At 37.2% G+C, this 121896-nt stretch overlaps 2 protein-coding genes across 6 annotated transcripts; one reads left to right on the top strand and one right to left on the bottom strand.

The window, feature by feature from the left end:
- Positions 1 to 908: 908 nt before the first annotated feature.
- On the top strand, positions 909 to 61621 carry LOC131152732 (protein ACTIVITY OF BC1 COMPLEX KINASE 3, chloroplastic). Of its 5 annotated transcripts, none has more exons than XM_058104571.1 (9): positions 909 to 1348; positions 1421 to 1648; positions 3171 to 3506; positions 3739 to 4294; positions 4639 to 4825; positions 4924 to 5290; positions 17495 to 17646; positions 60986 to 61080; positions 61157 to 61621. In XM_058104571.1, the coding sequence occupies exons 1-7, from the start codon at positions 995 to 997 to the stop codon at positions 17618 to 17620; spliced, it is 2154 nt and encodes a 717-aa protein (XP_057960554.1). In that variant the 5' UTR covers positions 909 to 994; the 3' UTR covers positions 17621 to 17646; positions 60986 to 61080; positions 61157 to 61621. The 5 variants fall into 5 exon arrangements, with proteins under 5 accessions (XP_057960554.1, XP_057960555.1, XP_057960559.1 ...); XM_058104572.1 differs by having other exon boundaries at positions 915 to 1348; positions 17513 to 17646; XM_058104576.1 differs by lacking the exon at positions 3171 to 3506 and having other exon boundaries at positions 915 to 1348; positions 17513 to 17646.
- A 1725-nt stretch (positions 61622 to 63346) lies between these two features.
- Positions 63347 to 74209, bottom strand: LOC131152730 (DEAD-box ATP-dependent RNA helicase 3, chloroplastic). The gene is made up of 10 exons (XM_058104570.1): positions 73560 to 74209; positions 73232 to 73365; positions 72709 to 73123; positions 71327 to 71425; positions 70418 to 70642; positions 68101 to 68478; positions 64580 to 64723; positions 64401 to 64496; positions 63966 to 64237; positions 63347 to 63829 (listed from the first exon to the last, which is right to left on the bottom strand). The coding sequence occupies exons 1-10, from the start codon at positions 73965 to 73967 to the stop codon at positions 63751 to 63753; spliced, it is 2250 nt and encodes a 749-aa protein (XP_057960553.1). The 5' UTR covers positions 73968 to 74209; the 3' UTR covers positions 63347 to 63750.
- Between the last annotated feature and the right edge of the window lie 47687 nt (positions 74210 to 121896).

The following is a 121896-nucleotide window of genomic DNA, read 5'->3' as shown; positions in this document are numbered from 1 at the left end:
CTTAGACATCAAACATGAAATCAAGGATCTTACAGAAAAAAAATATTTCTGTATTGATATTAAATTAATGACCATTTTTATTATTTTATTATTATTGTGCTTTAATCGTGTATATATTTTTTGGTCATCACAATTTCGACTTATGTCTAGCTCGAACTCCTGATCCCAAAGATTCAGTTCATACCTCACCGTATATCTACAAAACTTTTTTTTGCCATATTTGAAAATTAATGATCATTTGTGGCTTGAGGCATGAGGCATGAACATATGATAATACTAACCCATGTATTATTCATTAGTTTGTATAACTAAATACTAGCCCTCAGTTTCCATTTTTAAACGAAGTATTCACATTTTAATATTTACTAAGTAAATTATGATAATACAATATTAGTTTATCTTTAAAATATATTTAAATTTTATTTTTAATTATACAAATATTTTATGCTATTATTCACATCAATCACATGTAATGCACACGGTATTTTACTAGTGCCAAAATATAATTCTCAATCCATTCAATTAAGTTATATAATCAAGTTATATATGACAACATATATTTACAATGAAGATGCACATATACATCAATATATCTATAATCAACATGTCATTATTTAACTAGACCAATGGATCGGTAATAATGAATGACTCCAAACTAATAATGAAAGAACCTCGTTGATATTATGTTTTTATATAAATATTTTTGAACAATTCATACTTTACTCGCAAAGACTAATCCATTAATATAATTTTACATAATAATTTTTTATTTATAAAATGGAAAGTTTGGAATTTGTGAATATCATGACTTAATAGTGAGACAACGTGCGTGTGGCCAGTATTAAATTATTTGGAGTGTTCATAATTTTGTTTATTATTATTATTATTATTATTATTATATCGTACACCGTAGTCCCAAAAGGTTAGATTTTCTCAAGGCCACGAATCCTGACTCGCGGCGTTGTATCTGCTCTGCTGAGTCGGAGACACCGGCATGAGCTCTTCAATAGCAGCGACTTGTGCTCCGTCGTCTCTGTCGGGGAAGTGGGTTTCCCGCCCAAGATATCTGCATCCATTTAAACGGAAAGTTAGAATTGAAACGCGAGCCGTGCTGGAGGTGAGAGTAGGACCTCGAGCAGTGCCCGGGCTGAGTAGTGGGAGCGGCAGCAGCAGCGGCATCGGAAACAATGATCCAATACCTTTACCGGACGGCGACTCTTCTGTCCCTATACTCAGGGACCGTACCGACGACATACAAGCCGAAGCGAAGGCCATGGTCCGTGCCGCCAATGCTTCCGTTTACAGCCCCCAACTCCTTGCCAACAAATATGGCTCTCGCCCCCTCAAGGTATTGAAAAAAAAAAAAAAGACAGCCTCTCTTATAGTCATTATTATTTGATTCTCATTAATTTATTGTTAGGTATTGCGGAGGACTCTGGAAATCTTCATTGCTCTTGGTACTTTTGCCTTCAAACTGCTGCTGGACCAAAGAAACGGGGAACTCGATCGGAATAAAAGAACGAGGGCTGCTGAGTTGAGAATAGTATTAACGAGATTAGGGCCTACTTTTGTCAAAATAGGTCAGGGTTTGTCCACCAGGCCCGATATATGCCCCCCCGAGTATCTCGAGGAGCTTTCCGAACTCCAGGTATTTCCTTTGTTTCTTTAGCCAAATCATTGTTCATTGGACATTATTTACTGTCGTGTTAACTACTTGGATTGCGGGCCTTGACAAATTGCGCTGGGTGTAAAAAGCCATACATTATGCACCCATCCTTACCGGCAGGTAGTAATTCAAAATATTTAAAATAACAGCGATAGAGTTTGTTTTAGACGGAGAATCAGGGAGGGAAGGAAAAAAGGGTTTTAATGGCTACACTAAGCACGGTTAGTAGATTGAATTTTTATTAGCTTGTAAAGCCAACCCATGTCAACCTCATTACACATAAGGTGCTGCATGGTCGATGTCTCAATTAGCGTGTCACTCTTAGGTGCAATCTTTCCACTATTTCTATTGGATGTTTTTGATATTTTGAGTTCTAGATCTTTTGTCTTTGCCCGTGTACTGCATTGACACAGCATTCCAAAAATCGTGTTTGTCTGATTATGCAGCGATATGATGGGTTGAGTGTTGGATTTTTCCACAAGATTACATCTAAATAAGCACTGGGTATGAGTTGAGAAAAGAAAATGAAAAAAGAAAAGAGGACTGTGATTCCTTGATTGCTACAAGTTCTTTGCAGTGTTTCCTTTTATGTTCTTTTATTACAGGATTATGATAATATTTCACAATTAATGATGCATCATTCTCACATAGACGGATAGACATGGGTGCAAACCCAGGGTATCTTGTGAATGTGACTTTGTGATGCAAAGTCAAGGGCAAAGGGTTTCAAACGCTATGGGATTCGGAGGGACATTTTGGTTCTTCAATGTTTTATTGATAATGGTCATCGGTGTTGCTTGGCCTCTCATGGCAAGCAGGCATGCATTTCATTTTGGTTTTACATCATGATATGCAAAGTTTTACTATGTCTAGATGTCAAGCATTTGGGTTAGGATTTTAGGGCATTCAGATGACTCCCCTTGCTCCTTTGCTTTCTCCTTCTTATTTAACCTCCAAAAAGCATTTGAGATTACTGAGTTCATGTTCCTGGGAATCCTCAATGATTCCACGAACTAAATGGCCCCATATAAAATCAGCTGAAAATTGTGTTGAAGGACAGTTTAGAATAGGAAATCCCATCTGCACTTATTTCACATTTGTTGTACCAATCTCATCCCGGGGACTAGAGATCTGAACAACCCTTCTCTTCCCTCCCCCTGCAAAAAGAAAAAAAAAGATTATATAGAGTAAATAGTAGAAAAACAAAAAGAATCAAAACAAAAAATAAAAAGGCAACTCCTATTTATTAGTATACCTACTTGACAATAATTTTGCCAGGTTTGACACATGAAGACCTCATGGTCGATTCCTTTTCTTTCTGCTATTGCAACCAGATTTGGTGATTTGCACTGAAAGTTAGTGGTGAAAATTCACCTGTTTTCTTAGATTAGGATTTCTATGTATTATGGGGAAATATAGCATTTGTTATAGCTACTTGCTAAAGCTGTTGTAATTAGACATTAGATGCCATGTCAACCCTCATTGTCATTATATGTTCGAGCAGGATGCTTTGCCAACATTTCCAGATGCAGAGGCATTTTCCTGCATTGAGAGAGATTTGGGATTTTCTCTTGACTCCATTTACTCATCCATATCCTCATCTCCAATTGCAGCAGCCAGTTTGGGCCAAGTTTACAAAGCTCAATTGAAGTATTCTGGGCAGGTTGTCGCTGTGAAGGTGCAACGTCCTGGTATTGAGGAAGCTATAGGACTTGACTTTTACCTGTTAAGAGGTCTTGGATTTCTTGTAAATAAATACGTTGACATAATCTCCAGTGATGTTGTTGCCCTTGTGGACGAATTTGCTCGGAGAGTTTATCAAGAGCTTAACTATGTTCAGGTTAGTCCCCACATCAATGTTCTATTAGGAATAAAATATGCACTGTTCTAGTTTGATTGGTGTAAGATGACATAAATATCACTGGTGTAGGCACTTTTAAAATTTTTTTTTGGTTGTATAATCTTTTGTGTTAGTGCGGTGTATGCTTACAAAAAATTAGAAAGCATACAGTTTCAATGGTATGCATACGACTCTCCTGGGTTTCAATTTTAATTTTGACAGGTCTATGCAGGAAGGGCAGAATGCGAGGAGGTTTAAAAAGTTGTATTCTGACAAAGAGGATGTCCTAGTCCCTGATATCTTCTGGGATTATACCAGTGGTAAAGTCTTGACAATGGAGTGGGTTGATGGTGTCAAATTAAATGAGCAAGATGCCATAGAGAAGCAAGGATTAAAGGTCTTGGATCTGGTGAATACTGGAATACAATGCAGCCTTAGACAGCTACTTGAGTATGGTTATTTTCATGCAGATCCTCATCCTGGTAATCTTTTGGCCACTCCTGACGGAAAACTTGCTTTTCTTGACTTTGGAATGATGAGTGAGACCCCAGAGGAAGCAAGATCTGCTATTATTGGTCATGTTGTTCATATGGTAAATCGAGATTATGAAGCTATGGCTCAGGATTATTATACATTAGATTTTCTGTCACCTGATGTTGACATTTCGCCAATTGTGCCTGCACTTCAGAGCTTCTTTGATGATGCACTTAATGCAACTGTTAGTGAACTCAACTTTAAGACACTAGTGGATGGACTTGGTGCCGTATTGTATCAATATCCATTTAATGGTTAGTTTATTTTATTTTTATCTCATTTTCTTTTTCCTTGTTTCATATCGTATATTCTTATAAATGACTTTTGTGTCCTTTGCTGTAAGTTTGTGTTCTTCCTTAGCAAGTCACAGCAGATACAGCTTATAGATACAGATTTTAGAGATAATGTAACAGAATCATGAGTTGAATCTTTTATAGTGTATGGCAGCCTTTTTAATATTTGTATTTTAACAGAATCAGGAGTCAAATTTTTATATACTTGTATAACAACCTTAATATTTGTATTTTAATGAAATAATTATAATGTTCACTTTTCATTCTGATAATGTTTGATAATTTTATTGTCATAATTTTTGCAGTCCCAGCATATTATGCATTGATATTGAGATCGCTTACTGTATTAGAAGGTTTAGCATTATATGCTGACCCTAATTTTAAGGTGCTAGCTGCATCATATCCCTATTTTGCCAAAAGGCTTCTTACGGATCCGAATCCATACCTCAGAGATGCTCTGATTGAGTTGCTTTTTAAGGATGGGAGATTTAGGTATGTACTCTGTTACTACATCGTTTTCTTTGGATGGTGAGATTCAGTTTTGATTTGTGTAATGGCCTTCATTTTTTGTTAACTTTCATTTGTTACAGGTGGAATAGACTGGAAAATCTACTTGATCAGGGAAGAAAAGATAGAGATTTCTCTGCAAAAGATGCTTTACAACCTGTTCTGAAGCTATTATTGGGTCCGGATGGTGAAGAGCTCAGGGATTTAGTGACTAAAGAGGCTGTCCGTGTCACTGAAGCTCTTATTCTAGGCACAGTGATAGATGCATTCAATTCCAGCCCTAATCTTATGAGGTCTTTAATTTTTAACAGCAATGCAACTGGGCCTCTCAAAATAAGTGGTGCTGAACAGGAAAGTATGATGGTACTTCGAGAACAAATTTTTAGGGTATGGGGCCTTTTGCGATCCTCGCAGAATTTCGATCCAGCTCTTCTGCAGCCAATTATACAGGTTAGAAATAATCTTAGTTGCATGTCTTTTTTACATCATTATTTCTCGTTCTGGAAGATGGTGATATATGTAGAGTGAAAAGCCATATGATCTTTTTAGCTGATCAGAAGTTGGATTTTTCTCATTCTGATATAGTTGATTCTCAGCATTTTTCTTGAAATTATGAATAATATATAATTTTTATGTGCGTGATATTTGAGTTAAATTACTTCAAATTTGGTGGGTGTTTCTGATGAGTAATAGCATTATAACACATTATTACTTTCATAGTTAATTCTTTTATAAATTAGTTTCGTTTGAATCTGCTAGTATAGTTAGTTTGAGTCTTAGGCTTCTTCAAGGAAGCTATATTAGATAGAAAGAAGGGAAGATACAATGAGTTGGGACGGTGTGTCCACCAAATAGAACCAAAAAAAAAAAAAAAGAGAAACTTGTAAAGTAAAAATAAAAAAAAAAAAAAAAAAACACAAAATCACAAAATAAAATTAGACAATATTAATCAAGGAAACCCCCTTTCAACCCCTTCCCATCATAATATACTGAGCTCTTCAAATTCGCTAATTACCTTTGACCCTTCAACTTTTGCCTTATGCCCCATCCACGCTCACTTCATGTCCTCCCAATATCAGTCAATATTAAGTCCATTTTATCCAAAATATCTTGAGCTTCTAACTCCTTAGGAACCTCCTCCACTGGTGTCGGAAAACTTCCATCTCTTCACTGCGAATTGTTAACTAGCCATCATTATCAAAAATGGAAACTCCCTCCGAACCTTTCAACAGGGATGAATGAACTTACAATAAATCCCCTATTTCTTCAATGATCCAAAGAGTAACCATATTGTTCTCAAATTTCATCCAACAACCCCCAACTGCAGTCAAACTCACTAATATCATCACTTTCCAAATCTGAAAAGTCCCCCCATTAGTTCTTTCCTTTTTCTTTATTTGCCCCATTAACACACCCAACTTTCTTCTTAGCATGAGATTCTTCCACTATGCTAAGCTCTCTTTTAGAATCCCTCCTTAAAAGCTTTGCCACTTACCAGATTTTTCTCTTTATCTTCAAAGACCTTCCTCATCTCAGCACCCGTACAATCTGCCATTCAACAAGCATAAACCTTGTCTCCCTCAAATCTGTTACAATTAAGACCAAAATCATTAGTTTCCCCCGCAAGATATCTTCCAATTTTTTATTCTTTTCCATACCACCTTTTAATCCATCTTAAAACTTGTCACATTTTTAATCCGCTGATCTTGTTTTGAATCCAATTCGTCAATATTCTGAGCTTTTTCCGAAACTTGATTAGTTTGGCTCATAACTTGGAGAGCAGTAGACTAGGAATGGATTCTGCTATTGAAGGAACTAGGGTCCTCCTTCCTAGTACGTGTCTTTTGCGTTTCAGGATCAGTATTTTGGGCCTGCAAATTTTTGGTTTCCAGAGAGGAAGTGCCTGGATCACTTTTACACAAACCATAAGCCTGACTGCCACCATGGCCCGTCTACATAGAGCCCAAGCTTTGACTCCAAGTTAAAATTCAAATCAAGCTTTGTTGAACATTGGGCCTGTCAAAATAAGTGGGCCAATTTGTTCAAAAAGGATAAGTCTTTTTTTTTTTTTTTAATTATTTGGGTTAGTAAAACAAGAAAAATGCCTTTTGGCCCAGTCCTCTTTGCAACCTCCTCCCTGAACACAACCCTAGCTGCATCTGAGAGAAATGAAACTCCTGTCGGAATTCTAATGTCCCTCACATTTTGGTTAATTGATTTCGGTTGATTTGTGATGGAACCTGACTTCGAAACCCCATAATCCTTCAGCTGCATTGTACCTCCACACCGACATCATTGTTCTTCTCTCCCAGCCATCATACCAGATTTCCAGAGAGATTGATTACCATGAACCACACCATCTTTTTTTTTTTTCCAACTTCCAACACCTGACTCCACAACCTGGGTGATGTAGGACGAGAAGCAGCTATTTGGATGGATCATTTTGAGCAGGGGTAGCGTCAAGGGTCTGCGGCCATGGGAGAATTTAGAAGAAATAGAAAAGAGGAAGGAAAGGGAAGGGAGGAGAGAGGCAATACCAGGAGGGAACTCATGTTCAATCCCAATTCAAATTCATCCATAACTGCCTACATCATGGCTTTCACATACTATTTATAAGAAAGCCTCTAAACACATGAAATTACACACATACCCCTAAAACTACATTGCATTACAAACATACCCCTAGAATACACAATTACTACAAATAAACCCCCAACATAAATAATCCTAATACAAGCAAACTGCACACACATACTTAAACAACTAACTAACTATGCACATTTGGGTTTTGGACCCAATGAACCATTCACCCTATTCTTTGACATAGGCCTCCTAATTGGGTCGAAATGATCCATCGAAATAGTTGATTCTCATCCTACATCAGTGGGACATGAGGAGTCATATGAAACTACACCACTAGAGTCCTCCCAAAATTACTTAGCAATCTCGCAAAAATCGTTTGCAAAGTTTCTCCACCCATTGCCCTTTGCACTGCGAGGAATGAACACTGCAAAATTTCCTTCCTTTCCACCCCAACCCTAACTCCAAAAGCTTTCCGACCTTTGTCGACCTAATCAACGTCCAATATAGCGTGATATCCTTACAAATGCTCCGATAACCCCTATACTTCCGGCTGAAGGCCGGCAACCCATCAACAAATCAGAAAGGCTCCTTCTTAGATGACCTAGCAATCTGTTTTGAGCAACATTATTTTCGACCAGAGCTAAGGAAAAATCTCCCCAATCTTGCCTAAATGCAGATGGAAGGATTTCCCTTCAATCTAGATTGATCAATTCACTATAGCCTACAACATAATGCTCTATAACTCCCATATACATGAGTGAGAGAAAGAACCGTATCACGAGACGGAAAGAGAGGAGGAGAAAGAGATAGAGCGAGAAATTTTTATCTTCTCCCTTCTCTACCTATATTTTAAAATTCTTTTTGTTCAACGTGTCTGTTTTATTTTCAATTGCTTGATGTTCGGGAGGAAATCCCATGGAAAACTTTTGTTTTTTTTGAAAGGTTATTGGAAAATAATTTATGAGTGAAAATCATTTTGAGAAATACTATATGTGATGGTCATGAAAGTAATGGCACTAGCGCATTTCAATACCTTGGACCTATTATGCAAGCTGAAGAAGAAATCGAAGAAGATATAATACATAGAGTTAAAGTGGTTAAGTAAATTGGAGAAGTGCTTTGGGTGTGTAAATCATTTTGTGGACAAAAACATCCTTATATTTTAAAAGTAAGACTAAAAATTTCTAAAAGTTAATTTTTTTATATCATATATATATATTTCCCGATCTTTTAACAGAAAGATTAAATATTTCTAAAATTGGAAATTTGTGTATTATGTGCACACAAATATCCTTATCTTTTTTGAACAAGATTAAATATTCCTAAAAGAAGTAAATATCTATCCTATAAGTAATTCAATTAAAATTACGTAAAATTTTATTTAGAATGACTAGAAATTTTTGTTTAAAAATAAAAGAAAAAAGTTTCATTTGGTTGAAAAATAAATAAACTAATAGTATATATACACGTATCTATGTTTATCTATATAATAAATTGATAAAAGTACAGATAGGATAAATGATTTTATAAAAAAAATATCCTATATAATATGACCTTCTTCCAAGATTGTTGGAAGGTGGTTAAGGATGATTTGCTTAAGGTCTTTAATGAATTTTATGGGAATGAGAATTTATGCAAGGGTATCAATTCCACATTCATAACTCTAGTGCTGAAGAAGAATAAATCCATTAAGATTTCTGACTTTAGACATATTAGCTTAGTTTCCATAGGTTATAAAATCATCACTAAAGTGTTAGCTAATAGGCTGAGTATGGTGCTTGATAGGACTATTTTTTTTTGGGGGGGGGGGGGGGGTGGGCAAATTGTAGATGCCATTATGATTGTTTATAAGGTTGTGGAGGATATTTGGAGAAGGAAGAAAAGGGAGTCATCTTTAAGTTGGATTTTTGATAGATCTTATGATAGAGTGGATTGGATGTTCCTAGATAATATTTTTGTGAGGAAGGGGTTTGGCAGGAGATGGTAGCGTTGGATTACAGATTGTTTGCATAATGTGAGCTACTCAGTTTTAGTGAATGACGAGCTTAAATCTTGGTTTAAGACTACGAGAGGGACTAGGCAAAGTGACCCCTTTTCCCCATTTTTTTTTGTTTTAGTGGTTGATGCTTTTGAGTAGGATGGTGGATAGGGCAGTGGTTTTGGTTTAGTAAAAGATTTGGAGGTGGGAAGAGATGGGGTTAGAGTCTTGCACCTTCAGTTTGCCGATGATACTATCTTTTTTCTAGAGGACCATAAACCTTCCTTCAAGAATATTTTGGGTCTCCTGCACGTTCTTTGAGAAGCTTTTGGCTTTCAGATTAATATGGGAAAGAGCTGTATCACGACTTTCAATATGTCTATTGAGAGTTTATGAAATTGATTCTATTATGGAATCATGAATAGTCATTAGTTCAAACAGTTCCCAGTAGGGCGCTATCTGCGGATGTGGGGTTCAGCGTTTTGGATTGGTCACTGTCCTATCTTGGGGTTCCTTTGGGGGTTAATCCTAGATCTGCTAGCGTTTGGGATCCTATTGTGTAGAGGGTTTCTAAGAGACTTGATTGGTGGAAAGGCGCTCTTTTTCTCTTGGTGGTAGAATTACGCTTGTCCAGGCTTGTCTTTCTAGTATCCTTTTATATTTTCTTTCAATTTTCAAGATTCTGGTGGGGTTTGCTAATAAGATTGCGAAGATGGTGAGGGATATTTTGTGGTCAATTGTAGTGGGGTTTAGGGATCATTTGGTAAGTTGGGGAGTGGTGGAGCATGTGGGTGGTTTGGAAATCTGGTGTCTAAAAACACAATTCTCTTTGCTAAATGGCTTTGGCGGTTTCTGTTAGAGAATTCTTCCCTATGGCATTTGGTTGTTATTAGCAAGTATGGATTAGATGAGAATAGGAGTGATACTAATTTGAGATTTAGATGTTCTTCAGAGAGTTTGTGGAAACCTATTTCTTAAAGTTATCCCCTCTTCATCTCGATATTATATTCCTTGTGGGAAGAGGTAGTAGTATCCGTTCTTGGATAGATCTTTGGATGGGGAATGTAGTTTTCTCCACCTCTTTTCCATGCCTTTTTTGCTTGAGTTCCGAGCATGATAGGTCCATTTCTTCTTTTCTTGTTGATCTAGTCGTCCTCTGCCTTCTTGAGACTCCACTTCCGCAGATCGTTAAACAATAGGGAAATTGTAGAGCTATCCTCTTTGCTAGTCTTGTTGCATTACTGTTGGTTTTCTTTAGAGGAGGATAGGCTGTCTTGGTCTCTGGATCCTTCGGGGTTTTATTCATGCAAATCTTTTTGTGATTTTTTGAATAGGTTTAATATATCTTTTCCTCACTATAGTTTTATTTGGAAGGCCAAAGTCCCCTTTTAAGGCTTTGGAATTGTTCTTTTCTTGTAGTCTTTGTGGGGTTGTGGATGGAGTGTAATGTGCACTTTTTTCTAGGGAAGAAGTTTCCTCAGTTGCTGGTTTGGGAATAGATACATTATTTTGCTTCTGTTTGGTGCATGGGATAAGGGAATAATTGGGTGAGTTTTTCTGATATTCAGTGTGATTTACGTTGTGTGTTGGAGTATTAGTTTGTGCTGGTTTTTCTCTCTCTATTTTTTTAGTCTTTAGGTTGTCTTTGTGTTTTTTTATCTGGATTTTCCAGACTTTGTTAAAGAGATGGCTTATTCTCCTAGCTGTATATTAAATTCTTCTTTTATTGTAAAGAAGATAATTATCTTAAAAGAACGTAGTTTTAATCAACATTGGATAATATTATATTTATAAAATATATTTGAGATAAATTAAATGTTTGAAGCAAAAAAAATTAGATAGATTTATATTTTAAAATTTTATTTTAACTAGTATAAGTAAAAATAATTTAATAGTATTATAAACACTAAATAAAAGATATTTAGTAGGTGTCGAGGTGAAATTGCTAGTGAGCCCTAGAACTTATAAGCGGGAAAAAAGGAGGTGCAAGAAGAACTTAAAAATCTGGTTTCTTCTATTAAATATAAAGGGGAGGGAAGGGAGTTGGGAAGGGAGGAAAACGAGTGAAATTATGAAAATTGTTAGTTGGAATGTTAAAGGGCTAGGAGATTTTAGAAAGAAGGGATTAATAGAAGAGGTCCTTCTTAGATACTCTCCTAATATGGTTTTGATTTAGGAGACTAAATTTGAGAATGTTGATTTGGGGGGGAGGGTGGTTTTTAGAGGGATTTGGGAAGGACACGATAAGGATTGGGCTTTCGTGCCTTCTCAAGCGTCAGCAGGTGGTGTTTTGGTGATGTGGGATACTCACTCTATTAGTAAAGTGGATGGTATAGTAGGTTTTTCTCTTTTTCCGTTTTAGTATATGTTAGAGACCAAGATTGTTGGTGGGTTTTGTCGGTGTATGGTCCTTCTAGACCAACCCTTAGGAGATCTTTTTGTGATGGGCTTGGTTAAATGTATGACTTTTGTGCTTCTAATTGGATTGTGGGTGGTGATTTTAATGCGGCGAGGTTTCCCTGAGAGAAGAAAGGAGGTGATAGATTTACTGGGACTATGCTGAGTTTTGACTCCCTTATTAGGGATTGTGGTTTGAGAGACCTTCCTCTAGATAATGCTAATTTTATGTGGTTGATGGGTGGGGCTAGAGTGGTGGGGAGTAGGCTTGGTAGATTTCTTTTTTTGTATGGAATGGGAGGACAAGTTCCCTAATCTCTCTCAATAAATTTTTCCTAGGCGCATTTTTGACCAATTTAACATGTTGGAATCGAGGATGATTTCTTGGGGACCTATTCCTTTTAGATTTGAAAATATGTGGTTGGATCATGATTCCTTTCAGCCCTTAGTCATGAATTCTTGGAATAAGAATGTCGAGAGGGGATGTGAAGGTTTTAGATTCATGAAAAAACTGAAAAGGTTAAAAGAGAAGTTGAAAGATTGGAATAGGGAGGTGCTCGGAGACTTAAGGTTTAGAAAGGCTAGTATCTTAGGAGTGTTGGTTGAGTTTGATAGGAAGGAAGAAAATTCTATCAGGGAAGGAAGAGATGAGAAGAGTATCTTTGAAGAATGAATTGGATGAGGTGATTTTCAAGGAAATGAGAAGTTGGAGGCAGAAGACAAAGATTAAATGGATCAGAGATGGTGATTGTAACTCTAGATTTTTTCATATGATAGCTACTGGGAAAATGAGGAAGGATTTGATTAGGGAGTTGGAAGTGGATAGGGGGGTCATTACATACAATCAGAGTCAAATTGCTTCTGAAATTGTTGAGTTTTATTCTAATTTTTATTTTGAGGGGGATGATAGCTGACCTATGGTTGAAGGACTAGAGTGGGACACTTTTTTCTGGTGAGGAGGTGGTTTCGTTGAAGAGATCTTTCGAGGAAGAGGAAGTGAGGGCCACGGTTTTTTGGATCGAGAGCGATAAAGCTGCAGGACTTGACAATTTTAATATGGTTTTTTTCTAGGATTGTTGGAAGGTTAGGGATGTTTTACTTGAGGTCTTAATGAATTTTATGGGAGTGGTATTTTAAGCAAGAGTATCAATTCCATTTTTATTACTTTAGTGCCGAAGAAGAATAAATCTATTAAGATTTCGGACTTTAGACCAATTAGCTTAGTTTCCTGTGTTTATAAAATCATCACTAAAATGTTAGCTAATAGGCTGAGTATGGTGCTTGATAGGACATTTTTAAGGCTCATAGTGCATTTGTGGGGGTAGGCAAATTGTGGATGCCATTCTGGTTGCTAATGAGGTTGTGTAGGATATTCGGAGAAGGAAGAAGAAGGGAATCATCTTTAAGTTGGATTTTGAGAAAGTTTATGATAGAGTGAGTTGGAAGTTCCAAAAATAAGATTTTTGTCAGGAAGGGTTTTGGTGAAAGATGGCGGCCTTGGATTAGAGGTTGTTTGAATAATGTGAGCTACTCAATTTTAGTGAATGACGAGTCTAAATTTTGGTTTAAGGCTATGAGAGGGATTAGGCAAGTTGACCCTCTTTCCACGTTGTTTTGTTTGTTTTTGTTTTAGTGGCTGATTCTTTGAGTAGGATGGTGGATAGGATAGTGGTTAGAGGTTTAGTGAAAGGTTTGGAGGTGGGGGAGAGAGAGGGTTAGGGGCTCATACCTTCAGTTTGCTGATGATACTATCTTTTTTTTAGAGGACCATAAACCATCCTTTAAGAATGTTTTGGGTGTCCTTCACATTTTCGAGAAGGTTTTTGGTTTTAGGGTTAATATGGGAAGGAGCAGTATTGCGGCTATCAATATGTTTGTTGAGTGTTAGGGAGCTATCCGAGGAGGTGGGGTGTAGTGTTTTGGATTGGCCACAGTCCTATCGTGGGGTTCCTTTGGGGGGTAACCCTAGATCTTCTAGCTTTTCAGATCTTGTTTTTGTAAGGGTTTCTAAGAGATTGGATGGGTGGAAAGGCATGCTCTTTTTTCTCTTGGTGGTAGAATTACGCTTATTTGGCCTGTCTTTGTAGCATCCCTTTATATTTTCTTTTAATTTTCAAGATTTAAACAGGGGTTGCTAGTAAGATTGAGAAGATAATGAGGGGTTTCCTGTGGTTGGGGGTAGGGGGTTTTAGGGATCATTTGGTTAGTTAGGGAGTCGTGGGTAGGTCTGAATAGGAGAGCGGTTTGGGTATTGGAAGTCTGGTGTATAAAAACGCAGCTCTTTTTGGCTAAATGGCTTTGCTGGTTTCCGCTAGAGAATTCTTCCCTATTGCATTTGGTTGTTAAAAGCAAGTATGGGTTAGATGAAAATGGGTAGGATACTAATTTGAGATTTAGATGTTATTTGGAGAGTTCGTGGAAAGCTATCTCTTGGAGTTATCTTGTATTCATTCCCCATATTAACTTCATGGTGGGAAGAGAATCCTTGGTTCGGGAATGTAGTTTTGTCCACATCTTTTCCATGCCTTTTTTGCCTGAGCTTACGAGAGGATTGGTTCATTTCTTCTTTTCTTGTTGATCTAGGTCGATCTTTTTGCTGTAGGGACTGAGAAAATATTTATAGGAGGAGTTTGAATGGACATGTTGGAAGGGATAATAAAAATTGTGAGAGGATGCATAGAGGATATGGATATGGAGACAAAAATGAGCCTGGGGAGATGATCTTTGACTTCGCTATGTCATATGATTTTAGTATAATGTATACTTGCTTTAAGAAGAGAGAAGAACGCTTAACCTTTAAAAGTGGACAAAATAGAAGTCAAATGGATTTTTTTTTTTTTTTTAACTAGGAGGGTAGATCGTTTATCATGCAAGGATTGTAAAGTTATTCCAGGTGAAAGCCTAACCATACAACATAGTCGTAGTGTTAGATACATGTATTAAAAAATGGAAGAAAAAGGATAAAATAAACTAGTGTAAGAGAACTAGGTGGTGGAACCTAAAAGGAGAAAATATAATAAAATTTAAAGATAAAATGATCAAAGATGGGGATTGGACTATAGAGGATGGGATAGATACAAATACTTTTAGGAGTAGATTTGTTAGCTCTATTAAAAAAGATAGCAAAAAAGATTTTAGTTGAATCAAGGGGAAGATTCTTGAATAGCAAAGAAAGTTGGTGGTGGGATAAATATGTACGAAAAACTATAAAGACAAAAAGAATTTGGTATAAAATGTGGCAAAAATGTAGAAACATGGATAACTTTGAAAAGTATGAGGAGGCAAGAAAAGATGCAAAAAACGCCGTTAGTGAAACTAAATATAGATCATTTAATAGTTTGTATGATAGATTAGGTACAAAAGAAGGGGAAAGAGATATATTTTAACTTGCTAAAGTTAAAGAAAGGAGAAGTAAGGACTTAGGAAATGTAAAACGTTTAAAAAGTGAAGATGATGTTGTTTTGGTTAAGGACAAAGACATTGAAGAAAGATAGCGAAGTTACTTTAGTAAGTTGTTTAATGAAAACCAAATAGAAGGCTTAAACTTAGAATTGTCAAATGAGGAAAAGACTAAAAATATGAGATTTATTCGCAATATTAGAGTTAACGAAGTTAAGTTTGCACTAAAAAAGGATGAAACATGTCCAAAAATCCAAAAAATAACACACAAATGATTTATTTATTTATTTAACTAAAATGCTAAAAATAACTAAAAAGAAAAAATTGAGAAAAAGAAAGACCCCATTTAACGTGTCCAAATAGAAAAGATTTAGAACTACCTGAAATTGCTCTATAGAAGAAACAATAAGCAATTCTCCTGGTTATTTGTCATCTTGGTTCCACACCCTCTTCCCCAGTGACAGATTGTTTGCATCTCTCTCTAGACATTGCCAGCGGCTGGAAAAACTCCTCCCTGACCTTTTGCAACTGCTGGATCAACACAGTGGCATCCTGTGCTCCATGATCAGGAAGAACCCCCATTCCCTGCATGCCATCTCAGAAAGCTTTGCTGCTTCAACAAGTTCTATTGTTGCTGGTCTGGCAGTGCAACAGAAGCTTGGGAGGCCCATGGTGTAAGGTAGCAAGGAGCTAGGGCTCAAACTCTTATTGCCTCTGTCTCTCAGCTCTCTGATATTGGTTTTTGTTATATATATGGGCGGTCTTAAAGGGAGAACAAATGCATGGTTTAATGTCCCTGTTGTGTCCTAAAGTGTTCAGCCGTGTCTCAAATGTGTCTGAGGATTAAAAACAATTAAAATAGTTACTGACAAGTGTCGACTCAGGCCTTCCAGAAATGTCAGTGTTTTCTAGACAGCTACTCAAGCTATTCATTGGCATCATCACTGGGTTCCACCACATGCGTTATTTCCCTTGTGTTTGAATGTTTTTCATGTGACTAGAGCAGGTTTGGAGGTTCTTTCAGCAATGCTTTTGCCAATCTTCAGGCGACTTTGTTGGCCTGATATGGCACTGAAATAGGGGGTTTGGTGAATTGAGCGTGACAAATTTTTCATGCATTACAAATTTTAACAAACGAGTGCAGAAGCAGTCACAATTTTGTTAGCTAAACAATGAAATAGTAGTTGTGAAAACAAAAGAGACAACAACACATGGGATTTATAGTAGTTCAGTCTCCATTAACCTTCACTCCCTAAGATAGCTTGCTTGGGAATTTCACTAATATAATAGAAAACACTCTGTACATTTACACTAACTGTACAAGCCATGAAACAGCCCAAAACTGCACCTGGCACAATGAATATGTCCTGCCCAGTCGGTGCAAGGAACAACATGTGCAGGGAAGGCTGACAAAATATTGAGAAAACATAAACCAGTCCAACCATTCAACAAAATAGAGTTATGGCAGCAGATAATGACACCTTGTGATATGTCAAAGGCAGGAAACAAATTATAGTAGGACTTTAAGAATCTGCTGCAACCACAGAACATCAGCAACTGGCACTTGCAGACTGCATTGACCATTAAGACAGGGAAAAAACTGGATTGAAAAGCAACAGCAACTACGAACAAAACACATGTTATGATACAGGTGCAGTTTTCTGATAACGCAGATAATTGCCTTGCCTTCACATCACAGACTACAGAGGAATCGTACACATGCGGCACTCACAGAGGATACACAATTGAAAGAGGGATAAAAAAAAATTTGGGCATCTCACGAACCAGGAAATAACTTCTAATCTAAAAGTCGATCAAGGAGAGAGAAAGATGAGGGAAGGGACTGTGAACAGCATTGATGAACAGTAGCAATAAACAGTAATGTCCACGGTCGCTTTGAAAGGTAACATGAACATATTAAAAGTAGCATGAACAGTGTGATGAACAGCAACGAAAACCAAGGATCAAGCATGGAGGACCAAAGTTTGCTTTTACCTGGTTGCAGACATGAAAAATCTAAATTATGAGAATTCAAATTAGGGTAGGGTTAATAGAGTACGAAAGAAGTGAGCGTGTTTTTCACAAACAAGCCCACCCTATAAACACTGTTGCTTGGCTAGGAAAATGATGACATTAGTGATATCTTAGGGAATTGTGCCATATGAATGACAGTTGAATGAATACGAATATGTCGCACAAAACAATACAAGCACTGCACTATATGATTTGTGATGTGTGTCTGAATTAGAGTGAAGGAACTTTACAAGTAGAGATGCATTTACTGTTCATGCTAACAGGAAAACACACATGAACAGATCCTCCAAGAACCTCAAGCACGCAATCTTGGGAGCCGTGTTATGGGTGGAATTACACAACGTCTTGCAGCACGCTTGCTGCAACAAGTTCTGCAGACTCAAACATAATTTCTGCTTCAATTTAATCTTTGCAGGTAAATTTTGCATAAGCTGAGGCATGATATTTTATAAAGCAACTTGTAAAAAAGAAAATTCTTTTGTGTTCTTTCTATCATTATTTTTTACATGATATATGACTTGAAATCTCTGTAGTTTTAACATTTGAATTCTTTTGTGTTCTTCCTAACATTATTTGTTTCATGATATAAGCCTCTCTTGAAATCTATGTATTTTCAACACTTCATTTATCACTCATGTATAAAAGATTAGTAGAAAGTTGTTTGCCATTTAGAAGTATTTAATAAACCTCTATTTGTAGTTTTAAAATTCCAATTATCACTCATTTATAAAAGATATATGGAAAATTGTTTGCATTAGAAGTATTTAATATGGTGTGATATTTTTTTATCACTAACAATCTATTGCAGACTAGGAGGCCTTTTAAAGCTGTGTCTCCAGATGCATGTATTCTATGTTTTGATAGTTAAAAATCTGCCCCTCACCTGTTCCTCTATTGCTCCTTTTATGTGGAGGGGGTGGAATAATTTAGCCCATTTGGAGAGAGTTGGGTGTCTGGAGTCGGTGGAGGAATTTGTGGCTATCTCATTTTCAAATTTTGGGAGGTAAAGCTGGGCCAGCTTTGTGTAGGTGTGTGGTTTTGTTGTTCAGTGCAGTTATGGTTGGAGTGGGTTGCTTGTATATTCATGGGGAAAGAGGTTTTCTTTGCTATGCTTTGGGATAGGATTCAGTATTTGACCTTGTTGTGGCTTTTGCAGTAGGCTGTTTGAGAGGAGTCTCTTTTTCAGATTTGTAGTGTGATTGGTGGGCAGTGCTGTACTGAAATTTTTTTATCTTTTTGTTTGTTTATCTTCCAAGGAATATTTCTTATGCTCCTTTTTGTACTTCTTGTTCTCTTTAATAAAATATCTTCCTTTTCAATAAAAAATGGTGTGATATTTTTTCTACTCTGGATATTATCTATAAATTGCCTGATGGATTGCTCTTTTTCCCCCCCTTTTTCACTCTTGGGATTTTCCATTTTTGTGAGGAATCTTATTGAGAGAGAGAGAGGTTGCTTTTTTTTTTCTCCCCTTTTTTCACTCTTGGGATTTTCCATTGTGTGTGTGTGTGTGTGTGTGTGAGAGAGAGAGAGAGAGAGAGAGAGAGAGACTGATGAGCCCCTTGAATTAATGTGTGCTTCATCCTATTCAGCTCCAAGTTGGGGAATGTCGAAAAAGTATGGGTTTTAGATTCTATTGGGAAATTCTCTTGCAAATCCTTCTTTTATCATTTGGTCCACAATCCCGGTGCTATTCCCTTTGGCCCTCACTCCTTTCTTAGGAAGCTAAAATTTCTTCTAAGTTAAGGCCTTTATGTGGACACCAATTTTGTGAAAAATTCACACTAATGACTTGCTCTAGACAGATGATCTCTTAGTCCTTATTGCCTCGTGTATGTCCTTTGCTCTGGGAATAGAAAGAATTGCCCACACTTGTTCTTACATTGTCATTTCTCTTGGTCACTTTGGAGCAAGTTTGGTATTCTTGGAGATAATTGGGTCTGTCCTTCCTCATTGGAGGCGTTTTATTTATTTTATGAGGTTTTGGGGTTTTGGGATGGGGAAGGAGAGAAAGGCTTTGTGGTGATGCTTGTGGTGATGCTTGTTTATGGCTATTTTTTGATGTCTTCAGTTAGAGAGACATGTTAGGATTTTTGAGAGAAAAGCTACTTCTCAATCTACTTTGGAGTAGAGTGGTGTTTCCTACTCTTTTAGGGTTTCAACTAATGGTTTCTCTTGGCATTTACTGTTAACTGATTTACATCAGGAGAATGCTTTAATCTAGGAGAGCTGTTCTGTAATTTGTTATTTTTCTTTTGATTTTTTCTGTTTTGTTGTATTATGAGAGGATATCTTATTCTCCCTGTTTCCTTTTTCTTTCTTTTTGTTGTAATATTCTTCCCCTTCTCCAATAAAATTCTTTGTTTGATTCTCTTTTTAAAGGGCAAGTGGTTAAAATCTATAACCCTTGTATGTATGTTTGTGTCTGTGTGTGAGGTGTTTTTTTTTTTTGTGTGTGGGGAATTTCAACAACATAGCTCTCAAAGGAATACACTTGCTTTTTCTCTCGCAAAACCTCTCTTCTTCTTTCACGAAGGGCTGAGAAATGGGATTGTTAAAAGATATCAAAGAGATGAGAAAAAGTGGGAAGATCTTCAATCAGAGATTGGACAAAGTGGGAAGAGTCCTTATTTGTTTGTTCTTGAACACAATCAAATTTGCAATAGGTGGATGAGATTTCCTGTAATTGCTACCAATTGGTTTTCTGATAGCTTGTTGATTTTGGGTCAGTTAGGATGGGGTTTTCGAAGTATTTGAATGGGTGATATGAGGTATTGGATGTCTATTTATCTAACAAAGTTGTGGAAGTTAGATTAAATTGGGCTTTGTTTCTCCTATTTCTCGAAAATCCCAAAAAAGCACTACATGTGATAATTAAGTTATACAACAATGAAAACAAGACTCATAAATGATCAATTGTGCTTCTGCGGGTTGCCTTGTTTGACTCTCTGATTCGGCTCGCCTTCTTCCCCAGCACAGACAACAATACATGGCAAATCAAAGGGATTGAATCAATTGAATATCATATTAATGATGAGGCCAAAGAAAACATCCAACGATGAATCTCCTAGTGACCAGATCCAAGTAGATCTATTACAAACCATTGCTGCAACTAGGGACGGAGATCCTTCTCTGTGTAATCCATTATAGCAAATCTAATGAAATCCTTTTATATTTGGTTGTTTATAATGCTTTCTCTGCAACTTGAAGATCATGGCAGACACTGGATCTGAGTGATTGAAGCCCCACCATTGGAGTGAGTACAGAGTACTTCTTGTTTGCTGTTGTCTGCTAAAGCTGCTGGTACTCCAGGAACACCTCCATTCCTTTACACTCTAGGAACACCTCTAGTTACCTCTACTTCTTTTTTGTTACGGAGGTTTCCTCAACATTGCTAAAGAGCTATTTCACACTTCCTCAATTATTATTGGATTTAACAAACTGTGAAATTTTTTGCCAAAATAGAAAAAAATTCAAAAGGGAAATTTCTGAATTTAAGGATTTGTGAAGAAAGGGGGATTAGGTTGAACATTGAAGCTATGTTGGGATGAGGATGAAAGGAGGAAGGAAGAGTTATGACAGCCAAGCTTGTTCATGGCATTATGCTTGCCTATGACCACGAGCCTTACCCATCATGTTAGGCTTTATTCTTGGGTAAGGATATTGCCTTAGCGAAAATAGTGAGTATGAGTCTTTGATTACTTTGATGTTTCTTAGGGATAGAGTGACACTAGCATAGGAAGCTCTTTAGGGGATGGTGAATGTTCATAAATCATTGTGAAACTCACTAGCTATGTAAATGTGTTTAGCTCACCTACCTCTCTTACTAAAAATTTGTTGCCTATAGAGTTGTGAATATAAATTGCATACTTTAGAGTTTATTGTGCGACTCCCATTACCTATCATTATTGTTTGCTATTTCTGCCTCCTTTGCATTTGATGTTTGTGAATTTGTTCTGTGATGAAATTGTAGTATATTTTTAGTTGACTAGTTAAGCTAGTATGTTATAATTATTGTTGCACCGCTCTTCATAAAGTGTGAAGTGTTCATCAATTGACAATTGGTATCACAACTTGGTTAATTGTTCTATGATTCAGTTGCCTTCAAATTGTGGGATGATGTGAAGAATTGGTAGGAAAACCATGTTGCACCCTAATGTCGAGACAATTGAAGCGCTAGAGGAGCAAACTAAGACAACCAACAATGTGGCTGTGGAGATGGTCCAACTTGCTGAGCATGTTGGTGTATTGGAGGATTCCATTGAGGAATAGGTAGAAGTATTTTGTGGTATGGTAGAAATGCTACAACACTAGATGGTTAAGCTTACTGCCAAGATGAACATGATGGTCTGTGCTATTGGTAATTCCAATTCTATAGGGTTAGAGTATGGAAGAACAAGGGTGCCAAAACCTAGAGAATAAAGGGGGTGCTCATGATGCTAAAGAGTTGGAGAACTTTTTTAACATGGAGCAATACTTTTGTGCAGTGAGGACCGATTCGAAGGAGGCAAAAGTATCCATGACGACTATGTACTTGAATGATGACGCTAAGCTATGGTAGTGTACCAACTAAGATGAGATTTAGAATGGATGCTGTGTAACTGATAGTTGGGCATACTTGAAGAGAGAGAGATCAAGGCCCAATCATTTTGTGAAAATTTTAAGTACAATTCTTTGTGCAAACAACAAGATCTTAAGTAAGGAAGTATGTGAAACAATTTTTTACTTTGATGTTGGATATCTACGAGATGTAAGAGAAAGACATGGTCTAGTGTTTACTTGAAGGATTGCAACTGCAGGCAAGGGCTTAACTTTATCATTGGAGAGTTTAAGACATGCGTACGACACAAGATATTGCAAAATGCTTGATTGACTATGTTGGAGAGAGTTCCACCATGTCCAAGGAGAGTAGCATGTTGGATGGAACAATGGAAAGTCTTTCAAGAGAGGCAAACCAAAAGTCAGGGAGTCGACACCAAGGCATTAAGTTTAAAGAAGATTCTTGATTTTTCGACACATCTAGTAGTAAGGGTAAGTTGGCGTGCTTCTAATGTTGAGGCTGTCACTAAGTGCTGATTGCCCTCACATGTCAATGTTCAATGCCTTGAAAGCTTCCATTGTAGAGGGGACACGAGGATAGGATGAGGATGAAGGGGAAATTTCAAGGATGGATGCAATGCATTTCTCAATGCGTTGGATAGGCAAACAAAAGAATTTAACTTACCTAAGCTAAAGGATTAATGTTTATAGATCTATGGATCAATAGAAAGAGAACGCATGTTTTGGTGGATATGAGGGGCTACCCATAACTTTGTCTCTTAGGGGAAAACAAAGAGACTCAACTTAAACATGGAGAAGGATTCTAGACACATGAAGTGGTTAACTTTACAGCTCAACCTACTCTAGGAGTAGCCAAACAAGTGATTATGAAGCTTCAGCAGTGGATAGGACATGCAAATCTTACAATTGTTCCAATAGATGATTTCTAAGTGATACTTGGAAGGGAACTATTAAGGGAGACTAGGCAGTCCCGATGTCGTTTTCTGTCTCCCTTCATTTAATGGGAGATCACCCTTATGTGGTGCAAAGCATTGTGAAGAAAGGGGGTGATGAGAAGTTTTTCTTTGCCATTGAACTCAAGAAGTGATTGAGAAATGAACAAACATATTTTTCCTTGTCGATGGTGGATGAAGAGGCAAGACGAGCGACTTCTTATTGCCATAGCTAAGTTATGCCTAGTACTTCGCTAGGTTTGGCTTGCAGTTAGGTTACTAGCAGATAAGGATAGTAGATGGTGATGAATTGAAGACTATTGCTTGCTTGACACTGTACAGGGCATATGAATTCTTGGTTATACTCTTTAGGTTGACGAACACTAACAATTTTTTGCATGTGAATGAATCAAGTGTTTCATGACTGCCTTGACAAGTTTGCAATGGTATACTTGGATGACATTGTTATCCATAGTTCCACTCTAGAGGAACATGAAGAGCATCTATGGAAGGTGTTTCAGGTTGAAGAAGAACATCCTTTATGGCTCAAAAGAGTATCAAATTCCTTAGTTATATGGTTGGACAAGGTCGTATCCGGATGGATATGGAGAATGTGAGAGCTATTAAACATAATCAAGAAGTTACATTCCTTTCTTTGCACTTGCCAATTACAATCACAAGTTCATGGAGGGATACTTGAGGATGATTGCCTTGTTAACCAAACTGTTGTATAAGGTCATATGTGGAATTGGACAGAGGAATGCCAAGGAGCTTTTGGCAACTTCAAGGAAGCATGATGTAGGGTTTGGTACTTGCTCTTTTGAACATCATGAAACCCTTCAAGATATAAACACATGCATCAAATTATACCTTTGTTGGAGTCTTTTTATAGGATGAGCAACCTATTGTGTATGAGAGCCATAAGTTCAATGAAGCTGAATGAAAGTACACAACCCACGGAAGGAGATGCTAGCAATGATTCATTGTCTATGCTTGTGGTGGCATTACCTACTTTTGTTGTCAATCATTTCTTTACACTTCCTAAGTTATCCCCCTAAGTAGGCTTGTTGGAAAGAATTCCTAGCGGAGTTTGATTTCTCTTTCAAGCATAAGGCGAGACAGATGAATCAAGTCACAGATGCACTGTGTAGGAAGGTCGAGCTTGCAACCTTACAACTTAACACACTTGACAATAAGTAGGGTTACTATGGAAATGCGAAAGTGTATTAAGGAGAACCTTATCAAAGATCAAGTGGCCCCAAACCTTATGAAGTTGGTGGAAAGTTTGAGTTAAGCGGATAGAATGTTGTTGACACATGGTAACTATCTTGTTGTGCCTCGAACTAGTGACTTGAGAAAGACAATGTTGGAAGAATGTCATGACACCATGTGAGGGAGAATGTGACTAGCCAAACTTGTTCAGAGAATTGTGCTTGCCTATGATTGCTTGTCTTATGTGCATGGATTGGGTTACCATCGTGTATATGGTACTGTGGGTTTTACTTTGGAGTAGGATAATGCCTTAGTGATTCTTCGATCACTTTGATGTTTCCTAATGATAGAATGAGAGTTGTAAAGTTCTTTAGGAGTGGATGAATGTTTATCATTATTTTAAAACTCATTAGGTATTGAAAACATGTTTAACCTACTTGCTTCCCTCACTAAATACACATTGCCAATATAGGTGTGAACGATGAATACATTGCTTTGTAGTGTACCACGTGTCTCTCATTTCATGATTGTTTATTATTTCGCTTACTTTGCATTTGATGATTATGAATTTATTCATGTAGTGAAACCGTGGTATTCTTTCAGCTAAGTAGTTAAGATAGCGTGCCATAACTAGTGCTTGCATGGCCTTTTACAAGGTGTTAAGCGTTTGACCCATGAAACTGAGCTAGGATTAAATGGGTTGATGGGTTAGAAGGGAGGACTCATTTTCACTTGTTTAATTTTGGGACTAAATGGGTCACCCATTTATGACCTATGTTTTACCCTAACCCATTGGTTGGGTAGGTTAATGGGTACAAGATATAATTGCCATCTCCGCTTGTGATGCACTTAATATCCTAATTTTTTCACACACTACCGGTCTCAAGCCCGGTTAAAGGGGGAGGGTTGCGTTAGGTAGCTGACAGCTAGTGTAAAGTTTTTGAGATCACTATGATATGAATTCTTACCAAATATTTGTTGGGGCATTCCCTACGAGTGACACATTGCACTTGTATCACTCGGGTGCAGCGAAAAGTGGGCGAGGGTGGGCTAGATCGTTGCCCCGAAGCGATGCGTTGTGTCAACGCCCGGGTAAGGTGCCAAATATGCGAGGGTTCTTGCATTATTCTGGACGTGGGCAGGTAAAGAAGTTAGTTTAGGAAACTAGGATTAGATTAGCAAATTGTAATATAGAGACACTTATGGGTAAAATAATGGAAATTGTGGACAGAATGATTAGAAGAAGAATTAATATAATTTGCCTTCAAGAAACAAAGTGGGTTGGGGAGAAAGCTAGAGAAATTGATAAATTATGATTTAAACTTTGGTACACTAGAAAAGAAAAAACACAAGAATGGAGTAGGAATTACTATATACAAATAAAAGATAGTGTTGTTGATGTAAACTATGTAGGGAATAGAATTATAAAAATCAAGATGGTATTAGGACAAGAGATAATAAATATCATTAGTGCTTATGCTCCTCAAGTCGGCTTAGCAGAAAATCTTGAGAAACAATTTTGGAAGATATGGATGGCATCATACAAGGCATACTAGGGACTGAGAAAATATTTATAGGATGAGATTTGAATGGACACATTGGAAGAGATAATAAAAGTTATGAGAGGAAATATAGAGGATATGGATTTGGAGACAAAAATGAGTCTGGGGAGATGATCTTAGAATTTGCTATGTCTTATGATTTTAGTCTAATGAATAATTGCTTTAAGAAGAGAGAACACTTAATGACCTTTAAAAGTGGACAAAATAGAAGCCAGATAGATTTTTTTTTTACTAGGAGGGTTGATCGTTTATCATGTAAGGATTGTAAAGTTATTCCAGGTGAAAGCATAACCACACAACATAGAGTCTTAGTGTTAGATATATGTATTAAAAAATGAAAAAAAAAAAATGATAAAATAAACCTGTGTAGGAAAACTAGGTGGTGGAGCCTAAAGGAAGAAAATATAATAAAATTTAAAGACAAATTGATCAAAGATGCGGATTGGACTATAGAGGATGGGATATATACAAATACGCTTTGGAGTAGATAAGCTAGCTCTATTAAAAAGATAGCAAACGATGTTTTAGGTGAATCAAGGGGAAGATTCTCGAATAGCAAAGAAAGTTGGTGGTGGGATAAAGATGTCTAAAAAACCGTAAAGACAAAAAGAATTTGGTATAAAATGTGCAAAAATGTAGACACTGGAATAACTTTGAAAAGTATAAGTAGGCGAGAAAAGATGCAAAAAAAGGCTGTTAGTGAAGGTAAATACTAATCATTTAATATTTTGTATGATAGATTAGATACAAAAGAAGGGGAAAGAGATATATTTAAACTTGTTAAAGCTGGAGAAAGGAAGAGTAAGGATTTAGGAAATGTAAAATGTATAAAAAGTGAGTATGATATTGTCTTGGTTAAGGACGAAGACATTAAAGAAAGATGACGAAGTTACTTTAGTAAGTTGTTTAATGAAAACCAAATAGAAGGCTTAAACTTAGATTTGACAAATGAGGAAAAGACTACAAACATGAGATTTATTCGCAAAATTATGAAAAATGGGAATGCTATAGAATCAGATAACATCCCAATTGAAGTTTGGAAATACTTAGGTGATAACGAAATTATATGGTTAACTAATTTATTTAATACAATTATAAAAAATAAGAAAATGCTTGATGAATGGAGGAAAAACACTTTAATACCTATATACAAAAATAAAGGTGATATTCAAATCTGTAATAACTATCGTGGAATTAAACTTATGAGTCATTTGATGAAACTATGTGAAAGGGTAGTTGAACAATGATTAAGTTTAGAAACGAAGGTCTCAAAAAAATCAATTTTGTTTTATGCCTGGGGGATCTACCACAGAAGTTATATATCTTTTAAGAAGCATAATGGAAAAGTTTAGGGAAAAGAAGAGGGACTTGCATATGATATTTATTGACCTTGAGAAAACATATGATAGGATACCTAGGGAAGTTTTATGGTGGGTTTTAGAAAAAAAAGGGTGTATGTTGTAGGTATACCAATGTCATTAAGGATACGTAGGATGGAGTAATGACTTGTGTAAGGACTATAGATGGAGAAACTAGAGAATTTCCAATTACCATAGGTGTACATCAAGGATCTGCTTTGAGTCCTTATCTTTTTGCTTTAGTGATGGACCAATTGACTAAGAGTATTCAAAAGAAGGTTCCATGGTGTATGTTGTTTGCAGATGCTATTGTATTAATTGATGAAACTAGGGACGGAGTAGAGGCTGAGTTAGAATTTTGGAGAGAAGCTTTGGAATTTGGAGGCTTTAGGATGAGTAGAAATAAAACAGAATATATGAAATGTAATTTTAGTAATGATAGGAGGAATATTGGAGACAAAGTTAAACTTGATGATGAAGATATAAATAGCACTTGTAGATTTCGATACCTTGGATCTATTATGCAAGTTGAAGGAGAAATTGAAGATGATGTAATGCATAGAGTTAAAGTAGATTGGGTAAAATGGAGAAGTGCTTCAAGTGTGTTATATGATCGTAGAATACCCTTAAAATTGAAAGGAAAGTTTTATAGGACAACTGTAAGACCAGCTATGCTATATGGATCGGATTGTTGGGCGACGAAGAAACATAATATCCAAAAAATAAAAGTTGTCGAGATGAGAATGCTTAGATGGATGAGTGGTATAACATTGAAAGATAAATTAAGGAATGAACATATTCGTGGCAAGTTGGGCGTAACTCCTATAAAAGATATGATAAGGGAAGGACGACTCAGATGGTAGGAACACTTGCAACGTAGGCCACGTAGTGCGCTAGTGAGGAAGAGTGAGTTAGTTATTGTGGGGTGTAGTAGAAGGGGTAGGGGTAGACCTAAAATAACTTGGAAGGAGATAGTAAGGATTTGATATCCCTTTATTTGTCAAAAGAAATGGTCCATGATCACATAAATTGGTGAAAAAGGATTTATATAGCCGACCCCACCTAGTGGAACTTGAGGCTTGGTTTTGTTTTTTGTTGTTTGTATCTTTGTGGGATACAACTATCCTCAAACTTAGACATTAAGGTTTAACTAACGTGCACTCCAAGCTATCCAATAACTCTTGTAGTCCTATGGGTCCTAATTGTCTATCTCAGCCCTCAGCAATCCAAAGTCCTACCCTCCCTTCAGATTTGAAGCATTACTGTTGTTGCAACGTCCCGGAAGCGAGGTGCACTTGGGAGGCGAGGGTGATAAAATAAGTGTGCTTTTCTAGAAAAATTGGAATTTGGAGTTGCCACTAACCTATTTTTCTTGGTGCGGTTAGAACACCCGATTACTACTCAATTAAGAATAGTATCGGTCTGTGTATACCGGGATCGGGATTGGGAGTTCGGTTATTCTACGGGAAGGTATTCACACCCTTTACGCACCCGTTCTATGAACGATACCTAATTAACTAAGAATTATCTCCAAATTGAATTTTAACAACTTTTTAATTAACTCCTTAAATAAACAAATAAGTTAACAAAATATACACAATTAATGGAAAATAATCAAAACGGGGTAGGAATGTCTAATAAGACCCCCAAAAGAGGGATCTCTTTAGAAAAACCCCCCTCAGAGCTAATACAAGTGATGCCTGAAATGCCCATTTCCCTTTTTATAATCATAGGGACACACCCACACAAAAGTATATTATTATATAATATAAAAAATACTCAAAATACCGCAATATATAATACTAAATATAAACTAAAATACTAAAATACTTAATAATAAAAATAACTATATACCATAATGTTATAAATGATGCAGAAAATAAATAGAAAAATAAATAAATAGAGATGAGATAGAAATTTATGTGGTTCGGCTATGTCTACTCCAAGGGCGGATGGGATAAAAACTTCACTATCACGAGAGGAGTTACAGTACGATATGTAACCGGCCTTGTACAAGATAGCTCTACCTTCTCTTTATCTCTCATCTTCTTTCTATATAACCTTCTTACTTCAAGCATGCAAGTGAGTATTCAAGCATGCAATGATATATGTTACAAATGTGAGGGGTAGGGTGCTCTTTTATAGGGCAATATGGATAACATTATACTTATTGCGGTGAAAACCAAAGTGTTGGAAGATGGGGTGACATCCACTTTTCCCATAATCCTATTTTTCATGACACTCCCCCTTGGATGTCACTCATATATTAACTACTTCTGCTAAGATCTTTAAGGTGTCTCATTCCGATGAGATTAACCAATTTCTTGAATGTTGTAATAGGCAAAGTTTTGGTGAACAAATTTGCTAGATTATTACTTGATCAGATCTGCTAAACATCTATATCATCATTCTTTTGGAGTTCATGTGTATAGAAGAATTTTGGAGAGATATGCTTTGTTCTGTCACCCTTTATATATCATCCTCTTAGTTGAGCTATATGTGCAGCGTTGTCTTCATATAAAACTATTGGAATATTCTTGATTGATTGAAGACTACAATTTGCTTGGATATGAGAAATCATTGATCAAAGTCACATACATTCTCTACTAGCTTCATGGATAGCTACTACTTCATAATGATTGGAGTATGCTGCTGTAATCGTCTGTTTTACTGATTTCCAAGATATAGCAATTTTTTCGTAAAGAAATACATATCTAGTTTGAGATTTAACATTGTGAGGATCAGATAGATATCCAGCATTTGCATATCTTACTAATTGAGATTTGGAGTCAAATGAGTAGAATAAACCCAAATCACATGTACCTCTCAAATAGCACAGAATGTGCTTAATTCCATTCCAATGCTGCCGAGTAGGAGCAGAACTGTATCTTGCTAGTAGATTTACAGTAAATGCAATGTCGGGTCTTGTACAATTGGCCAGATACATTAGAGAGCTGATAGTGCTTAAATATGGTACTTCAGGACCATGTAATACCACCCCCTCATCATGAGGTTGAAATGGATCCTTCTTCACATCAAGTGATCGCACTATCATTGGAGATCCCAAAGGATGAACTTTATCCATATAGAATTGCCTTAGTACCCTCTTAGTATATTTAGATTGATGAACAAAAATTCCACCATTTACATGTTCAATCTATAGGCCATTTCAAATTCCGCCATTAAATAATTAGCAACTTTAGTGAGCTCTTCAGGAGTCCCAACTAAATTCAAATCATCAACATAAACAACAATTATAGTAAATCCGGATTCTGATCTTTTAATAAAAACGCATGGAAAAATTAGATCATTTATGAAACAATCTTTCACAAGGTACTCACTTAATCGATTGTACCACGTGCGTCCAGATTGCTTTAATCCATATAAAGAACGTTGAAGTTTAATTGAATATAAATTTGTGGGTTTTGCTTTAAGCATTTTAAATCTTTCAGGGATTCTCATATAAATTTCATTATTCAACGATCCATATAGGTATGCTGTTACTACGTCCATAAGACACATGTTCAGTCGTTCAGCGACTGCTAGCCCAATTAAAAATTTGAATGTGATTCCATCTATTACGGTAGAATATGTCTCCTTATAATCAATTCTAGGTTTCTGCAAGAAACCTTGTGCCACAAGCCTTGCTTTATACTGAATAATTTCATTATTTTCATTTCGCTTGCACACAAATATTCATTTGTATCCAACGGGTTGGACATCTTCTAGTGTTTGGACTACAGGTCCAAAAACTTCTCTTTTTGGTAGAGTTTAATTCTGATGTAATAACCTCTTTCCATTTTGACCAATCACTTCTATATCGACATTCATTAACAAATTTATGTTCAAGATCCTCATTACTTCTGGTAATGTTAGTAGCTACTGCATATGCAAATGTGTTGTTGACAAGAACTTTATTTTTATCTCACATTTCTCCTGTGTAATGAATTGAGATCTCATTATTATTTCCAGGTACATGTCCCTTTTCAAGGGATATCTCTTCAGGAGTTTTCTCTTCAGGAGACTCCTCTTCAGGAGGTTCCTCTTTAGGAGGTTTTATAATAGGGATTTCATTTTCAGGAGAAATGAGTTTGTGAATGTCGAATGAATTATCCACCTCTGTATCCTCTTATGGAGTGTTTACAGATTTCAATCTTCTCCTTCTAGGAGTTTTATCTTTACACCAACAAACCTTCCACACTTAACTTGTGGTTAGGTTCATTAGCCGGTTGTTGTCCTTCAAGGACATCAATACGTGCTGGAATATTTGCAGCAGGTATATGAGATTTTACTATGACCTTGGTATCTACAAAAGAATCTGGTAATTGATTTGCAATCCCTTGCAAATAGAGAATCTTCTGAACTTCAAGTTCACTTTGATTTGTACGAGAATCTAAATGAGATAAACTCATGGCATTCCACGTGGTTTTATGTTGTGCTTCAGGCACTGATTTAGCTCCCCCTAATGTAGGGAATACTGCTTTATCAAAATGACAATCTTGAAACCGTGTTTTAAACAAATCACTTGTTGAAGGTTCAAGATATCTAATAATAGAAGGGGAATCAAAACCAATATAGATGCCAAACTTACGTTGATGACTCCTTTTAGTTCTTTGAGGAGGGGCAATAGGAACATATATTGCACAACCAAAAGTTCTTAAATAAGAAATATCAGGTTGTTGCCCAGAAACTAATTGCATGGGTGAAAGATTATTGTATGCAATTGGCTCTATACGAACTAAACATGCAACATGAAAAATAGCATGTCCCCAAACAGATAAAGGTAATTTAGTTCTCATAGTCATAAGTTTGGCAATGAGTTGAAGTCTCTTAATAAAAGATTCATCTAAACCATTTTGTGTATGGGTATGAGCAACGGGATGCTCAACATCTATTCCAAGTGACATGCAATAGTTATCAAAAGTTTGGGATGTAAATAGGCCAGCATTATCCAAACAAATTGATTTAATTGGATAATTGGGAAATGAGCTCGTAATCTAATCAGTTGAGAAAGAAGTCTGGAAAATGCAATGTTACAAGTAGAAAGTAGAGAAACATGTGACCATCTATTAGATGCATCAATTAAGACGATAAAATATCTAAATGGTCAAGATGGTGGATGTATTGGTCTGCATATATCACCATGAATTCTCTGTAAGAAACTGGGTGATGCAAGACTTACTTTTGAAACTGATGGTTTGACAATTAATTTCCCTTCAGAACAAGCAGTACACATGAAATCATTTGATAAAAGAATCTTCTGGTTCTGTAGTGGATGACCATGTGAATTCTCAATGATTCTTTGCATCATTAAATCTCCAGGATGTCCAAGACGATCATGCCAAAGTGTAAGTAACTTTGGGTCATTGCACTTTTGGTGCAAGACATTATATGATTTAACTGCTTTAATCTTTGTATAATACAATCCAGAAAATAAAGTTGGTAGCTTTTCTAAAATTTGTTTCTTCCTAGAAACAATAGAAGTAATATAAAGGAATTTTTTACTGCCTTCATTTGTAGTTTCAATGTGATATCCATTAAGTCTTAAATCTTTAAAGCTTAACAGATTTTTTTTGGATTTGCTAGAATATAAAGTTTCATTAATTTGTAATAAGGTACCATTGTGTAACTTTATATTAGCTCTTCTGGAGGCTTCAATCAAATTTGAAGAACCAAATATTGTATTAACATTTGTTGAAGATATATTCAAGTAATAGAAATATATCCTATCTCGAAGAATTGTGTGTGTTGCAACATTGTTAGCTAAACAAACTTCTTCTAAAGATGTCTTAGAATTGATCAAAGCTTTAAGACAATTCACACTACAACAAATATTTTAAAAACTCATTACTATAATTGATCATAGCAACAATTTATCAAAATATAATATTACTTCCTATATATCCTAAAATATTACATCCTTATTTTCTTCTGAATTTGCAAGAAAATCAGTAACATCAAGATAAACAGAATTGGATGGTCCAGCATCTATTGGAACAACATTATTAGCAAAATTTGTTACAACCTCTTTAGTTTTTTCCTTTTCTTTTATAGATGCTTGGTATAGATCTACCAAGTGCCTTGGCGTACGACAGGTACGCGACCAATGACCTTTTCCTCCGCATCTATAACATTCAATTTCATGTTGCCTAGGTCACTGATTTTGATCATTTGCCCGCTTCTGGGGGCCATCCCTCTTTTGGGGGTTATCACTCTTTTGGGGGATTGTAGCCTCACGTTGGTGCCAGTGATGATTTCGATCATGACCATGCCCACGACCATGCCTGCGGCCTCGTCCTCGACCACGAGATGTATTCATTTTCACTTCAAGGAATGGGGTCGAACCAGTTAGACGAGTATGGTGATTTTTCATCAAAAGCTCGTTATTTTGCTCAGTGACAAGAAGACATGATATTAGTTCATAAAATTTAGTAAATTTTCTTTCCCTATATTACTGCTGTAGGAGCACATTAGTGGGATGGAAAGTAGCAAAAGTTTTTTCTAGGATGTCTTCATTAGCAATATTTTCACCACATAATTTTAGCTTCGAGCTAATCTTATGCAGAGCTGAGTTATACTCACCGACTGTTTTAAAGTCTTGCAACCTTAGGTGCAACCATTCATATTGAGCTTTTGGTAAAATCACAGTTTTCTAGTGGTCAAATCTATCCTTTAAATTTTTCCATAGGATAAGTGGGTCTTTAACAAGTGAGGTATTCAGTCTTTAATTCTTCATTTAAATGATGACGGAGGAAGATTATAACTTTTGCGCGATCCTGCAAGGACGCAGTATTTCCATCTAAAATAGTATCTCCCAAGTTCGTTGCATTTAGATGAGTATCTCAAGAATCCATGATAAATAATTGTTGCCTTTGATATCAAGGGAACAAATTCAACTTTGCTTAGGTTCGACATTTGAATAAATTAACAATAATAAAGCAATTTAGAAAACAAAATGTAAAAACTAAAATAAAACTGAGATAATAATATAATAGTATTTCCACCCTTCTAGGGTACTTAAATATGTTTTTTCAGGAATATTATTTTATTTTTCTCAATTTGTACTCTTCAGGAGTATGATTCAAATTTACGATATTAAATTGAGTAATAATTTAACACTTCTTTCGGAGGTTAAATATACTATTTCATATGGAGAATAAATGTTTTATCTCTTCAGGATGTCAAATTTAACATCTTTTCGGGAGGTTAAAAATATAGATGAAAAATTTAAATATATTGCCTCTTCAGGAGGACTATCTCTTCGGGAGATTTAAATATGTAAATGAGAGATTTAAATATAAAGCCTCTTTAGGAGGACTATCTTTTCGGGAGATATATATACGGAAGATTTAAATACATAGTCTCTTCAAGAGGACTATTATACCATCTCTTCTGAAGATTGGTAGTTTATATATATATATATGCGCTACAGATTTAAAACCGACCATTAAGCTGGTATAAACATAAATAAAACCGCCTGTTAAGGCGGTATAAATATATAGAAATATATTAGTTGGTTAGAGTCTCGTGAATTAAATAAGAATTAAAGAAATATGTTAGTTGGTTAGAGTCTCGTGCTGATAACATGTTATACAAGATGCAGAAAATATAGGAAAATAAATAAATAGAGACGAGACAGAAATTTACGTGGTTCAGCTATGCCTACTCCACGGGCAGATGGGATCAAAACTTCACTATCACAGGAGGAATTACAATATGATATGGAATCGGCCTTGTACAAGATATCTCTACCTTATCTTTATCTCTCCTCTTCTTTCAATATACCATACTTACTTGCATGCGGGTATTCAAGCATGCGATGATATATGTTACAAATGTGGGGGTAGGGTGCCCTTTTATAGGGCAATATGAATAACATTACATTTATTGGGGTGAAAAACATAGTGGTGGAAGATGGGGTGACATCCACTTTTCCCATAATCCTATTTTTCATAACACATAATTAGTTACACAATGCATATACTCAAATACTAAAAATACCATAATAAGTTATACTAAATATACCATGATAAGTAATACTATGTGCATTAAAATACTAAAATGCGATAATAAGTAATACTAAATATATTAAAATACTAAAATACCATAATAAGTCATACTACATAAATTAAATTACTTAAATACCATAATAAGTAATACTATATATACTATAATAAGTAATACTACATATACTAAAATACTAAAATACCATAATAAGTAATACTAAATATATTAAAATACTTATCACACCATAATAAGTAATAGTAATACTAAATATACTAATAAGAATACCATAATACACCATAAACTACCATAATATATAATAAACTACCATAATTCAAACTATCATAATATAAACTACCATAATATACATAATAATTATACCATAATAATAAACTGCGTAATACTAATACCATAATATGGCAATAATTAAAAACCTAAAAATAATATCACATAAATACAATAATAACATGAAAATAATCAAAACCTTAAAAATATCACATAAATAATAACACCATAATATGACAATAATTAAAAACCTAAAAACTAATATCAAATAAATATAATAATATGACATTAATCAAAACCCTAAAAATAATATCACATATGACAATAATTACAACCCCAAAAATATCCCCTAACTAAATAATCAAAGCCCTAAACATAATATATAATGATCACAACCCTAATAATAATATCACATAACTACAATAAAAATAACATGCAAATAATCAAAACCCTAAACATAATAATCACAACTAACATGCATATAATAATCACAACCCTAAAAATATCACAACTAAATTATTAAAACCTAACCATAATATACAATAATCACAACCCTAATAATAATATCACATAATTACAATAAAAATATCATGCAAATAATCAAAACCCAACATAATATCACATATGACAATAATTAAAAACCTAATATAAATAGAACATACATACAATAATAATGACAATAAAAAAACCCTAATAATAGTATAAAATAATAATAATAATAATAACATGACCATAATAAAAAAAAACAGTAATAAATCATATGAATACAATTAATAATAACATCAAAAACCTAATAATAATAAAAACACCATAACACAACACAATAATAACAAGAGAAAACAATGACTAATATGTATTAGAAACCTTGCCTTTGGAGAAGGATTGGAGAGTGAGGTTGGTGTGGTGGCTGGGCTGCAGGGCTGTGGCCGTGTTGGAGCAAGCCGTGAGGAGGGGCTGCTGTGGAGTGGAGCTGGGGTGGCTGTGGGGTGGCTGTGGAGTGGAGATGGTGGTTGCCGTGAGGAGGGGCTGCAGTGAGGAGGGGGGTGCAGGGAGGGGAGCTGCTGTCGGAGCAAGGAGGGGCTGCGGCTGCAGCTCTTCTTGTTGTGTGTGTGTGTGCCGAGAGAGAGAGAGAGAGAGAGAGAGAGAGAGAGGCTGCAGGGAGGGGAGCTGCTGTTGGAGCAAGGAGGGGCTGCAGCTGCAGCTCTTCTTGTTGTGTGTGTGTGTGCCCAAGACCCTACACTAGAACCCTAAAACTTCTTTTGAGAGTGCCTCCCATCTATTTTGTTTGCATGAGCCTTTATTTTCATGGGCCATGGACCCCCTTTGATTGCCCTAGCCTCATGGTTGCATGTGTTTATGGGCCAACTTTGCATGGGCCATGCATTCCATTTAATTGCCCAATTTTTATCCCCCAAAAATAAAGGAGAGGTCCCGTTAAAAAATGAACTTAATTCTTGGAAACAGATGGACCTGGACTCAATTTTTTTTTAAAAAAGACTCAATTTAAAAAAATAAAAATAAAAGGGACTTAATTTAAAATAGCAGGGACTCAATTTTTTTCAAAATAAGGGACTGAATTTTAAAAAATAAGGGACTCAATTTTAAGAAATAAGGGACTCAATAATAAGGATTTAAGAAAACCGAGATTTCAATCAGGTACCCAGGACTTGAAAAAAGAACTCAATTTAAATTACCATGGATTTAATAACAGGACTCGATAAAACGGCTTTCAAAAGGACTCAATTGGACTTTCAAAAAGGATCCTCAAATTCTCAGGATGCAAAGTCGACTTCTTATTATGAAGGATCTGCTTAGAGAGAAAAAAAGAGGTCTGGTTAAAATTGAGGTGTCTACAACTATTTGTGGCATAGAGAATAAACCTTTTCAAATTACTAATCTCATTTTGGGGATGGGAGAAATCATGTAAGATCTAGGAGCATAGTGTTTTTTCGATGGAAATGGAGTTGACTGAAAATAAAAATCTGCATTTGGTTAAATTGAATTGGAGGCCTTAGTTGCAGATCTACACTTTGAAAACTAGAATCAAAGTGTGTAGTCTCTCTCTCTCTCTCTCTCATGGTTTCAAGAAAGCTTGTGAGTTCTTCCTGTTAGAAATGGTGTAGTCCCAAGAGGGGGGGTGAATTGGGTATTTAAAAAATTTATACAAATACTTAACAATTATACTCACAATTTTAGCACGTGATTTACTCACGCAAATGCAATCAATATTCACAATAAGTATGAACAAATATAAGTGTGCTTAATTTAAAGAGATTAGGGAAGAGAATAAAAATTTGTATTTTTACAAGGTTTGACAATCCCAGCCTACATCCTTGCCTCAAGAAAACCACTTGAGGATTTCATTATCCGCTCCTTCAATAGGCGGAGCTACCTCTCTCCTTCACTCTGTGGAGATGCCTTTACAATCCCTCCTTAACCAGGTAGAGATGCCTTTACAATCCCTCCTTAACCAGGCGGAGATGCCTTTACAATCCCTCCTTAACTAGGCGGAGATGCCTCTTCAAGCAGTATACCCTTGCTTGATACGATTCACACCTGAACCGTCGTTGTAGAATGAAGAATCAAAAGTGTACAATGAGTGCTCCTTAATTGAGTGAATAAGTACAATAAGAATGCCACGCTAATACATTATCAAAAGATTATGAATGAAGCTCAAGGAGTATCTATAAGGTGAGCACATGAAAAATAAACAAGGAATTTCTAAAGTGCTTGAAAAGATTTTTCAAATAAGGATAAAAAACTTCGGATGTGTTTAATAGATGTATATCTCTTTTCTTCCCTTACAAAAACAAGTTAAAAACCTTGTGTTTATAGGCAAAATGGTCTATTAGTCGTTTTATGACCGTTGGGCTTTGAAATTGATTAATTATTTTGAAACTAGCCATTTTATGGCCATTACGGCGCTTCTGCTATGATTTTCGGTCGACCGAATTTCTGGGCAATTTCACCCGCGAGCACCCTTTAGTATTTGGGGCATAAGCTTTGCTAGAGAACTCCATATAGGGCGAACTTGGTATCAAAAGAAAGCTAAGAAAAAATCCCTCAACTTTTGTGTTGAACATTTTTTAAGAAGAGAAATTATTAATTGAAAAAATTGCTCATCAATGTGGCGGAAAAAAAAAGAAAAGGATTTAGAGAATCTTGTTTTGTGGTTTTTCATTCCGAAAATGATTTTAACATTTTAAAATAAATTTTACACATTTATAAAGTGATTTTCAATGAAATATAGAGTGTCTAGGGTCCAACTAAGGTCACCTATGAGCTTTTTCACATAATCAATGATAGTGTACTCACATAAGTCCTATTTGCAAAATACATGAAATAAATTCTTTTAATTTCTTCGAGCTTGGACTTCAAGAGCTTCATAATCATACCCATAGTATTCAAGTTTAGTCCTTTTAAGCTCCATGTTCATAGCCAAATATTATCGTCTTGTATGCTTCAAGGCTTTTCAATTTGCATATGTTATTGTGCTTAATACCTTAATTTTTGTGAACACACTTAGTATCACAATTAGATGCCTTGGTTTGTCATTATCAAAAAGAGATGAAACCTAGAAAAGCCAACACTTCTGTGTCATGGCACTATTCGACGAGTTTGTGGTTCCTCTGCCGAGTGTCTTGTCGTCTTCCCCACATCGATTTTAGTTTCTTGATTTCTCTTGATATTTCATCGAAGTTCTTGTATGAGTTTTTGTTTGAATTCTGCCGCCGTTCATCATAGTAGTAAAGAAATTTGACATCTTGGACTTTGTCCGCCGCCCTTCATTCTCTTCCTTCTATCTCCATTTTGGTGTTCTTCAAGGTAGTTGTTTTTACAAGTTTCTTTGTCATCTTGTAGAGCTTTTCTCTTCTTTTTTTCTTTTCTTCGTTATCTAACTTACCTAATCTAAAATCTTGAGTTACATACACATTCCCACTTCCTGAATTTTATTTTCTTGGAAGTGAAGAAATCAAATCGTCAAATTTCTTTGTTTTTTTGCACTTAATGTATTTCTGTCTCTTGAAATGTCAAATTTTAGAGTTCTTCAAAAGGATTTGAGTCAATAGAATTTTGATTAAAAAATACACATGATTGCACATTTTAGCACAAGATTATGTCGAAAAAGAACATCCAGCTTTGATTAAGGTTATCTGTGAGGGGGCGCGAGTCTAATGAGAGGTTATGTTGGCATCATATACTAAACTCCCTCACTAATCTTGAATGTGAATTGTGAATTTTGATTTTTAAAGAATTCTTGCAATTCCTTGTAGCTACTCTTTGATTGATTTTTCGTTAGCAGCATCAAATTTCTAGTGCCAAAGGGTACTTATTGTAGTATTTTCAATCGGTTGTCATTAACTTTTAGTTTCTGCCACTGTTGAGATTTTCTCCTCTCATTATTTCTTTTCTTATTACTGTTATTATTATTTTTCCAATAGTTGGTTAGTAGTGGAGATTTTGTGTTTATGATTTGTAGGCTTAATATATGCATTTTTGTGTTTTCCATTTGCAAATCTTGGAGTATACAAATTTCTTCAAAAAGTACTATTGCATTTTTTTTTTTTTATTTTAGTCTAACTTGGATTCACACCCAAAATTGTATGATTTAGATTTTATTTATTTTTTAATGCGTTGTGTTGTTTGTGTGGTTTCTATTGGTTGTAGGGTGTGATTTAGCAAATTGTTTGTGTAAAATAAGTTTGCATAAAAAAAAAAAAAAAAAAAAACCTCAAACGTGTACTTTGCCTATATACCATAAATTATCTTTGTACACATAGTCGGTCCCAAGCCCGGATAAAGGAGCATGATTGTGTTAGGTAGCTAACAACCAGCATAAGACTTTGTTACATCTTATTATCATGAATGCTTACCAAATTCACCTAGGTCAAGGGAATAGACTGGGTCAGTACAAAAGGGTGAGGGCTAATAAGTTAGCACAAAAAGTTAAGATTCGATTAACAACTTGGAATATAGGGACTCTTACGGGCAAAAGTATGGAACAGTGAAAATAATGTATAGAAAGAAAATAAAATTAATTTAATATGCATTCAAGAGACGAAATGGGTAGGAGAGAAAGTTAGAGAAATTTAAAAATTAAAATTAAAATTTTGGTATACTGGAAAAGAGAAACATAAAAATGGGATTGAAATTAATGTTGACAAAGATCTAAAAGATAATGTAGTAGATGTTAAATGAATAGGGGATAAAATCATTAAAATCAAGATAGCCCTAGGCCTAGAAATGGTAAACATCATTAGTGCGTATGCTCCCTAAATAGGCTTAGTTGAAAATCTTAAAAGACAATTTTGGGAAAATCTGGATAGTATTTTACAAGGGAGACCAACGTCTGAAAAGATATTCATAGGAGCTGATTTGAATGTACACATTAGAAATGATAATATAGGCTATATGAGGATACATGAAGGCCAAGGATACGGAGATAAAAATGATGCCGGTGATACAGTCTTAGATTTTTCCATGTCTTATGATTTGGTTATATTGAATACTTGCTTTATTAGAAGAGAAGAACACTTGATAACTTTCAAGAGTGGACATAATAAAAGCCAAATAGATTTCTTCTTAACTAGGAATGGGGATCATCTATCTTGTAAGGATTGTAAAGTTATCACATGTGAAAGTTTGGCTACCCAACATAGAGTCTTAGTATTAGATATACATATTAAAAAATGAAAATAAAAAAGAGTAACATAAGTCAACACAAAAGGATTAGATGTTGAAAGGAGATAATATAGTAAAATTCAAAGATTAAATGATTAAAGAGTGTGATTGGACTGTAGGGGATATGGTAGATGCAAATACTATTTGGAATAAAATGGCTAATTCTATTGTAAAAATAGCCAAAGAGGTTTTAGGTGAGTTCAAAGAAAGATACTCGAGTAGCAAAAAAAGTTGGTGGTGGGATCAAGAAGTCCAAAAAATCCTTAAGACAAAAAGAATTTGGTATAAAATATGGCAAAATTGTAGAAATATAGAAAATCTTGAAAAATATGAAGAGGCAAGGAAAAATGCAAAAAAAAAAACTATTAGTGAAGTTAAACATATAGCTTATGATACTTTACATATTATACTAGATACAAAAGGAGAAAAAGACATTTATAAAGTTGCTAGAGTTAGAGAACGAAAATGTAAAGATTTAGGTGATGTAAAATGTTTAAAGGACAAGGATGATAATGTCTTAACTAGAGAAGAAGACGTAAAATAGAGGTGGTGAAGATATACTTTGATAATTTATTTAATGAAAACCAAAATGAAAGACTGAAATTGGAAGTGACAAATGAGGAGAAGACTAAAAATAGGAGATTTATTACGACTAGATACAAAAGAAGAAGGAAAAGACATTTATAAACTTGTTTTATAGAAAGAAAATACAAAGATTTAGATGATCTAAAATGTATAAAGGACGAGAATGATGATGTCTTAACGAGAGAAGAAGACATAAAAGAGAGGTGGTGAAGATACTCTGATATGTTATTTAATGAAAACCAAAATGAAAGATTCAACTTAGAAGTGACAAATGAGGAGAAGACTAAAAATAGGAGATTTATTTGCAAAATTAGAGCTTTTGAAGCTAAAATGACATTAAAAAGATGAAAAGTGAGAAATCTATATGACCAAATAAAATACCAATTGAAGTTTGGAAATGTTTAGGGGATAAAGGAAATATTTGGTTAATTAATCTATTCAACATTTTTATAAAAATAAAAAAAAATGTCTAAAGAATGGTGGAAAAGTATGTTGGTACCTTATACAAAAACAAAGACGATATTCAAAACTATAATAATTATTGTGGAATTAAGATTATGAGTCATACGATGAAATTATAGGAAAGAGTAATTTAACATAGAATAAGACTAGAAATAAGGATTTCAGAAAATCAAGTTGGTTTTATGCTTGGAAGATCAACAAAAGCTATTTATCTTTTAAAAAAAAATTAATGTAAAAGTTTAGGGGAAAGAAGAGAGACTTGCATATGGCTTCTATTGACCTAGAGAAAGCTAATGATAGAGTACCTTAGGAAGTTCTTTGGTGGGTCTTAGAAAAGATGGGGATTTGCATGATAGAGTAGAGACTAGCGTTGGGACTATAGGAGGGGAATCTAGAGATTTTCCAATCACAATAGGTGTACATCAAGGGAGTCCTTATCTTTTTACTTAAGTGATTGATGAACTTACCAGGATTATTTAAAATGGATCCCTTGGTATATTGTTTGCAGATGATATCGTGTTGACTGATGATAGCAGGAGCAAAGTAAAATCTAAGGTAGAACTTTGGAGAGCCTCAAATCTAAAGGGTTTATGATAAGTAAGAATAAGACAGGATATATGAAATGTAAAAATTTCATTAATGTGTAGAGTAGTAGAGAGAAGATTAAAATTGATAATCAAGAGATTAGATTAATAGCACTAATAGATTTATGTATCTTGGATCTATTATGCAAGCAGAAGGGGAAATTGAAGAAGACATAGTACATAGAATTAAAAATAGGGTAGCTAAAAGGGAGGAGTGCGTCAAGTGTGTTGTGCGATCGTAGAATACCCTTAAAAATTTAAAGGGAAAATTTTATAACATGACTATAAGGCTGGCTATACTTTATGGTTTATAGTGTTGGGTAACTAAGAAACATGTGCAAAAAATAAAAGTTGCCGAAATGCAAATGTTAAGGCGGATGAGTGAAATAACATTATAAGATAAAGTAAAAAATGAGCGTATGCACAAAAATTTAGGCATAGCAATTGTCGAAGACAAGATAAGGGAAAGGTGACTTAGAAGGTTTGGGCATTTGAAACGTAAGCCTCTTAGAGCACCTGTGAGCAAGGACTTAAATTTCGGTCGAAATGTCGAAATTTTGAATTTTGAGGGGCCCGAAACGAAATTGAGATACAAATTTGATTTTGCAGAAATTTAACCAAAATTTTGAGATTTCGGTAAATTTTGAAAAAAAATTTGAAAATTTTGGTTGTTCTTTCAAAATTTTCTAGAAATCATGGGCAAAAAAAGAAGAAAATTGGAGGGGGAGATTTTAGTGTTATTCTTTGCCTTTGTTTTGTTTTTTCCACGTTATTTGTTGGCTCTTTTTGTGCAACCTGTGAGTATACAATGGAGACTGGAGAGATTTGAGTCAAATCTCAGTTCACTACTTGAGTCATGACAAATAAAAAAGAGATCTTGCAGAGATGCTCTGCAGATGCAAGCCACCTATTCCACAAATTCATCAAGAGGGTGAAGACCCTATCGTCTACCAATGAAAAAAATCTACACAATAATGCAAACAAAAGAAAGTTTTTTTCTATAAATTAGCTTGTAGCATGCATTAGGATACATACCTCAAGGTCCTTGACAAAAGGCTTCTTCTTCCATCTTCCACCTTCAAACTTTTTAAAAAAACCCTAGATTTCATCTGCCTTTGGCCTCCACCTTCGAACTCCGAAAGGCCTTAGCCTTCGGCTTCCTTTCAGTGCTCTGACCCTCTCCCTCTATCCTTTGGCTTCACCCTCCATCTCCATCTCCCAAGTTGCAGAGAACAGTAGCACCTCCTCCCATCGTTGCGATCTCCCTCTCGTAGAGTTGCAAACACTACACGACCAAGTCGAGAGACTCGAGACTCAAGTCCACGAGTAGCGACACAAAAAAAAGATAGGCAAAGTTGGTTGCCTGCGTTTAAGTTTTAAATTTTAAGTTTTAAGTTACTTTTATTTTTTTTTTATTTACTTAAAATCTCCCTACTCCCCAATATATTTACAAGATTGCCTCTCCTTAGATACATTTTCCCTTTTAACCTCTCCCATTTACCCCCTTAATCCTTGATTGCTAGTAAATAGTAAATAGTAAGTTTAGTAACTAAAAATTAGAGTAATTTATTATTTATTAGCTTATTATAGTAATTATTTCATTTATTTGAATAATTTAATTTGCAAAATTTATTACTTAATAGTAATTTTGTAAAAATTAGCATTAATTTTGTAATTTTAATTTAATAATTTAATATTTCTCTTAGTTATTAATTTATCTTGATTTAGCAAGTAAATATTTTTATTTTAGAATTGTAGTGTAACATTCAAATAATTTTATTTTAAAATTTTAGAATAATTTAACACCTAATCATTATAGCCTAGTAATTAAATAACTTAAAGTAATTTACTACTTATTAGCTTATTATAGTTTAAATTATTTCATTTATTTGAATATTTTAATTTCCTTAATTTGTTAGTAATTTTTTAAATTATCATTAAATTTTGTTAGTTTAATTTAATATTTTAATGTTTATCTTATTTATCAATTTTATATTGATAATACATCTTAAATAATTTTCTTTTAAAATTGTTGACTAATTTAACACTTTTTTATTGATTCATTGTAACCTTGTACGAAAGTAAAATTATCTGCAAAAATATCTAAACGAAGAAAACAAGATCCAGCATAGGAACATGAGTACCCGATGCCCAACATAAATAATGAATTTATTTGCAAATACTGTGGAATACAAATGAAGAGTGGTGGTGCAACAAGATTAAAAATGTACCTGACAAATTATGACCCACAACATAATATAAAATTCTGCTAGAAAGTACCTCTAGAAGTTAAGCAGGAAATGAAAATTGTTTTAGAAACAAAAAGTAGCAGCTAAAGCAAAGAAAATAGAAAGAATGGAGGAACTAAAAAATGAATTGCGTGAGAACTTGATGCAACCACAAGAAATTGATGAAATGGACGATGCTAATGATATTGCATACCCATATGACATTTTTCCTTATGAGAGGTCTGCATACCGTCGAACATTCTATGCTTCAAAACAGACGGAATGCCAAAAAGACCAATCTCGTAGGTTTGTAGGTAGCCAACAAGGAGGTAGTTCTGGGTGTGGTAGTAGTGGAGGGCGACCTCCAATGAGGTGATCTCAAAGTGTGAGAGAGCAAGAAATAGAGCCATATATTTCAAAGTCTTTTCAATATTACAAGTCAGATGTAGTAAAACAAAAAAGCTCGAAAAATTTATTCAAAGGAGGTAAAATAAAAGAAGAAATGAATAGGTTGATTTCAAAGCTTTTTTATATATGATGATGTTCCATCTAAGAAGGCAAAATCACCTCATTTAAAAAACATGGTGTGGGGTTGCCAAGCAGCTGGAACAGGAGTCGATCCATCGACACCCTTTGAAATTAGAACAAAATACCTTCATTTAGAGTAAAAAAAAAAAAAATGAAGGCCACGTAGAAGAAGTGAAGAAAAAGTGAGCCACGTATGGTTGCACTGTAATGTGTGTTGGATGGAAAGACCCTACAAAATTATCCATCATAAATTCCATGGTTTACTCGAAAGGAAGCACAATTTTTCCAAAGTCAGTAGATGCTTCTGACAAAATAAAAGACCATGAATACATATATTCCCTATTAAAACATGTTGTGCAAGAGGTAGGAAAGCAACATGTTGTGTAGGTGGTGATCGATAATGACAGCGCTTACAAGAAAGCGAGTCTAAAATTAATGAAAAAATTTAACTTGTATTTTGCGCTGCCCATTGTATTGATATCATATTTGAGGAGATCGGAAAAAGAGGGGCAATAAGCACAATGAACTTGCAGGGGAGATAGATCACTAATTTTATATATAACCATGGATGACTGCTTGCTAAAATGAGGAAGCATTGTCAAGGGGATATTGTGCATCCAGGAGCCACACGATTTGCTACAAACTACGTTGTCTTAGATAGCTTGTAGAAAAAAAAAGCAGGCTTAAAATCTCTATTCACATATGATGAATGGGTTGAGCATGCTCCTAGTTGAACAAAATTGGGTCGAGAAATTGAAAGCACATTTCTTAACCATCAATTTTGGGATAGGGTGCAAAAAATTGTAACATTTATGAGCCTATATATCGAGTATTGCGTATAGTCGATAGTGAAGTGTGGCCAACATTAAGAGTTGTGTTTGAAGCAATAAGGGTGATGAAAGAGGCCATTGAAGTAGGTGCAAGAAGTGCAAGATGGGTTCTCAAAGTAATCAACGATCAGTGGGAAAGAACCCTTGAACATCCTCTTCATGCAGCAGGTATAAAATATTTATAAATTTCAAGAAATTCATATATCAAATTACTTATTACATATTTATATTTTACTTTAATTGATTGACAATTTATTTTTTAAATCCAAAATGTCAATACAAAGGTGGTGTTTGGGAAGATCCTTATTTTCTTGATGTGGCTCAAAATTTTTGACACCCTTGAGCCACATTCCTCTGGCCTGAATCAAATTGGAAATAAGGTATATTTTTAAAATAAAAATTAAATAAAATTAGTCTTAATCCATGTTTAATTATTTAATAACAATTTATTTTTAGATTATTCTATTTAGAGATGTGAAAAGAAGCTTCGAAAAAGCAGCTGCCAAAGCAGAGTACTAACTTATGTTCTTAAAATATCTTGCACAGCTGATTGATGAATAATTATGGATCAAGTGCTCCAATCCTAAGGAAGCTAGCATTGCACATTTTGTCACAAACTGCATCTTCATCAGCTCGTGAACGAAATTGGAGCACATTTGCACTCATTCACACAAAGCAAAGAAATAGACTAGCCTACACTTATGGAGGAAATAAGGGATGGCTAGATTATAGACCAGAAGTGGAATATACACATCCCCCCTGTTGGGGATGTGGTTCTCTGAGTGGAACGCATGTATTGGGGGAAGCACCGTGAAGCGAGAGATCAAGAGAGAGATGTAGGATGGTGGCCTTGAGGGCAAACTATTGATGGTTTCAGGTAGTGCTGCAGAGTTGTTCTTCTTGGCTTCAAACTGTCGACGGTTACGCTTGCAGACGTCATGGATTTTCGAATCGGAGATCAGATTAGTAGATTGAGAGATTTTGGAGGATTTTCCTCCGTGGGATCGCTACATAAGTGTTTTAAATATAGTAGAAGTCTTCTATACGCATATGATTAGTATTTAATCATATTATGTAACCCTAGTTTGATAAGCTTGGTGTAAGCTTCATTGTGATAGTAAAAAATAGCCGCTGCTCCCGTGGACGTAGGCAAATTGTTGAACCACGTAAATTCTTGTGTCTTTGATTGTTGCTTTCGTTTATTCTCATTGTTGAGTGTTTGCTTGTTTAGTATAGTTCATCATCGAGTGCTTGCTTGCTTGCTTATTCCATTGATTGTTTAGTGAATTTGTGTGAGGTCTTTCGCTGCGCACAATCGGAACAATTGGTATCAGAGTGCCAATTGTGCACAATAATTGGTATAAGAGCTATTGGTTCTCAATGGCTAGGGTCTCTTCGATTAAGTTCGATGTGAACAAGTTTGATGGAACTAATAATTTCGGGCGTTGGCAATGAACGACGAAGGACTTGCTAGTGCAGCAAAGGATGGTGAAGGTGTTATACAGAAAGAAGTCGAACAACATGAATGACGCAATATGTCTGGCCGATGACGTGTTGTATCACGTCATGGATGAGGACTCGCCGACGACAGTTTGGCTGAAACTAGAGCACCGATACATGTCCAAGTTGATTTCGAGCAAGTTGTATCTTAAACAAAAGCTTTATTGGCTTAGGATGGCAAAGGGTTCGAATTTGACTCAGCACATCAACACATTGAATCAGATCATTAGTGATCTGGGGGCGAGTTGATGTGAAGTTCGAGGAGGACAAAACGTTGATGCTGCTGAATTCCCTACCTACGTCGCCTACATACGTGAATCTGGTTACGACGCTGATTTGGGGGAAAGAAACCTTAGAGTTGGAGGACATCACGAGTGCGTTCCTGGGGTTCCACCAAAGGAAGAAAGGCTAGCAATGAGGGTTCACATGGTGAAGGGCTCATGGCGAAGGGTAATTAGGATCGTGGGAAAGGCAAGTCTTGGAGCGGATTGAGTGACAATAAGACTCAATCGCAGTCCAGGAGGAGGAATGACGTTTGCTGTTTTAAGTGCAGGAAACTAGGACACATAAAATCGGAATGTCTGGAGTGGGTGAAGGGGAAAGGGAAATCTCAAGAGGGTTCGTTAAAATCTGCTAATGTAGTGGAAGAAAGGGACTCAGGGAGTAGTGATTGTGAGATGCTTTTTGTTTCATCAGGTTCAGCTCACGGGTTCTTGGATCCTAGACTCGGGATGTTCTTTTCACATGACGCCCAACAAAGCCTGGTTCACCGCGTACAGATTGGTGAGTCCTGGTTCCGTTCTGATGGGAAACGATGCAGTCTGCAAAGTTGTTGGAATGAGGGATATCAGGATCAAGATGTATGATGGTGTGGTAAGGACGTTGTGTGGAGTAAGGCATGTACCTGATCTACGGAAGAACGTGATATCATTGGGTACTTTGGATTGTAATGGGTATAATTACATGTCTGAAGGCGGGACGATGATGGTGAGTGATGGCTTCTTGATGGTGATGAAGGGACAGATAATAGCAAGAAATCTCTATAAACTGTTGGGTAACACAGTTGTAGGTGTAGCTACAGCTGAGAGTTCTAAGTCAAATAATACTATTTTGTGTAAAACAATCACACATAGAATGGAGGGTATTCTTAACTACATTGTTATGAATGTTTGGGGACCGATGAGAGTAGCATCACGGGTTGGACATGGGTATTTCGTGAGGTTATCACGAAAGGTCTAGGGGTATCTCATGCGATACAAGTTGGAGATGTTTGCTAGGTTTGACTTGTGGCTGAGGTGGAGTACTAGACCGAGAGAAAATTTCTCAAGTTAGATATTGATGTTGAGTACGCTGGTGTTCAGGGAGTTTTGTGAGCAAGGCATGGTGTATGCAAGGCTTACAAGGGACTTCTTGGTAAAGTCAGCGAGTATGGCAGGTTTCTCGGTTGATCGATCGCAAAAGGTAGCACTAGATGAGAGAGTTGCAGGAGAGGCTTGGACAGGTTATGCGGTAGACTTTGGAGGTCCAGTTATGCATGTTTCTAGTGAGGTGGGATCTAGGCTTGGTGTGATGTCTGGACGGTACATCTTTCTGGTATATAAGAAAGATGGGTTCAAGCTGGGTGATCAAATGGCAAACAGGGTGGCAATTGGTGGAGACATGTTTTTAGGTGTTAAAGCCGTGGGACAACGTATTCAGGTAGGTGAAGAGAAACAGGTGCCAAAAAGCTGCAGTAGCAGTAATGAGCATGTTGTGTAGGTGGAGTTGGAGACTCAGGGTAGAAGTACAAAGAGTTCTAGCTCAAGAGACTCGCAGTATCACAGGATAAACTGGAGCAGAAATGAGATTGATTTGCAGGTGGAGTTACAAACTTAGGGCAGAGATGACATTGGTCGTAATGCAGGGAGTTCAAGCTCAGGAGACTAGCAGGATCACAATGGGCTTAGAGGCACTATCAGGCTATCGCCCACGTATAATGATCTGATGTCTTATGCAACCATTGCTACCAGGAAGGATCCTACTACCTTTCAAGAGGCAGTGCACGACCACGAGAAGGGTAGGTGGATAGGTATGATGGTGGAGGAGATGGAGTTACTGTATAAGAAACAGACGTGGGAGTTGGCGGAGCTCCCATAGGGGGAGAGGGAGATAGGCTACAAGTGGGCAAGTATTTTGTTGTTTTATGTGAGTGAAATGCCGATTACTGGGAAGGTTCTAGCTGAGGTAAATCAGTCGGGAACTCTGTTGAGAAAGGAAGTTGACATGAAGGTTTTGGGTGCTGCTAAGAGAATACTTGGGTTGGAGATTCGTAGGGATAAAGTTACGAGGAGATTTAGATTATCTCAGGGTAACTTTGAGGTCATAGCTGCAAGGAGATTGGTGTTATCTCAGGGTGGCCGTGTGAACAAAATTACATAGAGATTGTGGTTATCTCACCATTGGCGAATCTAAGTAAATAGTCTACCGCTTAGTATTCAAGGACGAATGGTGATGTTCAGGTTATGTCAAAAGTTTCCTATGCTAGTGCAGTAAAGTACTTCAGCGGGCAACATAGTGATCCATTAGTTGTGAGGCTCGTGGATGCAAACTACATAGGGGCTTGAAAGACAGGAGGCTTACAACGGGGTATGTTGTGGGAAGGCCTAATAGTTGGAAGTCCAGGGTACAGTCTCAGGTTGCACTAGTTACAACTGGATCGGAGTTCTTGGCAGAGGCTGAGACTGCCAAGGTAGCTTTGTGATTTAAAGGATCGTTCAAGGAGCTGGGTGTTTAGCTCGGTGAAGAACCTGTTAACACGGTCAAGTTCAAGCGTTGCTTAGACTTGGTTTACGTCTTTAGGTGTTAAATGGGAGGCGGGTCCCAATCTACTGGCCCGAGTGGAGCACCGGGGTTATGCTTTCGAATTTCTCCTTAGTGGTGAATATTTGCCAAAGTGGAAATTGTTGGGGATATGACTCATATTCTGAGTGGAGCGCATGTACCGAGGAAAGCACTGTGAAGTGAAGGACCAAGAGAGAGATGCAGGATGACAGCCTTGAGGTCGACAGTTTGGGTGTAACCCTCGACGGTTTCAGGTAGTGTTGCAAAGGTGTTCTTCTCGGCTTCAAACCATCAACGGTTTGATAGTTATGCTCGCAGACGCCACGTATTTTCAAATCGGAGATCAGTAGGTTGGAAAATTTTGGAGGATTTTTCTCCGGGGGATTGCTACATAAGTTTTTTAGATATAGTTGAAGTCTTCTATACGCATAGGATTAGTATTTAATCATATTATGTAACCCTAGTTTGATAAGCTTGGTGTAAGCTTCATTGTGATCGTGAAAAGCAGCCCGTTGCTCCTGTGGACGTAGGGAAATTGCCGAACCACGTAAATTCTTGTGTCTTTGATTGTTGCTTTCGTTTATTCTCATTGTTGAATGATTGTTTGTTTAGTATAGTTCATCATTGAGTGCTTGCTTGCTTGTTCCATTTATTGTTTAGTGAGCTTGTGTGAGATCTTCTGCTGCGCACACTCGGAACAATTGGTATTAGAGCGTCAATTGTGCGCAACACTCCCCAACTAGAAGATGAGGTTCTACAAAGAGAAATGTTTCCAGTTGATAGACAGTACAGTCGTAGAAAGGGAACATGCATCAAATAGAAGAGGAGACATTTTCCCTTAGTTTGGAATCTATGAGTATAGGAACAAAGCATGACTCTAATAGTTATACTGGTTATGAATCTACACAGAACAATTCCTCACAATCAGCATATGGCCAAACGTTTTCGTGTGCATATTTGCAGTCAGATAATATGGAAATTGGCAACCACATGCCTATGCGTATGGACAAATAGGCCAAGAATATGGGTATGCTTAGTATGAAAATGCAAAACAATCCTATGGACATACACAACAATTAGAACATGCAGGAAAACATCATAGTATAGGAAGATCTTCTGGCCGAGTAGAAATTGCCATGAACCAGATGACTATGGAGGAGTATGAACAACACATGTAACTCATCTCGAAATCCCAATGATAGGGATAGGAGAGATGACTCTGAGCCACCAAGAAACTCCATGTGGTATTAGATCATTAAATGTATGATATTTATTGAAAATGTAGTTGTTTAAAATGATAATTTGTTGACTTAAATCATCAAAGGAATAGCTTCAAAACTTTATAATCATTTGAATGTTCTTCACTTCATAGCTTGTTTCGCGATATGCAGTTTAATATCCTACACACTAAAAACTTGTCATATATGCATTTTTTTAATGTATTTTGATACCATATTAAGCATTATCATCTATTTTAATGTTTCCTAAAATTTTATTGTAAATTTTTATCATTTACTATAAAATTTCGTAATTTCTTTAAATCAAAATTGAAATCTAAATTTCCATTGAAAGTTTCGTAAATTGAGACCATGAAGTTTCCATCGAAATTGAAATTTAAGTCCTTGCTTGTGAGGAGGAGGGAGTTAGTTATTTTTTTTTGGCATGAAAAGGGGTAGGCCTAATATAACTTGTAATGAGGTAATGAGGAAGGATTTAATAGCCCTTAATCTATTAAAGGGAAATGCTTTCGATCGGGTGAATTGGAGGAAAAGGTTCATGTGCCGACCCCACCTAGTGGGACCTAAGGTTTTTTGTTATTGTTGTTGTAGATGGAGTTCTTTGACAAGGAGCCTTTTTGAAGGGAGACCAAGAGCCAAAGTTTCTCTAGCAGAAGGCCCCTGTAAGGACTTCAAAATCCTTGAAAAACCTTTCCATGTTGCTTATAGGAAATTAGGAGTGTCAGTCCCCCTAGTGTGCTGTCTCTAGGTTTAAAGTCCCATTTTCAATAACAGATAAATAGTTCTCTTGCTCAGCAAAAATGACTAAATTAGCTAGCGACCAAAGGAGGCATGTATGAATACTCGTCTTCATGCTAAAGAATCTTTTTCCACAGCAAATGAGTCTCCTAATACATCTCATCCAGTTCCTGTTCAATTTTAGATTGAGATAAAGCGTCCTCCTGCTGTGAGTAAAGAAACCCCACTAAAACTGGTTCTCCTACTGAGATATCATGTCATTCATGTTATCACTAAATAAACTAGCATCCTTCACTTTGTTCGTCACCATCTCCATGGTTTCTTGCTTAATACAGCCCTGGGGAACAGAAATATGTTTGCTGTTATAAGCATCATCTTGTAGTGCGATACTGCCTCTTGCTGCTGCTACTCCTTTTAATAACCTCATGGAAGGCTCCTTATTTCCCTGCCTCAGAAGCATCATCAAATTGGAAGCTATAAGAGGGTTGGTTCGAGAAGAGACACAACTTTGTGTCTCCATGATGATATGCTCACAGACCCCTGAACCTGCCCCTTCCCGTGTTATATGTATTCTTTTTAACAATTGAATATTAAGGATAGGGACGATCCATCCATGCCCTGTTGGAAATGAGCCCATATCACTTTGGGTTATTTGAGTTACCCTTATTGGGTTCTTTTCCTTCAAGTCGGGCTTGGCTGGATAAATGTTTTAAATAACCCCATAGTGTTGTTGTAACTTTTTAGGCCTGTTAGATTTTTCACTTTTAATGGACCAATTGTGGTTACTAAAATACCTTTTCTGAGGCCCCTTACACTTAAGCCCTGGATGGTGGGATTCAACCTGATCAGCCCCTGGATATTTAAATTTTGAATTTGAAGTGGTCTTTCCAAGTTCAATAAGCGATTTCCTCCCCTTACTATCGAATACGGAGCATTTAGAAACTTTCTTTAGTGGTTTTGAAGCTAATCTTGTGATTACAGATTCTAACTTTGCCGAAGAGAGAAGAATCCTTCATAAGAGTTCTAAGCACATTGGTGTATGACCCTAGATGATGTTTTTGACTGCACACGTTCCTTGCCAAAAGACAATCCTTCGTATCTGTAAGTGCATTTTACTATTATATATAATTTATGAATGTTAGTAAATGTTTCTTAGGAAGGGAAATGTGTCTTAGAAAGGGATATGTATCTGTGATTAAGTATGTCACTGATACATGAATTTCATAATTCATGAATCCTAAATATTAATAGATTTGATGTACTCTGAACTGACATTTGTATTTACTTATCTTAAATACATCTTGATAGTAAGTTTATGTATCGTGAAGGGTCATGTGCGCCTATAAATTAGCATCGACATTTTACACCATTATCATTCCAACTCAATTATTCACAATCTAAGTCCTTAGAGAGTTTTGCTTTCTAAGAATGGTGTTTCTTTTTTGGAGCATTGGTCACTTAAGTTTGTACAGAATTGGTGAGAGGCATACGCTTTGTAAGGCAGTTTTGTTGCACCGATTCGTGGGCAAAGCCAAAACTGCATAGGGTTGAATCTCCTTAAAATGAAAGAGATTTTTGTGCCTCGACCTAATTAGAGTCATGTTTGTACTCGTATTTTATTTGTATATGTATTGAATGCCCAATAGCATGTTTCATGACACACAATCCCCACACCACCAGACCATTCCGTCAACCTTGTTGATTTTCTTCCTTGAGGCTCGATATTTCTGTTCTCTGGAAAATGTATAGATTGGATTCGATTCTTGGCTAGGAAATTTTTCCAAGACCAAGAATTGGACCTGAAAGAATGGTAGTAGCCATCCAAATTTACTTTTGATTAATGTTTCACTTGGGAAAAGTTATATTGGACAAAGGTTGAACTTTGGTGAGGTTAAAGGTTAAAAAGCTACCTAAATCTTCAGGATTTTGGGTATGGAAGAAGTTAGGGTTTGGGTGAACTCTGATTATAGATTTAATTTGAGCAGAATAGATATGGTTCTGGGATTAATGGAAATTGATTCGATGATGTTCATAAACTCTGGGTAATGGACCAAATTTCACTTTCTGTGATTAATGTGAAATTTTTTCCACGATGAAGTTTGTAAATTCTGGTAATGGATCAAAGTCAGATTTTATGTTTAGGTTGAGTAAGATTGAAGACAAAAAGGAAAGGTCTTGAGAGAGGTTTTGGGTTTAAGGTGGAATGGGTTCCCTCTAAGGTCTCTAATCATTAACTTATTTATCATCTATTTGATAAATGAAAAGTGAAAAAAACTTATGTAGTGTTTGGGAGCATGGATTTCAGGCGTTGAATTTACTGATTTAGAATTGTGTGGCTTTGGTTGAGACTCAAAACAATTTTATATTGCATTTTGTTCAAATTCACACTAATCTAAATCCAAAGCCCAAAATCGATGTTCCCAAACGCAGGGTGTAATTTTTCTCATTAGCTAGTCAAAACCAATGCACTGAACAATGTTTGAAAGTTGAGCTTAAGGATCCAAAGTAAATTAAAATTCTTTTTAAGAAGGGTTAAGGGCTTAAAACATGCAAATATGCCAATATAAATAAGGTTGCTTGATAAATTCAAAATCATTACACTCGCTTCTTGTTATATAACATCCACTACCTAGAATTTTCTCTAAACCTGTTATCATTATGCTATGCTACCCGCTACAACTATATAAAACTATTGTGATGAGTCTAATAGCTTAAAGTGATTTTGATATCGAATTTGCATGTGATGGTGCATTACTAGAGGATGATTTTTGTGAATAGTATAGATATGTGTTGGAGTATTCTAATGTGTCAAGTGATATTTCTCATGTGTTAGTGGTTTCATTAGAAGGTTTGGATGGTATCCCTATTCTTGAGGATGATGGGTTGGGTAAAGAACTGTAGGTCATTACAAAAGAGATGGTATTTTGCTAACCTCAGCTTGTCCTGTTAAGGAGATTAATGGGAAGGACATTGAAGCTCAACTATTGCTTGATGAAATGGGCTTATGGGTATTTGATTGTGGAGGTATTATGGTAAGAATAAGGTGAAGAAAGGGCAATGTGTAGAAATCCCGAGTGTCTTGGAGTGATTTAGAGAATATTTATGTAGAAGATTGTCTATTATTAAGAGAGATTATTTTAGGAGATTGTTTCCATCTTTAGCATACCCAATTGTATTATAAGTGTAATGTATCGGCTTGTACAAAATATTATTCAAGAAATACAAAAAACCTATTCTGATTTCATGGTATCAGAGCTAGGGTTTCTATAATCCTAGTTAACGATGGCAGAAGGAGCCGTCAACAGCAGAGGGTTGAGCACTTATGAAGCTCTCGACAGTGAGATTGAAGCCACCTCCACCTTGAATTTGAATGGGCTAGACAGCTCGTCCTTCCCACTCTCGGTGGAGAGACTAAACGGAAAGAATTTATGTGAATGGGCTCAGTCAATCAAACTCATGATTGACGGCAAAGGAAAGTTAGGCTACCTTACTGGTGAGAAGAAGAATCCCGCCTCAACCAATGGTGCAGCTCTGCAGAAGTGGAAGTCCGAGAACTCCATGGTGACTGTGGCTGGTGAACTCCATGAAAACCTTCAATAGGCAAGATCTACCTTTTCCTACCGATAGTGAAGGGCGTCTGAGATGCTGTCTGAGAGACATACTTAGACATTGAAAGCTACTCTCAAATCTTTGAGATCAAAACTCAGCTATGGTAGATGCGGCAAGGAGGAAGAGAGGTCACAAACTACGATATGGAAATGATGAATCTCTGGCAAGAACTCGACCTGAGCATTGAGGAAGAATGGGAGTGCCCTGGAGATAGTGCCCGATACAAGAAAAGACTTGAGAATGAACAAGTCTTCGAATTTCTGGCCGGACTCAATCGAGAGTTGGACGAGGTGCAAATGAGGATTCTCGGCCGACGTCCTCTACCTTCAACTTGGGAAGTTTTCTCAGAGGCTAGACGAGAGGAGAACCGTCGCAAGGTGAAGTTGAAGGAGCTTATTCTGGTAGGAAATAATAGGCCCAAAATGTCTACCCTTATTTCAAAAGGAACTCCTATTGGGACAAGCCAAAAAAAGCATAAAGGAAAACCCTGGTGTGAGCACTGCCGCAAGCCGGACCACTCAAAATATAATTGCTGGGAAATACATAGGAAGCCTGCAGATTGGAAGTCGAGACAATCCAAAAAATTGTGGCTACCAAGCTGCTATTGATAACCCAGCCGAGAAACCACGAGGTGAGAAAAATAATAATTCCACTTTAAGTGGCGCATTCAATCCATAATAGTTGGAGCAACTCTATAAAATGTTCTCTACCATTTAAACATCGGGTCAATCTTCCAAAAGTATTCCTTTTGGTTCTTTAGCCCACCGAGGTAATTTTTTGACAGCCTTAAATACCATCTCTCATTACAAATCACCATAGATAATTGATTCTGGCGCCTCTGACCATATGACCGATTCCTATTATCTATTCTCATCCTATTCACCTTGTGCTGGAAATTTGAAAGTTAAAATTGCAGATGAATCATTCTCATCTATTGTAGGCAAAGGGAGTATTCGAATTTCTGACTCTATAACTCTAGAATCTGTCCTACACGTCCCTAGGTTGTCTTGCAATTTGTTATCCATTAGCTGGTTGACCAAAGATTCCAATTGTTCTGCTAAATTCGTTTCCTCTCACTATGTTTTTCAGGACCTATCATCGGGAAAGACGATTGGCTGTGCTAAGGAGTGTGAGGGACTCTACTACTTTGAGGAGGGGAATATGAGTGAATAATGTCAAACTGCTATTTGTGATTTTGCATCTGTTTCTAGGGATAGTGAAATTTTGTTATGACATTCTAAGATGGGTCATCCAAATTTTCAATACTGAAGACGTTTATTTCCTTCCATTTGTTCAAATAAGACGTCTTCTGATTTTCAGTGAGAGATTTGTGAACTTGCAAAACACCATCGTAATTCCTTTCCAAAATACACATACAAACCATCCAGACCTTTTACTATGATTTACAGTGATTTATGGGGGCCCTTACGCTCTTTTAATCGAACTCACATGAAATGGTTTGTTACTTTTATTGATGATCACACTCTTATTTGTTGGGTTCACTTGTTGAAAGATAGAACTGAAGTTCGTTATATTTTTATCAATTTCCACTCCACGATTCAAACACAATTCCAAACTCACAATCAAATCTTGCGTACTGATAATGGTACAGGAGATTTCAATAATATATTGGGAAATTATCTTCAAGAAAATGGAATTATCCATCAAAGTTCCTGTGTGGATACCCCTCAACAAAATGGGTTTGCCGAACTCAAAAATAGGCATTCTCGAAGTAGCTTGGGCTTTGGTGTTCACTACAAATATGAAAAAATATTTTTGGGGCGATCCATTTTAACAGCTACATATCTCATTAATAGAATGCCTAGTTGGATTCTTTCTTTTGCAACTCCTCTCCAAAAATTTCAGTAATGTTTTTCCAAATCTTGGCTCAACTCCAATCTCTCCCTAAAAATTTTTGGGTGTACTGCATTTGTACATGGTCATGCTCACAATAGGGATAAATTGGAACCTCATGCCATTAAGTGCTTTTTTATTGGTTACTATCTTACTCAAAAAGGTTACAAATGGTATGATCCTGTCACAAAAAAATTGTTTGTTAGCCTTGATGTCACATTCTTTGAAACCACTCCTTACTTCCAAAAGCCCTCTCTTCAGGGGGAGAATTACAGTGAAGATCGGTTCTTTGATTTCTCTGTTGATGAATCTGTGTCATACATTGAGTCTATCAACACCACTACACCATTCCCTAATCTGTCATGTACAAAATGCCACTTAAACTCAGGGGAAGATGCAGAAAAATAAAATAACAAGGAGATACTTGTTTACTCAAGGAAGCCAAAATCAAAGAACAGGGAGAATCTCATACCTGAGGCACCAAAAGAGTTGGAATCGGTGATAGCTCTGAGCAGCCATGAGTCCACGCCCAATCCCGATTAGGTAATAAATCCAAATGGCCATGAACTTTCTTCTGTTAAGTTTGCACCTGATGACATCAATTTGCCCATTGCTCTCAGAAAACAAACTAGGTCATATACTCTCTATCCTTGGTCAAAATACATGTCTTATAAAACTCTGTCTATAAGGTGTCGTGCTTTTACCTCTAACCATGACAGGATAAAAATTCCAAAGAATATCCAGGAAGCCTTGGAGATTAGTGAATGGAGGGAAGCCGTCATGGAGGAAATGTGGGCCCTGGAAAAGAATGGAACTTGGGATGTTATGAATTTTCCGTGAGGGAAGAAGCTAGTAGGCTGCAAATGGGTCTTCACGGTGAAATATAGAGCTGATGGGACAGTTGAACAGCATAAAGCCTGTCTTGTTGCTAAAGGGTTCACAAACCTATGACATTGACTACACGAAGACATTTGCACCGGTGGTAAAATTGAATACAGTTCAGGTTCTCCTATCCTTGGCAGCCAACTTGGATTGGCCACTTCAACAACTCGACATTAAGAATGCATTTCTAAATGGCGAATTAGAAGAAGAAGTCTACATGACGATACCAAGTTTCAGTAAGAAAGGTGAAGAAAATAGAGTATGTAAACTCAAGAAGTCCCTGTATGGACTCAAGCAATCTCCTAGAGCATGGTTCGATAGATTTGCGAAGGTGATAAAGAACCAAGGATATCAACAAGGGCAGTCAGATCACACTATGTTTTTCCAACAGTCTGAAAGTGGGAAGAAAACAATTCTGATTGTGTGTGTTGATGATATAATCCTAACTGGAGATGATACAGTGGAGATGGAAAGATTGAAGAAAGTTCTAGGTGCTGAGTTTGAAGTTAAAGGCCTGGGACGAATGCGGTACTTCTTGGGAATGGAAGTTGCTAGATCAAAAATGGATATCAGTGTCTCTCAGCGAAAGTATATCCTTGATCTCCTAACCGAAACTGGCATGCTTGGATGCAAACCTAGTGAAACTCCCATTGAAGTAGTAAAGAGTGTTGAAGATTGCGGAATATCGGTTGAAAAGGAGAGGTATTAGAGATTGGTTGGTAAACTAATCTACCTATCACATACTAGACCCGACATTGCATTTACAGTAAGTTTGGTTGGCCAACACATGCATTCACCAAATAAGACTCACCTAGAGGCTATATACAAGATTCTCAAGTATCTCAAGGGTTCTTTGGGCAAAGGACTCTTCTTCAAGAAGTGTGAAAGCAAGGAAGTAGAAGTTTTCACAGGTGCTGATTGGGCAAGATCAGCGGAAGATAGAAGGTCTACCACTGGATATTGCACCTTTGTATGGGAAAATTTGGTGACTTGGAGGAGTAAAAAACAGAATGTAGTGGCTTGAAGTAGTGCTAAACCTAAGTTCAGGGCAGTTGCATAAGGGATATGTGAAGGATTGTGGTTACAGAAACTTTTGGAAGAACTACAGATTACGGTGAAATTCCCTATCAAACTCCACTGTGATAACAAAGCAGCCATCAGTATCTCTCTCACAACATGATAGGACTAAGCATGTAGAAGTGGACAGACACTTTATCAAAGAAAAGGTTGAAGAATGAACCATTTGTATGACTTATGTTCCTACCAAAGAACAAACAACCGACATCTTTATCAAAGGGTTTGCCCGATAAAGTTTTGATTTCATCTGCAAGTTGGATATGATCAATATCTATGATCTAACTTGAGGGGGAGTGTAGAAATCCCGAGTGTCTTGGAGTGATTCAGGGGATATTTATGTAGAAGATTGTCTATTATTAAGAGAGATTATTTTAGGAGATTGTTTCCATCTTTAGCATACCCAATTGTATTATAAGTGTAATGTATCGGCATGTACAAAATATTATTCAAGAAGTATAGAAAACCTATTTTGATTTCGCAATGCTAGTTAGATCATTGGAAGCGTGTTAATAAATTATGATAAAAAGGGGTTCCGTTAGTTTAGTCTTTTCAATAGTACTTGAATCTTAAGCCGCGGTCATGTCTTGCGTCCCCCAGTATAGTGACCGCTTCCATGTTACTACCCCACCTCCCCACCTCTCATGGGGCGAATTTCATCAGTTCCTTTTTCATCCATCTTCATCCTAAAGGTGAACATCTCCATTGAGTGACTATAACTGCTATGGTTTACAGTCAATAGTTCTTAACCAACCCTTTCTCATTGAAACACGCTTTATTAAGCTTTAAGAGAGAATAGGGAGTAAGGGGGACCATCATTTCATTATAAATTGGACTCGGACTGTCTTTTTTCTCCTGTGGAGCCCTGAGAAAGTCACTGGCTGCAGGTTCTTTAAATTAGTATGTGTTTGCCTCTTATGTTTTTTATTTTTTCTTTTGATTTCGTTCGAATTAGAACTTCAGCAAATAAAGTTGAAAACTTCTCTAACATACTACATATTAATTTTATTTTGTAAGAAACAAAACTTTATACCCCTTGTGCATTTATTTAATCCAACCAAGCAAATGTCATTTGCATATACACATTTGGTGCTAAATATGCTTGAGAAAAGACCGTGTGAAAGAAATAGAACTTGAGGCATATATGAAGTTGGAGTTACAGTGTTAAGTTCATCGTTATATCAATGACTCCTTATTGACAATATTTCTTTGATACCAATCATGAAGTGAACAAACCAGTGTTGCCATGTGACTCCTCTCCTCTCGCTCTGTTTCTGCCTACCAAAAGCGTGCTAAACTATTGTTTGGATCGTGTTGGGCAGGTTAGTACTTGATGGACTTCGCTTGAATTAGTATTTTTTTAACTATTATCATATGAGATATTATTGCATTGTGCAGGTTCAATGCCTGTGGCTGCTTGGTAACTATCGTCATTTTAACATAGTGGTAATATTTTGTGCTTGCACTCTGAAATTCGAAGTGTCCCTTGCATTTCTTCATTTTTTTTTTTTTTTTTGACTCATGTTCCCCATCTGTTGTAGATAATTCATTTTTTTTTTCCTTTTTCTTTTTTTGACTCTTGTTCCCCATCTGTTGTAGATCATATATATATATATATATATATATGCTCATTTTTCTTTCTTTGAATACATCGATAGTTCACATTCGGCTTTGACTACGCAATGAGAGAGAACCCGTCTCTCATTTTATGTTCCCTCCCACCGCTCCTAGTTTTCGAGCCAGAGACATTCAACATGAAAGTTCCAAGCTTTAATGGAATGTCCCATCAGGGACATCATTGAAAAATATAATTATGTATATTATTCTGATTTCTAAATTTTTTAATGTTCTCTTATGTTCCAAGTCTCGTTTAATGAATCAAATCAATTTCTAAGCATGATGTATGAACCTAATGGGTGTATGAAATATTATCAAATGGATTGTTGTAGGATTTAGTTAAGTTGTGTTATTTACAGGATCATTCTACCCCCAACATGCCTTTAGTCCCCTGACAGTTTAATTTTGTATTAAACAAGAAATTAAATAGGCATGTTTTTTTCAACCTCACAAATTTGCCAAATTTTTTTGTACATCAGAAATTTACCAAACTTCTGTTTGAATTTCAATATAATTTTGTGTAATGTCTCAGCACGGATAATTTTGTCCCAAATGCCCGTTCGCATTTCCCCTGCAATATCGCAAACTTACCATGCTCTAACCTGCTTTTTAATAAAGCCTTTTTTGGTGTCTCAATGATATCCTAGGCCCTAGCTCAGTCATGAACAACCTTAAAGATGGATATGTAGAAGTATGATTCTGTGCCAAGTTTCAATGCACTCTTGCAACTTTAATTGTTTCAAATGACTCGGCTTTTTAATTTTGAAGATTTTGATTCAATTTATAAACTTAAATCCAGTGCTTTGCTATTCATATGTTGGATTGCAAGTCCACAGCACTTTAATTTGGCACGAGGTCATTGGGTTCTTATAATTTCTAATGATAGGTTCATGTTCTTAAATTTCAATTTACGTTTTAAATTTTCATAAATTACTCAATTTTAACTATATATTTTTTTCTTTTTGTGAAATTCAAATTTGAATTTCAAAACTCAAGTTGAAAGTGTGCTCTTAATTTATCTTAAAAAAAAAAAATTTGGAAACGAGTGATTGATGCCTTTTAGACTTGAATTTGTATGAAATTATGGTGTTGGTATAGCATTCTATTAGCTTATCTATATCACTGATCCATTCTATCATTTTCATATCAATAATTTTTACTCGTTTGATAAAAAAAATCTAGAATAATCAAAATAGCTTTATATGCAAGTTCACCGATATGAAAAAAGGTGAGGATCTAAACATCAAAATCAACGGAAACCTAGTTTTAGTGACTTTGAAAATTAAAACATAGTTCTAAAAGTAATCCTTTTTGTTTTTGTTAAAAATGAAAAAGAACATAGATGGAGGATTTTGTTTGGGAAATGAAGAGGTAAATAAGAAAATTAATTTTCATAGCATTTGTTTTATTAAACTACTATTAAAAATAAAGAATCATGCTAATATGATTGAAAATTAACTGCTCGTAGTGTGATATTAAATTTTTATATATTATTTTTAATTTTTTTAGAATCAAATAAGAAAAAAATAGATTCTTTGTTGTTTTTCTTTTTGTTTAATGTTTCTCAAGTCCCAAGCAAGATCCAAAACCATGACGTTTCAAGAAAATAATGGAGATCCGTAAAACAGACAAGAATTGAGGAAACGATTTTCTTTGAAGAGCAAAATGAGCACGTGTAAATATAGACAACGAATTTCTATTCTTGCATATTAGACATGAAACATGGAGTCCATTTTGAGATGGAGATCACAAGTATACCCACTAGCAAAGAAAAACCAATTGAGCATCCAATTTGCTTTGGCTATCCAGTTTTCAAAATATTAAGACATCCGTCTAAACTGCCCAACTAAATCTGTTAAATTTTCCTTATTCCTACCAGCTGGCAAGTTCAAATCATTTTGCTGCTTTTCTAATTAATATAATATTTCATCCTTCAAATTGATATAAATAAATATGGAAACAATTGAACGATTTTCACCTCCCAAAAAAGTTCACGCAAGAAATAAATAATAATATGCCCAAATCCCGTACAATGCTTGATCCTACAAAATCACCATTGCTCAAGCATATGGTCGCTTAGCTGAATAAAATTTCAAGATTTTTTTTAAAAAAAAGTGATAATTTTCCATAAATGACATAGCTAAAACTATCAAAGACAACATTATAGTTAAGCCAGATAATTTTTCCTGCCTTTTTTTTTTTTTTGTTCAGGAGCAGTACCAGTGTGCTTGTTTGTTAGTTCGTCTTGAAGCGTTGAAATGAACCTCTGGAACAAACTGTGCTAGGAATAGGAAACAGAGCAGTTCTACACAGATCCTCGCAGTGGCAGCACAGATCTATTCATGGTGGCAAACGAGAAAGTAGCACAGCCAACATTAGTAGTCCTGCTTATTGGGGCATTCAGATGCCCTGTGCCCCGACTGCCCACAGTTAAAACATGAACCTCCGAAGTTTCTGCCATGCAAAGTGCCAAAAATGATGGGTCAGCATTCAATGGCTAAATGTTTTCTTTTTCCTCAATCATCATCTTTCTGTTTCGGGGCAAATAGGGGATCCTTCTGCTTATTTAACATATGAAGAGCAACAATACCTGTTCCGACTTCCAAAGGATGATGTCCTGCTTGTTCTTCTACCACCAATTAGCCAGTCATTACTGCCACCTCTTGAATTCTGTGACCAACTCTGACTCCGACCACCACGCCTGAACATATCATCATCGTCGGAGTCCTGGCCACGCCCCCAACCCCGTGATGACGATCTGAAACCCCTACGTTCCCTAGAACCCCCTCGAGAACTTCGCTCCCTGTTAGAAAACCTACCGTAGTAGTCACTAGGAGGCCCATCATCTTGTAGAGGAGGCAACTGTTAAACACAGAAAAAAATGTCAGTTAATCATCACTCGTTCAATATTGTGCACAAAAAAAAAAAAAAGATTAATCTGCTACATATAGAATAACTTCTCACAAAGAAAATAATAGCCACATCAAGCAACATACAGAAGATTAAAAAACCAACATCAATCAACCTTAGCAATCTTGGAAACAGTGTTTCCAGGTGGTGTTTGCATATTCAGTAGCCCTTTTGCGATCTCCTCTGGAAGATCAAAAACTGCCCCTTGAACCTGATATTTCCAAGTTAATGACTTGTTATACATTTTTAAAGAAACATGGAATAAAACCAACAATAAATTTTGTAAACACACACCCTTTCATCTGCAATTATATATATTTTCCCAACTTCATCAGCAGCAGCAGGATAAACATCAGAAAGAAATCCTGTGACGGATCTAGCAGACAGGAAGCCTCTGGAATAACCCGAATCACGTGTCAATTGCAATGTTACCCATCCCTGCAACACAAATACACAGTTAAAATCTACAAAACCAGAGAGAATGAGATCATGAGCGCAACAGCAGTATTTTCAGAGATACTGCTACAATTCATGTTGCACAGAATTTTTTCTTCTCTTTTTGGATTACAAAACAAATCTATTAATGAGAAGAAAAAATTTCAATGGAAGGAGCATAAGAAACCCTACCAGAAAGAATCATGTAACTCTTAATTTTATTTAGCATAAACAATTAAAAAATAATGAAATGATTGAACATAGATGTTAGGTGGGAACCAGCCATTGGATGGACCGATTTGACACTGGCTGAAGGTTGATTTCAAATAAAAGGTTCAAGAGACTGTTGGCTTTCAAACCCAAGTGTGTTAAGTTCAAGTAACTAGCTAGGCTTCTGTTGGAGTAGGAGATTACTTGTAAATACCAAATAGGCGACTTAGGGAATTTTTGAAGTTTCTTATTTTAGTATTTTTCTATAATTAGTCGTGCTGTCCAAACAAGATGGTTATTTGGAAATTGAATGATGTAATAGTGTGGTTTTCCCCTCATCTACCTTTCTTCTCTCTCCTCTTTCCTTCCTCTTCTTGATATTACATCATTTGGCACCAAAGCATTTTGATCCCCTCCACGTTCCCCTTCAAGCTTTTCTATATTTCTCTACTTTTTCTTTCTCAGTTCAAACATTTTGTCCTTCTTCATCAGTCTGCCTTCTTCATTTCCCCTTTACATTTCCCACTCCCATCCACCATCCTGAGAGTCCCTGCAATCCAATTCCACCATAATATGTTACAAGACTCGAGCACTTTTCTTTTTAAGAAAATCAACTGAAATTCAACCAGCATCCCTCCTTGTTTCATCACTTCAACTCCTTGATTGCAAATACTGTCACCACCATAATGGTTAGAATCTTACTTTTCGTGATTTGAATCTTACTAGAGAACTAGAAAAGGCCAAATAGTTGTGGTTTTTGGGGGGGGGGGGGGGTGGTTGCGGCCGCCCAAGGGAGAATCTAATGAGTCAATCGATTCACACAATTCTGAACCTATCAGATTTAGTCATATTTGATTAAACTGGTCATATTTAGAAGGAGAAGATACAATTTGATTAGGACATGGGATAAGATGAGGCAACCCATGCAAGAATTGTAGCCCCCCAAACTACCACCACTGTTTTCATCTGGAGTTTTCCTTCTAAAGCAGAAAGGAATGAATGTACTCACACTAGTTGATTCTGTTATTTGGCATGCAGATACGGAATGCAATAAGGTCATGATTACCTGGTTTAAAAAAAGGATTGGCTTCACGGTTGTAAGATAGAATGATCATATTAATGGGCCTTCAAAAAGTGGGGTTGCCAGTCTGAGTGGAGTAGCATATGAAAGTATTGGGCTTGCTGTTCCAATGGGCTAAATAGAAGCTTTATGAGGCAGGTGCATGCTGATTGGAGAAGTTGGGCTGGAGTAAAAAACATTCTTGGTTAAGCTTTTAAATTGAAGCCCAGTAGCAGGTTTCCAGAAGCCAGTAGCAGGTTTCCAGAAGCAGCTAGGGCTACTACAGAAGGGGAGTTAAACTTGTGAAAGAGTTAATGGGGTGGAAGATGTAGGGGAACGAGAGAAAGTTGCTGAACAGGTTTGTGAAGTAGGATGTGAGGAAGTACCGAGGAGGAAATCATCTAATCTTGAAAGATGATCCAGCAAAGTTTGATGGCAGTACAGCAAATCTTCTCCCTGATGTTCAGTGTCAAGGGGCTGGCGTAGACAAATGTACAAGAAATGGTGGGGTACTGCTAGATCACAACAATGTAAGAATAAGAGAAGTCAAGAGAACTTTAGAAGAAAGAGTTAGATGATGAAAGGAAAGATCAAGGAAATGATGCTGATGGATGATGGTTTTGATTCTCCATCAAGACATCAACCCAAGAGTTCATACGAGGATGAGTTTCACAACATGAGTGAATCGGAAAGGCTGCTGTTGTTTTAATTACTTGAAAACTTTGATTTTGAAGATGAATGTGTAAATAAGGAAGCTTTTAAAGATAGTGAGGCATCAAGCTCTGAAAATATCTATACCTTCTTCATGACCCATGAGTACAAGTTAAAGTCATCTAAGATCTTCCACTGACAAAGTCTCACATTGCATATCAAAATCTCTACAACTTCTCCATGAACAGTAAGTACAAATCATCATCTCTGGGTATTACACTAACAACGTTGAAGCACATCACCAGCTCCTCTGTGCTTTCCCCAGCTAGATGAAATAAAGTCTTTCTTGACAGGAGGGAATTGATGTAGACTGGGAGGCCAGCCATTGGATTGATTGATTTGACTCTATTGAGTCTATCTGGAAGTAGGTTCTAAAGAATAGGATCAAGGGCTTGCTGCGTCCTAAACCCAAATGTGCTAGCTTTAATTAGTTAATCTTTTCTAAAAACGTATGTCTGAGGGGCCTGTAATTTTCTTTTCTTCAGTATTTCCCATAAATTAGAATATTGTAACCTGCAAACAAGTTTTCTTTCTTCTCTATCCTCCCTCACCCCTTCCTCCTCCCCATGAAAATACACCATGTCTCAACAGTTGTTAAGTGAGTGCAACCTAGAACTGCAACAAGTATATTTACAATTTTATTAAATATTTTACTCAGCAAAAATTAAAGGGGAACAGATCCAGCAGAAGCACCTCCTACTCACTTTACCAAATTTATTAGAGTGATCTGATGAGGATTACACTGAGAACTAGAGTAATACCTAGTCGCAAGGTTTCAACTATTGGGGTTCATACCAATGATAGAAATGGCTGCATGAATATACTAGATGCCTATGTTTAAGGGAAGTCAGATATGTGTCAACATGATGCTGGTATCTGACAAGGACATGCCTCTGCTGTAAAAACATCTATGCTATGTATAGTAGGATTAATAAATAATTATTATATTGGTAGCCCATATCAAACAGACACGAAAACAGTAAGCAATCATCAGCCTCTCCAGAAATGGAGAAAAAGATGCACGTCATCCACTTTTTCCAAAGCTTTACCATAGGCAGGAGCCTTAACTTATTGGAAATCGATCAATTTTTTGTTTTTTGAGATAGAAGGTTAGAAACTATTTTCAAAGAAACTAAGCTTACTGGGTCTGGAAAACAGAAACAACTTCTGCTCTGTTATAGTGAGTCTTTCCACTATGTGGAAGTTCTTCCATGGACCAAACTGAGTGCTTTTCCTTGAGCAGAGTTTCCTCAAAACAGTGGAAAATATTTACCGGAAAATCATTTTTGGTATGGACTATGGAGCTTAAGTGTAAATAGATTTTCCTGCTCCACTTACAACTGAAAAGCTAGAAGCACGCTAGTTACAAGAAAAGATAAAAAACACACAAAACACTTACCTGCTCATGACTAATAAGTGATCGGGATGAAGGAGGTTGCGCGAAACCACTCAACTGTGCCAGTGCAGCAGCTAGAGCACCCATTCCTTGTTCTTCAATCAATTTTTGTGCAGTTGGGGTGAAAAATTCTACAGACTCTGGGTGAACTCCACGAAGAGTAGCAACAACTTGCTCAGCTGATGACTCCAAAACATCTTCAACACCCGGAGGGCTAATAAACTCAAATTTGCAACCCACATCACGCTCAAGAGATCTAACTGTTCTCCTCTGACTACTAGTAAACATCAGAATTGCAGAGCCTTCTTTTCCAGCACGTCCAGTACGACCAGAGCGATGCACGAATGTTTCTGGATCATTGGGCAGCTCATAGTGGATAATCTAAAGAAAAACATGAGACCCAGTGGCCAGCAAACTTTTTAATGTGTTGCAAATACAAGCGAAAAATAAACATATAAAAAATTTAAAAGCATTTAAATGAATAGCCTTATACATCGACACAAAATCCAAGATAGAATTCTCTTTTTTTGACAAACAAGTGTTTCAGATTTGTGGGAATATTAATGTGCATGTCAGTGATGCCTAAGCATTTAGCAGGATAAACCCATTGTCTGGGCTTTATAATTACTAAATGAAATCTCCCCAAAACTACCTAATTAACTGAGCAAAAACACATAAAAGACACATGCAGTGCATGTGGTGCAAAATCATTCTTTTTTCCGGAAACAGACAAGTGATGCAAAGATGAGTCTTCCAAGACAACAACCTCAAAATTATAAAATGGCAATTGACTAACTTGCATGAAATCACAAGGAAAACAACATTTTGGAACAAGTATTTAAAAATTTGAATAAGCCATGAATTCTTCAAATATACGGAGCGTGCATTAGAAATTGCATGATCATTGTTGCATGATCATTTTTATATTAAAACTGAAACAAAACACTCACATATTTTCATATGCCTTGAACAAAGATTGTAACTTCAATTTCATCTCTAAAACTTCTCAAACGACAAAATGATGCTAGAAATGCTTTTCCTTCTCTGCTCCATTATACAATGTAAGTATGCAATAATTGAAATGCAGTTGTTCCTCATTGAGTCCACATGGTATCTCGCACTTGCATATTCATAATTTTTTTATGCATTTCAAAATAGCATGTTGTAAATGCAGGGACCGAAAACAAACAAGGGCAGCTATTCAAGGGGTCATGAGCTGATACATAACAATACATGCAGTTGTGGGGAATGGGTTGTAATAAGCAAATAAAATGTTCAGCTGTGATGGTTAGGCAAAAGGGACACTAAATTCAGAGTGATAACTCAGATTGGATTGTAAGGCCAATAAAATTTATTGAAAAAAAAAAAACAGCATTGGCTTATTATGGATTTCAAAAAGAAAAATAAATATAAAAATTATTTTCACCTTTATATTGCAGCTTGATAAAGTAATAAAAGTAAAGCCAAAACTCTCAAAAAATAGATAGCAAACAGAATGAGAACTATCCTCAAACAAAATGATTCAAAGAACTATTGGGCACAAGCCTCCAACCAGCAGTCTCTTCTCACACACACGCAAATAGGGAGATATAAAAGACATGTTTGGTGCTATAGAAAAAAAAAAAAGACATGTTTGGTCAAAGGAGTGTAAGTGGGATTACTGGGAATGTGTACATTCGGCTGGTAAGTGACAGGAGCTCAAAAGATTCCCCTAAAAAAAATTAGTCAGTTTTTGAGATTCCCATCTCAGGATCTTAAGTAAAATTTTAATCCAGATCTGCTTCAGCATAAAAATTAGATATCTTACAGGTAGGCACCATATTCCAAGGGGCATCACACAAAACCAAAACTTGCTTATACATTTGTTTTAGGATTTTGAATGGTTAATATTTTACTATTATTTAGATGAGTGAGCAATCAACCAATTTTTTTTTTTTTTATAAAGTACAAAACATGATGCATATATATGTCTTCCAAATAACAAACTGCAATGGGACTTCACAGCTTCATGTGATAATGCATTCTGTCTGTGCTTTGCAATCAAGAATCAATGCAAAGAGATGCCTTTCTTTTTTTTCTCTTAATCCTTAATCCAACTTGGACCTCAAGTTTAACAATTATCTTTACAAAGATGTTCAATCCCAAAATTTTTCAAGGAGAGATCCTCAATTTTGGCTTTTCTTGATACAATTTATATGTATGTATTAAATGGAGTTTTTTTTTTTTTTTTTCCAACCTAGTTAAGAATTTGGCGGTGCTTGATATCAAAAACCATTAAACCACATCATTAAAGAAGGGGTCATGGCTTTCATCAACTCACTAGATCAACATTTGGAATGTCTAGCCCACGAGATGCAACATCAGTGGCAACAAGCACAGTGAATTTTCCTTGCCGAAAACCGTTCAAGGTTCTTTCCCTCTGATGTTGAGATATATCACCATGTAATGCCTCTGAAGCAATACTGTTTGTTAATGCCATTGAGACCTCATCAGCATCTCGTTTTGTCTGTGTAAAAACAATGGTCTTTCCGCCCTTTGCATAGACCTGAAAGTTGTGAATATTTTTACCGCCATTAGAATGAATATCAAATTTCCCTCAATAATTAATATCAATAAAAAGTCGACTGCGTATTCTAAAAAATCAGTCATAGCCAATAATGGGTTGTTCAAAGTACGGAAGTATACTGAAGATCTATAGTTTTAAAGGCTACAAAGACATCTCACCATAAACAAAATAGGGGAAGAAATCAACTCTAATAGAGGACAAAAGCTAAAGTTAAAAGTTAAAACGAATACTTTTTTTATAACAAATTTAAAACCATAATTAGTACATTCTTATAATGAAGCATATTTCCTAGACAAAGGGTTGCTATTATCTACACATTATTCACACAGGTAATGCACTTCCTGTGAAATTATCAAATTGCAGAAACGAAGTAAACAAAAGGTGTTACGAAAAGAAATCATGCAAAAATGCATGTAGAACAGCAATGATGATCCCAGAAAACAAGTATTTAAATCATTCTGAGATGCTTCTCCATGCTTCAACAATCAGCATTCCTTAAAATGAAATCTAACTTCTCATACAGAATATGCAACCTGGCATTGTTAAATCCTGATATAAGAAGTAAATCAGGCTAACATGATAACAAAACACCTCAAAAGTAGAAAGGATAATAATATTGCACTTAAAGAGGAAGGAAATTGGTCCAAGATTGCCAACTCATACTGTGATAAGATCACTAAGAATGGTCCGCTTTGAAGTTGCAGTGGCTGGCATTGCATAAAGTTTGATCCCTTCTGCCAGCTTCTCATCTTGGTCACCAACCTACAAATAAAAATCGGGGGTGGGGGAATAAGGATGTTCAACATTGAATCAAGAAAAGACTGAAGTACAAACATATAGGCATGATATCTCGAATAGAAAACTAAACAACAACCAAAACTTGCGAGTATACGGCATATCACCACCAAGATGACGTGAATAAAACTGATGATGCAACAATAAATCATATGGTATGCTGCATCTAAGCTACATATCATATTATATATCTACTAAAAGGATAATGGAAACATACAAACAAAATGACCTAAATCAAAGACAGACAGAACAGAACTAGCAAGAGCGAACCAGAATGCCAGATAATGCAAGCACACATCATTTACACAATACTTAATACATGATCAGGACAATAGGCATTTGGATGCTAGGCCCCAGGATTTTCAGTTTGTATAGGCTTGTAGTATTCTGCTATTCAAGCTCATTGGTTTGGTTTAACTAAGAAGTGCAGGCCAAAAAATAAAAAGCAACAAAACTGTGCACACCCCTAGCATTCTGTGCTTACCTTTCAAAACAATCGGAAAAACCACTAAAAAGAAATCCTAGGAATTGATTATGACCAAAAATTGCATCTTGAATCAATCTCAAAAAATTTTGCTTACAGCCACGGCGCCTCGTGAAAAAGAAAAGTCGATTTTCTTATATTCGTATAGGCTATAATCTAAATACGTTACAAATAAATTCCTGCTTAAATCTTCAGGCCTACTTCGTCATTCCTAGTGCTTCACTTCACAATTACAACTTGAATTATCAAGAAGAGAGCATGTTCAACATTAATCACAAGTCAAGACAATTTAACAAATGGGCCAGATCATATCCCAATCCAGCTAGTCATAGTGACCATATGAAATGTTCTATTAAAATATTTGTTTCAATGCAAAATGTATCCATGGGATTCTTCATAAGGGACAACTTAGGTACCATCCACATTATATTAGATTAAACTCCACCATCTTTAAACAGAAGTAACACTGATTAAGTTGCCGTAGGCCCTATAAGTTCAAGCAGACAATATGCAGAACAGGAAGTTAGGGTACATGACTTTTCAGTTTCTTGTTCAATAATAAATCAGATAACCTATATACTTAAGAGACAAACACAGTTGTGCACATAAACACATCTCCTGGCATTAAATATGCTTGTATTCTTGGTTGATGCATAATGGAAACTTCATCACCAACAGGCATGCCCAATATCTAATGGACATCCTACTCAAGCAGAATGAATGAGTGAGGAGGATTTAAAAAAAAAAAAACAGATATAAAAGTTACCAAATCAATTGTAAGAGGATTGTCCAAATGTTTTCTCGACAATTTTTTAACCCAACCAGGCATGGTTGCAGAGAATAACATGCTTTGTCTCTGCGATGGAAGTTTTTCTAAAATTACTTCCACATCTTCCTCAAATCCAACAGCAAGCATTTGATCAGCTTCATCGAGAACCAGATATTCAACTTCACCCAATCTGAGGCTGTTACTGTTGACCAGGTCAATGAGTCTACCGGGCGTTCCAACCACCACATCAACGCCACGGGTAAGAGCACTCTGCTGCATGTTATAGGAAACTCCTCCGTAGACACAAACAGTCCTCAAAGAAGGAGCAGTTTCTTTGATTTCTTTCTCTACTTGCTTCGCTAGCTCCCTCGTAGGTGCTAACACCAACACTCTAGGAAGCCGTCCAGAACGCCTTCAAAGCAGGGGGAGGGAACATCAAGGAGTTTATAGAACAAACTTTAAAAAACAAAAACAAAAACAAAAAAAAAATGTTTGCAGGTGTAGCTAATAACAAGCACACCTCCCAGTGCTAGCATCTTCATCTTCAGTAAGGCGCTTAATTATTGGGATCCCAAAGGCCAATGTCTTCCCAGTCCCAGTCTTAGCGCGAGCAATAAGATCCCGGCCTTCTAGTGCGGGGACTAACACAGCTCTCTGTATTATTAAGGCACAAGATCAACAAGTTATGTGACTGAATTAGATGAAAAGCGGCTGTTTTTTTCTTTTCTTTTTTTTATTTGGGAATAATAATGCAAAAACTTTTAAACAAGCGTGAGAGTTATAAACAAGGAAAAAAAATATTACAGAGATTGCAAGCAAAGCAGACAGGAATTGGCATTGGAACATACTTGAATGGGGAAAAGATGAGTAATGCCTCGTTTCTCCAGAGATTGAACAAGCTGCTGTGGCAAACCCAGCTTGTCAATGGAAAGCTCGTCGTCTTGGCCTCCAGATGCCGCCTCAGTCTCATCGAATACATCTTCCTCATCGCTCGAACTCGCAGAGCGTTTGGAGAAAGCGTCAAGGCCTTTAAAGGCCTCTTCGCTCAAGACAGAATTGGGGGTCGCAACTGCGGAAGGACTGCCCGCTCTGAAGCACCTCAAAGGAAATTGTCTAGCTTTTGAGGCGCATTCACCGCCGGGGCTGGAGCGATTCTTGTCGGAGAAGAGCAGGGAAACGGATGGCAGTATTGTCCTCCGGCGTAAGTCGAGAGACGGGGGGTGACAAGCGCATGAAACGCCCCGAATCGAAGCCATTGATGAATACTTAACTTGGAGAACTGAATCGGAGGACCACTCGCTCGCTCGCTCAACAACTGCAAAGCTGAAAGGGAAGGGGAGGCAGCGGCGAATGGGATGGTGGAGTGAAGTCGAACAGTGGAGAGGGGAATGAGGGCGGGGGTTTTAGGGGATGGGACGGTGGGTGAGAGCCCAAGGGAGAAGTCAGGATTTAAAACTCGATATTCGATAAGGTCACCTGTTCGAATGTATGGCACTACAATCCGCCACCTCGATGTGTTTTCAAATATCTTTTGCATTTTTTCTAAACTAGTTACGGGCATTCTCCACCGCAGCCAATTATTTACATGTTGCAATTTAAGCAACTCTTAAAATTCCAAGTAAAATATTAGAAGTGAAAAAAATATAAAAATGTCTATCTTACACTGTTGCGTGTAATTCCAGCTGATTGCTAATTCTATTTTCAGATTTTAATTAATTCCAAATCAGCCCCAATAACACCTAAACATAAACCTGTTTATTTTGACGCGTGTGTGCTAAGCCTGATCAAGAAAAATGTACGTTCACCAAATAATATACAGCAACGCATAAACATGTCACAAGCACAATCCACAAGAACACATTTACGTGGTTCGGCCCAAAACTTGGCCTACATCCACGGCAGAAACTCACCTCCAGAGATACTATATAAAACCGGTGAAAATAAATACAAGTACACACTGGTTTACCCTTTCTTATCTTACCGATTTCTTCTGAAAATCAGCCCAAGAACAACCCAAGAAATCTACCCTTCGCACCTGCGAATAACCCTAGGTTTCTTCCTATTATTCTCCCTAATTTCCCTACAAGAAACCCCTCCCAAGAAATCAAATCTACATGTGTCTTTACCTTCCCTTACCAGTGCGTGAATCTCTATTGGAGATTGGAGATACCCAGCGCCGCACCTCCTCCTGCCGGCTTCTTCTCCCGTGCGGCCTCACTCTCCCGCGCGACTGCTGAAGCCTCACGGTTCTGCAGGTGCTCGCTCGGCTGGGAAGTCTCCTGCTGCTGGGAAGAACTCGCGGCTGGGAAAAGGAGAACACCTCTCCTCTCGGTTTTGAAGCTGCAAACAGGAAATCTTTAATTTCCTCCTTCTGCGCTGCTGCAAAAATAAACTGAAGCCCCCTGTGCTGCTGTTTTTCCTTGAAGTTGCGAAGACGCCCCCCAAGATCCAGCGCTCCTGCTCCTGCTCCCAACTCTTTTTTCTTGCCCCCTGCTGTGGTTTTTTTATTCATTTACAATTAATGTCAGGCAATTACATCACTACCCCTATAACAAAAGTAAACAAAAAACAGCCGTTGGATTTGGGTAAAGAAATGGACAGCCTGGATTCTGTTTCAAGCCTTGACACTCCAACAATTCTCCACCTTGGCAAGCTTGTAACCCTTGCACCTCCTTAGCATCTCCCATAGCGGTTCCTGCAAAACAAAATACTAACAGCTTCCAAGGTTAACCAAGTTCGAACAATGTTCAAACTTGGATTTAGGTACTGCTTTAGTCATCATATCCGAAGGATTGTCTTCCGTTGGAATTTTTCTTACTTCTATTTCTCCACTAGAAATAATATCTCTCACAAAATGCAACCTAACATCTATATGTTTGGACCTATCATGATAAACATGATTCCTAGCCAAATGAATAGTGCTTTGATTGTCACAATAAATTGTAACGGCTCCACTATACATTCCTAACTCTAGGCATAGTCCTTTTATCCATATAGCCTCCTTAAAGGCTTCAGTCATGGCAATATATTCAGCCTCCGTGGTAGACAAGGCTACCACCGACTGCATGTGAGATTTCCAACTAATAGCACTACCTAAAAAACAAAAGACCATACCAGACAAAGATTTCCTAGTATCTAGATTTCCAGCATAGTCAGAATCTACATATCCTTTTAATCCTATTTCACAATGCATATCTTTTTTACCAAATATTAATCCTTGCTGTTTTGTTCCAGACAAGTATTGAAAAATTTGTTTCAAAGCATGCCAATGTGGTTTTCCAGGTTTGCTCATAAATCTACTCACTTGACTTACAGCATAAGATAGATCAGGTGTAGAACATACCATAGAATACATTACACTACCAACCATACTAGCATAAGGTATTCTATTCATAAACAGTGATTCATCTTCAGTTTCAGGAGACTGTTTGCTAGACAACTTAACATGCTGTGCAATAGGAATAGAAGTAGATTTAACATGACTCATTCCAAATCTTTTTAACACTTTTGAAATATAAGACTTTTGGGACAAATAGAGAAGCTTTTTATTCCTTTCTCTAGTTATTTCCATACCAAGTATTCTTTTAACAGGTCCTAAGTCTTTCATTTCAAATTCAGATTTGAGCATACACTTAACTTGATTTAACATATCCATGTCTTGACAAGCAACCAACATGTCATCAACATATAATAGCAAATATATATGACATTTATCACATGGTTTAAAATAAACACAACCATCATAATTGCTCCTACAGAAATCATTTTGAAGCATGTAAGAATCAAATCGTTTATACCATTGTCTAGGTGACTGTTTCAACCCATATAAAGATTTCTTTAATAAACATACATGATTTTTATTCACTTCCGTATCAAAGCCCTCAGGAGGTTGCATATAAATTATTTCTTCCAAAGTACCATGCAAGAAAGCAGTTTTAACATCAAGTTGTTCCAAATGCAAGTCATGTACAGCAACAAAGGATAATAGAATTCTAATAGAACTATGCCTCACAACAGGGGAAAATATTTCATTATAGTCTACCCCTTCCCTTTGAGTAAATCCCTTAGCCACTAACCTAGCTTTATACCTAGGTGGTTCAACTCCGGGGATTCCCTCTTTCCTCTTAAAGATCCACTTGGATCCTATGAGTTTTTGTTTTTCTGGTCTAGATACCATCACCCATGTCTCATTCTTGTTTAGAGACTCCATTTCTTCTTGCATTGCAAGAATCCATTTTTCAGCCTCTTTACTATCCATGGCCTCTCTAAAAGTCCTAGGCTCCACCTCAATTTCTGTTTCAGCAACAGAAAGAGCAAACGCTGTCATATCAGCTTCCCCATACCTTTGAGGAGGTCTTATGACCCTCCTCTCCCTATCCCGTGCTAGAAGGTAAGTTTTACTTAAATCAGAGGTTTCCGTTTTTGAGTTTTGCTCCTCAAAAGGTGCAGCATCTGTTTCTAAATGGCTATGTGAAGTGGAGGGTTGCTCCACCTCAAGCTGCGGGTCACTGGTATCAGAGTGTCTAACACTTTCATCTGAATTTTCTGGTTTTCCCCCCATTGTAGTTTCATTAAAAACTACATCCCTGCTAATAATACATTTTTGTTTTCCAGGTTCAACAACCTAGAGCTTATAGCCTTTAACCCCCTCTGGGTATCCCACAAAAATACATTTAATAGCCCTAGGCTCTAATTTATCAGTTCTAATGTGGGCATAGGCTACGCACCCAAAAACTTTTAAACCATGATAATCAGCAGGCTTACCCGACCAAATTTCTTGAGGGGTTTTGTAATGTAAGGCTGTGGAAGGACACCTATTAATAAGGTATACAGCAGTGGTCACCGCCTCTGCCCAAAAGGTCTTGGGCAGACCTGAAGTGGCTAACATGCATCTTACCCTTTCCAAATAGTCCTATTCATCCTTTCAGCTAATCCATTCTGTTGGGGAGTATCCCTAACAGTCCTATGTCTAGCTATGCCCTCAGCTTTACAAAATTCAGAAAATTCATTTGACAAGTACTCTAATCCATTGTCTGTTCTCAGTGTTTTAACTTTTCTGCCAACTTGATTTTCTATTAAGGTTTTCCATTCTTTAAACTTTTCAAAAGTATCACTTTTATGTTTTAGAATATAAACCCATACTTTCCTAGAAAAGTCATCTACAATTGACAGAAAATACCTAGAACCACCATGAGAACTAACCGTAGCTGGCCCCCACAAGTCTGAATGTATGTAATCAAGAGTCTGTTTCGTGGTGTGAGTGGACTTCTTAAAACTAACCCTAGTAGACTTTCCCAAGACACACTCCTCACAGAATGACAATTCCTCAAGTTTCCTATCTCCAAGAAGCCCCTGTTCTCTAGCTCCTTTAGGCCCAGTTGGCTAACATGTCCTAGCCTCCTATGCCACAAGGAAACTTGATTTTCTACCCTGTGATTGATAGGTGAAGCTTCACCAATCACTGTCTTTCCTACCAAGGTATACAACCCATTCTTTAACACCCCTTTCATCACTACCAGTGAACCTCTACAAACTCTTAGGCTACCTCCTTCAGACTTAAACGTGTACCCTGTCTTATCTAAGATACCAAGAGAAATCAAATTTCTTTTCAGCTCAGGTATGTACCTCACATCTCTTAACACTCTTTCCATCCCATCATGCATTAGAAGTCTCACAGTCCCAATACCCTGTATTTTACATGACCTATTGTTTCCTAGGATAACATGACCTCCTTCTAAGCATGTAAAGGACTCAAACCAGTTTTTCAATGGACACATGTGGAAGGTACATCCTGAGTCTAGTATCCATTCTTTTCCCGAATCTCTATCCGAGACATTCAACACTTCCGCACTATCATACCCATCTAAAACTACAGCTGCCTTACCCTTTGATTCAGAGGTGGTGACATTTGCACCATTTTTCCTCTCAGGGCAGTCCCTCCTAAAATGTCCTTCCTTGTGACATGTAAAACATTTTAGTGCCTTACTCTTAGACTTTGATCTAGACCTCTTGTCTTTTCCTTTCTTATTCCTCTTTTCAGACCTACCTCTCACATTTAACCCTTCCCCTGACCCTGATTTAGACTCAAACTTAGTGTGCAATTCCCTAGAGTGCAAAACGGCTTGCACATCTTCTAAAGTCAGCCTCTCTCTCCCATACATCATAGTTTCTTTAATATGGTCATATGTGGAATCAAGAGAACTCAATAAAAGGATTGCCTGGTCTTCTTCATCTATACTAATATCAATATTAGCAAGATCCAAAAGAATTTTATTAAATTCATCTAAATGTTCATCAATCGATGTTCCAGGGGTCATTCTAAAGGTGTAGAGTCTAGTCTTCTTATGGAGTCTATTTGCTAGGGATTTTGTCATGTACAAACTCTCTAGTTTTGACCACACTCCAGCTGCCGTATCCTCATTGGCAACTTCCCTAAGCACTTTGTCTCCTAAGGACAAGATAATGGCACTATGTGCCTTTTGAAGAATTTCGGGCTTCATTTTGTCGGTGGAGGGAAAATCTTGTTTCCCCTCTTGTGAAGTGGATGCTCCCTTCTTTTCTCCAAGAAGAGCCTCCTCAAGCCCCTGCTGTACCAAGATGGCATGCATCTTAATCCTCCATAAACCAAAGTCATTCTTGCCGGTAAATTTTTCTATTTCAAACCTAGCGGTCCCCATCACATAGCCAGGCTCTGATACCACTTGTTGCGTGTAATTCCAGCTGATTGCTAATTCTATTTTCAGATTTTAATTAATTCCAAATCAGCCCCAATAACACCTAAACATAAACCTGTTTATTTTGACGCGTGTGTGCTAAGCCTGATCAAGAAAAATGTACGTTCACCAAATAATATACAGCAACGCATAAACATGTCACAAGCACAATCCACAAGAACACATTTACGTGGTTCGGCCCAAAACTTGGCCTACATCCACGGCAGAAACTCACCTCCAGAGATACTATATAAAACCGGTGAAAATAAATACAAGTACACACTGGTTTACCCTTTCTTATCTTACCGATTTCTTCTGAAAATCAGCCCAAGAACAACCCAAGAAATCTACCCTTCGCACCTGCGAATAACCCTAGGTTTCTTCCTATTATTCTCCCTAATTTCCCTACAAGAAACCCCTCCCAAGAAATCAAATCTACATGTGTCTTTACCTTCCCTTACCAGTGCGTGAATCTCTATTGGAGATTGGAGATACCCAGCGCCGCACCTCCTCCTGCCGGCTTCTTCTCCCGTGCGGCCTCACTCTCCCGCGCGACTGCTGAAGCCTCACGGTTCTGCAGGTGCTCGCTCGGCTGGGAAGTCTCCTGCTGCTGGGAAGAACTCGCGGCTGGGAAAAGGAGAACACCTCTCCTCTCGGTTTTGAAGCTGCAAATAGGAAATCTTTAATTTCCTCCTTCTGCGCTGCTGCAAAAATAAACTGAAGCCCCCTGTGCTGCTGTTTTTCCTTGAAGTTGCGAAGACGCCCCCCAAGATCCAGCGCTCCTGCTCCTGCTCCCAACTCTTTTTTCTTGCCCCCTGCTGTGGTTTTTTTTATTCATTTACAATTAATGTCAGGCAATTACATCACTACCCCTATAACAAAAGTAAACAAAAAACAACCGTTGGATTTGGGTAAAGAAATGGACAGCCTGGATTCTGTTTCAAGCCTTGACACTCCAACATACACTTTAATATAGTTATGTAAAATAAAAATTTCATGTGTTCAAAACTTAAATTTAAATGTTCAATTAAATCCTTTTCATTTTGCTTGTTAAACCCCGTTGAAATTTCACAATCTCTTTAACTATGTGTTATCATATGTCGATGTAATTTCATATATTTTGAATTTTCATAGATTTTTCATTTTCTATCCAACTAGTTTTTGCACCATTGCGTCGTATATAAATAGCTTTAAAGAGTAATATTACTAATTGATTTGTTGAAAGAAGTAATAATTTTAGGATTACTTCGTTTTTAAGGTTAGTGGTTTATCACTCATCTTCAAATTGAAGAGCTTTTGATTTGCTTCAGAATGAAACAAGAGAACTATATTTGGTATTCAAACTTTGCCTTCGCATTCCCCTCCCCCTCCTTCCTAAAACCAATCAATTTCACCAAAGTCAAAGTATGCTTTGAATTTCATTTTCTAACATATTGTTAGTCACTACAAAACTAATAACATTCATAATATGTTGACAATCAAGATTCAATACAAATGAGAGAGAGAAGGAGATTGCAAAGAGGGAGAGAGAGAGAAGCTGCACACAGGCTAGCACAAAACCAAAAATACCTCCTTCCTCAAACTCACGATGGCGCACCGAGAAGCATCAAGACTTTGCCAAGTAGAAACTGGAAACGATCAATAGTGTGTGACTTTATGAAGTAGTCCGCCAACTGCATGGTAGAGGAAATGAATGGGAGAGAGATTATACCGAGACAAAGATGATGACGTGTGAGATGACAATCAATTTCAATATACTTAATGCGTTCATGAAAGATAGAGTTGTGAACAAACTGAATAACACTGATGTTGTCACAATACATAGGAGTGGGTTCAGCAAGTAAGACACTCATGTCAGCAAGTAACCAATGTAACCAAACTATTTCAACAATAGTTGAAGCCATGACATGATACTCAACTTCATTAGAAGACCGAGAAACTACAGATTGCTTCTTGCTTTTCCAGGAAATGAGAGAATCACTAAGAAAAATACAAAAACTAGTTGTGGACTTGTGGTATGTAGGATCTCCAGCACAATCAGCATCAGAATAAGCACAAAGTTCTAAAGTAGATGTAGAAGGGAGTAATATACTCTGATACAATGTCCCTTTAATATAACGTAAGATACGGATAACAACAACCCAATGAGTCATAGTGGGAAAGTAGACAAAATGAATCACAATATGAACTGCGTATGTAATATTAAGTCGAGTGATAGAGAGATAAACCAAACTGTCAACAATAGTATGGTATAGAGTTGTATCCTCTAATGGAACCCCATCAGAAGAGGTATAATGTACATTGAATTCAAGAGGAGTTTCTATAGTTCGAGTATCAGTAAGACGTACTTTTTGAATAACATCTGCTGCATATTTAGACTGAGAGAGGAGACAACCTTTAGGAGAATAGGCTACCTCAATGCCAAAAAAGTATCTCAGGTGTCCTAAATCTTTCATTTCAAAGTGGTGGTGCAACTTTGATTTCAACTGTGCAATCCCCTCTGTATCATCTCCAGTTAAAATCATATCATATACATAAATAAGGAGAATAATATGCACAACAGATGTAGAACGAGTAAACAAGGAAGAATCATAATCACTTGAGCAGAAGCCAAAAGAACCAAGCACTTCAGAGAACTTCTCAAACCAAGCCCTGAGAGCTTGTTTAAGACCATACAAAGCTTTTCTTAGTCGACAAACCTCCCTTGGATGATGATGAACCCAGGGGTGGAGACATAAACTTCCTCTTTACGATTCCCGTTTAGGAAGGCATTCTTTACTTCTAACTGTAAGAGGTCCCACTGGTTAATAGAAGCTACTGCAATCAAAGTACATATATATATGCCATCTTAGCAACTAGTGCAAACGTCTCCTCATAATCAAAACCAACCTTTTGAGTAAACCCTTTTGCAACCAAACAGGTCTTATATCTTTCAACAGAACTATCAGACTTAGTTTTGATCTTGTAAACTCATCAACATCCCACTACTATTTTAACAAGAGGAAGAGGTACTAGCTCCCGCGTGCTGGTCTTATACAGAGCAGCAAGTTCTTCATTTATAACATGTGGCCAAAGAGGGTCAAGAGCTGCCTCCTTATAGGAAGTAGGCTCACAATGGGAATGAAGATAAACTTAAAAAATAGCAAAACTAGAAGAATAACAAGAATTAAACGCAAGAACATATGAATCAAGATGAGAAGGGGGCTTACGAAGTCGCGTAAAAATAACGAGAAGATGCAGGGTCCACATGATCGGAAGATGAAGAGGAGTCCACCAAAAAGGATGGGGGATTTGTACCTAAAGAAGAAAATAAAGGACAAGTAGAAGAAATGGGAGTAATTGGGGAAGATTTTAAATCAATATCACAAGTAAATGGATTAATATTTACAATGTTAGACTTATTTAAGATGGTAGAACTTGTTGGAATAGAGAATAAAAGAATGTGTTCAAGAAAGGTGACGTGACGAGAAACATAAGTTTTTGTGTTTCCGGATCATAACAACAAGAAACATACACATAGAGGATCGTGCAAATAAATTAGAACACTCAATATAAGGACGAAGGACTAAGCATGTGCAACCAAATACTCTCAAATGAAAATACTCTGGAGCCTTGCCATAAAATTTCTCATAAGGAGAGACTCCAAAAGTAAGAGGAGTAGGAATTCTATTAATCAAGTATGTGGCAGTAAAAACTGCTTCTCCCCAGAAAACTTTGGGAACATTACTAGAAAGGAGAAGGGATCGAGTTGTCTCAATGATGTGCCTATGTTTTCTTTCTGCCACACCATTTTGCTCAGGAGTGTCTGTGCACGATGATTGATGTATGGTGTCATCATAGGTGAGTAGGGTGGAAAACTTAGTATAATTATATCCCCCCCCCCTCCAAAATTGCACCCAAAACACTTAATGTGTGACGACCTACTTAATTTCCACATTTTTTTTTATAAAATTAATATCACAAATCCCAACTCAGAAGATCATAATCCACCTGGACTCGTGGATACCAGGGATACATCAGAACACATAACGGAAGCTTAAGCAGCAGGAAACATACAATCACAATATTATAAATATGAAAACATCCATCACATTACCATGAATACCAGAGTCACTATAACCACTGTATTTCAATTTATACATCCCAAAATAAGATCTAGGGACATTCCCACAAAATCCAACTGTCCTTACTAACTTACCCTTCAAAGAGGGCAGACAAACAGCTCTAAATCAGCGGGGCTTTTCTCGGTCTCCTATTTGGGGCTCTTGAAAAGTTTATAAAATTTTAGGGTGAGATACCTCTCAGTAAGGGAAATAAACTAATACTAGTGTGTGGCAACATGAGTATTCCGTGTTATACATATACCATACAGAACATATTCAGTAACTGTTTTGTCAAATCTGGGAAAACATATATATCATCAAAATATGGCAGAACATATTGTATTTTCATAAACATATTTCATCTCATATAATAATAATATAAAAACATTCTTGGTAGGTTAGCTGACTGTTGTCATGTATTACCTCCACATGACTGGGTTGTGTGGCCCGAAGGCAGGACCTGACAATGGTTGGCCGACCACTGCCAAGTCAAAAGTACAGTCTGTAAGTCTGATGGGTCTGTTAGACCTGGTCCGTACACTAAGGGCGCTCACACACTTCTTAAAAACCACATCGACCATCCAATCTCACACCACTCTATACAGCAGCGTTAACACAAATATCATGATCATGAAGACCATGGACACATAGCAACGGTACCATGCAAGTGTTAGCCTAGACCAAGTCAACCAAGTTCTGATATCATATAACATATACTAAAACTGTGATACATGGATATTTCATATCATTAATTATCAAATAAACCATATCATTTTGCATATATATGTATATCATGAAAATCATAGGCCCGTACACCGGTATATCACATTTTACCATAGCTCAGCTCGTACGCCGGCAAATCATGGCACAGCCCGTACAATAGCAAATCATTTCCATAGCTCGCCCCGTACGCCAGCAAATCATACACATAACACAACTCGTACATTGGCAAATCATATCCATAGCTCGGCCCGTACGCCGGCAAATCATACACATAGCTCGCCCCGTACGCCAACAAACATATATAAAAATCTCGTCCTGTACGCCGATTTTCCATTATAAAAATCCGTATCATAATCACATATTCAGAAAAAAGTATTTCATTATCATTTCTACTCATGCCACACGAAATAGGTTTTTCATATATCCAACATACCATTATTTTCAACAGTATTTTCCAAATATAAATCTTATATAAATATATTTATTTTCCAGAAATCAAATGTTCTAATAATATAATATATTTTCATAAAATAACTAGTTTAGTTTATCCCCTTACCTAATTCCTGAAAAGCCCCTAAGAAAATCTGTCCCGCACCCGCAGGGTTCCCTGTTCAACACCCTAGAAACAACGTTTTTCAGAACTAAAGTTTAGTATTTCTATGCGTATATCACTTTCTACAACTGTCGTAAGACCAAATTTGGCTTAAAAAACCTTACCTCAACTCAGGGATGATTTTCAATGAAGTTCCACCAACGATTCGCTCTGGCAGATTTGGAGAGAACTTCCCCAAGAACGTCGTGGTGGCTTTAGATCCTCGAACTGGTGGAAATTCGGCCCGAAATCGAAGGGAGAAGAGGAGGGAGCCAAAGGGGGAGAGAGAGTCTGAGAGGTTGCTTAATTTTGAAGTAAAAATATGGGGTTTTTGATATTTATAGGACTGGATTCGTCGACGAGCCACGTCATCTCGTTGACGAGTCCTTTAATAATTTCTTCGATGAAACCCACTGCTCGTCGACAAAATTCAAACTGCTTAAAACCTCTCTCGGTATTTCCTCATCGACGAATCCCCTGTGTTCGTCGACGAGACCCTGATAATTCTCCTCGGTTATTCCTTCCAAAGTGCAATGTCATCGACAAACGCGAAGCGTTCATCGACGAAGTCGACTGCCTCCTTCTGTTTCCGGTTTCCATATCCCTTTTTATTTATTATTTAAATACCATTATTCTTTCGGTCGTTACATAATGACAGTTGAATGTTGTGTTTGAACCGAAGCACAAAACATTTATAGATGCTAATGAAATCAGAACGTTTTTTCATAAGATATATCTAAGAAAAACGAGTATAATCATCAATGAAAGAGACATAATATCGAGATTCTCCTTTTGAGGTAATAGGTGTAGTGATTTCAAAAATAATAATAATAGTTATTATTATTATTAATTTAATAAGATTATATATATATATATTAGTTAGTTACCTCCTGAGGAAGTCCTTAGGAAATTATGTTTCTGAGAAACAAAGAGACGTCTCTCTCTCTCCTCAATTTCTTTGGCCTAACGTGCGCCGATTGGAGAATGGAAAATACCCTTGAGTTCCATTCTCCGCCATTAATATTTTAACCGAAGTGAATTTGTTGTAGAAGCGTTGTAGGCACCACTCCTGGGATAAGGTAATCTCTCTCTCTCCCCTCAATTAGTCTCAAATATTTAGCCAAATCAACAATCAGACACCACCACGGGGTCCTAATGTTGATCCTCGTCATTTTAGTTGGAGCAGATTTTTAATTTGAGTTTCCTAAGCACCACTCCAAGGCTAGGGTAAGGATAATAAAATTATATCCATTAATTATTTTTAAAATTTAATTAGCTAATGGGAGTGTGTGGGCCTAGGAAATATTAAAATAAATATTATTTTGGGGTTGAGTTGATTGAACTGGGAAAATGTGATTTCACGGTTTTGAGCTCTGAATGCCACGGACATGGAATTAGGGATTTTAGCAGGCCTCTCAGTAAGCCAAGTAAGGGGAATAAATTATAACAGTTATTTTTTAAAACTACTGGTTCAGTAAATATGTGAAAATGATATTATGATATATTCACTATGATAATTATAATATGAATATCAAGTGAAAATTGTGTGGCATGAGGAATTTTAAAATAATAAATTTATACTGGGAAAGTGTTAGAAATTGAGAAATGTGTTTTGTACTGAGAAATGATACTATGTTATAGTATGGAAATGTTTTACTTAGATGTGGAAATATGAGAAACCCAGTATTGTTATATATATATATATATATATATATATATATATATATATTATAGTATGGAAATGTTTTACTTAGATGTGAAAATATGAGAAACCCAGTATTGTTATATATATATATATATATATATATATATATATATATTTATTTATACATGTGTATTTTACTAAGAAATGATGAAAGTGATATACTTATGAGTATTTTCTGAGAAATGATGAATTGTGAAACAAAAGTGTATTTTACTGAGTAATGATAAATGTGTTATACAGATATGTTTTCATTGAGAAACGATAAAATGGGATATATATACAGATATATATAGATATGTTTAAATGAAATGATGAGAGATGTGTTATATAGATATGTGAAATGAAATATACTGGTATGAGATGAGAATTGTGTAGAAATGATGAAAATTATATAGGAATGATAGAATGACACAGAAATGATGTGAACTATACTAACATGTAGAGATATATTGATATAATGGATTGTGAATACTGAAATGTGGAAATGAGAACCCTGATGGACCATAGTAATTCTGAGAGCACAGTATCGTTGCTAATATTGTGTTAGTGCAACCACACGGCTTGTATAGCATATGGTGCGGGAGTCGATTGGGCCAATGTGAAGGGTTGTGTTGTCCTCTGGAGTTCGGACCAGGTGTGGGCAGGCCAATCATACTATAGACATGTTCACCATTTTGATTTAATCAGGCAGGTCAACTGCAGTTAGATCCAGCCTTTGGGTCGCACAACCCGGTCATGTGGGGTGAATACATGTTGATGTGTTGTCCCCTAGAGTCCAGACCATGTGTGGGCAGGCCAATTGTACTACATACATATTCATTGTTTTGATATAATTGGGTAGGCCAATCGCGATTAGATCCAGCCTTCGGGCCGCACAACCCGGTTATGTGTGGTGAATACATGACGATGTGAATATCCTCATGGTAGCCATGAGCTACAGACATAACATGTAAAATATATTGGTGGATGCTCATGAGCTAGGGAATGTTATGAAAGTGAAAAGTGGAATAAACAACCTTGGGTTACAGACATGACGTGCTATATGCTGGTGGACACCCATGGGCTAGAAAATGTGAATATGAATATAAGAAATGAAAGAATGTGAATTGATATAAGAAATGTATAGCCGTGGGTTACATACATGACATGCTATATGCTGGTGGACACCCATAGGCTAGGAAATGTTAAAATGAATATAGGAAATGAAAGAATATAAATATGAATATGATTATAAGGAATGAGAAAGTACGTAAATAGTATGAGAATGAATAAGTATGTATATGACATGAGATGTGAAAGTATACGAATAAGAAATGAGAAATGAAAGTATACGTATATGATTATGAAAATGAAATGAAAGCTTATGAAACTTTGCTTTACATATGTATATGATTATGAGTGCATATCTGTATATATTTTCCCAGCTAGTATATTTATTAAAATGGAATGTAATATGATGTAATTGAACTCATGTGCCACACACTATAAATACTTTATTCCGACTTACTGAGAGATGTCTCACCTAAATATCTAAACTTTTCAGGGAATCGTGGCAGACCAGTACATAGAGCTCCGAGGTAGAAGGGGAGCTGGTACCTTGATAGACAGGGTAAGTGTTTGAGTTGGGAAATGAGTTTTGTGAAATCAACTAGGATATTTTGTGGAGTTGTAGATATATATATATATATATATATATATATATATATATATATGTATGTATGTATGTATGTATGATAGATATATAGTACTCTGGTATTTGTGTTCGGAATAGTATGTTAATATTGACTTCTGCTATTAGGTATGGTTTGTATGAAATGGGTTGAATACCTAGTACCCCACTTCGGTTCGGGTTATGTTAATATGGTATCAAAGTTTGTGATGTGACAGATGCTTGTTTATTATGAAAAAAATGGTATGAAAAAAAATCAGGGTGTCACAGTTTGGTATCAGAGCCTAGGTTGCTAGGTTTTGCAGACTTTAGTAAACAGCGGAATACAATACCAGAGTATAGGAATTGATTGTGAAGAGAACAGGAGAGGGGTAGATTGAGATATGAGTTAGTGATTGTTAGAGGAGGAGATTGGGAATTTAGGGTTGTATCTTACGGCTTGGAGGCAGGAGTTCCGTAGTTGTTTTTGTCATTTTCCTAGGGTGACGACTTCAGGAAAACCATAGTAAACTATCGTTGGGTCTTGTTTTTGAGTGGTAGGATTGAATTCTAAATTGGGATTGAGGATGATAACATGAATGGTTATAAAAGGATATTTTATGAGTTATAGTTTGATGAGTGTACTGGTTGCGTGATGGTAACTGAGTTCTGCGACTGGTTGTTCCCTTTTTAGGATGGACCCTAGGAACAGTAACACGAATATTGGAGGTGATGGGGCAAGGCCTTCCATTATGGGTGGCTGAGACCCCGATGCAGTGTTATGTAGCATCACTCAGCAGGTGAAGGCAGAGATGGCTAGGGGTTTAGGGAAGCAAAATTGCATGATTGAGTAGTTCACACGCATGAAACCCCCATTGTTCTCCAGAGGGGCTAACCCATTTGTAGCTGAAAATTGGGTCCAGGATATAGAAAATATATTGGTAGTGCTCCCTTGTACCGAGGAGCAGAAAGTATCCTTTGCTGCATTCAAGTTGACTGGGGAAGCAAAACGTTGGTGGAGATCAGTGAGATTGTTAGTGTAACGACCTGCTATTTAACTGGGTTATATATATATATACTGCAAAATTTATAATGCTCTTATACCTACTAGATCAAACCAATCCATCAACTTAAGCAGTAAGAAGCGGAATTCATATAAACACAACAGAAAATATACAATACCAAAGTGCTAAAATGTGTTCCCAAAATGTACATAGAAGACTGTTTCCCAAAATACTCTCAACTGGGCTAGGACTATACATAAATACTCTATAAAATACTCACTCTACTGACAGGGCAGTATTAAAGCCCCTCTATCTGCGAGCCTGATCTTCTTGCCTACCTGGATCACCTGAAAAATGTTAAAGTAATGGGATGAGACGATCCTCAGTAAGACGAAATATGCTATTGCTAGTGTGTGGCAAGTGAGTTACAATATTGTGAAGATTTGTTCCTATATAATAATGTATAACTGAATCTGTAAATATAGTACAAATAATATAACCACCACCTTTCCCATGTTGCTTAACATATCTGTATTTTTAGTTTCTATACATAATACTTTTAATATAGATACACATATATTCCCTGTTTTTGTGAAACTATACATGCATAATAATAATTGAAAACTTCCCTGCATGGTTTTATGTTGTGATTTAACCCCTTATGACAGGGTTGTGTGGCCCAAAGGCATGATCTATCCTGGTTGGCCGACCAGGATAAACCACTATACTCCATCAGTCTGATCAGCCATCCTCAACCCATATATGATGGGGAGAGTATCCGCTACTGGGCATTTGATCGACCTATTTACCACGTATTATCTAAATAGGTGGTTGCACTCTATACTGAATATCTGTATATAGCAATATTACCGTGCTCTGCTAAATTTGATCCATCAGAGTCTGATACTAAATAATACCTTGCTATATACAATCTATCTGTTTTACCATGATTCTGTAATATCTGTATTAACCATGACGCTGTGATAAACTGTATCTGTATCAACTGTATTTCTGAAATAAATTGTAAAACTGTATGTCATGATACTGAAAACTGTATAATCATGGTATTCTGAAAATACTATAAAACATATTTCCTGTCTATATAATATGTAAAACATAATCCTAAAAATATTGTAAAAATATGTTTCTGTACTATATCCATATTCTCATGCCATATAGTAATTTAAAACATTTTAAACGTATTTGATAAACTGTATAAATTCCTGCTGTGAAATAATAATCTGATAAAAACATATATTTCATACTAAATTCATACTAAAATTACCTAGCATAACATATTTCCTTTACCTAATTTCTGCTAAAATCCCTCTACTGTAGCAGGTCCTACACCCGCAGGGTTCTCCACTCAACACCCTGAAAACCATAAATTTCATAACAAAACATCATTATTTTTACGTCTTCTACACTTCCTACAACTGCCGAAAAGCCTAATTTCGAATAAAAGACCTTACCCTAAATCTGGGATGAAATCCAACTTCGTCCCACTGACGATCTGTTCTGGCAGACTTAGGGAGAACTTCCCTAGGAGCGTCGTGGTGGCCTCAGATCGTCGATCCGGCGAACAACAAGGCCGAAATTGAAGAGAGATGGAGGTGGAGCCGTAGGAGAGAGAGAGAGAGAGAGAGAGAGAGAGAGAGAGAGAGAGAATGAATTTTGCTGAAAATTTATGCATTTAACCCGGTTTTAGGCTATTTATACTGCGAAATTCGTCAAAGAGCCACGTCACCTCGTCGACGAGTCTTATAGAAAGTTCGTTGATGAATCTGCAGCCTCGTCAACGAATTTCAGACTTCCCAAAAATCCTCTCTCGGTATCTTCTCGTCAATGAGATGGGACCTCATTGACGAGATTCTGAAGAACCCTCGTCGACAAAACCCATGTATTCGTTGACGAGGCCTGAAAAATTTCTTGGGATTATTACCTTCAAAATGCAATGTCGTCGACGAAGTCGGCTGCCTCCTTCTGTTACTGTTTCTATTTTCCTCCCTCTTTATTATTTAAATACCATTATTCTTCGGGTCGTTACAGTTAGAGGAGCAGAGACTTGGCCCTGTAGCAATGACGTGGAGCCACTTTAGGGAGATCTTTTTCGAGCGATACTTCCCCGCTACTGTTAGAAATACGAAGGCGGCAGAGTTTTGCATTTGACTCAGAGACATATGATGGTACAATAGTATGCCGCAAGATTTATTGAGTTGTTTCGCTTTGCTCCCTACTTAGTACCAAATGAGGAAAAGATGGTGAGGAAGTTCGAGGAGGGTCTGAGTAAGGGATTATATGAGCAGGTTGTAGGCTTCCAGGCCCAACCTTTTTTAAAGATAGTTGATAGAGTCACATTGATTGAGAGTGGCATATAGAGAGGCGTTGCGGCACAAAGTCAGAGAAAGAGGCCCACGCCTCCAGATTTTCAGGCAGGGTCCAGTCGGAGGCCGTGGAGAAGGCAAGATAGTAGAGGTGATCGAAGACAAGGGGTGGGAGACCAAGTAGTACAGGGCAAACCTATAGTGACCCCAATAATAATAATAATAATAATAATAATAGATAAATAAATAAATAATATATATATATATATATATATATATCTTTGATCCTTCAGGAAGGAAATTCTCCCAGAGAACTACGCCCCCTAGTGTCTCTCCTCCATCTCCATCTCTCTCTTTCCTCATTTCTCGACGGATATTCGGCCGATTGGGAAACGGAAGGTACTGTGGGATTCCTAACTCCGTCACCGACATTTCTATCCGAGTGGATTTGTCGTGGGAGCGGCATAGGCACCATTCTTAGGTTAAGGTAATATTTCCCTATTTTCTCAATTTCTCCTTAAATCTGCGGCTAAATCGACGATCGGGCACCACCACGGGCAATCTTCTTAAAATCGTGACGTGAAACGTGGGTCCTAGTCTGAAACTATAGATACTGGTACACCATAAGGTCGAACTATCTCCTGAATGTATAACTCTTCTAGTCTGTTCATAGAGTAACTGACTTTAATAGGGAGAATATGGGTTGTCTTCGTCAGTCGGTCTACAATCACCCAAATGGCGTTCTGAGCATGCAACCCCTGTGGTAACCTTGTGAAGAAATCCATAGATATATAGTCCCACTTCTACTTGGGGATGTGGAGAGGTTGCAACAGTCCTGCCGGCCTCTAGTGCTCAGTTTTTACTTGATGGCATGTCAAATACTGCTCCACAAACTCGGCTATCTCTCTCTTTATACCGCTCTACCAGAAAGATTCTCAAAGATCCCAATACATCTTAGTGCTGCTAGGATGAAATGTGTAAAGGGATATGTGAGCCTCCTCTAAGATAGCCCTCTTAGTCTCAGCATCTGCAGGAACGTACAGTCTGGTATGAAATCTCAGGGTTCCATCATCTGATATAGTAAAGTCCTCTCCCTATCCGTCCTGCACTTTATCTATCAGCTCTACCAATCATGGGTCATTTCTTTGAGCAGCTTTAATTTTCTCCTACAAGGTAGGTTGTAATACTAAATTGGAGATGAATGCCTGGAAAATCACCCTCTATTAGCTCCACACCGAGTCTCTCCAGATCCATCTGAATCAGATGCTGAACCTCTACCGCTGACAATGCTACACCATCTGATTTCCGGCTCAGTGCGTTAGCCACCACGTTTGCTTTCCCTGAATGGTAGCTGATAGTACAATCATAATCTTTAATGAGTTCTAGTTATTTTCTTTGCCTCATATTTAATTCTTTTTTGATGAAAAAATACTTCAAACTTTTATGGTTAGTGAAGATTTCACATTTCCCACTGTAAAGATAGTGCCTCCAAATCTTTAAAGCATAAATCACTGCAGCTAATTCTAAATTACGTACCAGGTAGTTCTTTTCATACTCTTTAAGCTACCGAGATGCATAAGCAATAACCTTCTCATGCTGCATCAACACGCACCTGAGTCCCTTCTAGGACGCGTCACTGTATATTATAAAACCATCCACTCCTGACGGAATAAATAATGCTGGTGCAGTGACCAACCACTGCTTCATCTCCTTAAAGCTTTGCTTACACTCATTGGTCCATTCAAATCTTATATTTTTTCTCGTGAGTCGTGTCAGTGGACCTGATAATCCCTTTATCCATCAACTCCTGCAACTGGTCTTTCAATTCTTTTAGTTCAGCTGGAGCCATTTTGTACGGTGCCTTAAATATTGGTGCCGACCCTGGTAGTAGATCTACGACAAATTCTATTTCTCGATCTAATGGTAAATTAGGTAATTCCTTTAGAAAAACATCTGGAAATTCTTTGATTACTGGAATATCAGTCTATTTCAATTATTCTTTTGGCGTTTCCTTTATATACGCAACATACCCCTGACAACCACCCTGTAGCAGCCTCCTCACCTAAATAACCGACACTAATTGTGGTGAGGTGTGCACACGTGATCCCATGAATATAAATTCCTGCTCACTTGGGGGTTTGAAAATCACTTCTTTCTGATGGCAATCAATGTTGGCATAGTTAGCTACTAGCTAGTCCATACCCAATATCACATGAAACCCTTGCATGTCTAATACCACTAGATCGGCTGGTAATACTTACTCATGAATACTCACTGGATAGTTTCTAAGTATCCTCCCACATCTCACTACTGATACAGTCAGCATTACAACTAACAATTCAACATCTAACAGTTGCGCCTCCACCCCAACTAATTTAGCATATCTCGATGACACGAAATATAGGGTGGCGCTTGTGTCAAATAAAACAACAACTTGATATGGTAAATAGTAAGCATACCTATCACAACGTCTCCAGCAACCTCAACGTCTCCTGGCGTTAATGCATAAACCCTCGCCGGTGCTGTGTTCCTTCGCTGGCCTCCACGGGGCGCCTGATAACCACCCCAAAATGGTCTGTGAGCTGGTGCGTGAGCCAGCGGTCCCTGACATGACCAAGCCCTATAACCGGCTCTCCCACACCGATAGCAGAAGTTCTCTCCCATCCTACATTCACCCGGATGCCTCCGGCCACATCTAGGACAGATGGGATAAATCTGCTCACCCCCTCAGTGTCCTATCATCTGCCTCTGGCCTCCTCTATACCGATCTCCTCTCCATGGGTCCCGACTGGAACCCACCTAAAATCCTAAAGGCGTGGGCCTCTTCCTCTGGCTCGATACCCCCACATCTGTCTGTTCGCTCTCCTTTGCTAATGTGGCTCTGTCAACCAATTCAGAGAAGTTCTGCATCTTCAAAACCACCACCTGCTTATATATATCTCGCCTTAAGCTCCTCTCAAACATCCTGACCTTCTTAGCTTCATCTGACACTATGTGTGGAGCAAATTGTGATAGCTCGATGAATTTTGCCATATACTACTAAACTGTCATCGACCCCTGAATCAAACTTAGAAACTCCTACACTTTAGCCTCTCTGATAGTGGAGGGAAGATATCTGTAAAAGAATATCTCTCTGAACTGGCTCTAGGTCATAGATTCTGGTATGGGTCTCTGCTCCTCCAATAATTTCATGGTCGTCCACCATCTCATGGCCTCACCTGAAAACTTGTACGTGGCATAAAGGACTCTCTACTTATTGGTGCAGTGGAGCACCGTTAGTATTTTATCGATCTCTTGCATCCAGTTCTATGCAACTATGGGGTCAGCTCCTCCTGAATATGCCGAAGGATTCCTTTTCGTGAACTTTTCTATCGTACACCCCTGGACTTCAGATGGGCCTCCTTGCTCCCTGGAGCTCCGTGCAATCTTAGCCATAACCTGCCAAGCTACGTTGCATAATACAACATCTGAATCTCCACCTCCCATGCTAGAAGGCCTTGCACCATCATCGCCGCTAGCGTGAGCACTACTACCTCTAGGGTCCATCCTACAATAATACCAAATTTTTCTGAGATTCCAAATCTCACACTACTATTCTTACAATAATCTAACTAAGATACCCTCATTCCTCCTATTACTAATTTAAATTCTAGTCCTAACATATGGAAAAAGAAACTAACAATAGTTTACTATGATTTTCCTAAAATCGTCACCCTAGGAAAAACACAAAAACCACCCCGAAATTCTTGCTTCCAGACTGCAGAACAAAATCCTGAATTCTCATCCTAGTTTCCCAACATTAAATCACTGAAATTCTGTTCTATCCAAATTTCTATCTTTCTCCAAAATTCATTCCTATATTCTAGTATTGTTTTCCGTTACACTCCAGAGTCTACAAAATCTAACAACCTAGGCTCTGATACTAAAATGTAACGACTCAAAATTCATACCATTTTTTTAAATAAAATTACATTGACACCCTTGTAACATATACTATAACATCTCGGCCCCAAATGGGCACCGAGGAACTTCTTGACCACAAGATAAACTACCTAAGCAGCAGAAAACATAAAGTCATACAACCATATTTACAATACCAAAATTCAATACCTTTTCAAAACATTAATACATACATATCTTTTCGAAAATCCCCCACCAGATATCCTATAAGCTACTGATAAATACATCTCCCCAAAACCACTTACCCTTCTGACAGGGCAGTATAACTATCCCTTCTACCTCCGAGCTTGATCTGCTCGTCTAGCTGGATCACCTGAAAAATGTTAATTTACTGGGATGACACAACTCTCAGTAAAAATAATATGTTATTACTAGTGTGTGGCAGCTGAGCTTACATAAATAATATACTGATAAATAATTGAAACTGAGATAGCTTGTACAATAATATACAGCATAACTCACACCTATGTGGCTTAAAATACAACTATAATATCTGAGCTTTCTATTTATTCATACTTCTAGTATTATAATATATCTGCTGTTAATCTGTAAAATAACTGTGAAAACTTTCCAAAAAAATTGTATGTCATGATTACCCCTCATGACTGGTTGTGTGGCTCGTAGGTGGGACTAAACACTGGTTGGCCTACTAGAGCTAGTCTAACTGTATGCATAAACATGCCTGTTGACTTTGGTGTATTCTGAAGAGGGGGAAGGTGAATTAGGTATTTAAAATTTATTCTTAGGTTTATCCAAATTAGCAGTATTATGCAACCTAGGATCTGTCTATGCAATGCCAATCATACTGATAAATAACAGAGCAAATATTTAGACAATAAAAGCCGACTCAGTATTTCTCTATTATTCACAATATTAAAAACATAAAAATTCAAGTGCAGGAAATAAATTACGTAAATTAAAATCAGGCACAAGAAATGATATCGGGGTTCGACCAATTATCCCTGCCTTGGCACATAAGCACAATGTTTCCACTAAGGCTCACTTCACGGGTGGAGCGGCATTGAAATACAACTAGGTCAATTACCATAGGGCTGACCTCAACCTTTACAAATTCTCCTTGTGGGGCGGAGAAGGCCCTATCGATCCTTACGGGCTAGATCAACGCCCCCTCAGGCCATGCTTAGAATACAATCAATGAATACAATACAAACAGTGTACAAAGTGTATGCTTCTCCAACAAGCATATTTGTACTAGTATCAATCAATCAATGCACATCAATAATATAGGAACTATAAGCTCAGTGCAATATGTGCATTCACACTCAATCTAATGTCAATAAGCAATCGATAGCAAGAGTGTGTTCTCAATCTAATCTTTGAAACAATATATCAATATATCTCAATCACAAATGGTGTTTCAAAGATTTCTAAATAGAGTAATCAAAATCTCTCAAAATGATTTTCTCAAAAGTTCTAGCACAAGAGATTTTAGAGAAAAAGCTTGTCAAATGATTTTTGCAATAACACAATACAATACAAGCTTAATAAGTCTTGCAATAATGGTGCAAAGAATCACTAGCTAAAAGTTTTCCCCACTCAATGAGTTTATTAGTTAAACCGGGGGGAAAGACTTTGACTAAAAACTATCAATCAAAAATCAACAGACAATTTAAACTAATGAGAGTTATAACTTTGTAAGATCTCTCAAGATATACTCACTCAAAAAGATTTTGCAAGGGAATAATAAGAGGAGGAGTGTTTTGGCTTGGATTATGAAGAAGGGTCTCAAAAATTAAGAGAAAATATTTTCTAATTAAATCCCTAATCACCCTTTAATCTTGCAAATGAGACCTTATATATAGACATGGCCAAAATTATGACCGTTGGGGACATCGGGGTAATTCTTAAAATTGTTTTAAAAGTGTTTAAAAAAATTAACCCTATTTAACCTATTTTACCTCGGTTAAAAAATAAAACAACCCGAAAGTTTCGGGTGCCCGATCCAAGGTTCGGATGCCTGAATAGACACAGTGCAAAAAGGTGTTTTTGAAGTTCGGGTGCCCGAATATGGGCTCGATTTGCTGATCGAGGCGATTCCTCAAAAACTCTGTGATTTGGGTGCCCGGTTCAAAGTTTGGTTTGCCGAACTCATAAGTTCGGTCGCTCGAGGCTATTTTGAATGTAAACGTTTGAGCGCCCGAGTTGGTGGAAAAGTACCTGACTTAGGTTCGGTCGCCCGTGGAAGATACATTCATTTCTAGTTCGATTTTATGAACTTAGGTCAAAAAGTCGTCCATGGTTCAGTCGACCGAGGCAATTTGAACTGCTAGATTCGATTGCCCGAATGCCTTTTGATTTTTACCTTTTAAGTCCAGAATTAAGCCAATTAATTCCGCTGATAATACATGTTATGTTGGGGACTATTTTGAGTGTATGTGCAAGGACCTAGGGTCAGTCTACGGATTGCATGCTTGTACTGAATGCCTCCTACATGACAGATGCAGTGATATGAATTGCATGCGAGTAGTCGATTTTAGGTTGTTGCATGTTTTATATGAATATTTTGTTGAGAACAACCATCTATTAAGTATAGGTTTTATGGGAAAATGTCTGATTTACAGGCGACATGCTGCCAAAATTTCGCCAGGATTTTCCTAAAAATAAAACCTTGTACAAAGATGATTATGATAGAATAAGTGTTAAAACGTTTTTGAAATGGTGAGTGAAAACTAAATGAAAATTGTATTTCATCCTTACATAATCATCAGACACTTAAAGAGCTAAGCACCTTCCCTATAGAATGAACTTATAGGACTCACATGCATCACTTTTGTTTATTCAAGTATTGAGGCCCTTCTGATATCCTTGAATATTATATTATGCACTTAAAGCTTTGTGTTTGATATGGAATGTTCTTGGGTCATGAACTCTATAACATGCCTTAATATACACCTTTCTGATGTATCTATAGTCTATAGGAAGACTATACTAGGCTGATTATAAAGACAACATCAATTCATACTTAGTATAGTTGTGCTTTTGGAAAAGGCTTATACTGCTAGACATAATGAAATAAATCCTCCATCTAGTATAAGCAATTTATTGCATCTAAGTTAGGTTTCCAAAGGATAGGGGAAGCATCTTAAACTAAACTCTTATCTTGTTATGCTCACCAGTATTTTAGGCTTAGATGTGTTTTGAAATTACGGTGGCATGTTTTTAAATAAAATGATTATATTGAAAATCTTAAGTTGAAATATATAGTTTTGCCATAGTCATCTATTTTTGCCATGTGATCTTGTTTTTCTCTTCGAATATATCTTTAAGTTTCATATGGTTGCATTTTTTTGTTCATGAGATGTGTTATGCTTAAATATTCACCAGAAAAATTCTGCCTGCTTGCATTAAATTAAAGTTTCTTTTTCAACAAGCACAACCCCAGTACCTTTTTGCAAACATCATAAGGGGAATATATATTTACCTACATAGATTTTTACTTATGGCAAATCTAATTTCAAAACTAAAACTCTTTATATCTTGCTTTATTATCATATATATATATATATATATATATATATATATATATATATATTTTTACATGCCCTTTTACTAATGACAAAAGGGGGAGAAGTGTTATAAGAGCAAAATTAGTCCTTTCTCCCTGATCTTTCGTTATTCAAAATGACAAATGATAACTGAACTTAAATGCACAACTTGATACATTCTGAAGTCTTCATGCTTGTATATGAACTTTATTGAATATCATTCTTTCAATGCATATTGTTAGGGGGAGCCTTGTCAGGCAAACCCATATTTTGCTCTTGTGTTTGTCATCATAAAAAATGGGGAGATTGTTGACTTTTTGGTCAGATCCCTGTTTTGATTATGACAAACCACAATATCTCATCTGTGTGCTTTGAATATTTGAGCAGGTTATGTTTTAGTTAGCACTTACATGAGCACATCATTCAGTGCATTCCATAGTTGCCAAGGAGCTGAGCATAAAGCCTTTATTTGTTTTAAGTTGTATTTTTATATATTTTAATTCAGGTCTGTAATAATTATGGTTTGTAATTAATGCATATCATGCATGGTAGGAATTTAAGCTCAACATGACCGTAAATTGACCATAGGGAACCGAATGTCATTAGGGCAGGTCGATTGACGCCAGGTTTTTAGGTTTAATTGAAAAGCCTAGACCGTAGAATGACCCTAGGTCATACACTCAAAATAGTCCCTAACCTAACATATATTATTAGGGGAATTAATTGGCTTAAGTTTGAACTTAAAAGGTAAAAATCAAAAGGCATTCGGGCGATCGAATCTAACAGTTCAAATTGCCTCAGTCGACCGAACCATGGACAGTTCAAAAAGTTGACCTGAGCTTGGCAAACCAAACCAAAAATGAACGTATCTTCCATGGGCGACCGAACCTGTGTTAGGTACTTTCCCACCAACTCGGCGCCCGAACATTCACGTTCCAAATAGCCTCGGGCGATCGAACTTCGGATCGGGCACCCGAATCATGAAGTTTTTTAGGAATCGCCTCGGTCAGCAAACCTAGCCCATATTCGAGCACCTGAACTTCAAAAACACCTTTTTGCACTGTGTCTGTTTGGACACCCGAACCTTGGATCGGGCACCCGAAACTCTCAGGCTGTTTTATTTTTTAACCAAGGTAAAATAGGTTAAGGAGGGTTGATTTTTTAAACACTTTTAAAACAATTTTAAGAATTACCCTGGTGTCCCTAGCGGTCATAATTTTGGCGATGTCTATATATAGGGCCTCATTTGCAAGATTAAAGGACGATTAAGGATTTAATTAGAAAATATTTTTTCTGAATTTTTGAGACCTTTTTCATACTCCAAGCCAAAATACTCCTCCTCTTATTATTCCCTTGCAAAATCTTTTTGAGTGAGTATATCTTAAGAGATTCTACAAAGCTATAACTCTCATTAGTTTAAATTGTTTGTTGATTTTTGATTGAGAGTTTTTAGTCAAAGTCTTTCCCCTTGGTTTAACTAATAAACTCATTGAGTTGGGAAAACTTTTAGCTAGTGAGTCTTTGCACCATTATTGCAAGACTCATTAAGCTTGTCTTGTATTGTGTTATTGCAAAAATTATTTGACAAGCTTTTTCTCTAAAATCTCTTGTGCTAGAACTTTTGAGAAAATCATTTTGAGAGATTTTGATTACTCTATTTAGAAATCTTTGAAACACCATTTGTGATTGAGATATATTGATATATTGTTTCAAAGATTAGATTGAGAACACATTCTTACTATCGATTGCTTATTGACATTAGATTGAGTGTGAATACACATATTGCAGTGAGCTTATAGTTCCTCTATTATTAATGTGCATTGATTGATTAATACTGGTACAAATCTGCTTGTTGGAGAATCATACACTTTATACACTGTTTGTATTGTATTCATTGATTGTATTCTAGGCGTGACCTGAGGGGGCGTTAATCTAGCCCATAAGGATCGGTAGGGCCTTCTCTGCCCTGCAAGGAGAATTTGTAAAGGTTGGGGTTAGCCCTATGGTAATTGACCTAATTATATTTAGGTGCCGCTCCACCCATGAAGTGAGCCTTAGTGGAATCCTTGTGCTTGTGAGTTAAGGCGGGGATGTAGGCAGTATTGGTCGAATCCCGATATCATTTCTTGCACCTGATTTCAATTTGTGCAATTTATTTTATGCACTTGAATGTTCATGTTTTTAATATTGTGAATGATAGAGAAATACCGAGTCAGTTTTTATTGTCTAAATATTTGCTTAGTTATTTATCAGTATGATTGAGATTACATAGACAAACCCTAGGTTGCATAATACTGCCAATTTGGATAAACCTAGGAATAAATTTTAAATACCCAATTCACCCCCCTCTTGGAAATACACCAAAGTTAACAATACCTGTAAGCACAAAAGGTCAGCTCCACCTGGTCCGGACGCTAGGGAGCCTCTACACTACCTGTGGCACAATCGGCTATATCACACTTTATTTGAGACGTATGATTGCACTCTAAACTGAAATAGCTACAGTACCGTGCTCTGCTAACTGAACTGATTCATCAGGGATCAGATACTGTATAATACTATTCTATATATATCTTACTGTTTTACCATGATTCTATTTCTGCTGAAATAACCATAACATTGTATAAGCTGATCTGAATAACTATAATATCTGAATAACTGAATATCTAAATAATCTGAATATCTGAATAATATGATTATTTGAATGTTATGGTTCTGAAATTACAGTAAAATATCTTTCTGTATAGAATCTGTGAAATATCTATCTGCATATATACTGTAAATCATGATATTCTAAAAACTATATAAATTCTGACCTGTTCTGATATTAACTTATGCCACACAACTAAATAAATAAAAACTGTTGTACTGAAATCTGTATTTTTCTTAAAATAAAATTAATTTATAATCTGTAGAATTTACCCTAAAACACATATATATTACTGATAAAATGTAACGACCTGCTCTTTATAAATTTTTTTTCCCTTTCTATTTGAATATAATAAATGTAATCTGTCTGAAGTACTACTGGTAAACTCAGGCTCCAAGGAGTGTTGAGAATAATTCTGTATATCATATGCATCTAAGTAGTGGTAACTGAAAAACTGTACAATGTCTTATACACAATACAAGAAAACTATAATAATCTGAAATATATTTTTACAATACTAAATACCCAGTGACAACATCAAAATCTGGAAACTATCCCCAAATCACTAATACCAAAACACACCTGGCCTTCTAGTAAGGACAGCTCTAGTCAACCTCTACCTACGAGTGTGATCTGCTTGCCTAGCCGGATCTCTTGAAAAACAGTAAGTCACTGGGATGAGACAATGCTCAGTAAGTGGAAATATGTTATTACTAGTGTGTGGCGGCTGAGTTAAACATTTAAAATACTAAAATAATGTTGATAAACTGTACAAAATATATATCATGTGGTTTTAAGGTACAACTATGTATCTGAGTTTGTTATCTGTACATTCTGCTAATATAATAATATAAAATGTTACTGTGTGATATATCTGTACATAGGAACTTCTGCTATACCCTGGGATCTGTGTATCATGATATAACCCCTCATGATAGGGTTGTGCGGCCCGTAAGATGGACTTACTCTGGTTAGCCTACCAAGTAAGTCAATCTATATCTATACATCTACCAATCTGGCCCAATGCAATCTCTCCGGGCAATCTCCAAACTCTAACATCGTCTAACCAACCACCTTAACCCAGCTTGCTAGGGAGACTGCAATCTCTCCTGGCACGGCTAAACGGAATTCACATACTATCTGAGTTATGTGGTTGCACTCTATTCTGTACTAGCAATGGTACCGTGCTTTGCTGTTTATCTCTATTTGAAATTTCCACAGGGATTTCTGATATCGTGTAATACTGTTTACATATGTAAATATATATTTATCTTGCTACTTTTAACATGATTTCAAAAATAACCATAACACTATCATCCTGAGTTGTAATATCTGAGATATCTTACTAAAATATATATATATGATATCTGTCTGTATCATCTGTAATTTCTGTCTATACTATCTGTAATATCTGTATATAATATCTGTATACTCTGTATATAATACCTGTAATCTCTAAATAATCTAATTATAACATCTTGATGCCATAACTGCATAATCTGTCTGAGTGTTATGGTTTAGAAATCGTGTTTTTCTAGGAAATATTATCAGTCTCATTTCTACTATTCATCTATATAACTGAATATTTGTAATGTTACATCATCAACATACCATATTGTAATAAACTCATGCCACACATTTAAATACTAAAAATCTCACGCTCAATTTTTGTAATTTCTGCTGTAAAATAATATTCATAATATTCTGAAAAAATAACTTGATTTGCATGCTTGTAAATATACATCCATAATCTTTTGAAATATATAACAAAATCTCTAGCATAACATATTTCCCTTACCTAGATTCTGGAAAAACTTCTACTGAATTCCGACCCTATACCTGCAGGGTTCCCAACTCGACATCCTGAAAATAGCATCCACCAGAATAAAATATCAGTATTTTTCTACATACAACATTTCTTATAACTGTAGGGAAAGCAAATCCTGAATAAATTGCCTTACCCTGAAATTGAGATAAATTCCAAACCAACTTCTCTAACGATCAACTCCGGCAAACTTGTAGAAAACTTCACTAGGAGCATCGTGGTGACCTCAGATCTTCGATCCAGTGAGAAATGGAGCCGGGATCGAAGAGAGAAGGGGAGGGGTGCATTTGAGAGAGAGAGAGAGAGAGGGAGTGATTTGCACTGAAAATTCTATAAAAAATCCAAGTTTCAGCTATTTATAGAGTCAGATTCGTCGACAAGACATGTCACCTCGTCGACGAGTCCTGTAGAAAGTTCGTCGACGAACTTGCACCATCGTCGACGAGTTTTAGTCTACCTTAAACCCTCCCTCGGTATCTTCTCATCGACGAGACATGTCTTCGTCGACGAGATCCTAAAGAACCTTCGTCGACGAAACCCCTGTGTTCGTCGACGAGGCTTGGATGAATTTCTTCGGTTATTACATTCTGCCCTCCTTATAAAATTTCGTCCTCAAAATTTACTATCTTTGTTAACCACTATCCATGTAATCTATCATCCCATAGAGGCAAATGGTCTACTTATTTTATTACTTACCCTCACTTATGACAGAGGAATACCGTGGTTACATTCTATGTTCTGGGAGATTACACATATAAAACTAAAAGACTACCTATTAATCAATACCTGTACCTGTAAAAGAAACTTTATCTAACTACTTATACTTTACCTGTTTACCACTAACCTTCTTGGAACAACTGCGGGTATCCCTGTCTAATTCATTCCTAGAGTTTCTAACTACTTATACTTTACCTATTTACCACTAACCTTCTTGGAACAATTGCGGGTATCCCTATCTGATCTGTTCCTCGAGCTCCCAATAGGCTTCCTTTATAGAGTGATTTTTCCACAAAACTTTAACTAACTGAATTTCTTTAGTGCGTAGTACTTGTGTCTTCCTGTCTAAGATTTGTATTGGTACTTCTTCATAAGCTAATGAATCCTTAAGCTCTATTTTTGCATAGCTAATTATGTGGGATGGGTCTAGGACGTATTTCCTTAACATAGTAACATGAAACACATCGTGTATTCTGGATAAAACTGGTGACAGAGCTAGCCTGTGGCAACTGACCCTATCCTTTCTAGAATCTCAAAAGGGCCAATATATCTAGGGCTCAACTTGCCATTCTTTCCAAACCTCATAACCCCTCTCAGAGGAGCTACCTTCAAGAATACTCAGTCTCCCACTTTAAACTCTAATTCCCGGCGGCGAGTGTCTGCATAGCTTTTCTGTCGACTTAGTGCGGTACTGACTCTTTTTATAATTAGTCAGACCTTATCATACACCTGTTGTACAATCTCTGAACCCAAAACTTGCCTTTGGCCTACCTCATCCAAAAAGAGAGGAGAACGACATCTCTTACCATACAGTGCCTCGTAGGGTACCATGCCGATACTAGCTTGGTAGCTGTTATTATAAGCAAATTCAATTAGTGGTAAAAATTGAGTCCAGCTACCTCCAAAATCTAGCATGCACGCATGAAGCATATCTTCTAAGGTCTAAATCATTCTCTCAGTCTGACCATCTATCTGGGGGTGGAAAGTAGTGCTAAATGCTAACTGTGTACCTATAGCCTCCTGAAAACTTTTCCAGAATCGTGAAGTAAACCGAGGATCTCGGTTCGAAACTATGGATACTGGTACTCCATGAACACGAACTATCTCCTGAACGTATATTTCTATCAGTATGTCCATGGAATAACCTACTTTAATAAGGATGAAATGGGCGGTTTTTGTCAGACGATCAATAATCACCCAAATCGCATTCAATCCCTGTTGCACTGGTGGTAACCCCATAAAAAAATCCATAGAAACGTGATCTCACTTCCACTCTGGGATAAACAGTGGCTGCAACTGTCCTGCTGGTCTCTGGTGCTCAACTTTAACCTGCTAACACTTCAAGAATTGTTGTACATGTTCAGCTATCTCCCTCTTCATTCCACTCCACCAAAAGTACTCTTATAGATCCCGATACATTTTAGTACTATCATGATGAACGGTGTTTGGGATCTGTGAGCCTCCTCCAATATAGTTCTCCTGATCTCAGTATCTACATGAATACATAGTCTAGTATAGAACCGCAGGGCTCCGTCACCTAAGATACTGAACTCCTCTCCTTGTCCATCTCGCACTCTAGCCATTACCTCAGCCAATTCTTCATCACCACCTTGAGCGGCCTTTATCTTCTCATATAGTGTAGGCTGTACTACCAGGCTAGCAACAAAATCCTAAGGACTATCCTCTACTATCTCTATGCTAAGCCTCTCCAAATTCATCAGGATCGAGTGCTGAATCTCTATGGTTACCAATGCTGGTCCTACTGATTTTCTGCTCAGAACATCTACCACCACATTTGCTTTCCCTGAGTGGTAACTAATAGTACAGTCATAGTCTTTAATAATTCCTAGCTACCTTCTTTGCCTCATGTTCAATTCTCTTTGGGTGAATAAATATTTCAGACTTTTGTGATCCATGAAGATTTCGCATTTTCCACCATACAGATAATGCCTTCAAATTTTAAGAGCGTACACCACTGCAGCTAACTCCAAATCATGCACAAGGTAATTCTTCTCATATTTTTTTAAGCTGTCTAAAAGCATATGTAGTAACCCTGCCGTGCTGCATCAATACGCACTCAAGTCCCTTCAGAGACACATCACTGTATATCACAAACCCATCCTCCCCTAATGGGATAGCCAACACTGGGGCGGTCACCAACCTCTGCTTCAATTCCTGAAAGCTATGCTCACAATCCTTAGTTCATTCAAACCTCACATTTTTCCTCGTGAGTCGCGTCAACGGACCTGACAAACTGGAGAAACCATCCACAAAGCACCAATAATAGACTGCTAACTCAAAAAACTCCTAACATGTTGAACATTTCCAGGCCTTACCCGATTTACCACTGCCTCTATCTTACTCGAATCAACAGATACACATGCCTCAGAGATTACATGACCAAGAAAAGAAACCTACCTCAGCTAGAATTCACATTTCTTGAACTTTGCGTATAGCTTTCTCTCTTTCAAGGTTTGCAATACTGGCCTCAAGTGATGTTCATGCTCCTCAAAACTCCTTGAGTAGACCAGTATATCATCAATAAATACAACCACAAACTGGTCTAAATACTGATGGAATACTCAGTTCATTAAATCCATGAATACAGCTGGTGCGTTAGTCAACCCAAATGGCATCACCAAGAACTCGTAATGCCCATATCTCATCCGAAACGCCATCTTCGAGACGTCCTCTGCTCTCACTCTCACATGATGATAACCTGACCGTAGGTCGATTTTAGAATAAACCTGGGTCCCCTGGAGTTGATCAAACAAGTCATCGATCCTAGAAAGTGCATATTTATTCTTAACTGTCAATTTATTTATCTCCCTGTAATCGATACACATTCTCATGGTTCCATCTTTCTTTTTCAAAATTCAAACTGGTGCTCCCTAGGGCGACACACTGAGCCTGATAAATCTCTTATCCAGTAATTCTTACAATTAATCTTTTAACTCTTTTAACTTGGCTGGGGCCATTCGGTAAGGAGCTTTAGATACTAGTGCTGACCCCGGTAGAAGATCCACAGTAAACTCAACTTCACGGTCTGGTGGCAAGCCAAGTAATTCTTCTGGAAATACATCTGAAAATTCTTTGACCACAGGGATATCAGTTTGTTTCAACTATTTTTTTGGCAATTCCTTAGTGTTGGCAACAAATTCATGACATCCTTCTTGGATCAGTTTTCTTACTTGAACAGCTGACGCAATCTGTGGCAAAGAACAAACCCGTGAACCAAGAAATCTATATTCTAGCTCGTCTAGAGGTCTGAAAATCACTTCTTTCAAAATGGCAGTCAATAGTAGCATGATTAATTGCTAACCAATCCATACCCAGAATTATATCAAACCCCTGCATATCTAACACCACCAAATCAGCTGGTAATATATTTCCCTGAATAGTCACTGGAAAGTCTCTGAGTACCCTCCTACATCTTACTATTGATCCAGTTGACGTAACTACAGCTAACCCAATATCCAACAATTGTGCTTCATACCCCGTTAATTTTGCATATACCAATGAAATAAAAGAGTGGGTCGCACCTGTATCAAATAAAACAACAGTTGTATGTGAGAAAGCAGTAAGGGTACCTGTGACTACGTCTCCAGCTGCATCGGCGCCACCTAGCGTCAATGCGTACACTCTCGCCGGTGCCGTATTTCTCTGCTATCCTCCACGGGGCGCCTGATAACCACCCCAAAACTGTTTAGGAGCTGGTGCCTGAGCTGGCAATCCCTAACATGACCAAGATTGGTGTCCGGGTCTCCCACTTCAGTAGCAGATGTCCTCACCTATCCTGCATTCACCTAGATGTCTATGGCCACATCTAGGGCAGGTAGGAACAACCCGTCCACTCTGAGAACCACCGCGGTCCATCATCTGTCCTTGACCACCTCCATATCGATTACCTCTCCATGGGCCTCGACTAGAACCTACCTGTAGATCCTGAGTCGCGGACTTATTTCTCTGACTCTGAGCTGCAACACCTCTCTGTATACCGCTCTCTATAATAGCAGCTCTATCCACCACTTTTGTAAATGTCTGAGTGCAGAAGCCAATGACTTGTTCAAATAAATTCTGCCTCTAGCCCTCTTCAAACTTTCTTCTTTTCTTTTCTTCATCCAGTGCTAAGTGTGGGGCAAAACGTGACAACTCAATAAATCATGCAGCATACTAAGACATTGTCATTTGCCCTGAGCCAAATGCAGGAATTCGGCTGCCTTTGCACTCTGAACGATAGCAGGGAAATATCGCTCGAAGAATAATTCCGTGAACCTACTCCATGATACTGGTATTGGATCTGACCTTTGCTCCTCAATTAACTGCGTTGATCTCCACCAGATCTTTGCTTCTCCCGTTAGTTTAAATGACGCAAATGCCACTTTCTGCTCGTCCGTACATGCCAATACTGCTAGAATCTCCTCAACATCCTGAACCCAATTCTCAGCTACAATAGGGTTAGGTCCTCCAGCAAAAGAAGGAGGCTTCATCTGCGTAAACTGCTCAATCGTGCAGCCACGTTCTCCTCCACTCCGAGCCATCTCAACCATCACCTGCTGAGTGACATTGTGTAAAATGGCATTTGTATCTCCACCTCCCATACTGGAGGGTCCTGGTCTATCACCTCTTGCATCTGTACCATCCTGAAAATACATAGAACACTATTTTAAAACCCTATACAGATCTACTTTACTCCATCCAACTAAAACCTCAAATTCACTGTCAACTATTTCCCTTGTTCCTGCCCCAAAATCCAATCCTACGACCCAAACACACGACTCATCGATAGTTTACTATGGTTTTCTTGAAATCGTCACTCCAAGGAAAACACAGAAACCACCACGACAATCCTGTATTCAGACCACAGAATAATCCTTAAATTCTTTTCCTATATTCTGGTATTGTATTCGCTGCATTCTAGAGTCTACAGAACGTAGCAACCTAGGCTCTGATACCAAACTGTAATGACCTGCTATTTATAAATTTTTTTTTCCTTTCTATCTGAATATAATAAATGTCATCTGTCTGAGATACTACTGGTAAACTCAGGCTCCAAGGAGTGCTGAGAATAATTTTGTATATCATATGCATCTAAGCAGCAGTAACTGAAAAAATGTACACTGTCTTATACACAATACCAGAAAACTATAATAATCTGGAATATATTTTTACAATACTAAATACCCAATGACAACATCAAAACTTGGAAACTATCCCCAAATCACTAATACCAAAACACACCTACCCTTCCAGTAAGGGCATCTCTAGTCAACCTCTACACACGAGCGTGATCTGCTCGCCTAGCCAGATCTCCTGAAAAACAGTAAGTCACTGGGATGAAACAACGCTCAATAAGTGGAAATATGTTATTACAAGTGTGTGGCGGCTGGGTTAAACATTTAAAATACTAAAATAATACTGATAAACTGTACAAAATATATATCATGTAATTTTAAGGTATAGTTGTGTATCTGAGTTTGCTATCTGTACATTCTGCTAATATAATAATATAAACTGCTGTTGTGTGATATATCTGTACATAGGAACTTCTACTATACCCTGGGATCTATGTATCATGATATAACTCCTCATGATAGGGTTGTGCGGCCCGTAGACTGAACTTACTCTGGTTGGTTTACTAGGTAAGTCAATCTATATCTGTACATCCGCCAATCTGGCCCACTGCAATCTCTCCGAGCAATCTCCAAACTCTAACATCGTCTAACCGGCCACCTTAACCCAGCTTGCTGGGGAGACTGCAATCTCTCTTGACGCGGCTAGATGGAATCCACATAGTATCTGAGTTATGTGGTTGCACTCTATTCTGTACTAACAATGGTACCATGCTCTGCTGTTTATCTCTATCTGAAATTTTCGCAGGGATGTTTGATATCATGTAATACTGTATACATACGTAAATATATATATATATATATATATATTTATCTTACTACTTTTAACATGATTTCAAAAACAACCATAACACTATCATTCTGAACTGTAATATCTGAGATATCTTACTGAAATATATATATATATATATATATATATGATATCTGTCTATATCATCTGTAATTTTTGTACGTACTATCTGTAATATCTGTATATAATATCTGTAATCTCTGAATAATCTAATTATAACATCTTGATGCTATAACTGCATAATCTGTCTGAATAATCTATCTGAGTGTTATGGTTTAGAAATCATGTTTTTCTGAGAAATATTATTAGTCTCATTTCTGCTATTCATCTATATAACTGAATATCTATAATGTTACATGATCAACATACCATAGTGTAATAAATGCATGCCACACATTTAAATACTAAAAATCTCATGCTCAATTTCTGTTATTTCTGCTGTAAAATAATATTCAAAATATTCTGAGAAAATAACTTGATTTGCATGCTTTTAAATATATATTCATAATCTTTTGAAATATATAACAAAATCTCTAGTATAGCATATTTCCATTACCTAGATTCTGAAAAAACTCCTACTAAATTCTGGCCCTATACCCGCAGGGTTCCCAACTCAACATCCTAAAAATAGCATCCCCCAGAACAAAATATTAGTATTTTTCAGCATACAACATTTCTTATAACTGCAGGGAGAGCAAATCCTGAATATATTGTCTTACTCTGAAATTGGGATGAATTCCAAACCAACTTCTCCAACAACAGCTCCGGCAGACTTGTAGAGAACTTCACCAGGAGCGTCGTGGTGACCTCAGATATTTGATCTAGCGAGATATGGATCCAAGATCGAAGAGAGAAGGGGAGGGGTGCATTTGAGAGAGAGAGAGAGGGAGAAATTTACGTTGAAAATTCTATCAAAAATTCGAGTTTCAGCTATTTATAGAGCCGGATTCATCGACGAGACACGTCACCTCGTCGACGAGTTCTGTAGAAAGTTCGTCGACGAACCTACACCCTCGTCAACGAGTTTCAGTCTGCCTTAAACCCTCCCTCGGTATCTTCTCGTCGACGAGACACGTCTTCGTCGACGTGATCCTGAAGAACCTTCGTCGACGAAACCCCTGTGTTCGTCGACGAGGCTTGGATGAATTTCTTAGGTTATTACATAAAATTTCTAAAATTTCTAACATAACATATTTCCCTTACCTATCTAGCTAGGAGATCTGACTCCAATTTAATTCCTACACCTGATGCACCAAACACAGAATCCTGAAATAATATACATTTCTAAATTCATTTATCCCAACTCCAAATAATAACTATATTTGCCTTTTCCTCAGGCTCACATTAATCTTTTATTCATAAAATTTCTGAACTATTAATTATTTACCAATATTACCTGACTTCTTAGGAAAACACCTACTAGGATCCTCAACCCATACCTGAGGTGTTAGGAAACCCAAATCCTGCAATCACAACACCCTAGTTTAATCAACCAAAACACTAGTATATTTCCATCTAACCCAAAATCTGGGTTCATAAAAGTCTGATAACTACAAAATCCCAAAACAACCTACTTACCCTGATTTTGGGATGATGTCCGAACTTCTCAAACCAAAATTCTGCTCCGGCTAAGTTGTATAGAATCTCCCCAGGATCATTGTGGTATCTTCTAATTGTCGAATCAGGGAGAAACGGGGCTAGAAACTTAGAGAGAATGAGGATAACCGAATTCTAGAGAGAGAGAAAAAAGAAAGAAACTGATTTTTCACGCTAAATCCCGATTCCAGCGTATTTATAGGTGGCTTGACACGTGGCTTCATTGATGAGCTATGTGTACTCGTTGACAAACCGAAGAAGGGAGTCCGTAGACAAAGGTGAAGAGCTCGTTGACAAACCGATGGGTCTGAAATTGTAATAACCTCCAAAAGGGATATAGAAGATTAGTGGAGTAATTCCCAAAATAATAATAATAATAATAATAATAATAATAATAATAATAATAAATAATAAAGTTTAATTAAGTAATTAATTAGAAATTAAAATTTTAATAAAATTAAATTTTTAAAAAATAATAATTAAATTTTATTTTTATTTTTATTAATTAAATGAATTATTATTAATTAAATAATAATATTATAATATACATTAGATATATATATATATATATATATATATGTTTAAAGCTTCTTTTAGGCCCCCCCCCCTTTCCTATCTTCTTCTTCTTCTTTTCTTTTCTTTTCTGTTATTCAGCGCAGCTCTGAACTCTCTCTCTCTCTCTCTCTCTCTCTCTCTCTCTCTCTCTCTCTCTCTCTCTCTCTCTCTCTCCCTCTCTCCTCGATTTCGTGATGGATTTTCGCCCGATCGAAAATACGAAGATACCGCTGGACTCTATTCGCCGCTGCCGTCATTTCTATCGGAGTGGATCAGTGGTAGGAGCAGCGTAGGCGTATTCCCTAGGATAAGCCATTTTTTCCTTTTTATTTAATTTCTTGCAAAATATAAGTCCAATTGACGAACAGACACCACGAGAATTTAGGGATGATTCTCTACAAGTCTAGCGGGACGAAATTCTCGTGGGAGTGTTGGGCCAAAACCCCAAATTTGGGGTACGAGGGTTATTAAGGAGCTTATTTTTAATTAATTAGTATTAATTTAGAAATGCTAAAATATTGAGCATTTGAGGCTGAAGTAGGATTTCTAGAATTTAGGGCCCGAGTGAGTGTTGCGGGTGTAATTTTGGGACCCGTATGCAAAATTCAGAAAATTAAGTGGGGTGTTAAATAATAGTTTAAATATTAATTTGAGGTATATGGAGCCCAGGGAAGGTTAGATGAGTATTATTTTGGAGAAATTGATTAATTAATCTGGGCAAAATGTAAATTGCAGGAGTTAAATTTCGGGCGCCAAGGGCGTGAGATTTTGAGATTCTAGCGAGACTCTCAGTAAGCCAAGTAAGGGGAATAAATTATAACAGTCTTTTTATGAAAATTATGGGTTGAGAAATATATGAAAATGGCGTATGTTATTTTACCTAAAATTTATTATGATATAAATATTAGATGAAATTTGTGTGACATATGATTTATATTGAGAAATGTTTAAATTGAGTTAGATGATTTACCCTGTGAAATATGTGATACTGAAATGTGTTTTAATATGAGAATTGAAATGTGGGAAAATGATGAAAGTGAAATGTGCAAAAAATATATTCTCTGAGAAAATGAAGAAAGGTGAAATATGGAAGTGTGTTTTGAGAAATATTGAGTAATTTTGAAATAAGATATGCATATGATGGTATGAGATGAGATGAATTATGAACTGAGAAAATATAATTTAAATGACGAAATGTGTTGAGAAAACTGATATTGAAATGTGAATATGTGAAATGAAAATATTGCAATGTTAATTCTACAATATGAACATCAGAAATGTGGAAATACGTGAAATATGAATGATAAAATGTCAATACCGCATAATGATTGCGGGTATGTGGTGGTAAGCCCTGTTGGATGGTTATGATATTGAGCACGGTACCGTTGCGAGTGGTGTTAGTGCAACCACACGAACTCTTGGAGCGTGTGGCATGACAGTCAACTGTGTCATTGTGTAGGGTTATTGGGCCCCCTGAGTTCGGATCAAGGTTATAGGCCGGCCAGTTGTACTACAGACACGATATGTGATATGATGTTTGATCTAACCAGGTCGGCCAACCGCAGTTAGATCCAGCCTTCGGGCCACACAACCTTGACCATGGGGGGAAGCATGGCGTGCATAGAAAGATCCTCAGGGTGACCATGAGTTACAGACGCGATGTTGGTATTTGATACTGAGGATACTCATGAGCCAAAATGTAAAGCGGAAATGAAAAGTGAAAGAATGATAAAATTGGCTAAAATGAGAAATGGAAGAAAGAATGGAAATTGAGAAATAAAAAATGATAAAATTGAGAAATGGAACCGCGTGAGTTAATAATATAAATAATTAAGGCGAAGTGAAACTCTCCGCCTAAGGGCTTATTGAGTAAGGTGAGTGCCTTGATAGGTATCAGATGTGGCCATACCCGGCTGCATAACGTGTTAGGGCAGAGGGAAGTTACATGTATGGGCGGATAATCTTCCCTATTCCCAAGAACTTCGCGGGTAAATATGTGTTGGAAATCATTGAATTTGATAAATGATTTTAAAGCTTATAAAACCTTGTGTTGTATATCTATATAATTATGAAATGTGAATATCAGTGTATTTACTGAGATGAAATGATGATTTGAAAAGTAAAGTGTATTATAATTGTACTCATATAGCCACACACTGTAAATAATTTATTCCTTCTTACTGAGATGTGTCTCACTCAAATTATCTAAATTTTTCAGGGGACAGAGATAGGGCAGGTGGTAGAGCTCCATGATCATAGGGAGTTGGGACCCTAAGATATAGGGTGAGTTTGGACTAGGAAGGTGTGATTCCCTAGGGTTGTATTATTTTTGGGTATGAGATAGTATTATGTAACTATGTGTATATGAATACTCTGGGTATTGTATTCTAACTGATATGTGTATACTGTCTTCCGCTGTTAAGTTGTATAATAAAATACTTTTTACCTGGTACCCAATGCGGGTCGGGTCGTACGAATGATAGTAGGTTTGTTGACGTAGCCGATTTGTGAATGTTATGGATGACGTGTAATTATTTATTATTATTGGAAAAAAAAGTTGTACGAAAATCGGGGTGTCACAGTTTGGTATCAGAGCCTAAGTTTCTAGGTTTTGTAGACTTTGGTAGACAGCGGAATACAATACCAGAGTATAGGAATGGATTTTGAGGAAATATGTGATGGGTAAATTGAAATGGGGGTTAGTGATTGTTGGAGGATGAGGTGAGAATTTAGGATTCGATCTTGCAGCCTAGAGACAGGGGTACCAGGGTTGTTTCTGTGTTTTTCCTGGGGTGACTATTTCAAGAAAACCATGGATACTACCGCTGGGTCTTGTTTCTGAGTGGTAAGACTGAATCTTAAATGTGGATTAAGATGTGGATAGAAGTCTAATTTATGAGTTATTTTAGTATATGGGTTGCATGATAGTGATTGTATGTTAAGATTAGCTGTTTCCTTTACAGGATGGATCTGGGAAACAGTAACACAAATGCCGGAGGTGATGGAGCAGGACCTTCCAGTATGGGTGGTACAGACCCTGACGCGGTGTTACGTAGCGTCACTCAGCAGGTGATGGCTGAGATGGCTAGGAGTTTAGAGGAGCGGAGTTGCACGATTGAGCAGTTCACGCGTATGCGACCCCCATCTTTTACTAGAGGAGCGACCCACTAGTAGCAGAGAACTGGGTTCAGGACATAGAGGACATACTAGCAGTCCTCTCATGTACAGACGAGCAGAAGGTATTATTTGCTACCTTTAAATTGACTGGGGAGGCAAAGCACTGGTGGAGGTCAGTGAGAGTACTGGAGGAGCAGAGCCTGACCCGGTAGCGATGACGTGGAGTCGCTTCAGGGAGATTTTCTTCGAGCAGTACTTTCCCGCTACAGTCAGGAGTGCGAAGGCGTCAGAGTTTCTGTATCTGACACAGGGGTCTATGACGGTGCAGCAGTATGCAGCGAGGTTTGTTAAGTTGTCCCGCTTTACCCCGTATATGGTGCCAGATGAGGAGAGGAAGGCGAGGAAGTTTGAGGAGGGCTTGAGGCAAAACCTGTATGAGCAGGTGGTAGGTTTCTGAGCTTAGACCTTCTCAGAGATAGTAGACAAAACTGCGGTGATTGAGAGCAGCATATAGAGAGGTGCAGTAGCCTAGAGCTAAAGGAAGAGGCCCGCGCCTTCTGACTTTTAAGCAGGGCCTAGTTGAGGGCCGTGGAGGAGATATGATACTAGAAGAGGACGACGATAAGGAGGAGGAGAGCGAGCAGTACAGGGCAGACGGATGCTCCCTCCATGTCCTAGATGTTTGAGAAGGCACCCAGGAGAGTGCCGAGCGAGAGAGGTTGTTTGCTATTAGTGCCACCAGCCTGGACATATGGCAAGAAACTGCTAGGCACCACCAGCGGTAGCAAGTGCTCCTCGACCGTACAGAGGAGGCTATCAGGCACGTTGGGGTGGATAGCAGAGGAATACTACACCAGCGCAAGTGTATGCACTGACACCAAGAGATGCTGAAGCGACAGGAGATGTGATGACAGGTACTGTTTCAATACTGTCATTTAAAGCTACTATTTTGTTTGATTCTGGGGTGACGCATTCGTTTATTGCCCGAGATTATGTTAAATTGTGTGGGTTTGAGCCTCAGCAGTTAGAAATTAGTTTGTCTGTTGCTACGCCGACTAGGGTTGTAGGGGTATGTAGAAAGGTACTCAGGGACTGTCCAGTGGATATTCAGGGGAGGTCTTTGTTAGCTAATCTGGTAGTTTTAGACATGCATGAGTTTGAGACAATCTTGGGTATGGATTGGCTAGTTGCCCACTATGCTAGCATTGATTGCCATCAGAGAGTGGTTGTATTTAGACCTCCAAAGGGACAGGAGTACAGATTCATGGGATCATGTGTGCGCACCCCACCTCAGTTATTATCTGCTATTCAAGCACGTGGATTGCTATCGGAAGGTTGTCGGGGATATTTAGCCTGTGTGAAGGTAGTGTCAGAAGGGGAGCTGAGAGTGGAGGAAATCCCAGTGGTGAGGGACTTTCTTGATGTATTTCCCGAGGATTTACCGGGACTACCTCTTGATCGTGAGGTAGAGTTCGTTATTGATCTGGTTCTAGGGACAGCGCCAATTTCGAAGGCGCCATTTAAGATGGCACCGGCAGAGCTGAAAGAATTGAAAGAGCAGTTGCAGGAACTGTTAGATAAGGGGTTCATTTGGCCCAGTGTGTCACCCTGGGGAGTACCGATTTTGTTTGTGAGGAAGAAGGATTGTTCGATGAGGTTGTGCATCGACTATCGAAAAATAAATAAAGTAACTATCAAGAATAAATACCTGCTCCCGTGTATCGATGATTTGTTTGACCAGTTACAGGGGACAGATCTTTTCGAAGATACATTTACATTTCGAGTACCATCAAGTGAAAGTCAGGGCGGAAGATGTTCCGAAGACGGCATTCAAAACAAGATATGGTCACTATGAATTTTTAGTTATGCCGTTTGGGTTGACGAATGCTCTTGTAGTGTTTATGAATCTGATGAACAGGATCTTTCACTAGTTCTTAGATCAGTTTGTGGTGGTATTTATTGATGATATACTGGTGTATTCTAAGAGCCCAGAGGAGCATGAGGAGCATCTGAGTATAGTGCTGCAGGTATTGTGAGAGAAGAAACTATACGTGATGCTCAAGAAGAGTGAGTTCTGGCTGGAACAAGTTACCTTCCTTGGACACGTCATATCCACGGGTGGTATTTCTGTTGATCCGAGTAAAATTGAGGTGGTAGTAGACTGGGTACGACCAAAGAACGTGCACGTGATCAGGAGTTTCCTAGGATTGGCTGGGTACTACTGTAGTTTTGTCGAGGGCTTCTCTAGATTGTCAGGCCCACTTACCCGATTGACCAGGAAAGGAGTGAAGTTTGAGTGGTCTAATGAATGTGAATAGAGCTTCCAGGAATTGAAGCAGCGACTCATCACTACGCCTGTGTATTGATGCAGTGAGGGAGAGTGATAGCTTATGTCTCACGACAGTTGAAAGAATATGAGAAGAACTACCCTACCCACGATTTGGAGTTGGCGACGGTTGTTTACGCACTGAAAATTTGGAAACACTATCTATATGGGGGTAGACCATAAAAGTTTAAAGTATTTCTTCACGCAGAAGGAATTAAATATGAGGCAAAGGAGATGGTTGTAACTAATAAAGGATTACGACTACATTATCAGCTACAACCCGGGAAAGGCTAATGTGGTTGCTGATGCTTTGAGTCGAAAATCAGTGGATTCATCTGTATCTGCAGTGGAGATTCCGCATCTGATCCAGATGGATCTGGAGAGGCTCGGTGTGGAGCTGGTAGAGGACGATACAGATTCTGGAGGATATGCTGCAAGCATGTGTGCTAGACTTTGGAGGTCGTTGGATGCAATATTTGCCACTGGTTGAGTTTGCGTATAACAACAGCTACCAAGCCAGCATTGGGATGGCACCGTATAAGGCGCTTTATGGCAGGAGGTGCCGATCCCCGTTGTACTAGGATGAGGTTGGAGAGAGACAAGTATTGGGGCCAGAGCTGATACAGCAGACTCAGGACAAAGTTATACTCGTCAAAGGCAGGATCAAGACAGCGCAGAGCCGGCAGAAGAGTTATGCTGATACTCGTCGGTGAGAATTGGAGTTTGACACAGGAGATCATGTATTCCTGAAGGTGGCACCGCTGAAAGGTGTTATGAGGTTTGGGAGGAAGGGTAAGTTGAGCCCTAGGTATATTGGACCATTCGAGATTCTTGAAAGAGTGGGTCCAGTTGCCTATCGTTTGGCATTACCACCGGTCCTATCTAGGATCCATGACGTATTCCACGTTTCTATGTTGAGGAAATACGTCTCAGACCCCTCCCATGTGATCAGATATGAAGCACTAGAGTTGGGTGATACTTTAGCTTATGAGGAAGTGCCAGTGCAGATTCTTGATTGGAAGGAACAGGAGTTACGCACGAAGAAGATTCCACTGGTAAAAGTTATGTGGCACAACCATGCCATTGAGGAGGCTTCCTGGGAACTAGAGGATCACATGCGCCAGAGGTATCCACATTTATTCAGTGGAGTTTAGAGCTGAGTCAGTCAAGTAAATGGAATAGTATTGTAATTTTTATTTGTATAGTGTGATGTAAGATAGATAGAGTTTTTAGTTTTGAAACGTGAATGGTTTTGGGGGAATTTTGAATAGTTGTAATCTCCTAGAACCCTCATTGTAATCACAGTATTCCTCCGCCATAAGTGAGGGTAATTAATAAAAATTGGAAGTGTTTTCGTTAAGGAAGGGAAATAGGGGAATGACAAATTTTGAGGACGAAATTTTTATAAGGAGAGAAAAATGTAATAACCCCAAAAAGGGATATAGAAGATTAGTGGAGTGATTCCAAAAATAATAATAATAATAATAATAATAATAATTAATTAATTAATTAGAAATTAAAATTTTAATTAAATTAAAATTTTAAAAAATAATAATTAAATTTTAAGTTTAATTTTATTAATTAACTGAATTATTATTATTAATTAAATAATAATATTATAATATACATTAGATATATATATATATATATAAAATAAAAAAAAACATTTAAAGCTTCTTGAAGCTTAAGCTTCAGGAAGCATCTTCACATTTAGCCCCCCCCCCCTTCCCTATCTTCTTCTTCTTCTTCTTCTTTTTCTTTTCTTTTCTGTTATTCAGCGCAGCTCTGAAATCTCTCTCTCTCTCTCTCTCTCTCTCTCTCTCTCTCTCTCTCTCTCTCTCTCTCTCTTCATTCTCTCTCCCTCTCTCCTCGATTTTGTGACGGATTTTTAACTGATCGAAAATTCGAAGATACCCCTAGACTCCATTCACCGCTGCCGTCATTTCTGCAGGAGCGGATCGGTGGTAGGAGCAGCGTAGGTGTATTCCCTGGGGTAAGTCATTTTTCCCTTTTTCTTTAATTTCTTGCAAAATATAAGTCCAATTGACGAATGGACACCTCCACGAGAATTTAAGGATGATTCTCTACAAGTCTAGTGGGACAGAATTCTCGTGGGAGTGTTGGGCCAAAACCCCAAATTTGGGGTACGGGGGTTATTAAGGGGCTTATTTTTAATTAATTAGCATTAATTTAGAAATACTAAAATATTGAGCATCTGAGGCTGAAGTAGGATTTCTGGAATTTAGGGCTCGGGTGAGCGCCGCGGGTGTAATTTTGGGACCCGTAGGTAAAATTCAGAAAATTAAGTGGGGGTGTTAAATGATAGTTTAAATATTAATTTGAGGTATATGGAGCCTAGGGAAGGTTAGATGAGTATTATTTTGGAAAATTTGATTAATTAATCTGGGAAAAGTGTAAATTGCAGGAGTTAAATTTCGGGCGCCAAGGGTGTAAGATTTTGAGATTCTAGCGAGACTCTCAGTAAGTCAGGTAAGGGGAATAAATTATAACAGTCTTTTTATGAAAATTATGGGTTGAGAAATATGTTAAAATGACGTACGTTAGTTTACCTGAAATTTATTATGATATAAATATTAGATGAAATTTGTGTGGCATATGATTTATATTGAGAAATGTTTAAATTAAGTTAGATGATTTAACCTGTGAAATATGTGATACTGAAATGTGTTTTAATATGAGAATTGAAATGTGGGAAAATGATGAAAGTGAAATGTGCAAAAAATATATTCTCTGAGAAAATGAAGAAAGGTGAAATATGGAAATGTGTTTTGAGAAATATTGAGTAATTGTGAAATAAGATATGTATATGATAGTATGAGATGAGATGAATTATGAACTGAGAAAATATCATTTAAATGATGAAATGTGTTGAGAAAACTGATATTGAAATGTGAATATGTGAAATGAAAATATTGCAATGTTAATTCTGCAATATGAACATGAGAAATGTAGAAATATGTGAAATATGAATAATAAAATGTCAATACCGCATAATGATTACGGGTATGTGGTGGTAAACCCTGTTGGATGGTTATGATATTGAGCACGGTACCGTTGCGAGTGGTGTTAGTGCAACTACACGAACTCTTGGAGCGTGTAGCGTGACAGTCGACTGTGCCATTATGCAGGGTTGTTGGGCCCCCTGAGTTCGGATTAGGGTTATAGGCCGGCCAGTCGTACTACAGACGCGATATGTGATATGATATTTGATCTAACCAGGTCGGCCAACCGCGGTTAGATCTAGCTTTCGGGCCGCACAACATTGACCATGGGGGGAAGCATGGCGTGTATAGAAAGATCCTCAGGGTGGCCATGAGTTACAGACGCGATGTTGGTATTTGATACCAAGGATACTCATAAGCCGGAAAGTAAAGCGGAAATGAAAAGTGAAAGAATGATAAAATTGGCTAAAATGAGAAATGAAAGAAAGAATGGAAATTGAGAAATAAAGAATGATAAAATTGAGAAATGGAACCGCGTGAGTTAATAATATAAATAATTAAGGCGAAGTGAAACTCTCTGCCTGAGGGCTTACTGAGTAAGATGAGTGCCCTGATAGGTATCAGATGTGGCCATACCCAGCTACATAATGTGTTAAGGCAGAGGGAAGTTACCTGTATGGGCGGGTAATCTTCCCTATTCCCAAGAACTTCGCGGGTAAATATGTGTTGGAAATCATTGAATTTGATAAATGATTTTAAAGCTTATAAAAGCTTGTGTTGTATATCTATATAATTATGAAATGTGAATATCAGTGTATTTACTCAGATGAAATGAAGATTTGAAAAGTAAAGTGTATTATAATTGTACTCATGTAACCACACACTGTAAATAATTTATTCCTTCTTACTGAGATGTGTCTCACCCAAATTATCTAAATTTTTCAGGGAACAGAGATAGGGCAGGTGGTAGAGCTCCGTGATCATAGGGAGCTGGGTCCCTGAGATACAGAGTGAGTTTGGACTAAGGAGGTGTGATTCCCTAGGGTTGTATTATTTTTGGATATGAGATAGTGTTATGTATTTATGTGTATATGGATACTCTGGGTATTGTATTCTGACTGATATGTTTATACTGTCTTTCGTTGTTAGGTTGTATAATAAAATATTTTTTACCCGGTACCCAATGCGGGTCGGGTCGTACGAATGATAGTAGGTTTGTTGACGTAGCCGATTTGT

This window comes from Malania oleifera, chromosome 4 (assembly GCF_029873635.1).
Source record: "Malania oleifera isolate guangnan ecotype guangnan chromosome 4, ASM2987363v1, whole genome shotgun sequence".
In the NCBI taxonomy this organism is placed as follows: Eukaryota; Viridiplantae; Streptophyta; class Magnoliopsida; order Santalales; family Ximeniaceae; genus Malania; species Malania oleifera.
Note: the sequence above shows the minus strand (reverse complement) of the source record. Positions and strands in the feature narration are given on the sequence as shown.

Excerpts from the sequence above, each read along its gene's own strand:
- LOC131152732 (XM_058104571.1), top strand. The coding sequence starts at position 995 with ATGAGCTCTTCAATAGCAGCGACTTGTGCTCCGTCGTCTCTGTCGGGG. Across the intron at positions 3,507-3,738 it reads AAGAGCTTAACTATGTTCAG|GAAGGGCAGAATGCGAGGAG; the intron begins GTTAGTCCCCAC and ends AGGTCTATGCAG. Across the intron at positions 4,295-4,638 it reads GTATCAATATCCATTTAATG|TCCCAGCATATTATGCATTG; the intron begins GTTAGTTTATTT and ends TAATTTTTGCAG.
- LOC131152730 (XM_058104570.1), bottom strand. The coding sequence starts at position 73,967 with ATGGCTTCGATTCGGGGCGTTTCATGCGCTTGTCACCCCCCGTCTCTC. Across the intron at positions 70,643-71,326 it reads TTCTTAGTGATCTTATCACA|GTCTATGCAAAGGGCGGAAA; the intron begins GTATGAGTTGGC and ends CACAACTTTCAG. Across the intron at positions 64,497-64,579 it reads ATATAATTGCAGATGAAAGG|GTTCAAGGGGCAGTTTTTGA; the intron begins GTGTGTGTTTAC and ends TGGAAATATCAG.